The sequence below is a fragment of the Python bivittatus genome, unplaced genomic scaffold, assembly GCF_059951505.1.
Source record: "Python bivittatus isolate LINGU-HERP-01145 unplaced genomic scaffold, Pbiv_v1 ctg000020_np1212, whole genome shotgun sequence".
In the NCBI taxonomy this organism is placed as follows: domain Eukaryota; kingdom Metazoa; phylum Chordata; class Lepidosauria; order Squamata; family Pythonidae; genus Python; species Python bivittatus.
This window is the reverse complement of record NW_028277030.1, coordinates 16,800,949-16,917,324: the sequence shown is the minus strand read 5'-3', so window position 1 is coordinate 16,917,324 and position 116,376 is coordinate 16,800,949. Positions and strand designations below refer to the sequence as shown.

At 37.9% G+C, this 116,376-nt stretch overlaps 1 protein-coding gene across 8 annotated transcripts; it reads left to right on the top strand.

Moving 5' to 3' along the window:
* The first annotated feature begins 14,073 nt into the window (after positions 1-14,073).
* On the top strand, positions 14,074-115,213 carry FBXW11 (F-box and WD repeat domain containing 11). Of its 8 annotated transcripts, none has more exons than XM_088135030.1 (15): positions 14,074-14,302; positions 25,998-26,077; positions 37,709-37,810; positions 67,529-67,591; positions 69,302-69,530; positions 89,245-89,431; positions 92,207-92,297; positions 106,345-106,482; positions 106,991-107,109; positions 107,780-108,029; positions 109,060-109,178; positions 110,362-110,472; positions 110,574-110,652; positions 111,103-111,290; positions 112,839-115,213. In XM_088135030.1, exons 3-14 carry the CDS (start codon positions 37,760-37,762, stop codon positions 111,262-111,264), a joined length of 1,599 nt encoding a protein of 532 aa, XP_087991156.1. In that variant the 5' UTR covers positions 14,074-14,302; positions 25,998-26,077; positions 37,709-37,759; the 3' UTR covers positions 111,265-111,290; positions 112,839-115,213. The 8 variants fall into 8 exon arrangements, with proteins under 8 accessions (XP_087991156.1, XP_087991164.1, XP_087991139.1 ...); XM_088135038.1 differs by having other exon boundaries at positions 25,914-26,077; XM_088135013.1 differs by lacking the exon at positions 25,998-26,077.
* The last annotated feature ends 1,163 nt before the right edge of the window (positions 115,214-116,376 follow it).

The following is a 116,376-nucleotide window of genomic DNA, read 5'->3' as shown; positions in this document are numbered from 1 at the left end:
AAAAATGTTACAGTAGTGTATACTCTAAGCCAAAGGAACATAGTTATGGAACAGCCTGTTTTTTCAGTTGTTTTTTTTTTATTCCTGGCGGCTGCCTGAACTACTCCCTGCAGTTTTCTTGGCAAGGTATTTTGGAAGTGTTTTGCCATTGCCTTCCTCCAAGGGCTGAGAGAGAGGGACTGGCCCAAGGTCACCCAACTGGCTTTGTGCCTAAGTGGGGACTAGAACTTATGGACTCCCAGTTTATAGCCTGGTGCCTTAACCAGTACACCAGATTGGCTCTCAACCTCTTGTATTGGCTTTGGGAAAATAAAGGAACTCACATCTGAGCCTTTTTCCTCGTTGAGAATCTGAAAATAAGGCAAAATGCCATATCATAGTGGTAGGGTTATGATGGATGGCAATTTACATTTACTCAGCAGCCCTGACTGCTTTCTGAAGGAAGGGCCACATTGTTAACTTGGAGCCAGATGTTTGTGGGAGAAGGGCAGAGTGAATGGAAATGGGAGTATTTGGGCCTGTTTTCCAAATGGCATGGTTTACTGATTCAAGCATCCTTTTCCAGAAAAAGCATCCATGTTCTGATGGGAGAGAATGGACAATAACATAAAACGTGCCAGAAGGTACAAGAGAGTGAAACCAACTGCAATGATCCCAACTACCCCGTTTCCTTGCAGAACCCCCTGCACTGGCCTCAACAGCAGGGCAGTTCTTTGTGACTGCCTAAATATTGTTGGATGTTTTTTCCAATTTTGGGAAAAGTTGTTCTTAGTCAGGTCAAAAGACCTATACCATATAAAGATCTTGTAAAGGAACTACTTCCAATGACTTCATCCTGACTCCCATTCAAATGGAGTACCAGAATCAAAAAAAGATATTTTGGAACAATTCTCTTCACCAAATCAACCAATAGGGATCCATTCAGGGGTTGACCATCAAAGGATAATTATTTTTATCTGTAGCAGTTACTACGGTTTGCCAGCACTTTGGGCTTTGAGCTATATGAGACTGCCCTTGAAGAGTATCAGGAAGCTACAACTGGTGCAAAATGTGGCAATGTAGGCAGTTATGTGTGCTCCCAGATCAGCACTACACAAGCTGCACTGGTTGCCAGTTTGCTTCCGTGTTCAATTCAAGGTGCTGGTAATGACCTATACGTGCTTAGGGTTGTTTTTGTTTGAGAACATATATTCTGTTATGGTAGACAAAACATAAAATTTATCCTGATCTTTGTAGTATGACTTAATAGAAGGCAAGCCAAGTGTAAAAATTATGTACCCTTTCTTGCACAGGTTTGGTGTCTCTTTTATTCAGGTGTGGGAGAATAGCGAGCAAATACTTATTATTTCTTGCTGCTCAGACTTATTTCTGATCCCCTGGGTCAGATAGTTGCCACAGACACAGGTGACTTCCTGCAAACTTTTTGTTTAAGCGTGGAAAGAGATGCACATATGGTTTACACACCAGTGCAAAGTTTGAAAAATGGACTGTCCCCCATCCTTAGTATTAACTTTATACTGAGCAGCAGCAACCAAAGAACTCTTACAAAGATACATGTATTTTGGGCAGTAAGAATTCAATTTAAAGTCTAAAAAAGGGCAGAATTGGATTTTAAAGAACCAAAGGAGCAAGTGGATTGGATCTGGTTGAGGTCAGTGAGACTTTTGAGCAAGGCATTAAGAATCCACACTTTAAATGCTGTATTTTTATCATCTCTTTGGAACGATGGGGGGTGGGAGAATAGTTATAAAAAAATCATCCTTAGTGATTTGCTTTATATGTAACCAACGTCACCAAAAACCCTATCTGGTGTGTTAGGGTGAGAACTAATAACAGGTCCATGGTCATGACTGAACAGGAATGCAAATGTGACTCTTCCATTCAACCAATAAAGTCATTAGCTAAGGATAAGTTTTAAAAAATGCTGAGGATGCTTCTAATTTCTTTTTCCTGTTCTGCTCTGATATCCAGAGAAGAGCAAGTGGAATCTGTCTCCAGGTGACTCAACTGATAAAAACAAAAACATGATTAGCAGTCTGGGAGCAAGAATCACAACTATGGATATTAATGGATGTTTGAAAATGTTATCAGATAATTAATTTACTGATGCTCAGACCAAATAGGGTCTCCTATTACTATCTTCCTGTCAATTTGCATGTCAGAACTTGCTGGGAAGTGCAATTATTCCAGGAACCCATTGTTTATTTATTACATTTTTAAGCAGCATTTTTTTCTTCCTCCAGAGGCACATACAGTAGATAAGTTACATGTAGGCCAGCCCTATCATTACGTGAGGCAATTGCCTCACACACTGAAAACTGTTCTGTGGTCAACATTTCTTGTCCAGTCTGTGCTCTGGTTTACTCACAGAGCAGGCTGAAGTATCTAGCCTCCAACATGATAGAGTGGACTATTCCATTTAAATGACAACAATTATAAAACTACCTCTTGCAATGAGCAAAGTAGCACAGCAAGAAGTGACCTATCTTTGTCAACATAGTATGGTAAGGTGTTTTTGAGAAATATTCTATATTAAAGCACAAATAATTGCTAATGGAGATCTAACCTATTCGATACAGAAAGGAATAAGACAGGGATGTCCACTGTCTCCTCTCTTTTATTTTAGTTCTTGAAATACTGAACAGAGATATAAGACAAGATGAGAGGATTGTGGGAGTAAAGATTAAAAAAGAAACTTACAAGTTAACGGCTTTTGCAGATGACTCGGTGTTGGTTCTGGAAGATCCTTTAAAGGGAATTGAAATATTGGTGGGCAAATTAAAAGAATTTGGTGTGTTAGCAGGCTTCAAAATTAATAAACAGAACAGGAAGAAGTTAAAAAATATGAAAATAGAAGAGCAAGCAGAACTGATGAATAAAACAGGTTTTAAGTTTGAGAAGAAGATAAAATATCTGGGTATTACTATGACAAATATGAACTGTATGTTATTCCAAATAAGAAATGGAATGACGTTTAAAAAACACATGTTAAGATGGAAGAAACTACAATTGTCATTGCTGGGGAGAATTTCTGTGACAAAAATGAATGACTTGCCTAAAATGATGTTTTTGTTTCAGACAATACTTGTTTTGACAACTGATGCACCATTTAAACAGTGGCAGAAGGATATATCTAAATTTGTGTGGCAGAGGAAAAAAACCACAAGGTATTACAAGATGCAAAGAAAAGAAGATTGGGTTTACCTGATTTGAAATTGTATTTTGCAGCTTGCTGTTTGCTTTGGATGAAAGAGTGGGTGCTGCTGAAAAATAGAAGGGTCTTGGAGTTAGAAAGACAAGACCTAAGATTTTGGTGGCATGGATATTTGTGGGATGATAAAGTCAAGGTTAATGTAGATTTTAAAAATCATTATGTTAGATGTGCCTTACTGAGAGTATGGAATAGAGACAAACCCAGGTTGTACCCGAAAGCACCTTTGTGGCTCTCAGCACAAAAAGCATTTTATAGATAAGAAATAATAGGCAAACATAAATGGCTAACTTATTGTGAGATACTAGAATTTTGTCAAGGGGAATGTAAAATAAAATCAAGAGAAAAACTGGTGGCAGAGGGATATAATTGTCAATGGTTCTCTTATTTAAATTATTAAAAAGATTCAGACAAAAACATTTATGGTTTTGAACATTGTAAGACTGAGTTTGAAATAGAATTGTGTACAAATAAATAACTAAAATGAATAAACTTATTGAAATTTGAAATAGAAGAACGAGTGAAAGAATGTATGATAATGTGGGCTAAAATTTTGGTTATAATATACAGATGGAACAATAGGAAAATGTTGGCTTAACCACTGAAATTTAGACTATATTATAATAAAGAGAATTTTTATAAAATGATGTACTGTTGGTATATGTCACCAAAGAAATTGTCTAGAATGTATAAAGGCACTTTATGTTGGAAATGTGAACAAGAAGTTTGGTGGATGTGTAAAAAAGCTATACAATCCTGGATTCAAATGCATATACTGATTCAGAGGATTTTAAAGATTAATATACAATTGAGATTAGAGTTTTTTCTTTTGGATTGATGGACAAACAGTTGGAAAAAAGTCATGGAAGTTTGTTTTTGTACATAACTGCAGTAAGATTATTATATGCACAAAGATGGAATGATTTGGCACTACCCACAATGGAGGAATGGTTGGTGAAGATGATGGAATTTGTTGAGGTGGCTAAATTGATTTCTTTGATCAGAGAAATGACAATAACCACGTTTATTGATGCCTGGAAACCCTTTATTTATTTATTTATTTATTTATTTATTTATTTATTTATTTCAGAAACAGAAAAACAAAAAAAATAACTTATGATTTATGATTTTGATGATTAGACAGGATAGATTATAGAAAGAAGAGAGTCATGTTGAAACCACAGAGTAAAGGGTAAATTTATCATTGTACTTATAACTGCTATAAAGAAGATCAGAAGCTACTTTTTTGAATCTTTTTTTTCTATTTTTTCCTTTTTTTATTTCTTGCACTTTTAGCTTTCTTTGATTTTTTTTCTTTATATTAATTTGTATTAATTTTTATCTTCCTTTTTAAAAAACTTTAATAAAAATTATATTAAAAAAAGAAATATCCTATATTAAGAAACAGGAATTAACAGGAAACAAAGGGGAGGGGGGCTTATCATCTAAGCTTGCCCAAAATAGAGCCATTTAGAGCTTTGATCTGAATTCCTGATTGTCCAGTTGGGTTTCAGCTTTAGGGGTAGATAGGGGTCATACAGGCTGCCTTTAGTGAGACTCCAGCAGGGATATCCCTCAACTTCTTTTATTACTTGGATCTTCCTCTTAGTGTATACTCATAGATTTGACCATTGTCAGCCACCTATTCCAGTGCACTGATAAATTTACAATGAGGATCTTGTAACACTTGAGAGCCACTGCTAAGCTTGCTCAAAATTTTGTGAGCACTATGACTACAAATGCCAGGGATGAGGTTAGGTAGAAGGTAAGAACCAGAGAAGCTTGTCAAAAGCCTCTTGATTCCGTACCCTTCCTTTCATGGGGGTATGGCTGGAGACTCTCAAAAGAATCATTAGCACTTTTATTGGGAAATGGTCAAACAAACTTGATCTTGCTGTAGTTGATACTAGAGCAAAGGCTCTTAGCGTAGGAGTTTGTTGGCTGCCTGCAAACTCATATATCAAGATTAAATATTGCTCTCATTAAAATGTGGCCAAGTACAAAGGATAAATAAGGAGGGGTAAATGCATTGTATAATTTCACTTATACTATCATGTCTGGCAAAGTTTTTAATAAGTTGATTGATGGACAACAACACAATCATAAAGGCTGAGGGAGCCAATGTTATAACCATCTCTGGGATCTCATAAATAGGATCATAGTTGGAGCAGGTTAATCTATCATCTTTCCATCAGAGAACATTTGTAAACATTGGGTTTTGGATAAAAATATATTATGGTTGGTCACCGTTAGCCAGATGTTTAGACTGAATTTGGCATTTTTATCTACCTATCCAGTCCTTCCCAAGGACCTGGGATAGACAGATGTTTTTTTATTGTGTTAAAGCTATTGTCACAGGATATAAACTGTTCCAAGTAAAGCTGCCTTTTGTGATTGACTGAGGATGATTTTGTCTATGCCAATAGTGTTCAAGTGGTGCTCCAGATATTTGGGGATTGCACCTAAGGCGCCTACAACTATTGGTGGTGGTGGTGGTGGCGGCGGTATTATTATTATTATTATTATTACTATTATTATTATTCATAGTTGTAACTCACTATAGGGAACATATGTTCTCAGTGTAACAGTTATAGTTATTATAGTTGACTATGTTACAGTTAAATGTATATGCATAATTAAAATTCAAGCAATTACTTTATAATAACTTACAGATTGTTTGCTTTTGTTTGTTGATTTATCTCATGTTAAATGACATTCTTTGCTACAGATTTTACTCAGTAAGGCACTACATTGCTTTATGGCCAGATTCATAGCTCCAAAAATAACCTACTGTTTCAGTTTACTGGGTAGTCCATTTCAACTTGTTTCTGACTCTGGATCTCTTTGGAGTCATTTCCTATACACACAGGACTATGTATACATCTAGCAATACATCCAGAATGGGATGATACAAGTATTGCTAACATGGCTAACTGGATGGTTGAGGCCTCAGGGGATCTCCAAGCCCTTTTTGTGGCCCTGGAGCCATTTCTGACCCAGATACCCAAAAGCTATGGCACTGTTTCCTACCTTTTTGAAGTGGGAGACACACAAAAACTACAGCATCAGTCATTAAATATATTCTTAACAATTGTTTAAAAGTTAAAGAAAATTCCCAAACATCCACCTAAACAAAACAAAACAAATCTTGGCAATGTCTACTTTGTGTCATCATCTTGTCTCCTGTGGTTCTATATAATGCAAGGTTGTCTACCCCTTGGTTACAAGTGTTGAAATTAGGTTTTATCTGGACAAAATTAGCACAATTTTTCCAAGTTTATCTTACAGATAATTTATGACTGCATTACCCAGAAGGATAAACTTAATGGTGCTTTTACTGAGGTCTGATCATATATTGACATAGTCACATCTCTGATCTGTACTTGTCCTGTAGTGTAGTATCACGGGGGTGGGATGAGAGAATAAACAAGTTGATCATGAACAATCAAAAGTTCATGAATAGATAGCATACGATATTCTCAGTTGTTTCTATTTAAGGAAGTACATCAAGAAAATTACTCTTTGTGGAGAATTAAAAAATAAATGTTTCTGGCTTCTTACAAGGGGTACCTGAATCTCTTTTCTTTTGATTAACATGCTAGTTAGTTATTTCCTTTTCCCTTCCGTTTCTGTTTTATTCTATACAACTTTCAACTGCCTCCCTTTTTTGTTATCCTTAGCTTTATTGCTGTCTTCTATGCTGTCACATGGAAGCGCTCAGTGGGGGGAAAAACCTACATTCATCTCAAGATGTAATACATACAATATTTACCATTTTGCACATTTCAAAAACAAAACAAAATAAATGAGTTTCAAGAGAACAATGAATAAGATATGATGGTTAAGTTTAAAAAATATAGTACAAATGAACGAATATTGCCTTAAAACCCTAGAAAATATTATCTGAAATAAAGGGATGTAATAGGAGAAATATGAGTAGACAAATGGAAAATAAATCAACTGCCTGTTTGTAAGAGAGAACACAAGCACATACAGAAAGCATGCAAGGGAGACCCTGGTGACATCTGAATATGTAACAGCAGCAACAGCTATATACATTTCTTTCCATTCTCTCCATCTCACTTACCAACTATCCAAAATACTGGGGTGACCATTTACAAATGTCACTCTGATTTGAAGATGAAAATGTTGATTTGTGAATCTAATACTTCCCCTCTCCTTTCTATCAAGGTATAATGTGAGCAATTGCCATAAAGAATTATTTTAATTCCAACCTCATTGGGCTTAAGCAACGATCTCTCAAAAATGCTTAGAGAGGCAGATCCTTAGAGATTTTGAACTGGAGACAAAATCTAGTTTTTATGTACAGGGTTTGTTGTTTAGATTTGATTTTTAATGGATTATTTATTTTAACTATTTATGGGGGATTTTTAATTGTTGATGGGGTTTCTCATTTTAACTCTGAGCCGCCCAAAGTCACCCGTTGGGGGGAGATGGGCGGCATACAAATTTAATAATAAATAAAAATAAATAAATAAATAAAATGAGTTACAGGTATTCATCCTGCCTCAAGGGAGTTAAAAAACATCCTGAACTGTCCCATTCCACACTGGCATTGGGCTTTATTTGGAGATACCGCACAGCTTTATTAAGTACAGAATTATCCTTAACCTAGATTTGCATGGAAAGCATTATTTATTTATTTATTTATTTATTTATTTATTTATTTATTTGGCTTGTATGCCGCCCATCTCCCCCACGGGTGACTCTGGGCGGCTCACAATAAAAAAGAAGAAATACAATTCTCTCCAAGATGGCTAAAAACTATAAATAATTTAAAAACATATTAAAAATACCCTAAAAAACCTCCTCTAATTTTGGCCCTATAAAAATCTGTAAGATGCTGGGAGGGGGGCAACCCATCATCCCACCAGCCATCTCCACAGGTGCGGGCCCCCCTCTGGCCCCCAGGCCTTCTGGCAGAGCCAGGATTTGATCCCTTTCCTGAAGGCCATGAGGGAGGGGGCACACTGCACCTCAGGAGGCAGGATGTTCCATAGGGCGGGCGCTGCAGCAGAAAAGGCTCTCTGCCTAGACCCCACCAATCAAAATTCCTTGACTGGTGGGGTCTGCAATCTGCCCCTTCTGCTGGACTGAGTGGGGCGGGCTGAAATGACTGCGGCGAGGCGGTTCCTCAGATAACCTGGTCCCATGCCATGAAGGGCTTTAAAGGTGATGACCAACACCTTGAATTGGACCCGGAAACAAACTGGCAACCAATGCAGCTCACGCAACAGCGGTGTTATACGTGCCCTCCTAGGGGCATTAAGAACTGTCCGCGCCGCCGCATTCTGCACCAGCTGTAGCTTCTGGATACTCTTCAAGGATAGCCCCATGTAGATTGCATTACAGTAGTCCACCCGGAGGTGACCAGGGCATGAGTGACCGTGCGGAGGTCCTCTTGATCCAGGAAGGGGCGTAACTGCCGCACGACACAAAGTCGTGCAAAGGCCCTCCTGGCCACGACTGCCACCTGCTCTTCGAGCAGGAGTCGTGAGCCCAGGAGAACCCCCAAATTACGCACCGGGTCTGTCTGGGGCAGTGCAACCCCGTCAAGAACCAAAGATGACAAAGTCCTAGATCTTGAGGTTCCCCGTATCCACAGCCACTCCGTCTTACCAGGGTTCAGCTGAAGCCTGTTGTCCCCCATCCAGGCCCCCACAGCCTCCAGGCACCGTGAAAGGGTAGTCACAGCATCACTTAAGGCACCTGGGATGGAGATGAATAGTTGGGTATCATCAGCATACTGATGATACCTCACTCCCTGGCGCCGGATGATCTCACCCAGCGGCTTCATGTAGATATTAAATAGGAGCGGTGAAAGCACTGACCCCTGTGGCAGTGCTTAGTATAGTATGTCATCTTAGTATGCTTAGTAATATAGTAGACAAAGACTTCCTTGGGCTGAGCTCAACTTCTGGTGTCTTTGTGGGTAAGTCCATGTAATCTTCTTGGCAATTATATGGAAGTATTTGTTGTAAGAGATGTGCAAAATATCCTGGGGAATTGCAGAATGTACTGTTTTTCTGCCATATTGTGCCAATCGTTCCAGGGGTGGCCCAACAATTTTCCAGAAGTAAATCCTCTTTCTGTTCAGTTCACTTCTGAAAAATTGTTACATCACTTCCCAGAATTAGCAATCTTCTTTTGGAGTAAGAATAGAATATTCCATCTCAATCTAGCCTATAGCTTTGAGATCTGCAGGTGGCCTCCCATCATATGTTTCGTACACACATACAAAATGAAAGGGGAAAAAAAGCTGTAATGTTGCAGACCTTTTGCTTCATTCATTGCCTTTAACAGGTAGTTTATTACCACTGCTAGTACAAAAAGTTGCCATATGAAAGAACTGATGAATCTCATTAAAATGAATGGGGTTGTACATGAAGGAATATTGTTTAAGCAAGCATACACAAGAAAAGTGGCAGCCTATACCTCTGCTTATAAGGTTTCTGGGCATGAGAAGGAAATGATCTATAGGTGTAGATCATTTCAACCTATACTGAAAAAACAGAAATTATTCATAAAGTGACTGTACTATTCTCTAACCCCTAGATATAGGATAGACAAAAGGAAGTACAGTACTACTTCTCATAGTCCATAGTTTACTTCTGGAATTCAGTTCATTTGTTGAAGCTACCACCACAAAATAGGGTGACAGCCTACTTTGAGTGACTTTAAACTGGGATTATAAGAAGTTATTTAAGATATATTTATCATTTTAGGATGCTTACCCAGTGATCACTGAGGAAATTTTCAGAAGTACAGTAATAGGAATTGTTGGACAAAAAACATAGCAACATGATGAATGTAATGCTTTTTTAGGGAATGTCAACATTTCCCAGATTAATTTAAAGCAGTATTTTAAGGCAGCCCTTCAGCTACAAAAGACTAATTCAGATCTAATACTGAAGTAACATAAAACTGGGTGAAAACATGAATGAGATTGGAGCCATAGGAACAAAATATTAGAATCCACATTTTAAGATTTATATTAAAAATGCCATTTTTCAACTTCATATGCTTTTTCCTCCAAACTAGAAATATGAACCTCAGGGAACACAACTTTTAGATGCTAATTTCCCAAGATATGAATATTAATGCACAGAAAAATATGGGAAATCAGATCTTCCCATATTTCTCATGCATTACACTGAAAAAAAGTCAAAGTTCCACATTACAGAATTCCTTGGAATCTTACTATAATAAGAGACTAGACAAAGCACTTTTAACAAAGCAAGTATATTTTTAAGAAAACAGGAATACTGACCCAAAATTAAGATACAGAAAATAAATGCTTTAAATGCAAGCAATTTAAATTATATTTTGCCCAAGCATTGTTGATATGCTAAGCCCAACTTGCTTTGATCAAACAATGAAAAAAACATGTTAAATAAGATCCAGATTTTCTCAGACAGAAGCATAGTTGGGACTCTTTGCCTTAAATTCTTAAGTCCAGCACAGCACTGATGCCTAGGATAATATTTCAGCCAAATCAAAAACAAATTAAAAAATTAAGAAGCCAAGGTTGTACATCCTTTATAAAGAAATATAAGTACTGTAAAAGGTCAAGATGAACAATTGGGGACATGTCTTTAAATTGATTCCAGATAGGAGAAATCCCAAAATAACGCAAACTAATTTCTTAAACCATTCAGAGAGCTGTGATAGTTTAAATATGAAACATTGGTTGCAGCCTAAGCTTTGTCTGATGCCTTTGAAAGGTTGGTCATGTGAAGCCACAAAAAATGTTGTTAATAAGGTATCCAAAAGATTATTCTATTTCTGCTGTAATAGGACTAACATGGCTATCTGTCTGGAAGTAATTTCCTGGAGAAACCTCATAGGTAACAGCAAACTGGCTAACAGTCTGGGTGGCAGGCTTAGCTATCAAGGTTTATACAAAGAAGGCTGAATTTTCTGGGTCAATGATTTGGGCACTGGAGTCATTACAATAACCAGGAAGAACTTTCTTCACGTGGCAAAAATTATAAAGAGGATATTAATTAAATTCTAATCTGCACTTTTTTTTCTACAGCAAGTCCTTCCCCGCACCATCCCCCCCTCCCCAGCTTTCTGGGCAAGTTCCATTGATCTAGTTATATTTAGTCATGACTGCTTTCATATATAGGCTGTACCTGATAATCATTTTTCTATAAGTGATTAATTCTACACAGAAGTACTTCTAGAATTCCTTCAGGGCAGGATACGCTTTTAAAACATGGAGATTAATTTCACATTTTAAATTGGCAAATGGTAGACAGATCACCAGTTCACACTATGTCATTAGACATTTCAGGAAAGGATTTTCAGGATTAATTCAGCAAAGAATGGTTGTGGATCTTAAATCATGACATTATTAACAGTAATTGCTTTATTTGAGTTTAAAAACATGTTGCCAATTTTTAATAATTGCAAAAAATCTCTTAAAGACCATACCTAGCATTTTAAATTTCAAAGTGATTATATTTCAAGCACTAGACTTTTATAAACAAACATCCTTATTTTTCCTTTTAAAATATTTCTGGATGCTTTTTTCTCAAACTACATGCTTTTAAAACTGAAGACAGAACTGATTTGTTTATACTGTGATACAATTCTGCCTTCAAAGAAAATGAATTTTGCCCTTCCAATTGTCATCAGTCCACAGAAACAATAAGTAGCAGCCATTTTAAAACAGAGTTTGGAAAAAGATCAAGTGAATCAAGTTGAGAGTTAATGGGTACTCATAAAACAGAAAAACAAAACAAAACCCTAAAGATGATTAAATCCAAACACAGCCATACTGGATCGTAAAATGGATGTTATCAATGGTTGATGCACAAAAGCTCAACAATGCTGCTCTATTATAAGAAAACATTTTTGAAAGCTGATTACTATAGTTCAAATTCCAGCTCACTAACGGACTGATACTTTCAGGAATCATTATGGGATGCATTCAACTATACCTTTCCCTCCCACTTTTCTGCAGCTTCCCCCATGACATGAAATCTGTTCAGAAGAAATGTTGGCTTTGCCAGAGAAGATACAAGTATGAAAAATTGTATTCCTTTAATAGGTGACGCATATTGATGACTATGCTCTTACATGAGTTCTTATAGAGCTTCTCTTAGACTAGGCACACAAGAAATGGGAAACTACTTGACTGATACTGAATGTCTATAAACATTTCTTTATAGACACTCTGATTTACACTCTGAGAAACCTCTTTTAGTGTGGCTTTCCAGCAATTCCTTCTATCAAATAATTCCACCCAGGTCAAACCTTCAGATCTAGCATACTGTACATCTTTAGCTCAAACATATACTTAGGGATCAGTCCTTTTTTAATCTGTATTTGTATGATAGTTGTTTTGCTAACCCACTGTGGATCATGCTGTAACTAAGAGGATCCTAACTCTTAAATAAAACTACCTAGAATTTTTTTCCCCATGACTAACATCACCAAAACCAACAAGGAATACTGTAATATGCTTTCTTTGTTATATGGAAATAATCACATTTCCTTTAGCCAGTTGGAACCAAGACAACTCTGTTGTTTACAGTGTCTTTAAATATGCTGGATTAATCTTGTGGTGGGATCAGCTGATTTGATTCAACCTATTCTGAGAAATCACTGGGTCAAAGGCATGTTTAGCTGGAATTTGAGGACATTTAGAATATTTTTCCAATACCTCTCAAAAAGTTTTTCTAAGGAACAGGTCTCTAAATCACAGATTACAAGTCAAAAGGGAAAGGAACTGGATACAGCAAGAGAAAAACAGTTCTCAGAAGCAGTTATAATTAATATGGGTTATCATTTCATTCAGTAATAAGAATGTTAAGGTGTTTACCTTTGTGTATTACCAAATGCCCGGAGGAAGAAAACTTGTTTTCTGAAATGTATTATGGTATACAGTATTAAATTTAAAGCACGCTTAAATAAATGTAGGCAATTATTTACTTTCTGTAAGTTGTGCACCATCTGACCACGCCTTTTAGCAGGTATATCTGCCTTTCTTTCGTTTAAAAAAAAGAAATGGGAATATTTCACATTTAGGCAGCATTTGATAAAAAACACCCATCTCAGCAATCCTTACAGCAACTATATGCAGCAGCTCAATCTCAGACTCGTAAACCGAGGGCCGAAGCCTATCTTATAGCACGACAGCTGCAATTTCTGAAGCAGGGGCTGCCTTCTCACAATCCAATGCAGGACCTCTCCAAAGCAAGCCGGGAAGTCTCTGGGACGTGTGCCAGCGAGGTGTGAAGTCGCTGACTGCTTCGATGCGAAGGAGATTCCCTCACACCAGGTATTTCCACTCCTCCCCCAACCCTGCGGTCGGGAGTCCCCCCATTTGTGGCCTGAGCTAGGCCCGTTAGGCTGACATTTGGCCAGGACCGTAAGGGCAGGCCGGACCCAGGGAGTGACTCAGCATGTGGCAGCGCCCTGCGTGTTATTCCCGCAGCCTAGTCATCTCTCGCGGCCAATCCCAGAAAGGCCTCGAGGGAGGAAAGGGTGGACCCGCGCAGCCCTCGAATGAAGCGCGCAGATGCTTCGTTCTTCCAGCAAGTTCCGAACCCCCAACTCCCGCGGGGGGAGGGGGAGCCAGACCTATGCATGCTGGGAAACGGAGTTCTCTTAATGCCGCTCCACCAAGAACGCGTGCTTTGCCTTCCCTCATCCTGCCGCGGCCGCCCAGCATGTCGGCCTGTGTAGTCTTTTCGCGCCGGTGACCGCAAAGCATCTCGGGTGCGGTGGTTCTTCGTTCCACTGTGGAGGCGGTTGTCGTACCTCCGCAGCCGAGAGGGCCACGGCGTTGCTGCTGCTGTTGCAGCCGCGTCGGCTTGCTACCTCACTTCCTCTTCCGGGCGCGCGGCCGAGGCGGCGGCGGCGGCGGCGGGTCAGTCGGTCGATCTGTCGGAGCCGGCGACGGCTCTCCTCCTTTTCTGCCTCCTCTCCGGGCCAAGGGGGTCACTACGGGATTTTCTCCCCCCACCTGCCGAGGAGGAGCCGTTCTCGCTACAGCCGCCGCTGCTGCCCGCGATGGAGCCGGAGTCGGTGATCGAGGATAAGACCATCGAGTTGATGGTGAGTGTGCGGAGCTCAGAGGAGCCGGTCCGAAGCCGCTGCCGGTCTTCTCCCCTTCTCTCAGGGCGGCCTTCGCTGAGGGGAGACGCCACAACGGCGGAGGGTGCGGGCGGGGGAGGGGAGAGAAAGGAAGGGGAGGTGCCGGCGCGGTGGGAGCTGGTCTTTGTAGGCCTCGATTTCGACAGGGGCCTTTCCATCTGCCTCTTCCTTCGCAGGAGCGAGCTGGAGGGGGCGGGTCTCGCTTTGAAGCGAGCTTCTCCCCCCCCATTCCCACTCCCACTCCCACTCCCACTTGAAGGACAAGAGCCTCCTTCCCTCATAAAGGAGCCGCGCTGGATCCGGCTCCCCTTCTCTCTCTCTCTCTCTCCCCCGGCCGTTTCCTGCTCCTTAGGCACCGGGGAAGGAGAGGAGGGTCCGGCCTTGCTGGCTTCCCTCTCGCATTCATCTCTGGCCAGCCTGCTTGCATCCCAAGCGACCGAGACAAAGCAGCGCAGGTGTCGGGCCCATGCAGGTGCCGGGGGCTGGGCGTCGCTCTCCCCTCTCCCTCCTCCTCCTCCTTCCCGCTCTGCGGACTGAAGGTGACATTCGCTGTAGGGATGCCTTGAGCGGGAGGAGTTACCGCGTGATAAGAAGCCCACTTCCTCAAAAGAGTTTGGGGGGCGGGGAAGGGCTGGATTTCTTCGCTGCAAGTGCTGGGAGCCAATCAGGGTGACTAAACAATTACTGCATTTGGAGCTATTAGGTGCATGCCTGCCTTCCTCCCCTTTTCTACAGTGGGATGAGCAGAAGCAAAGATTTTGGGCCTAATACTGCTGAGTGGCCTACTTGCCATGCAGGCTTGCAAAAATGCTCTGGTTCAAGATGAAATTTACTCCTTGCTTTGTGTTAATTTCAGATTTCATAATTGCAAGTGACTTCTTTCACAAAATGTGTCCCCTTCTTTTAGAAGTCTCCTTTTGGGTAGTAGAATGTGTACCTGGAAACACTTGCCTTCTGACTTAATTGATTTAAAAATTTATAGCATTGGTTGAGAGCTAAAATTTTCTTACCACAGATTCAGCAATGGATTTTAAAATTATTGTTTAGCTCTTTTTGAATGCTTTAGACTAACCTGCAAATTGGCTGAAATTTGGAACTGTTCATAATGTGTACAGTATTGCATCTGTCATGGATGCATCTTTGGATGCATCGTGATCTGAATAAGGAACACCTGTACTATAATGAGACGTATCTTGCCTTCCAGAGTTCAGAATATTACTGATTAATTCTATTTGCATATCCAAACATTACTTGTAGTTTGCAGTTATTTTTATTAATCTGTTGAATAGATAAAATGCTGCAATACTTTGCTTTCAGACAGGCTTTAAATGGCTCTTAGAACAGAAAAAAATAAAAATTTAAATTAAATTAAAAAATTTAAAAAAATAACAAAGTATATTACTTTATCACACAGCATTTTGTTCCTGACATTTTCTTTGCAGTCATCTCGGCTTTTTTGAAAACTATATTTCCCCCTAAATTATTAATTATAGTAATGGAAGCCAAAATGCACTGATTCATGGGTGGTAGTACTGTGTGATGGCATTTTCAATTTGTTTCCGTAGAGGGTGATAACTCTTATGTGCACTGGGGTAATCAGTGGGGCAAGGTCTGAATATTATGCATTCCATATTTTTCCAGTTTTAATGTTGCTAGATGCTATTTATAATTTTAAAACAGACGTTATACTTTGTAACTTTATTTTTTTTTTCCTATGGAAGTTTTTGATAGTTCAAAAAGTCAATAGTTCAAAAACACTTAATTTTGTTGAAGGGCACATACAGAATAACTATATAATTAATCACAACATAATTAACTTGTTTTAATCTACGTAAATATAATGAATTTGTTCAGCGCAACTGTTTGCTATCATTGGCATAATCTTAGTGAAGTGCAGTACTGCTGAACTCTATATTGTTGGGGAGGGCACAGTAGATAAAATGGCCACAGAGTAAATAAAAGAGGTGATATGGCTATAGCAAATGTTGAAGATGTTTTTCTACTGTTAAAATTTCAATGTATTGATTTTCAGGTGGAAATTAAAAGTACACTTTTAGCATAGGTTTTTATGTAAAGAACGCTGTCTTGGATGATTATGTGAAGCCACTGCTTGTTGCTAGATAATGACATCACTTGTGAATTATTTGAGCTATCAAAAAAACTGCCAGACTTCAGAAGCATGTGAACTCTCCAAAAATTCTTTTCATCGTGCTGAAACAATATAGTAATTTTCTAATGTTATTTTTTGTGTTTTTTCCTCCATTATTGTTGGCCAGTATGAGTTCCACAGATCAAATGATAACCATATTTTAGGATTTATAGCAGAAGCTGATGGTATATTCATGCAGCACCTACAAGTCTATAGTAAAGAATATGCTTTTACTGTACATAAATACATTGGACTGGTTCACACCATCATGTGGCTTGATCTAGTTTTGTTGAGCATGTTGTGTGAACCTAGTGTATTCAGTAAACTACATTTAATCAAACTGACTTACCACTACATGTGAATCCAGTTAATGCTTGTCACTAATAGGGGTCCTGAGTTTGCTCAGTGGGAGAGCTTTGGGTAATCACTGCTTATCGCCCAGTGGCTGGAAAGCATCTTGAAGAAAGTTGCTGCATCTTCCAAAAGGCTGTGATCTAGTCATTGGGAGCGATATGTCAGGCACTGAACTACTGCACCAATCATTGATATAAACAGATTTCTTCCATTCTCCTTTTTAGTCGCTTATATTGCAGAGACTAGTTTTACTCAATTTCCTCCCCCCCTTCCCCTAGGGAGCCAAGTGATAATAAATAATTCTGAAAGATGAGAAATAGCTCTCATAAAATCCAGTGATCCTCCTTTCTGCTCTGTGGATTGCAGTTGCAGAACAATTGGGTTTCATAGCTGGAGAAAGGCCTGTGCTCATTTTCATATGATTCTATACTTTCTGTATAATGTACACAAACCAGATAGATATATTGCTAAACGTTATGAATGTTATTCCCACTTTTGGGAAACCCAAGAAATGAATTATGACATGAAAGGAAAAGATTTGTAGCCCATTGAGAACTCAAAAAAGATTGTGTAAATAAACCTGACAACATAAAACTGAAAGTTTAAAATAAGTGTGTGGGTAGTATAGAGACAGACTATATTAAACTGTATTGGTGCTTTTTCTGGTTTTTGGTTAACATTATTTTATGCTATCTATATATTTGGTAAACAAATATGAATGCTAATTTTTAGAAAGACCTCTTGTGACTTCTATCTTCATTTTGGTAAGATTTATTTCAACTTTTCTTGGAAATTTTATAAGAGCCCAGATTTGCAACAGTGAAAGAAAATACTTATAGATAATGCATTGATACTGAGTTTGTGTTTCTCTTGGACTGCCGGGTCAAAATAGTTTATATGACTAAACTGCTAGATTTACAGCCTTGTCTTTATCCCTTGGTGGATTTGTTGTTTAGGTGGGGACATTTGTTTTTAGCAGTTGAAACCTCTATCTGTATGAAAAAATACCTTGTGGAAGAATTTATATTATGATAGTATGATGTCAGTATGAATCTATAAAAATATGAAACGCTATGCTTTATAATTGAATATACTAGTACCCTTTAAAGCAGCAGGGTTTATTTTTGTGGAAAAACGTACTGTCAGATAAGAAGGATGAATTTAGCAGATGTTAAGTAACATAATTTACCTTTGCTGATTGTCAGACTGTTAAAGTGGAGATAACTATAGCCCTTGTTTCACTGAATTTGCATCTTAGAACTTAGCTTGCTATGGAAAAAGCTAGTACAACATATACCTTCTTAGCCCCAAATCAGACATAGCTTATTGCTCTACCAAGAATGTTTGTTTGTTGTTCTTCAACTGAATTAATGTTTTTTTAAAGGTTATTTACATATACATACTATCGAATTGTGTTTTCTTTGCTTTGTCGCTTTGGTTAAACATGCTTTATAAGGAGAATAAAGGAGAAACCTTAAAAAGGCTTTTCTAGCATAGAAAACATGAACCACTGCTGAAAAAAGGGAGAGACACAACAAAATACAACTTTTAAATATAGCTGCCATTTTTACCCACATATTTGTTAACTGAGAATGATGGCCAAGCTGTTTGTAAACTAAATACAAAAAATCTGGAGATACAGTGCATTCATCCATGAAGATTTAATTGCCTCTTAAAAACTATTACAGGAATTACCCAGTGGACAGTGAAATCACATTAAATTTGTGATTCCAATGTGATTAGTCAGATGTCTCCTTAATAAAAAATTGCCCGGGCATTTTTTTTTTAATCATGTCCTATTCCAATGTTGCCCAGTCCTCCAGAATTTTGCAAACTGTCTTGCATAGTTCTTATCTAAGCAAATCTCATTTATTTTTTGGGTTCAGTTTGAAAAGGTGAGAGACACCAAGAGGAGAGGAGTCAATCTTATCAAGTGTGTTTTAGGCCAAATGAGTTGTATCCTACTGCCATCTGGGATTCCTCCATACAAGGCATGTGAGTTTGTTCAGAAGGCCCTTGGTTCGTTACAAGGAATTTCTGGGATCATTGAATAATTTCTGATAGAAGCGGTATTGTAGAGGGAAGACTGCAGTTGGTTAGCATTCCTTTCAGTACCTGCAGCATACCAATCTGTACTGCTATTCTCTCCATCAGATAAGAACACTTGCTTACTGGCATCGAATGTCTGTTACAGATGCCAAGCCAAAGATAGTGAGACATAAATTCTGAAATGTACAGAGTTGACCCAGCAATTGCCTGTACATTTACAGAGACACTGTAATTAATTCTCAATTAATTAAGAAGCACCTTTTCATTGAATCAGGATCCTGAATGGATTAAAGTTATTGTTCTTATTTTTGTGTATCAGAATCCAAACCCACACTCCCTGTGAATCTATGTATGTGTGCGTATCTCTCCAATTGAATGGTTAGCTTAACCCCTTTTATCAAACTACTATCAAAATATAAAGTGTACAGTACTTTATACTTGATTACTTACAAAACCTTTTGAAGGAAAAAGATCTAGGTTCTAGTTCCCACTCATCCAAAGTCTAACTGGCTGACTTTGACCCAATCAATCTTGGCATGTTTCTAGTGGAGATAGAATTGGGGAAGACATTTGTATGTATGTCTTGAGCTCTGAGGGAATAGATATGTTGTAAATATAATACATGAATATATATCTGTATAAATGTTTGTGTACACACAATTTTTTTAGCTTTGATACTGATATGAAGTGACTTAGAGCTTCTTAGAGAGCAGGTAGCTGAATCTGACTTTCTCCATAGGTTTGATGCGTGTTTAACTGTTATAGTGTTTTCTACTTTCTATACACATTATTCTCATTTTGATAAATTTCTTGGTTCTGGATTTTGAATTATATTAAGATGCTGTATTATGTTCAGTTTTTGTGAATCAATGAAGTGCCAGTTTTCATTTTACTATTCTTGCCATTGTTTATGATAACTTTCTTTCTTTCTTTCTTTCTTTCTTTCTTTCTTTCTTTCTTTCTTTCTTTCTTTCTTTCTTTCTTTCTTTCTCTCTCCCTCCCTCCCTCCCTCCCTCCCTCCCTCCCTCCTCTTACTTGAAGGCCCTCTAACTGTATAGAAATATATACTGAAAGTTTCATAATTATAGTTAAGTAAATATAAAATGGAAATTGAATGTACTTAAACATCTATCAATTTTAATTTCAAGGGCTTGAAACCATGACGCCTCCATTTTTCCAGGAATGTTTAGTAGAATGAATTGATATTTACAGTGTAACTTTTCATTTTCTGTATGGTGTATAAAATCTTACTGATTGCCCTAAACATCTGGCTATCTATAAAAATACAACAACAAGGAATAATCGTTTTGGAAACATCCAGAAAACAACATTCTCTTAAATTCATGTTTATTTGGCATTATTCACTTCTCTTAAACTTATTGCATGGCAGAAATTAAGTAAGCAGTAATGTATAATGTTCCCCTATCAAGCCAACCATCCAAGAATTATAATTGGAATGTTTTAATCCCTGTATCAGTCTGTCATCCTGCTCCTGTGTATAAATCTGACACTTATGAGAAAATTGTTTTGTCAAATACAATAACACAACCCAAAATCTAAAAGGCGCTGGATTTCAGACCAATGTTTTATCAATTGCCTTTATCTCTATGCAATATTTTAGGAAATAGACCTGTCTGTTTGATAAGATACTTGATGATGGAACAGGTGGTTTATTTTGCCAATGGACTGATATTTTGTAGAATTCTTTATTTTGTGGAATTAAAAGATACAGCTGTTGTTGACACTCATGCTAAAAAGCTTATGTCATTCTATGTTTTATAATGTGCTTCTAATCAGATGTGGGGCAGTACAGACAATCAAGCATAAATACAGATATTTTAATCATGATATACACATCTGAGAGAGAAGAATAAGATGTTAATATATATTCATATGAGATAGCAAATGAGTTCTTATCTTTTTGAGACCTTTTCAGAAACTATATACAATATTTAAAATTATAACTATACACACACTTTTTTCTTAATAGTTTTGAAAGTAGAATCATATGTAATGTGGAATGGAAAAAAGTAAAATGCATTATAAAGAAATATATACTTTCTACTAGGTGTGCTCTATAGTCTTATTCCTTTGAGTTTTATAATAATTCTAGTTATCGTGGACAGGGACAAAATATTCTCAGTATAAGAAGCATGCTGGAATGCTGTTAATGTTCTGCATTTAGATGCTTTAGAAAGCAAGCAAGATAAGTATGAAGGAAATCTCTTTGTCTCCTGTTTCTGCAACATACCTTAGAATTATACTTCTTTTCACTTAAAGGTTCCCATTCGTCAGTAGCTATTTAAAAACCTCCAATTTACTTATTTTGTATAAATAAATTACAGAAGTTAGTTTTGAAAAAATATGCCAAAGAACTTTGTGGTGTTCATAATTTCTCTTGTTACATGACCCTAAAAATGAACAGGTTTCGCTATGTGTCCCTTAGCAAATTATAAATGCGGAACTACTTTATTACATTAATACAGCCCATGGGATTTTGGTAGTGATTTGGAGTGTAGGAGAAAGAAAAACCAAGCATTATCTTAGCCTACAAATTTTCTTTGAAACGTATTTCAGTGAAATCAGTGAGATTTACTTAAAAGTGGAATATATTTCAGAATTACATACTCAAGTACTATCTAATGATATAAGATAGAAAAACATCTGCAGTATTTTTCCACTAAAAGTATTTCATTTGTAGATATGTCTAGATTCATATAATAAATATATCATTGGTGATGATACCATTCAAATTGGACAATTGGACAACTTTGATGGATATATTATCTAGAAAATTGTTTTAATTGGACAATTTTGATATACTATCTAAAATAAAAATTGTAATTCATACACATACACACTTAGGTAGGTAGGTACAGTATATAAAATCTACACAACATTCTAAGTATGGTAAGGTTGATAGTAGATTACAGCTCTTTCATTCAAAGTCCAGTGATTATTGGGAATGCCTTTGCTATTACCATGTCTTAAAATATTTTCAAACATTTCCCTAAAAGTATTTTGCAATGTTGAACATACAGTGGAATGCTCTGTGAATATTTCTTACTGAATTTTTCTTTCATACTAAATATTTTATATGTTCAAATATTTATAGCCTGCACCAAACTGACATGGCATATTTTAAAAATCCCTCTTTACTTTACTGAATATAAAGCAGGTGTGCTAGGTCTGTCAGCTTAGAGCAGCAATTTCTAATTCCTTTTTTTTCCAGAAGGATTGCCTTACTAATCATATTCTTGGTCAGTAAGAATATTTTGCCCCTTTAATACAAGCTTGAATGTTCACTGTTAAATTTGATTAAGCTGCAGCCTACAAAGTATAGCAAGGCTTGGTAACTTCTATAAGCCTCACCATTAAAGGAAAGCAATATTTCACCCCTTATTTCTTAACCTGGAATTCATTCTACAGTATTTCTCATCAGGTATTTCTGAAACTCTTCAGATATTTCTGAAACACTTTCAGGTATTTAAGGTTATTCTACTTTTACAACAGGAACACACACATATTGTAAGTTCAGATTTGAAGTACCAGTTTCTGGTACAAGTACAGACCTGATAATTTTGATGTAAGCTATTAAAATTTGGATTTTATTTTCCTAAGGTTTTTTACTTCAAAAAACCTTAGGAAAAAGTCATCTGTCCAATGACGTAACTGCGTCTATCAGTGGAAAGAACAATCCTACACCTTTACATGCTCTCCAATCTGTTTTATTTGTTTTATTTATTTATAATTTGTACCACATTCTTCCAGTTAAATGCACCTAGCAATAACTAACAATAAAGCCATTATATAAGAATTATAAGAACAGTTGTTGAGTGTTGGATGCTCCAGGTAATATTTGCAGGACACACAGTGGGAGTGAAGAGAGCAAAAAAGTTCCTTTGCATTAGTAGATATTTGCACACATAAAAAGAATTGTAGCTCTAATTTGTCTGTGTGTGGCATTGTAAACTCCTTTACAGTGTTATAAATTTATGAGTATTTTTTTAGGATAAGCTCTGTCAGATTCAGTAGTCTTTTCTTCTGAATGCATATATTTAAATTAATGGTAAAACATGCTGGAAACAGCTAATGCTGTGCAAGTGCAAATTCCCTTTTCCTTCTTGCTTCCTCTCAGAAATCATTGGCTTTTCCCTTCTTACCAAAGCATTTTCTCAGCAACATTTAGTTCTTAATTAAAATGCAACCTAAGCATTGTTATTCAGCTACTGATCTGAAATAGGAAAGGGAGAGAAATATATTGCTGCTTCTTTCTTTAATTTTTTCCAATGGTCATTTAACTCTGCACAGTTAAAATAGTACTCTCATTAGCTATACTTGGAATCATGCACCCAGGGAAAATATTGAATAGAGCCCTCCAAAACATTCTGCAAAAGGTTATTTAATGTGACCATAGGGGAAATTATTAAATACATAGGAAATTATTGTATTAATAGTATTTAATTAATTTAATTTTATTTCCATCTATGTGTAAATTAAGTCAAATGAAGTTTTATGCTGGGTTCTGTTTCTTTCTTTTCCTGCTAAGTTATTAAACAATCTCTAGTTCAGTTTCTTCAGTTTCTGTGAATCTGTTATCTATCAGATTTAGAGGCCACCTGACTCTAGATGACTCTGGGTGGCTTACAATTTAAAAGTAAGAAAGGTCCATAACCCCCCCCCCAAAAAATGAGGTGGAATTTTTTTTTGTTTTTAACTTTGGCCTACTTTTATTTATGGAAGGCCCAGTAAGCAGAAAAGAAAAAAGATATACAGTAACACATTGTCTAATTTTGACTACCCCAGGTAATACATGCATGGTGAAACCTTTATTTAATGGATCATTTGGTGGGGAGTGGGGGTGTCTGTTATTTCCAAACATCCATTAAATCTGAAAGTACGTCATTTGCGGCAATTTACATCACTTATATAATGATATAAATACAATGTAATTTAACATTGATTTGCACAAATCATCTGGACTGCTTTGAATACATAGGACTTGTACATTATTTCAGGCAGATGTCTGGTTGAAGATTGTTTTTGCTGAATGAGGGTCTGTTAAATTGATATTTTACTGTACTGTACCTATGAGAACCAGCAAGGTTTAGTAGTTAAGGTGCTGGAGTAGGAGCAGAGAGCTTGAGGTTCTTGATCCTCCCTTAGGTATGGAGGCCAGCTGGGTGATCTTGGACTAGTCACTTCCTCTCAGCCCAAATCAGTGTCAGGCTCTGCAGCAAGATTGCTGAAAAACTAATGATGTGAGAACAAGGCAAGTGCAGTGTAGAACAAGCAGGACCTGTAGCTAAGCGGGACACTTGTAGCATTCACAAAGCCTTGTATACTAGTTTTATCTGTTGTATCTTAATTTTACTTGCATGTTACTTGTAATCTAAAATGTAGATTTTGGCTGGTTTGAGTAGCTAAAAGATCTGTACAAATATTAACAGAACTAATGAGAAGAAAGCATCTGGCAGTCTGAGTTTTTCTTTCCTGCTATATATAAATCGTACTGGAGAAGGATTTTCAAAACGTCCATATAGTTCTATAATTTAAATAATAGTAAAATCCATCTATCAGTGTGTGCAGTGTGTTTTTGTGTGTAAATTCTTTTTTTTCTCTCTCTCCCTTTCTTCTGTCTCCGAAAGCCAAATGTTGAGATTGTGAGAGATTTTGATATGATATTCATTTCTCTTAATTGCTTTAGTCACAATATCAGGTACAGTTAAGAAGGACTATCCCTGTGCTAACTTTAAAAAGTATATCAAATATTGATTATGTAAAACAGGTATGAGCAATTTATGGGGCCCTCTAGCATTCTGAAATCAGAATTAGATGAATTTTGGTTAGTGCTTTTTTGATGGTGTTTTAAGTACAGAAAGGTGATTTGTCATTTCAGCCTTTAAAAATACCAAAACAGGGTAAAAAAAATATATTGCACAGCTGCACTATTTTCAGTGATATCTCTGCATCCGTATATGGCCATTTGTAACCCTCCAGGTGATCAGGAGGACAGCTAGGGGCCTAGTCCTGGCTTAACAATGATGTACAGAAGAGAAACTCCTGCTATGTTATTTACTGTAAATTACATATGCATTTATCAGTAGCTCCCAGTTCTATCTACTGTCCAATCCTGGTTTAAATAAAAGTTTTCCTTTTTAAGGTTTTCTGTTACATCATGTGGGGGTTATATGTCTTCTGTACCATTTGGGAATGATATACTGGATGTTTATGACACACACACACCCATTGAACACAGATTATAATCCAGAGAATTGAGAAATTAGTTCCATGAATCTAAGGAGCAGCATCTTCCCTCCTTGGCTTTTTCTATTATCATCATCATCATCATCTGTTCAATGGTGTCCAATTCTTGGAGACTGCCTGGAAAAGCCCCTGCAGTTTTCTTGGCAAAGTTTCTTTTTATCTTTCCCAGAAGTGGTTTGCCATGGTTGTCTTCTTCCTAGGGCTGAGAGAAAGTGACTGGCCCAAGGTCACCCAGCTGACTTTGTGCCTAGGCGTGACTAGAATTCATGGTCTCCTGGTTTCTAGCCTGATGCCTTAACCACTACACCAAACTGGCTCTCTTTTCAGTTATAGTAGATCTCTTTTGAACCTGAGGGAGTTTCTTCACAGGAAACCAATAAAAAATATTTCTGATCACATGCAAGTTAACTCTTTGAATCCTGGGCATGTTCTACAGGTTTGCTATAGCTCCACTATTGTATTGCCATCTGGTAGTTTGAAGAGTTATATGTATATTTTTTAAATCTCAGAAATAGTACTAAATGTACTAGGCTGAAACAGAAATTGGGAATATGTTAGTTGTTTGTTTCAGTTCATGTGGATGGTGAGAAAACAAAACCATTTGCTCTGGATTGGTTGACTCAGCTATGGGAAAATGCAATTTCTTGTCTTTAATTTAGTTTCTTGTCTTAGATCCACCAATCCGGTGTTTCATCTGATTTAATGACTACTGGAACCCTGCTAGCTGTACAGGTTTCCTTGTCTTTCTAACAGCATTAGGTGTGCATATTGGGATTTCGTTCAAGAAAAGAAGTAGATACACCAAGCTGAAGATGATTGGCTGCTCTTTTTTGACAGACAAGTGTGAAAAGGAAAACCCATTCGATTTCCCATTCATTCTGGATTGGTGGATCTGAAGCACAGAAACAGAGTTTCAGGTAAGAAGTTCCCTGTACTAAATAGTGTTGCAAATGTCTTGTTTGGTATAAAAAATTTTCTGCTGCATAAAGTTCTCAGAACATTAAAATGTAAATGATGACAGGTGTTCCCAGCATACACTTTTCCACACAGGTAGAATTTATCAGTTAACGTATCTCCTGATGAATGAAAAATCATTTGTGGGTTTTGAATAAAATATATGGCTTTCTTCTTAAATGGTCAAAGGAAAATTTTGCGGAAAGATCTAGTTTATGGCGTTGTAATGTGAAGGCTAAGCTGAGTTTTATAGTAACTTGAAAGTTATGGTTTTTGAATGGTTTAACCAGCCAATAGTGGTAGTTCTTGATTTTCATAAGTTAACTGATGTAGATCATCTTTATTTTGAAATTTGACTGTATCAAGTAAATTACTATATGAAAGTCTGGTTCACATATAATTCACCCTTTGGTTTTTCTCCCCCTTGTGTTATATAAATCCATTATGCCTTAGAGAATAACAGACTAGTTTATTTGAGAACCAGACTATTTTAAAAATGAGTCCTATGCATATTTACTCAAAAGAAAATCCGATTGTTTTCTGTGAATATTATGTTTTAGTAAATATGTTTAGAACTGGAGCCAAAAGAATATTTAAAAACTTAATGTTCATAATAAGTGCTCTTTATATATCTTTATTTTCTGGTGGAAACAGCTGAATAAGTAATTTTATATGCATTTAAATTAATTGCAAGTAAGTGTTGCATGATTCTGTGGGAGCTGAACAAAGTGAGGAAAAAAACTTTGTTTTAAGTAATTGCATTTGATCTTTTTGTGAACGTTAACAAGTCTGATTTAATACAGGCTTGCAAAAACTCCCCAAAATTCATAGCCCGCAATATTTTAACGTTATCCTGCTCTCTTGAAACATTTTCCCAATGTAATTCAATTGTTTTTACATTCACCAGTAGTTCCCTATTTGAAATCTGGACCTGTTTATGAAAAATGAAAATGCTCAAGTTCATAATTCTGAATACAGATTCATTTTATAATACATCTGGTGTATGGATATGCAGGGCATTGCAGATAGTCCATGGTCTGGGCAGTTGTTCAATGGCTGAATCTTTAAAAAATTGCTTTTCTTGTTTGAATGCTCATGAAATTTTGGCATTCTTCCACAAAATCTCACAAGATTTCAGTCAGGAATACTATAATCTTATAGAGATTGATGATCTCATTAGATTTCAATTACTAAAAATATATTCTTTTTTAAAAAAAATAAGTTTAGGGTACTAGAGATGTTTATCTCTGGTGGGTGGAGGAGGATCAAGTACACTTCAGTGTCCACAGAGTTAGTGTACTTATGTGATAATCATGTAGGCAGTATAAAGGAAAAGTTGGGAGCTCTGATATATAAGAAAGATGGCACATTTCTTTGTTAAAAAATGAACGTTGCTTTTGCCTCAATGAGCTAACTCAATTACATCTTTTAGAAGTTTTACTTATGTCATTCTACTGCTTCCAGGCGAAATTGTGCTGCTTGTATTGAAAGTATTTTACAAGGATCAGTTTTGGATTAGTTACATAGTATAAGCAATGACAAAATTCCTTTTGGTTTATAAAACACTCCTTGTTATCGATCTTAGTACAGCAACATGGCTTTTCTGTTGATCTTTAGTTGAAATTTAAGAACATTGATAAATCTAAAGACCAGGCATTTCTTTTTGAAAAAGAGAAAACTGAACAAGGCAGAGTTAGGAAGATTTCTCAATCCCCCATCCCATTTTAGCACTGAAGATGTTACCTAGCCAGATAATGAAACGTTTGCAAGAAAAGAACCAAGCTCAGAGAACCCCAAGGACTCCACAGATTTCTCAATACTGATGTGGCACTTTAAGGGCATAATGATGGTACCTAAGAATATTTGAAGCATTCATGCCATCACTCTCAAATTATTACCCTCCTTAGCACCAAGTAGAAACACTTATTTGTGCTGAGGCCCCTTAGGGCTGCTCTGTAAAAAAAAAAAAAGGGAAAGCACAACATGGGATTATATAGGTCTTTTCCTTTTTTTAATATTTTATAGAACTGCTTTGGGATTTGACTATTCTCATTTTAGAAGCTAAGTGTCCTTTTCCTTTATGATGTGTTAATGTTTATAATGTGTTAGGCACTAGAGTCTTTCTAGATACATATTCCCAGAAAAAAGTTTGTTTTCTAACTTTTGGTGCTAAGAACAAAGTATTTAATGTCCAAATATATTTCCAGAAATTGTTGCTTCAGTGATTTCCTTTCCTTTGCCATGTGAATAAACCAGAAGGCTACCTTAAAGTTGTTATCAGTTACCTTTCCTTTGTAGATAGATAGGCTTTAACATTTTATGAATGGTGAATTTACTGTTACATATGAATATATATGAATATATTCATTCACTCATTCTCATCTTGGTTTATGGTTAAAAAAACATAACTAGATCTGTTAAAACCAACCAAAATAGCCCAAACTGTTTTCATACTTTCAGTAGAACAGTGTTTCTCTCTGGGGTCTGTGAAATCAAAATTATTTGCCAGACTATGTTGAAAAACAATACAATATTAAAATTCCATCAAGCAACCATGAGAAGCGATAGCAGCAACCAAGGCGGCAATTTTCATATTTAATATGGTAATTATCAATAAATATAATCCATACAAACAAAAGTTCTTTTGGGGTCCTCCATAATTTGTAAAAGTGGGACGGGGTCCTGAGAGAAGAAAGTTCAAGAAACACTGCAGTAGAGGATAAGAAAAAAAAATCCCCAAATTAGGTCAAATGTTTTAGGCATAGCATTTGAAATTAATGGTCTGAATACCATAATAATTATATTAATTATCAGATTGCAACTAGCATTCAAGAACAGAAATAATGATTGACAGCCCAATTTTAAAGTTACAAAGATGTGAATCTGTGGTCAGTCTCTGCTATGAACATTGGCTATACCACCATTTGTATGAATGCCTTTTTCAAGCCATTGGACTACTAAGAGTAGTATTCCACTAATTGACTTTTATTGCAAGAAAAATCCTATATGAATAATTGGTGTTGACAGCAGGACTCCTTGCATTCTAATCCTTGAATAATACTAAATTTACTGTTCGCTTGCACTTGTTCACGTACCTTTTTCAAAACTGAATTTCTAAGATTATTACTGTTGCCTTCCTGGCCCTATTGGAAATCAAATCATGGAGGCTGACTTTCCTGAAATGCTAATTTATCCAGTCTATGTCTAGATAGCGCACAACAAAATAAGCCAAAATCTTCAAATCTTACTGTAGCTTAGTGTTGTAGGAGCTGACCATCAGAGTCAAAGGTGCTCATGAGTGCTTATGTGTATGTACACAGGTACAGCTAGATATTTCCATAACTTTGCATCAGTGCAATTTATCTGTTCTAGATATTTTGTTCAGACAAGGTGTTATATTGAAAATGAGTTTAGCTTGGAGAAAAGCACTGAGTAGGTGAAATATCAGGTGGGAAGTACAGTGAATGGAATTTCAGAGAAGGTGATAGAGGAGGGTTATTGGTGAAACCTTAAACAAATGGATCAACTATAATTGTGCCATTGGATCCCTGAAGAGTTGAGAAAACCTAGTTTAGACAAATGGATGATGCTCATACAGGTAGTCCTCGACTTACGACCATTCGTTTAGTGACTGTTCAAAGTTACAACAGTGCTGAACAAATGGTGGTTACAATTGGTCCTTGGAGTTACGGCCATCCCAACATACCCATGGACACTTGATTGTGATACGGGCACTTGGCAACCTGTTCGCACTTATGACAGGTTGCCAAGCACCCCTCAATCACATGATCATCATTTGCAGCCTTCCCTGCTGGCATCCCCAGAAGTCAATGGGGAAGCCAGCAGGGAAGGCCACAAGTCACTAGGGTAAGTCTCCCCCACCTGTGCACCCTCCCCAGCCCCTCTGTGCTCATGCCACACCAGCCACATGCACACCCTCCCCGACACACACCCCTGTGCACCCTCCCCAGTCCACATGTTGCCTATCGTGCACCCCCGCAAACCCTCTCCAACCCATGCAGCACCTCTTGCGCACCCCCACGCACCCTTCCTGACCTACACAGTGCCCCTCATGCACCCCCACACATCTTCCCCAACCTGTGCAGTGCCTCTCATGGTCCCCCATGCACCCTCCCCAACCCATGTGGTGCTTCCCATGCACCCTCCTCAGCCTGCACAGTGCCTCTCACACATGCCTACACACCCTCCCTGATCCATATGGCACCTCTCGCACACCCTCCCCAACCCTCTCTCACCTAGCCGCAGCCACTTATCTGCCTACTGGCCTGGGACTTGCAACTTCCTGGCAGCTTCCCCACTGACTTTGGTTGTGGGAAGCCAGCAGGAAGTTGCCTCACCTAATGACCATGGGATTCAGTTAACAACAGCAACTAGGGCTGCAGGGATTGCCGTCACTAAGCGATGCGGTCACACTTTACAACCGCATTGCTTAGGGACAGAAATTCTGGTCCCAATTGTTGTAAGTCAAAGACTACCTGTACTCTTTCGGTTGGAATATAGCTGGTTGATTAAAAACTGCAAACTAAGGGGCTAGAGTCCCAATGGCTAGGTTCACATATGTGCAACTGTGGTTTGTGTTAAGTATGATTTGTTGAACAAATAACTTGGGTTCTCACAAGCTTAAGTAATAAGTTGCATTATTATGGCTGTTCATAATTTGTATTTATTTATTCAATTTTAGATACTGACAATTGCTGGTTTCATGAATTACACTAAACCAAGTTGAAACCAAACATATTGTAGCTTAATCTGATATATGAACCCAACCAGAGATTTCTTTGTCAGTGAGACCTGATGTTTTTATACTAAAGGGAGCTAGACTACATTATAGTTGCTTAATGGGAAGAGATACTGAGTAGAAATTATAGGAATTGTAAAAATTAGTCGACATAAATTTGACATCAAGAGATAAAACAAAGACAAAATCTCAGCATTTTAATCTCCCAATTATGGATTCAAAGTTGCCATTTTAAAATAAGGAAACTGCAGCAGCATCATAAAGTGACAGACTGGTGAACTCACATACAGCAAGAGGTTTTAAGCTATTTACAATTGCTAATTGATGTTATATTTGTAATCTATCTCATATGTCACCTGCATCTGCAAAACTACCCTTTCTTCCCTCCCCTTGCCTCAGCCTCTTCTCAAATCACTCTATGCATCTGATGAAGTGAGCTTCAGTTCACAAAAGCTAATGCCTTTTTATAGAATTTGTCAGTCAAAAAAGGTGCCACCAGACACCTGATTTTTGGCTACCATAGACTAACACAGCTCTCTGTCTACAACATCCATGTTGCAAAAGTTTGGATTAAACGAAAACTGAAAATAGAATAAAGTACCTTGTTGGCTTTATGTTATTTTTCTCATTGTCTAAGTACACTTTAAAATTGATATATATATGCTTGGTTTTTTTCACACTGGAAGCTAAGCAGAAGACAGATATTGAAATATACTGCTTAAAATGCTTTTTGAAGGAAATAGCCTAAAACATTTCATACTGAAATATGTGTGATAGCAGGTATAAGTGCCTTTTAAAATTTAATGATATAAGTATGTAAAAGGAAAGGAAAAGTAGCTGCATTTGGACATAACACTAAACCACAGTTTACCTTGGTTCACATGTGAGTCAGAATCTTCCATTTAAATTAACTGCAGTTTATCAGGTTTACTGAGCCCAAACCTGTGGTATGTGGCTGTCTTGTTCCTACTAAGTGTAGTAATATTTAACCATTGTGTTCAGCTGACTAAAGTGAAAAATGGTATACACGTTATTGTATACCAGAGGACATAGTCCACAAACCTTCTTTTGTAGTATAGATATTATAGTTTCACTGCTGTAGCCTAATACTATAGAGGCATGTTGATGTTTTGGCTTGGAAAAATAGACATAGTCTATTGCATTCAGCAAAGAATGTGGATAAATGATCAGTTATATCAATGGTGATAATTTTTGGTAGCCAGGGTGATACTTTTTTGTGTGGGCATGGAGATGATGACGAAATGTTCACATAGGTAGATGAAGCTAAGAATTTGCAGGAGCTGTGTTTTTGGAAATTAGAGAAGCTTATTTTTACTTTGACATTTTAAGCCTATATAATATACATATAGTATATATATTATATATAGATATATTATTTTTCTTTTGTTTCTAATCAAAATGAAATATGACAAAAGTATTTCAGGGATATACTTTGCCCACCTTACTGGAAATTTTATTTGCTTGGAAGGTTCCTGGACAGACTTGACAGTCATGGAATAATAGGATAAGGACGTGGTTAAGCAACAAAAACATAACATAGCCAGTTTTGGATGTAAACAGTGGGACCTCAAAAGATCTGTATTCATATTTGTTGTGGCCAAATGTGGCTTACCTAAAGCAACCAAATCACTTTGATGATAGAACATAATTTTATTAGCATGTCAATAATATATATACAGTATGTATACTGGGCTCCCAGCAAAGCTTTGGCAGAACCAGAGCTTATATACCTTTGGCCTACTGCATTGCAAAGACAAGACAAAGGAAAAAGGCAGACACAGTGGAAATTACAGTGTGATGTCGGAATGTTATTTTTTATATACAGCTTATTCATAGATTAATTAACTAGTTGGATGGCCAAAGAATTTGATTCCAGCTACATATAGTTAAAATAAAAAAGGACTCTGAGTAATTCCAGAAGGAACTCTCCAGGCTGGGGGAATGAGATTAAAACAGCAAATGCATTTCATTATCAGCACATTTGGGCAAAAACTGCACATACACCCACACCCACGCAGATGAAACACAAATACTTATGCAGTCTTAAGTTATCAACTGCTAACTAGATAAAGGATCTTGGAAGGTGGGATGGGTAGCTAAATAAAAACATTTGCTCATTGTGCAGCTCCTGTGAAAAACACAACTTTCATACTATATGGGATCATCTAGGAAAGAAATGAAGATTAAGGTACCATATTTGAAACACTCGATTTTGTTATAGAGCTAGAGGAGGGACAGAAAATTGCTACCCAAACAATCAGAAATCTGAAGTAGTCATCAGGTATGGAAATAATATAATGATTGGGAAATTTTAAACATAAAATATAAATAAGTGAGGAATTTAGGCAGGTGGATTTAGAAATGCAATAAAGCTCAACTTTGAAAGTTTCTGGATAGAGAGAAGGAGTACTTCACATACTATCCTCTCAATACTAGTTGTTAAGACAATGCTGATGTAACAGAATAAAATGTCATTATCTGTAGGAATGGATGTCTTGTGTGCTGACAATTTGGGTATTTTGCAAATTGTTGGAAAGGTAAAATGCTGTTGGGTTAATAAATAACTCCTAGCATATTACTAAATTTTAGAAGCATTGCTTCTAAATCATGTCTTTCCAGTAATGTGAATGTGCATATTCCTTTTGATTCTTTCCTACCCAATAGAATATTGGAAAGAAATTATATAAAGTGAGTCAAGGCTTTTTCCATCGTCTATCCATCAGCAGGATTACTCTGTAAAAACTGAACAAAATGGAATCAAATTTGCTTGAGTAGAGGAATAGCCAAAAGAAGAAAAAAAGTGGATTCTAGAACTTCTCTGTCCAGAGGTATATTGCCATCTCCTCCCTATGAAGCTTACTGTAAATTGTAGTAATACTAACTACACATTGATTGGGGGGGGGGGGGCTTTCCTCTCCTTCTATAAAAGGTTAGGGAATACCATAACCAGGATTACAAAAAGTTCACATGTTCCTTAATTGTGGCACTTACCAACACTGCTTAATTTTTTAGAGGTCAGCTTGCTGCTTTTGTTCTTAACATATCCATGTCTCCTTTAGTATTTTTTGGTTCCTGCTATCCAACACAAATTTACTAAAAAGCAAACTTTCTTATTTCTCTTCCACATTACTTTAGCATTGGGTTCTTTTTAAAGATTTTTTTTTTTTTACCAACAATGCTTACAGTGCTTACAAGAACATTGTTACAGAGTGGTGATATATTCACCATTTAACAATACATACATATATACATACATACATACTTAAATACATACATGCTAGCTGGCTGCCATATTTGGATCTGGAATTTTCTCCTTAGTCAGATTGGCAGTTAGCACTAGCAAAGGTGGTATGGCTTCCTTCTTCCTTTCCATTGCATGTGTTTGATCTGACTGTGTTGTCTTGACATCTGTGCAATGTTACTTTTGGGGCCCATTGTGATCTGGATGAATTGGAGGAAGGATTGGTGCAGCCTCCACCAAATTAGTATCCTCCAGATGCGTTGGACAGAATTACAGTCTTGATATTCCAGCTGTAGATGGAAGAAATTTTAGTTTAATACTACAAGGATAGCAATTTGGGGAAGACTGGATGGGTGGGTGGGTGAGTGGCCCTGCCTTATTTAAGAAGGTTTGAATTTTTTTAAAGTTAATTATCTGGAATATTTTAAAAAGTAATTAAAATAGATATTTACGTATCAAAAGGTATATGGATAAACTAGAGGGGTTTTTTTTTCTGTAATTAGATTATTCTGCGTTGGTTGCAGCTCTTTAAAGGAGGATGTTTGATTTCTTTAGATCCTTGTTTCTGTATTGAGGACAGAACTGAAGTTGGGCTGAGAATTAAAAAAAGAGTTTGTACTTTCCTCTTGAATAATTAGATATTGTATAATAAGCACATGGTAGCAACTGAAAGTCTATGTGACAGCACAACTGTTATTTGGCCTTAAATTAAGATACACTCCATTTAACCTGTCATATTCGAAAACAAGCATTCCTATAGATTGTGATAGTATTATGTCATTATATGTGTATATAAAAATATTGGATTGGATCCAGATTGCCAGGTCTACTGGAAAAAGGGAATGCTATTTCAGTCAGTTCTTTTGCCACCTGCATTATCCCCATGTCCCCTCCAAACCTACTGTGACGATTTGGGAGGCCTTCTGAAATAGCTGGGTTAAGTGGCACTGCAGAGAAAAGGCAAAATCAGCAAATACTTCCCCTACCCCCAGTCCTAAATGGACACCTTTTGCTTCATTTTGATCCCTTTTATGTACTAAAGAAGCAATGCTAGTTGTAAAAGAACAAGTTTTAATTCAATCCTCTACAGTTTCTTTGTGCTGAATTAAATTATTGGCTTGTCTCACCACTATTTTGTACACTGACTAACAAGGCTTTCGTAGATGAAATAGTTCAGTGAAACTTCTCAACACAACCTTGGATCTTCTGCACATAGAGTATATTCTTTATCAGTGAGCTGTAAACTATTGAATCAAACCTTTTAAATGAATTTAATCATGGTAATTTCCATGTTAAAAATTTTGGAAATATAGCTTTAAGAGCCAGTGTGACCAGATTTCTTGATATTTTCTAGCCTTGTCTATAAATATAATGGGAAAACCCTTGGACAACATTGATATTAATGCTATCTTATTTTTATCCTGAAACTTGGAGCCTGCTGATTGTCTTGTCATGTGTACTGCATCCTTCATTGTTTTAATACATAAATAATTTTATGGAACTTTTAAAGTTATATCCATATGCTGCTATCTATTTCCTCCAGTTTAAGAATGAGTTCCATTCCCAAGGTCTGTCCTTAAGTTGAATTTGTATGTAAGCCAGAACAGTATTATTGTATAATACTGTTTAAGTAGTATTGGGTATTTAACTCGAATCGTTGTGTATTTAACTTGAATCTTGCTACAGTAGGCTCCGTTCTTAACTATGGGTCATCATTAAACTGGGTATTATTAACCCGGGGACTGTACAGCCAAAATGTTCTTTTTTTCTAACAGTTTTCCTATCAGTAACAAGTCATCAATTCATGTTCTAAGGCCTGTATGGGGGCTGAGCTGGGGATAATATTGAAAAGGAAATAGATGTATTTTAGTTAAGTCCTTCCACTAAAAAAAACTGCTCCCATAATCAGAACCAGAAGTGATTTCCTTTGTTTCATGCAGTTTGATATGTACCTCAGGGGAACCCTAGAAATTAATCCTATTTTGGGACCATATGTCTGCATGCATTGTAGAGGATTCTGTTCAGTAAGTTTTGACTTGGGCTGTGTGTCTGAGCATTACAGTTGTACCATCTTTGGCCATGGCCCCAGAGGATTGCTTGTCTCATCATCTGCAAAGCAGCTTTTGGTTTATGCTACTCAAGCTGCAACTTGCATTAGCACAAAAACTTGCTTTTTGAAACCTAAGTGGTTTAAAAAGCAGGTATAACAGGCAACTTGTTTTGGGAAGGGGGTCAAATTTAAAATATTCTTCTCTAGTATTACCTTAATAAATAAAACCCTTGATTGAAGTTAGACTGGAAACGTAATTAAGGAGACCTGCTGCTTATTGCTGCACACATGTTGTCTTAGGAAACCCATAAACTATCTTGTTATGGTCTGGAAAACTTAATTAGACTGTGCTCTTGATAAATTATTTGTAGAACTTGAGCATGATATAGGATAATACAAGTCTCATCAAATACCTTTTGTATCTTTTTAATGGCAATAGAGACTTAAAACTAACAGATACATATAAGCCCTGATATAAAAATGTTTTGTCCATACACAGTTGATAGGAAGTCAGTACACCATAAGTTGCTAATATTTCTGAGTATCTCAGATCCAATTGTCAGTTGTGACAACTCTTTTTTCTTTAAAATAATAAAAGCTTTTCCTCAGCATGACAATACCAAACACCCAGTAGTTATTTCAAAGGTGCTTTTTAAAGATCACCTTTCCACCTTTAATAGCACCTACACAATATAGTTATCATAAATATGTGCAGTAGTCAAACATTTATGATTAAGTATATTAGACTTGAAATGTATTGTTAAAAATGGTTACAGAATAATGCTCAACTGAACATTTTATTCATCAGCAAGTAATTTTTAGTATAAATTTTAAAAAAACTTATCAACAAAACACTGAATCAAATCCTTAACTAGACATATTAGAAGGGGAGAGGGGAGGCAATGACTTTGTACAAAAAGTTAGAATTCAGAAGAATGCCCTGAATTCCATTTTCCAAAGTTTGACTTCCACTTAAGTGCATTTTTGAGCTGATGAACTGAAGGGATTAAGCCAGTGAAAAAACAACTAGGTAACTTGGAGCCTCAATTACTAAGGAACTGCTGTTTGGCATTTTCTGTTTTGTCAGGGAACATCAGTGGGCTCATTGCATGATGTTAAGCCTCAGTGAAATCCATCTGAAAAGCTAGTCAAGACTAGGAGGATGCAGAACGTTCTGTCGTGGAAATTCTAAGCCCTGAATGAGCCATTCTGGCTTCAGAAGCGATCACCATTCCATGATGAAATATTTTGCACATCCTTAATTATGACCAACTGAAGATACATTGATCTCGGACTTAGTTAGAATCCAACTCCAAATATGATTTGGAATGTGTAGGTTATGTATGTAATATAGTGGCAGTGTTCTGTGGCTTGGGCCTTTTGACAGTCTGGGATTTAATGTTGCCAGTTGCATACTATTGGTTGATTACGTATGCATTTTAACGTACTAATAAATTACCTGCGTTCAGTAACTTGTGGCCTCTAACTGCTTCTTCTCTTCCTTCCTTTTTGTCATCCTGCAGTGTTCTGTGCCAAGGTCTTTGTGGCTAGGCTGCTCCAACCTGGTAGAGAGCATGTGCGCACTGAGATGCCTGCAGAGCATGCCCAGTGTCAGATGTCTCCAGGTGCCTTTCTTCTTTCTTGTTGTAAATGTGTTATGCGTATGCTGTGGTCATTGTTAAAATCTCTCTGGATTCAATTTAAATTGTATAAGTCTCCTGAATGTTTTCTGTATGATCCTCGTTAGTTTATGTGGGAGTCTTCCTTAAGAGGGCTCTGTATGATACACAGCTTATTCTTAACTGAAAACGGTAAGCATTTTGCTCTACCTGTTTCTTCAATGCAAATGAGGAATGCATGTTGCCTGTGTTTATTTTGTGTGTTACATGCTGCAATTATCGGAACAATGGATGAAAGGTAGTATCAAAATCTTTACATGTAAATAAGTAGGTAATTATTTCTGTAAATCAATTTAATATATACCGCTTTTGACAATATGCTCTCAAATGTTCACACTAAGTATTCCTGGAATATAGTCACAGAAGAAAATTAGTATTAACTGAGTGGGTTTGCTTTGTTTAAGAATACAAATACATTCCTTTCCTAGGGCTATGAAAAGCATTTGGGATTGATGCTTTGCTAAGCATGTCAGTGCACATGAAGCATCTCTCCCTGAAATGTTAAAGCAGCAATGTCCTCTGGAAGATTCATAGAGCTGCTTTAAAGGCTGTCCTCAGTTATCTTTGTGGGCATATATGACGACATTTCCACTGGGGTCAGGCTGTGTATATAAACACGCACAGAGATGTGCACATATGTGTGCAGAGAGCCAGGTAGCTCCTTTGAAGGAGCTATATGAACTTTCCAAAAGATGCAGGTACTTTGACACTTCAAAGAAGAGTGCTTTGCTTAGTCAGTGTACTTTGTAAAGTGCCCTTTTACAATGTTTTGCATAGCCCTGATATTTCTTTCTATATTGTTCTTGATTCTAAATTAAAACTAAGTTCTGTTTTTCAACAATCTTGAAAGGCATGTTAAAACAGTTTTTTAAAAAGTTTGCATTGTGTTGCTTTCGTTGCTATAGTGTGTCAAGTGTAGTCAGTTACATCATAAGCCTTATGAAAATGTCCATTATCCATCTCTGGTATATTACTAATTTATGCTGTATATTAGAGGTACAAGGTAGAATTGTAATATCATCGAATTTTGAAAGTTTCCAAGACAGTGAGCTTGTGTGCAGACTTAGGCATGTGCAACATAAATAGTTGAAGTGGACCTGAAAATATTATGCAGATAGTTGGAGGATTCTCTTGAATGGATAATCTGTGGTCTTGGGATGGGGCTAAGAGAAAAGGAAGAATGATTGAAAATCAGGCTAAGAGCTCTGCTCTTGGAAAGTATCTCCATCTAATTTTCAAAAATCCCTTTTTTCCTTTGAAAGCTCTGTACTACAGAGTATTCTAGTCTTCCCTGGTGTGGTATCTTCCAAATGGAAATATAACTTCTAGAATTCCAACCCCACATGATTATTTGTCAGTTTGTAAATGCTAGTCAACCTTATCAGTGCTAGAAATAATTTTAAATAAATATACCAGCAGCCGTGTCCCCATACCCACATATGTAAATTTTGGGCAAAAGAGTGGATGAAGAGGCAGCTTAAGTACACAACCCAACCTATCAAACACCGCAATTGTTACATTATTCATCAGGAAAAGTTTATTTGGGTGATGGAGGGAATTACATTGTAGTGTACATTATAAAGAGTTCCCATGTGCATGCTTTCCTTGACTATCAAAATTCCTAATGCTCAGAAACTACCGTATTTTTCCGACTATAAGACGATACTTTTTTCTAAAATCCTTACCCTAAAAACTGAAGGGCGTCTTATTCAAGGAAGTCAGCCGAGAATCGCGTGGTTCCAAACTGCCCATACTTTGTTTCTGCAGAGAGGCGTCCTCCTATTGCTAGCCTCCAGTCACGAGTGAAATAGCTTGTCTCCCAAACAGACTTCCTCCAATCACGAGCCTGATGTAACTGACGTCAGCTGATGCTGAACAAACCAATTAGAGGAAGGCTGATTGCAGAGACAAGCTATCTGCAGTTTCACTCGTGCTTGAATGTAATCAGTTACGCAAAAGAGCCTGGAAATAGAGCTGCAGAGAGACGGTTTGGACCTCCTCCCACTGAGTGTATCAGGTCAATGTTAACTAATTACTAAATAAAAATGTGTTCTGCACCATCTTTAAACTATTGATTTTTTAATTTGGGGCTGGAAAAGTGGGGGTCGTCTTGTACATGGGGGTGTCTTATTGTCGGAAAAATACGGTATATAAAACTACTGTGTATGTTGGAATATACATTATAGATTCTTACAGTGGGGAAAGTCCATCCTTGATCACTACTAAATACTGCATGAGGCTGTTCTTGAAATGGGTGTAGTTAATTAGTGGAAGTGTGATATCATGCTTGGAATGCTATGGATGGCAAACACAGAATTGGCTTGGGAGAGTGAAAATATATGCATGAAAGCTATTTTCTGTACTCAGTTTTGCTCATAAATTATTTATCCTTTTCATTTTGTGGCTAAACTTTAGTTTTCATCACTGTACTATATGACATATTGGCAGAAGCAAACATGATAACCTCACAACAAATATGTCTCTGTGATAAATCAGTTTGAGAATAATATAATCAGTTTTTTTTAAAAAAAGATACATTGACAGCTTCTTTCTTTGTTATAATATAGAAGACTTCCTGACCTTCTTTGTGTGTACGTGTTTAAACACAAATGAACTGTAGAATGACAAACTGTAAAATGGCCAGCACTTTCAAGTAACGTCAAACCATAAATAAAATTCAAACCAAGAATCCTTTCAATACACCAGAATCCTTTCAAAATGAATGATTGGACAAATAATATCAGACACGGTTCATTATTTCAGAAATAAATGACATTTTAAATGGGTGTGCTACATTTCTGGGGTACCGAAAGCGATGTCTTTGAAAAACAAGTCAGGGGCAGTACTCCCCAAAATACAAAATTTGTGAATGGACTTTGGTGGTTCTGCTGTTAGTTGCCCTGGTGGGATGGTTCATTATAGGGAAAGGCTAGTAACAGCCATCATAAAATCCTGCTCTTTGTTCTACTGCCACGTGGGTATTATCAGCCTCTGAGAAGAATCCTAGAAACTAGTTAGCTTTGTTTTTTAAAATTATGTATTGTTTACATGTTTGTAAGTTGCTTTGAGGGAGGGTTGTTAACTAAAAGATGGAATGTAGACCATTGAAATTAAATAAATACATATTTTGGTCCTTCACAAAAAGTATATCCTAGAGTGGGTTAAATGGCAGGTAAAATGAATGAATCTGTTGTATAATCCAGAAAAGTATAAATGGTAAGGGAGCCAGTTTGGTGTAGTGGTTAAGGCATTGGGCTAGAAACCAGGAGAGCATGAGTTCTAGTCCCGCCTTAGGGACAAAGCCAAATGGGTGACTTTGGCCTAGTCCCTCTCTCTCAGCCCTAGGAAGGAGGCAATGGTAAGGTAAAGTAAGGTAAACCTTTATTATGGTCTTTGACCAACATGTGTACATATACATATACATAGACACACACACACACACACACACACACATACAGACACATAAAATGTACATTAAAGATGGCAATTAAAATAAGTTATATGAGTTAAAGAGGAGGAAAGGAAGAGAAGGGGAAAGAGTTGTAAAGGTACCAAAGAAAAGCAGTTTTGTTTGGAGAGTATTTGTTGCCTCACTCTTTTAGCAGGAAGGCAGAATTTGGCAACATTATGGGTGATAGTGCTTTTATGGTCTGCTAAAAGATAATGTACCATTGGTCGTCTCTCCCTGGGAATTCCTTTATGAGTGGTTACGTCATAAATTACGCAGGTTCAGGTAGAAATAACAGTACAACAGGACATGCTGAACATCTTCTATAGATTGGACGTCACAGTGACAAAGTCATTTGTGGAAGGGAATTTTTTGATATTTACCATTAATAACTGCTGCAGGGAGTGTCCTTTGCAGTGTCTGTTGTTTATTAGAGATTGACATTAATCAGCTGGCTTGGTAGTAAGAGACAGTCTCCAAGACTTATGTAGCCTTAGTGCTAAGCTAATGTCATGTTGCCATCCTGCATCAAGGATCATCTCCTTCAGTGATCTTCTGTCATATCCCATGTTTTAGAGAAGCCATAGGCTGCCAGTTTTTCTCTAACGAATATCTTCCAGGTAGATTGGAAGTTATCTCTGTTAATGAGGGATGTCAGGCCTGTTGGGCAATGGCAAACCACTTCTGAAATCTTGCCAAGAAAACTGCAGGGACTAGGTCCAGGCAATTACCAGGAGTCAAGCCTGATTCGAAGGTACCCCCCCCCCCCCAAAAAAGCAAGCTAAATACTTTTAAAATTGTATGATGTGAGGAAGGCAATCAGAGAGGAGTCTGTTAACAAAACGCAAGCACCTGGCATCATTCTCAAGAATGAATGATAAATGGCATATTAAACAAAACAAAGTACTTTCAGATGTTACAATAGGATAGTGGCATGAGCAGCTATTAAAATTGCATAACACGTGGAAAATAATGATTTTGTTAATAAGCAGAAAGAACATTATCCCTTCTTTTCTGCCCCTTCCCACTCTTTTATTGCTACCCTCTATCAAGGCAGATAGTTCCGATAGATGCATTCACACACCTCCTTCTGGGTTTCCGGTTTTATAGTTGGAAAAAAGTAAAGAACCAGTTGGATCTAATGCTCTGTGCAAATAAATCATATATAGAATTCTAGAGTGTTTTGCCTTATGTTTAGAAAAGGAGATAATAGATGCAGCGTTAAGCAAACTGCCAGTCCAATTTTTACTGACTGGGAAAACCAATGGACACGTTTGACATAGTGTTGTCTCGGGATTCAGCCTCACCTTTCCTTACCTTGGAAACCAACTGGTTGCACTTGCTAGTTTAAAAGCTATTGGGGCTGGGGAAGACTGTTCTCTGAGAACAGCTTCTAATTGGAGTATGCAGCCAATGGGCTTTTGACACTGACCCTGATATGACAGCTTCATATTCTGTGCACATTATTATGCAGTGGTGAAGGACATAACATAGGTTGCTTATAAAAGTGACAGCTTACTACTGTACCGTATACTATTTAATAATATACCCAAAGAATCATTTTACTTAAGAATTTTGATATATGGTAGTTGAATGTATTAGCAGATTGGAACTTTAGGAGAAGCTGTCTGTTTAAAATGGTTACCCCAAGCCATAGCATTAAAAGGAAAAGAACAACTCAGATCAAAAACAGATGTACATAAAGTTATCAACTAGAGATATGCCATATTTGGATCCAAAGCAGACAAATGTGCACCAGATCCTGCGTGGACACCCTTCCTGTACCTGCCAGCAGCTCAGGGAGCTAATGACAAGTACAGCAAGGATGCACATGTTGGTTCTGAAGCACTTTTGCCCCCTTTGGATCCAAATACTGCATACCCCTGTTGTTAACACATTAATAACATTAATTTGGTGTCATGAGAAACAGTTTGATGCTAGACAAATTGATTCTGCATTTTAGAATTAAGATACCACTACACAGAGCTTTCTGTTTTATGATCTCTTTATATACTTTTATTGAAGGCATTTGGAGAAGGAACTAACCCAATTATTTCAATCCATATGAAGATTGGTATGGGAAGAAGTGCTATTCAAAGTATGTGAATCCCAGGTCACGTAGAGCTTTAAATTATAATATCCTAAAACACTGTGTTTTTCTATCACTGATCTTGTTTTCAACCTATTAAACTGTGCAGAAGACTTGCTAACTTAACTGCATTGCCTCAAAGCTCCAGACGTTAAGTTAAAGGTACCCTAGCAAAGAAGTGCCTTCCCCCTCTCCAATTTCCTGGTCTTGTTTGCCCTTGTCATAGAGGTTATAGAATGGTTTAAGGTTGGATGCTATATTGGAAAAGAAGATAATTGCAGTTCTGTTTTATTATCCTCTGTCCTCATATATCTCCAAAATCATGGTTTGCTTCTGTCTTCTAATTTCCATGAAAACATATAAACTATTGGCACCCTGTGAGTTTTCATGTGATTTAAATTCTTTTTGGCCAGTTTCAGTTGTGCCAATTAAAGTGCCTTTGAATCTCTCTCCCCTGCTGTTACATGGATATATTGAAGACTAACAAGCAGTTTTCAATGTGCTCCATGTTTTGTGTGCGTGCCACCTTTGTGGTGAATAGATGAGCTCCATAGGAAGTAAACTTTCTAGTTCAAACATCCACAATTCTTCTCTAGAGGTGTTTGAACAGGGTTTTTCGTATGTTTAATGTATTTATGCAGCAATTGTCAGTTTCACCAGTGAAACTACTTTTGGTGGTTATTTATTTATTGTGCTTTCTAGTCAGTTTTTGACTCCTGGTGACTGCCTAGACAAGTCCCTGCAGTTTTCTTGGCAAGATTTTACAGAAGCGGTTTGCCATTTCCTGCTTCCCAGGGCTGAGAGAAAGTGACTGGCCCAAAGTCACCCAGCTGGCTTCATGCTTCAGGTGGGACTAGAACTCTCAGTCTCCCGGTTTCGAGCCTGATGCCTTAATCACTACACCAAACTGGCTCAGTTTTGGTAGTAAAACTAAATAAATTTTCTGTCATCAGTCAGTTTCATTGATGCCAACAAAATGTCTCCCAATCGCTTTTCTTGCTTTGGTAGCAACTATTTGGCAGTGGATATAGATTCTGTTTTAACTCTTCACTGCTGAATGGTATCCTTTAAAAAGAAAACATTTGAGAAGATGTTAATTAAACTGAGTGTTTTCCTCCTTAATTTCCATACTTCCATCAAAAAGTAGAAACATCAGTGATGAAAATGACAGCGAAGTAGATTAGTGAGATAACTGAAAATGACAGTGGAATAAGCTAGAGCAATAGCTGAGGTATTGCATCAGTTCAATTTGAAAATACTTGCAGCTGTGATTGGGAATAGGGGAAGAAGTGTCTTCTTCAGTGTGGGAATTATCTTCAGAACAGGAAATATGCTCTGAACTCTGATAATACACATTGGAAGAAGTACAGAAAGATGTCTGAATACTGATGAAACATTAAATTAGACAAGTGATTTCAGCATTAGAAAACCTATTTCTCTTACAAAAACTTTGCAGGACCATGATAATTTCACTTTTTGTTTTTCTTATGCCTTTTCTCCTCTCCTGATCTTCTTTTCTTTTCTTTTTTCTTTTTTTTTTCTTTTCTGCCCTCTTTCAAATTTAGACTTCTGATGTTGCTAAATAAACATTATAGTATTGTAAAGTGTTAAATAGCTAAACATTGGGCAAATCAAATCCAAAGACAATACTTGGTTTGAAATGTATGACTGACAGAATATTAGGAGATAATGACTGATAGTTGCTCCGCTGACCTACATTTGCCCATAGTCATTGCATGACAAAACTAGGTCAACTTCTGTTTCAGTACTACAGCTTGTCCCCTTTAGATTATATGAAAGTGAGCAGACTTGCATGAATCTTCCATGCTGTTTTTCTTACATAATCTTGAATTTAGATACATTACAAATGCATAGTTCAATATACAGTAGTAGAAAAGCTACAGTTATAAAAACTGGATTTCCCCCCTTTCAGAACCCAGCACCAAGTTTTGACTGGCCAAACTTCCAACTTCTGCTTGCATTTTTAATAGGTAGTTTTACATGAAATTATGGCAAAGGCTTGTGGTCCAAACCCCTGCCCTTTTATTAAGGAAACTGCTGGTGCTAAACCTGACCTAGTTGCTTGCTTGGGCAGAAAATACATTTTAATGGTCCTCCTTCCTAGTCCTTGCTAATACAAAATTTAATGTGCTACAACAGCCTTGTCCCATCTCACAGGCTTTTCCATGAATTTGAGAGGCCTTTCCAGTGCAGTTCAAGAGTAGCAAGGCTATGATAGTTCTCTATAGCTGAATGTTGTTTTATATGTGTTTCTAAGTTGATTTGGCTCCTGCTCTCCTAATTCAGACAAATTAGAAAGTATAAGAAAAGTGTAAGCAAAGAAAATCTGCTATAGTTAGGCTATAATTTTAAAAATATGGAAAAGATCAGTTTTCAAGCTTAGCACTTTTTATTGTAATTATTCAGTTAGTATAGAATTGAAATCATATGGGGAAACATAAGGTAAAATTCCCACTAAAAAGCGTTGCCCACTACCTGTCATCTTGAAGATAGTATGAAAGTGAACTCCTTTAGAAGTATGATACAGATAGCTGGATTGTAGCTGAAAAGATACATTTTGTGGTATTAACATCCTTCCCCCATTTGCAAACTAGAGATACAGGTAGTCCTTGGGTTACAATGGCAGTTGGGACTGGGATTGCCATCACTAAGTGCTGCAGTTGTAAAGCGTGACATCATGAGACCACATTGCTTAGCCATGAGAATCCCTGGAGCCCCAGTTGCCGTCGTAACCCCAAGACATGTGGGTTGTTTAGCAGGAAGCAGCAGGAGTCCCAGGTAAGGAGCGGGGGGGGGGAGTGCTGTGGAGGGGTGGGGGAGGCCTGGAACAGGCCATGCGCAATGGCAGGGAGGCCAAGGGAGGAAGAGCGTGGAGCCATGCGAGCGCAGGGAAGCCAGGGGAAGCTGCACAAGCTCAGAGAGGTGGGGGAGCGTACTGGAGCAACTTACAACCTTCCCTCTGGCTTCCCCATTGACTTTGCTTTTGGGAAGCCATCAGAGAAGGTCACAAATAGTGATACCGTAAATGTGAGCCGGTTGCCAAGCCCCCAAATTGCGACTGTGGGGGTGGTGCAATGGCCAGAACTTCGAGGACTGGTTGTAAGTACCACTTGTTCAGTGCCATTGCAACTTCAGATAGTTGCTGAACAAGTGGCCAGTAAGTGAGGAATACCTGTAATGTCTTTTTTAAAAAAATACTATAAATCATTTGCAAGAAAGCATGAAGTATGCTGTATACTGAAAGCTTGATTTGTAATCTCTCTTCTGTTGCTTTAATCTATTTTATTTATACCATAGGTTTTGGATTGTTGCTTTCTCTGCTCTGTAGTTTAGGGTTGGATATTCATGTGCTTTGGGATTTTGGATGTTAATATTTCTAAGTTGCATTTTAACTGAATGTGTTTAATACATATAGATGGTCAAAATTATTACTTTTTTTTTTTTTTTACTTTATGAGTTATAATTCTCAGGAACTGGGAAAAAATTAGAAACTGGAATTCAGTACCTGGAATTAGAGTAAAACTTCAGGAGTAAGAACTTTTTGCATCACCCCATCTTTTTCACAACAAGGAATGTTGATTTGAAAAATGTGATGATATTCTAGTTTTGCTATTATCTTGGAGAACAGCATAATTCTCCTTTTTTGATTGCACTGAATATAATAGTGTAAAGTATTTATATATTTATTTATATATGGTGGGGTGTGTGTATATGTATGTATGTATATACAGATAGTCCTTGTTTACTGACCACCTCATTCAGTGACTGTTTGAACTTATGAGGGCACTTAAAAAGTAGATTTATGACTGGTCCTCTAACTTGCAGCTGTCACAGGGTCCCACAGTCACATGATCACAATTCAGGTGCTTGGAATTGGTGCACATTTACAACAGTTACAGCATCCCACAGTCAAGTGATCACCATTCGTGACCTTCACAGCCAGCTTCTGACAAGCAAAGTCATTGGGGAAGCTGGTAGTAAGTTGCAAGTCATGGCCGCATGCCATTGTGCCTGACTATCACAGATGATTCGCTTAATGACTGCAACGGAACTGACGTAAGTTGGACACAGTCATACGATCTTTCACTTAATGACCATGCCGCTTAGTGACAGAGTTTTTTTTTTTTTTAGTCTGCGCTCAGTCATTGCTGACCCTGCAGTGACTGCTTGGACGAGTCCTTGCAGTTTTCAAGGCAATTGTTTTTCGGAAGTGGTTTGCCAGAGCCTCCTTCCTAGAGCAGAGCCCAGCTGGCGAGCGCAGGAGGCAGGGTTTCCGTTGCTTCGCACCCTTTTTGGGCGTGCGCGGTTTTTTCGCGCTTACCAGCAACTGCTCCCAACTCCTTTTTGCAAGGCGCCGCCAGCATTTTTCCTCCCACCGGAGTGAGAGTACCCATTTATCTACTCACGTGAATTTTCGACCTGTTGAGTTGACAGGAACTGGGGAGGAAACAGGAGCTCACCCTGTTTAACGCGAAGGCTGGACTCAAACCGCTGAAGCGTTGACCATTTCTGGCCGGCAACTTTCAGTGTCATTAAGCCGCTGCGCCACTGCATCCCCCTAGTGACAGAGTTGCCAGTCCCAATTGCATTTGTTAAGTGAGGAGTGCCTGTGTATGTATGCAGTATATATCCATATCTGCTCAACTCTGGGTGGTATTAATCATGCTTTTGGTACTTTAATAGAATTGACTTCCACTTACAGTCTGCGCTTTGTATCATGTATATGTAAGAAAGTGAAATGTGTCAGGAGGTGCTAATGGCCACAAGGTTTTGCAAGGTAAAAAATGGACTAGTATGAGAAAAGCTAAAAGGAGTAGGTGGTACTTCATGCACAGTTTTGAAGGTCTAGTCATTTTCCAGAATTGTGTTAAAATTGTTCTTTCTCACTATAAAACTATTGATAGGAATTTGCTGAATAAAATGCAGTTTTTAGTTCAGTTTCCTACCCCTTCTGCATGAATGAAAACTGTTTTCACACATACACATTCTTGGGAGAGCAGCCCTCATGCCACATAGGGCACTGTGCAGAGTTTCCTTGCAGGGAGCCTTTTCATGTATGTCAGGGCACTGCTGGAAGACCAAAGCTTTAAAACCCACCATGTATGGATGGAAGATTGTACACAGAGTTTGAATTTTATTCATTATTTCTTAGAAGCCTTAGAGAATAATGACAGGAGTACTGTAATAAAAACAGGTAATGGCTGGTGTGACTTCAAGACCACGGCCACACAGCCCGGAAGACCCACACCAGCCATCGTATGCCGGCCGTGAAAGCCTTCGACAATACACAAAAACAGGTAAACTGGGATAACACTAGGTTGCATGCATATGAAATGTCAGTGGTGTTTCCAGAATGAGCCAGTGGATAATGTGAGACATTGACCTTTGAGCAGGAGATGTTTGCTATCAGATGCTGGAATGCTGTTGTGTGCAGCAAATGCAAGGAAGAATTAAAACAATGCCTAGCAAAGTAAGTTCAGTTCCAGGTGTTTGTATGCCAGAAGAGTAACAAGTGGTTAGTGATAAAATGCACTTGTCTTGTTTTAGAGCCAATACTGTTGATGAGGATTGTCAAAAATTAGGACTTGAAGAGTAGAATATCTGTTATTGTGCACAGTGGGAGATATATTAAAAATACTTATTAAAATTACTGAATGTAGATTAGCTAAACCCTAGTATCATTTTTACTGTTTGCATTTAAGTGAAAGTGATCTTCAGGGATGCTTTTTTCCCCCTTCATTCTTTCTATTCAAGGAGAGCCAGTTGGTGTAGTGGTTCAGATGCTGGCCTAGAAACCAGGAGACTGTGATTTCTGGGTGTCCCTTATGCATGAAAGCTGGCTGGGTGACTTTAGGCCAGTCATTCTCTTTCAGCCCAACGCATCTCACAGGGTTGTTGTGGGGAAAATAGGAGGCAGGAGTATTAAGTATATTCACCATCTTGAGTTGACCAAAACATATTTAAAGAGGCAGGATAAAAACCCAATAATAACAATGTAACTGTTAGTGCCACTCAACAAACGGCTGTAAGATAGAAGTCTGCAACACCATGCAAGGTTATATTCACATGTCAGAATTCCCCTGGACATTCTGTGATCTCTATATCTGCTCTAGGTAGTTGAGATAGGGAAATCTTGTGGAGTTGGCAGAACCCCTGCTGAATGACATTGCATTTGTCTGCTATTTAGGACTGAGAATCTTAATTATTCATGCCTAGAAAAATATGCCTAGCCCCTAGCTGGCCTTGGCTATCTTGGAATAGATATACAGGGTTGAACTTATTTATTCATGTCTAGAGAAATATGTCTAGCCCCTAGCTGACCTTGGTTATCTTGGAATAGCTATGCAGGGTTGAAGGAGACTGGACCTTCCCACTGAGCAGAAAGTTGGGGGGGGGGACTCCTGAAGAAGGCAGTGCAGACCCCTTTTGCATTATTGCTAAGTAAACTGTATTGATATGTCCTTGCTGTCATCAGAAATCAAGCTCAATTTGAGGAACTCTTTAGTTATTTAGGTGATATTGAATGGGATTCAGCTTTTGGTGAATGCATGGACGGACACTTGCCATATCAACCTGAGAGATTCTTTACTTTTATTCTAAAAAGTTCTATTCATTGTCTTATTTTTTTTAAGTGTGTGTGTATGTGTATCTTAGTTGCCCTGCGAATAATCATGGTGTATTATTACATCTTGGTAAGAACTTCCATGAATGTTCATTCATCACACATGAACATTGACTTACTTGCTCTGTAGAATTTTTTAAAAAGTATGATATAAAGAAATGCTTCATCAGCTGTAATGGAGAAAGGATCATTCTTTTTGGTAAAAATGACTTAAGTTGATGAAATGAAATGGTACTTTCAGTTTCTAAAGTTGAAGTATCCTCAGCTTCAAAGTATCACAGCAACAATTGCATTTTATTTTGATCCATATCATTGAGCTATCTCATCATCAAAGGAGCTCACTCAGAGCAAGGGCATGTACAGGTAGTACTTGACTTACAACCATTTGTTTAGCGACCATTCAGAGTTATGACAGCACTGAAAAAAGTTACTTATGACCAGTCCCTGCACTTACGACCATCACGCCGTGGTCACATGATCAAAAATTGGGCACTTGGCAACCGGCATGTATTTATGATGCTTGCAGTGTCCCGGGGTCACATGATCGCCATTTACAACCTTCCCAGCTGGCTTCTGACAAGCATAATCAATAGGGAACTGTGTGAATCATTTAACAACCGTGTGATTTGCTTAACAACCAAAAATGTCGTAACATCGGGTGTGGTCACGATGCCTCGTTTAACTACCACACTGCTTAATGACAAATTTTCCGGACCCTATTGTGGTCATAAGTTGAGGACTACCTGTACAAATTCATTGTTAAAATTAGTAAATCCCTGTTATCCAGGTGACTTAGCTCCAATTATTGGGATATACAAAGCCAAGGTTACCCATATGCTCTTATATGGAGCTGTGTTTCGGGCTTAAAACACATACCGTTACTAGAACAAACACAGTCACAGCATCCGAGAAGTAGTTTGGGTGTGGATAAAAGGACCTCAGCTGCTACAGTTAGAACTGAATTGGGAATTCATACAATTTGTTCTTTGTCTGAAATCAGGACATACAATTATTGGTGCAAAATCAATGCTATGGAAACCGACAGACTCCCAAAATTGCATCTGATGGAACAGTCTAAATCTCAGTTAGAGATCTCTTGGATTGCAAACTGACGAATTATATCAGGAGCTGTGGTCTCCTTGCTTCTTTTCCAACTGTCTCTGGAAAACAAAAACGTTGCTGCACAAAGAATTTCGGATATAGAAACTCAGAGAGTTATAGCTATCCTTAGTAAGTCCAGCACATTGAATTGGATGAGTCGCTATAAACACACTTTCCAAATTGCCAAGTATTTAAACACAGAAATTTCCAAGTATTGTAGGGTGATATTTACTTGAGTGAGATGGAGGGTTTAACCAAGTTCCTTATGATGAATGTACTTGTATTTGCGGAGCCCCAGAGATTGAGGACATCGCGCATATATTATTTGAATGTTAACTATACAAGAAAGAGAACAGTATCTTGGACTGCATGTTAGACAAACAGCCTATTGGGATTCTTATATTAAAACAACATATTTCATGTGCAGTCAGAACCCAAAAATTGCATAAAATATAGCCCTTTATCTGAACAAAATAGTACAATTGAGATCTGATTGGGGTAAATTGTAGGGGTGACACAGATATATGATGTGCATTTTCTTTTAGTTATGCCTTTTACTCTATTTTGTAACACGTGGTCTTTTATTGTTCTGTATTTTATATTTTGTATTCTGATACAGCCTAATGGCTAATCAATAAATTATTATTATTATTATTACTACTACTACTACTACTATTATTATTTGAATGAGCAGATCAGTTTTGTAAACAATAAAATATTAGCAAAAGGACTTGCATTGCATTTTCATCTTTTTGTTGTAGTTAAAAACTGAACTACTTGAGGCAAACCTCTGTTAATTGCAAATAGAACATTCATGAAAATATCAGTAAAATACAGCTTCAGGCTGCTTCATAGTGCTAATTATCTATGCAATACTCAATCAGTTGGCAAACATCATATTGGATGGACAAGTAAGCTTTACCATCTGAGCAATAGCAACTCTTGTTTTTCTGGGAGCAGGATCTCAACCTGGAAGTGTGAAGTGGGGCTGCTCTGTTTTTGGACAGACAGCCTATTTTCTTATAATAGGGCTGTGTCACAAATACAAGAGATTAGGAGATGCTGAGAAGATATAAGGATGGCATTATTGTGGATGTTTAAAAACAGAGCTGTTAGACAAAAAATTGGAGTTGTAGGGGCTACCCTTGCCTTCAGTTTAGCTAACTTTTCCTTATGTAAGGGAAAAAAAGTTTTTTTACCTTACATAATATTTTAGAATCACATGAAAACTCACATTCTTATGGAACTGATTAGAAAAAATACTTATATGAATTGTCTTATTTATATCAGAATATATATAAAGTTAAACAGTCATTGTGCATGAATTGGGAACCCTTTTCGAACCAGAATGGCCACACCTTTAGCTTTAATTGAAGTATCTGTGAGGTAAACCTGTCCCACCCATTCTTTTATTAATAGAGATTTATCCTGTTCTATTAGATGAGCCTCTTGTAGATAAGCAATATCTGCCGTTAATAATTTTAAATATGCTAAGCTTACATTTTGTTTCTTGGATTCTCGTAACTCTTTTGCATTTAAACTAACTTCATCCATGAATTTTATTTTGGCCCACTTATCAATATTCCCCCAATACCAATTTATTTTATGACTTGTACCATTTAACAAATATCTAATAATAAATTTTTCTATATTTAAATATTTAACATTTTCTAGTATTGCTCATAGACAGAGAACCTCCATAAAGACTTGATTTGACATTCAAATATTCTTTTACATTTATATAGAATCTATACTTAAAGGGAAAAAAAGATGTGATTATGTGCATAAAAATAAAAAAAACAAGCAAGTGACATTATAGAAAGATTAAAAGGAATCTTTAAAAAAAAATGTAAAGAAGGAAGGAAAAGAAAAGAAAAATCATAGAAGTTGATGACTTCCCAAAGGGGATGGCACAGTGATTTCATCTCTCTTCTTACACTGAAAATTACAAAACAGTTTCAAACATTACTAACTGAAGGGGGAGGTACTGTGTGTAAAAATAAGTGCTAGAGTTGGCGGTATGCCCAAACCAGCTATCTTGAAATAAGCAACCAAACACAAATAGGAGTCCAGAAAAAAAAAAATACTGGCATGTAGACTTTTAAACTAAGGCTTTTACTGTAGGCAGACTCCGACTTCTCCTGTGGCAGATTCTGTAGAATGAAACACAGTCAAGCTTGTTCATCTGCGGATTTTAAAGATAGGATAAAGGCTTCTGCATTCAAGGGATTATCAAATTTATGAATCTGATCTTGATGATTAATGCAGAATGTAGCTGGAAAATGCATGAAAGATTGAAGTTGTATTGATCTGGCAAGACTCTGAGCTTTTGTAAACATTTTTCTTTTTTCTGAAATCTCTCTAGTAAAATCAGGATAAATTGTACCTTGCTTTGACTAGAGCCCCATTTCAGAGGCGATTTTACTGATTCCTGACAAAATATACGTAAAATCTCATCTCTTGTGGTAACATGGAGGAATTGCACAATATTAATATTGGAACTAGTATCAGTCTTCCTTCTCATTAAAAGAATTTTAATCATATGTTAAAGCTCAGCTGGAAAGTCTGTTCCCAAAGAAATGAACCTTCTGGAAAAAATCTTCCATAAATTCAGCCAGGTTTGATTGACTTGGAGGGTTTTCAGTGCCAATCACATGTAGGTTTTCCTACACAATTGTGATTCCAGATAAGTAATTAGTTTATCCAAAAAAATTATGACTGGATTGAGTTATAGTCTCGTGAGCATTTAAACAATCCTCATAGCGAGCCATTTTTTCTTGCATTGATTTTAAATCACATTTAAGCTCTGCCAGATCTTGTTGGATTGGCTTCAGGGTTGTACCTGAGCCAGGATCTCTTTTAGTAAAGTAGCAGAAGAATCCTCCTCCACCATCTTGCCTAGCTCAGCAAGATAGTGGCATAGTTGAAATTGAGCCAGCTGTTGAACTCTTAGGTCTAGTTGCCATTCCAATAGCTTGTTAAAAACAAAATAATATGTAATGAAAAGTTTTATTTGCTGAATGATAAAAGTCTTTATCCATACAGTCTGGTAATACAGAAGTTTGAACCTTTTAATCAGGAGACAGACAAGAGATGTGCTCTCACCATAGCATCCCAAACAGGAAGTAGGTATGGTTAATTTTTATGGACCAAATTTAGATTCTCTTACTATGTTTATGAATGCTTTCAACACTTGAATGAGTGTATTCATGATAAACTGATAATAGGAGGAGATTTTAATGAAATATTGTATCCTGAGCTTGATAGAAATACACTGGCATGGAAAAAAAATCATTAGTGAGGGAAACATGACATATGGAAAACTTGAATTTAGTAGACCCCTGACATCAGATGTATCCAACTAAGAGAGAATATACATTTTATTCAAACATGCATCAGATTTTTTTTAGGCTTAATTATTTCTTAATACCGTCAACTTTATGTCATCAAATTCAAGAATGTAACATTGATGTTTGTTATGTATCTGATCATAGTGCAACCACCTTGAAATGTGTGTTTTAGAAACTGGTCAAGGTATCAAGAAATTGGTATCTTAATATTTCCCTATGATAAAGAATTTAAATTTCCCTATGATAAAGAATGATAAAGAATTTGAACAACAAACAAACTTTACAATATTTTGATTTGAATTCAGAAACATCAAGTGCCCGAATTCTTGAATGGGAAGCAAATAGAGCATACATTCAGGGTAGAATTATTGCTTATGCATCACACAAAAATAAGATTAAAAATAACAGGGAAAATAATTTGAAAGATGAATTGAAACATTTATGGGCACAGATGGTTAGATGCCCATCTACAGTTTTGTACAGAGAAATACAGAAAAAGAAATATGAATTAACTACTATAATATCACAGCAGATAGAATTTATGTTAACATATTTATGACAGAGATACTGGGAGAATGGTGAAAGACCCGGTAAGATCTTGGCTAATCGTTTAAAGCAAAAAAAAAAAGATAGAGCAGTGATTCCAATCATTAGAGGTAAAAGAGTTCAATGGATATTAATTGTCAATTTTTTAAATTTTATTCACAATTATATAGTAAACCAGAAGATGTATTGAATGAGGATACAGAGGCTTTTTAAAAATAAAATTAACCTACCACATTTAGATGATACACAAAAACAACTCTTATTTGCTCCACTATCTGAGCTAGAGATTAAACAAATAATTTTTAAAATGGCAAGTGGTAAAGCATCAGGATTAGATGGATTCTATATCAAGTGGTACAAAACATTTATAGATCTTTCGATGCCAAAATTTTGTCAACTGTATGAAGAGAGATTTGATAAGGGAATTCTATCACTGGCATTTAATCAGGCTTATATTACAGTTATATCAAAAGCAGGTAAAGAGCATACTCAGTGTGCTAATTATCATCCAATCTCATTGATTAATGTTGATGCAAAGATTTTAACAGCAGTGTTAGGAAATAGATTACAGCAAGTAATATCGTTCATTGTTAAGAATGATCAAGCAGGGTTTAGAAAACCAAGCAGCAGCAACATTAGGTTAATTGTAGATTTAATAGACATGAATAAAAACAAAGATCAATTTGTAATTTTATCATTAGATGCTGAAAAAGCCTTTGACAAAATACATGAACAGTATATGTTTGCTGTATTAAATAGATTTGATTTCCTTTGGAATTTATAAAATGGATTAAGGTATTATATGAGTCATCTACATCTAAAGTAAAGGTTAATGGTATGTTTTCTTCTACATTTCCACTGTTTAGAGGAACTAAGCAAGAATGTCCACTTTCACCCTTGTTTTTTAACATTGTGTGGAACCCTTGGCTTGGGCTAGTAGACAACACAGGAAGATCTACAGAGTAGTACACAACTCAGCTGAACACAAATTGGTTTTATTTGCAGACAACATTTTTTTTGTTTATTTCTAAACCTCACACTACTATTCCAGTGTTGATGCAAAGGACAGATGCCTTTAGTAAAATAGCAGGATACTCGATTAACTGGTCCAAATCGGAATTGATGCCAATAGGTGAAAATTTGGTTACTCATTCATTTAAGGAATAACAATTCCGTATTTGTACTGAATCTATTAAATATTGCATACCAAAGGATATAACTCAGTTAGCAACATGTAATATAAATAAAATATATAGAGGTTTCTTCATATATCAATAGATGGGAATCATTAAACCTCATCCTTTGGGGAAGAGTGAACACTCTCAAAATGAACATTATTCACAGATTAATTTATACTCTGAGAGGAATTCCAGTTTTTAATATCTGGAAAATATTTTCAGAAAATAAATTCTTTGTTTACAAAATTTCTATGGGGTTCTTCAATTCCAAGAATATCTTTACAGAAAATGTAACTATCACTTAATGACGGAGGATTCGATCTTCTGAATCTGGAGTTTTATCATCATGCTTACCTATTGTCAGGTATTAAATACTGGAAGCCAACAAGTGGTGTTAATTTTCTGATTTGGGCAACTCTGGAATATACATATATATAACACCTTTGGTTGGATGGACAGTATTAGGATCTAAATGTACTAAAACTGTAATATCTCTGGAAACAATTTCATTAGTTAGAAACTATGGAATGGAATGTCTAATAAAAAAAGATTCAACCCTTTTTCCCATGCCGAATTGACTTTATGGGGAAACCCAATTTTAAAAATTGGGGAAAAGATGGTGATATGGAAAAATTGGATGGAAGTGGGGATATTGACTTTGGACCAACTGATAGATGATGAAGATGAATGTTTAATGTACTCTGTCTTAAGAGATAAACATCATGTATCAGATGTAACCCAATGGCAATATTTACAACTACAACATTTGTTAACAACATTGTTTGGATCAGCAGCATTTTCAGCTTCTGAGACACCTGAGATATTAGAACAACTTGTTAAATCTTTTAAAACTAAAAAACCTATCAATAAATCAGTTTGATACCCAGTTAAGGGATGAGTGGAAAAAAGAATTAAGAGGTTTCTATATTGCCTAGACAATGGGAGAAAGTCTTAACTTCTATAGCAAGAGTGTCAATCAACCTTAAACTACTATTTATACAACAAAAAATAATATTTAGAATTTCTTGGACTCCACTATGTCTGTATAGAAAAGTATTGTCAAAAAACAGCATTTTATTGGGGATGTGATAAGGTCAATGCCTCTTTAAAGCATATGTTTCTACAATGTCCTTATACTTACCACGTTTTGGGAGAAAGTAGTGGACTATATAAATATGATTGTGCGACAAAAGCTAAAATTTTCAGAGGATAATATTCTTTTGAACTATATACCTAGTTTGACATCTGGACAACATAAATGGATTCTCCATGCCCTTACTATGGCCAAAAGACTGATATTGAAGCATTGGAAAGATAAATGTTGAATGTTGATTTGTTCAATGGATTGAAGACCTGATTGCACTTGCCACTTATGAGCGGACTGCCTATAGATGTAGACTTTGTATGGACAAGTATAATGAAATACGGGACTCATTTATACAAAATACAGTAGGTTAAAAAAAGAAACATGATAGTCATATAAATCTATTAGAAATATATATGTACTTGAATAGTATTTGTATTAGATAAGTATATATCAAATTGAAATCATTTATTGTAATAACGATATATTAACACTTTTTTCTCTTTGTTGTATTTTTTAACTTTTTCATTAAACCACTTTTATGTTTTTTTTTCTTTTTGTAATCAAAAATTAAAAAATAAAATAAAACAGGCATCTCTGGCCAAATTGTATGTTTAAATGAGTTTCTAAGAGAACAGAATATTTGGTACAAAGTTAAATCCAACATCTTTCTGCAAATTTGACTGCATAGTTACTGTTTGAGTGCAGTTGTTTACAAATTCAGAATATCAAAACAGTGAATATGGGAAATGCAGACATTTGGGCACCCATTCAGGCAGTCCTTTTTAGCATCTCCTTTGGCAAAAAATAACACCTTCCGAAGATATCCTAGCTAAGAGCCATTTCTATTCTTGCTTTTGGATCCCCCCCACCCCCACTTTTGGGAAAAAAGGTAGTGGATTCCATCAAGTCAGCTGCTTATATTTCAGAAAGCTGTGGCAAATTGCTTGATCTTACTATAATATCACACACTTATTTGATCTGCTTAAAGAATAGAATTTGGAAGTGGTGAGTATGAGAGAGTTGCAGCAGGGCAGATCTCATTGTTCAGTATGTCAGTGTGTTGCATAAATATTTTTTTCTAGGAATGCCCAAATCTTGTCGGTATTCAGCATTATTGTCTGAAATTAATACATTAATGAAAAAATGAATTAATTTCATGTAAGAGCAGCCAAATTGAGTAGGGTAGTTTTGTTTTGTTTTGCTTCATGGTTCCAAAAAGACCACTTAGGAATATAGCAGATGTCCAAATGCTGGGTTGCCATCTACTGTCTAAAGAATATGCATTTGAAAACTGCACTTCAGCACAGTACTCAAATCCTGACCATGGGAATCCTTTTTGTTGCTCTTTCAGTTAAGTTGTTTTTAAACAGATTACTTCGTAATTTACTCTTGCACAGTGCTCTCACAAGGGGAGCTTCTGTGTACCTGATGAGGTTATTTCAGTGTGCTGTGACTCTTCACTGCTATAATAAATTGACTCATGACTGAAATGGCATCTATACTAAATATTGTTCTCTGCACGATCTCAAATATATGTCTTCCTATATATGACAAAATAATGGTTTTTATATTTTAATAGTGTGTCTGATATAAACAACATGTTAATATCAGAACTTGCATTACATGTGCTTTGACTGACGGGAATCTTAGATACTGGCTAAGGTGCATAGATGACATGGTTAGTCCAGAGCTTTTCTTGAAGCCCGTTTAGTTGATATACCTTTTTAAGGGCTCTGAATGCTTTCTGTCAGCACCAATTCAACCTTAATTCAAAAATAAAATAGCATCCTGTGTATTATTACCCTCTAGAACAAGGCACTGAGCAGTTGAATTCTTCCCCCCCCCCCGACAGCCACATGGTAGTCATTGTGGAGGGAGCAGGGCAAATGGCCCCCAGCCCCTCATGAATTGCATATAGGAAATGGGGGGAGTCTTGGTTATTCCCATACCACAATTTATCAGGAGCAAATATCTACTCCAAATTTCTGTGCCATTAAAGTTTGTCAGTGTCCCTTTTTCCTTTTGCAGGTGACTTGGTTTGGATGCTTGTGTGTCACAACAGTAGATATAGCCATTCCCAGTTTATCTCAGCACAGGATAAAGGCCTCTGGAATGGTGATTTCTAAATCAGCAAGACATATATACACACACAGAGTGAAAGCAGTCACTTAATTTGGATGTTGCTTTTAAAAATTGTGAACTAACAGGCCTTCACTAAATATTCCAGTGACTTCTTTTAGGACTTCTGTTCCATTTTCCTCTCCTTTTTTTCTCTTTGATCCACCCGTTCTTTCAAGATCAAATGTGGTTTCTCAAGTGTCTAATATATTGTTTCTTAGTGGTTTCATTTTGCCTATGTATTTGTCATGAAACCTTATTTAGGCATTAGTCTGTACATGTAATGGCTTGAAATTAAGTAAAAAGTGGTATGTGCACTTTGAGCAAGTGCTATGTTTCAAATACTGGAAGCCACAGGGAAGCATAATACCCATATATCTTACACTTTAAAGTATTCAAAGGAGCATTTTAGCTGCTGGTGTTTTTTGTTTTGTTTTTGTTGCAGGTCAGTAGGTTGATTGGTGAATTACTGTTGGGATTGGATGTGGAAACTCAGACTTTAATAGAACAAGCATTGAAATTGGATTAGGGAGCCAGTTTAATAATCTTATGACTGTTAGATACAGTAAGTACTTAAGAATAGTCTTAAGCTTACAGTACCTAAATACCATAGCATCTTTATGCTGCTGTGCTTTGACGTCTTACCTCAGTAGTCCTGAAGGGCATTCACCAAGTTTCCTTATGCTAACATTTAATGTAGCCATATTTTTGCAATCACTTGTAGAACATGCCTGCAATAATACCCATGTAATTTCTTCTTGATGGTCTTACCTGGCAGTCGTAATATTTGACTATAATAACACACTATGAATATTATTTAGCTGGACGTCCATTTGTTAATGTTTTTTATGTTGTTCTCTCTCTTCCTCTTTGCAAACTGCTATAATTTATTTATTATATTTTATCTTTTGTGTTTGTTGGCGATGCTAATAAAGAACTTATATAATAATTTATTGGCAGTCAGGTTCATTAGAAAGAGGCTGCTCAACTGTAGCTGGAGTCAAGTATCCAGAGCAAAACAGTCATTTAAGATAGATTGTGAACGGACTTCTGGGGAAGAAATGACAAACTGAAGACAGCTCCACTAAAAGCAGAGCCAATGACCGTGGAGGAATGAAGAGCTGGCAAGTAGACTGGCTCTTTGTAATTTCTCTCCGGCCAAGGAGAGGACTTGAGATCACCCACAAGTGCTCTATACAGTTGCTCCTCACAAGGAGCCACAAGCTGGGAGCAGCAGTGCAGAAGAGATGGCGCTGTGTGAGCCTAACCCAAGGGCTAGGCTTAAAGGTGTCACTTGGAGTTGTGCTTTTCCTCAATTAGCTCTGTGCTGCTCAAGGTATTTAAATAGTTTCCCACTAAATGTTAACCACTTGTCAAGCACAGGAAGTGAGTGCAAATGAAAATCAGTTTGGAAGTATGGATGATGTTTGGTGGAATCTTTAAGTTGTCAGCGTTGATGTGATTTCTGGTGACTTGGAGAATAGAGCTTTCATACCTCTCATAGTTCTTCTTAATGCTATTATCAAAATATTACTTGTTAAATAGGTACAGGTAAATATTTTTGTTGGCATAGTTAGAATTTGCAATTTGGACTATTTGGGGTGCAATTTTTTAAAAACATGCCCATAGGTTTTGGGGAACAGACTGGTATGTCTTTTGGGGGGGAGGTAGCTAGCAAACCAATCTTAATAAGCCATTCATATTTCCTGCAGTTTTGTGTACTTCTGGGACTGTTGTTATGCTGTTGGAAATAGGAAGGAATACAGTTGAGACTCAGTCATAATATCCTTAAAACGTATCTTCTTCATTTGGCACTTGATTCCACACTGGCTTTCATATCCTTTGGGGCCAGACTGCTTGAGATGTTCAACATAAGTTCAAGCAACTGTGTATAACCTACTGCTCCTCTTCAGGGGCTGGAGGAGGAGGAAGCAGCTGTGGAACATTGAACCTGATCTTTGTTCCCATTCAGATTGGGGTCACATGCTAGGGAAGGGTAGTAAGTGAAGCATAATTAAGCGATTGTGCTATAAAAACCTGTTTAAACATATGAGATACAGTCATGTGAAAAGATTAGTACACCCCATTGAAATTTTTGACTTTTTCAACATATTTCAACATATTTCAACATACAGATATTTGATCTTCATTTCAGCAATATTGATAAATAAGGGGGGGTATAATATAAATATCATGCACCATTTACATTTTGTAGTCCATTGTGTAACTTAAATAAACCTAAATGCAATTTTTGCATGTAGAAAGAGTAAGTACACCCCTACATTTATCACTACCTCAAATACCTAAAATTAGAATCAAATGCTCCAGATCAGGTCTAAATGATTAGAACATTGTTAGAGGGGATCTGGGAGGAACCTGTCTTACTGAAACCTCAGACATGTAGTTTGATTTGCTCTTTGTTGTTGAATTGTGTGGTATCACCATGCCTAGACTGAAAATCCTCTCTGAGACCTGCAGAAAGATTATAGATGCCTACGAGCCTGGGAAAGGATTTTAAAAGATGGCCAAAGAATTGGGCATCAATCATTCCACTGTCCGGAAGATCTTCTACAAGTGGAGGAGATTTCAAACAACTACTGACTTGCCCAGGCCAGGCTGCCTCAGCAAGTTTAGCCCAAGAGCAGAACACAAGATGCTGAAAGAGGTCTCTAATAAGGACCCCAGAATTTCATCATGGGACCTACAGGTAGCTCTCACTACCGTTGATGTCAAGGTGCAGGAGTCTACCAATAGAAAGAAACTGCACAAATTACATCTACAGTCAGGACCAGAAATATTGGAACAAGGATAACTGTTTTGGCATTTGGCCTCTGTACACCACCACATTGAAGTTGAAAGGAAACACATGGGAGTGAAGTCAGGACTTTCAGCTATAATTCAAGGGGTTTGACAAAAGTGGGGCACTAACCATTCAGGAAGTACAGCCAGTGGCATACACACACGCCCATCATTGGTGGCTCATAAGTAATGGAACAAATGGCTGACAAGCAGCTGCATGGCCAGGTGTGGCCTGTTTCCTGAGTACCTGTCAGGTTTAGCCCAAGGAACTCCAAGAGACAATGCAAAATCAGTTCAGCTATGTTTATTAGCTACAAGCTCTAGCAAGAATCTTCCCAGACTGAAACCCCAGCTCCCAAACCAGCCAGCCACAACACTGTGAATTCCTCAGGGAGGTGCCAGCCTCATCCTCTTGTAGTTCTCATGCTCTTTCGGTGAACTAAGAAAACGCTTATTTCCCTGAGCCTGGCCTTCATAATTCCATTCCATCACATCACCCCTCCCTCCATCTCCATCCTCCCCCTCGGAGTTCTCATCAGAACTTGGCAAAGGCGGGAGGGACGACATGTCAAGTGATAATGGTCTCTCGGTACCTCTTGTCTCCTCCGTACAGTCATCCGATTGGTCCTGAAAAACAACTACAACATTAGCAGAATCAGCCCCCCTCCCTCCTACCACCTGCAAACCTGAAGTGGAAGGCTGTGGACTGCTAGCTTGAGTCCGCTCCTCCCCTAAATCCCCCACCAAACCTTCCTCCAGCGTGCTGCCCCCCCCCTTCTTGCTGATTAACTGCTGGTGCTCCAGGCAGCACTCGAGGCTTTGGTTTGCTAGGGAAACGCCTATGGAAGTCAGTGACCAACTCCGGGGCGTGAACGTTCCTTGCATTCTCCCAAGAACGCTCCGCTTCAGGATAGCCCCTCCAATGAATCAAATACTGAATTCCCTTTCCTCTCCTGTGAGAATCCAATATTGCCTCCACCTTGTATTCCTCCTCTCCTTCGACCACAACCGGAGGGGGTGGGGAAGAGTGCATTCTCAAGGGACTTGGTGGGGCCTCCCTAACTAGTAAGGAGCGGTGAAAGACCGGATGGACCTTCATCGACGGTGGCAGCTGCAATAGAAAAGCTAACTTATTCACCTACTGCAAAACTTTAAAGGGTCCGACGAACCGGTCATCCAATTTTTTGGACGGCCTGCTGGAAGCTAGAAACCTGGCACACAACCACACTTTGTCCCCCACAGAAATCTGTGGACCTGTCTGCCTGCAGGTATCAGCAGTCCTCTTGTACACCTCCTTCGCCCTTGCTAATTGACCCCGCAACAGTTGCTGAGCTGTTTGCTGTTCTTTCAGAAAATGTGCTGCCCCTGGGACCCCTCCCTGTGACACAGTCTGTGGCAAAACCTGGGGGTCCATCCGTAGAGTGCTTGAAATGGGGACATTCCAATTGAGTGCACTGAATTGTTGTAGAAGAACTCTGCCAAGGGAATTAAATCAGCCCAGTTGTCCTGGCTGTAGGTAGCATAGCACCTTAAATACTGTCGCAACATCTAATGGGTCCTCTCTGCTTCTCCTCTCCCGAAACTGTTCTCCAAGCAGCTCCCAATTGCATCGGTTCTCCCTCCGCAAACTCCCTTGTTACAGCACGAGGGGAGGGAAGGGGGGCCAAGGAAGACTGAGGAGTAACAAGAGGAGTAGATGGAGCATACTGCTTCAATTCCATGAGCCTGGCCTCAACTACTACACAAAGCTGATACAGGTCATCCAGAGTATTTGGAATGCCTTGTTTTACCATCTCTGATCGGAGCTCAGGGTCCAAGCCCTCTCTAAACTGGTCCATAAGAGCCACTTCGTTCCACTCAACATCCCCCGCCAGCAACTTGAACTCTGCAATGAACAACCTTACCGGTCTGTCGCCTTGCCTGAGCTTACGAATGTCCCGACAGGCAGTTAATCTTCTCACTGGATCTCCAAAATGCCCCCTGAATGCCGTGACGAAATTCTGGTAGTTGTTGAGCATTGGATCCCCTGTCTCTCTGAGGGGGGTAGCCCATTTGGCTGCAGTGCCCTTCAATAAACTCATCACAGAAGCCATTCTTGTTTGATCCATAGGAAACTCTCCCGGTCGGCCGTCCACGAACAACTCACATTGTGCCAGGAAGGTTCTCATCTGCTCCACCTCACCTCCATACTTCTCTGGCATGCTACCAGGTGAATGTAGCAACACTGGCGGTGGGGGAGGTGGTGGCTAGGCTCCTGGTCCGAGCTGCTGTATTAATTGTGCCATAGCTGCTTGTAGGTTATTATTCTGTGCATCCACTTGCTGTTGATGCTGTAGCAGGGCTGCTGCCAATAACTGTGGTGTCAAATTAGCTCCCTGGGGATCCGTTGCCATGATTCAGACCCCTTCGTCTTGAAGGTAGTAAGAGTCTGGGAAGATTAATGTCAGGTTTAGCCCAAGGAACTCCAAGAGACAATGCAAAATCAGTTCAGCTATGTTTATTAGCTACAAGCTCTAGCAAGAATCTTCCCAGACTGAAACCCCAGCTCCCAAACCAGCCAGCCACAACACCGTGAATTCCTCAGGGAGGTGCCAGCCTCATTCTCTTGTAGTTCCCACGCTCTTTCGGTGAACTAAGAAAACGCTTATTTCCCTGAGCCTGGCCTTCATAATTCCATTCCATCACAGTACCCCATGACCAATCAAGCAGATAAAAGGCCTCGAGGTAGTTCTGAGTGTTACATTTGCATTTGGTAGCTGTTCACTGGAACTCTCAACATGAGGTCCAAAGAGGTGTCCATAAGAGTGAAGGAGGCCATCATTAGGCTGAGAAAACAAACCCATCAGAGAGATAGCAAAAACATTGGGAGTGGCCAATACAACAGTTTGGAACATCCTGAAAAAGAAGGAATTAACTGGCAAGCTCAGCAATAGCAAAAGGCCTGGAAGACCATGGAAGACAACTAAAGTGGATGACCGCAGAATTCTGCTCATGGTGAAGAGGAACCCTTTCACAATATCCAGCTAGGTGAAGAATCCTCTTGAGGAAGAAGGGATGTCATTGTCAACATCTACAGTCAAGAGATGGCTTTATGAATGTAAATACAGAGGCTTCATAACAATGTGCAAACGACTGGTAATGCTCAAGAACAGAAAGGCCAGATTAGACTTTGCCAGCAAAAACCTAAAAAAGCCTGCCCAGTTCTGGAATAAGATTCTTTGGACTGATGAAACCAAGATTAACCTGCACCAGAATGATGGGAAGAGAAAAGTATGGAGAAAGAAAGGAACAGCTCATGATCCAAAGCATACCACACCATCTGTCAAACATGGTGGAGGCAGTGTTATGGCATTGGTATGTATGGCTGCCAATGGAACCAGGTCACTGATGTTTATTGATGACCTGACTGCTGATAAAAGCAGCAGGATGAATTCGGAAGTGTATAGAGCTATACTTTTGGCTCAGATTCAGCTAAATGCTGCCAAACTGATAGGACACTGCTTCATATTGCAGATGGATAATGACCCAAAACATACAGCAAAAGCTACCCAAGAGTTTCTCAAGGCAAAGAAGTGGGATGTTCTTCATTGGCCAAGTCAGTCACCTGATCTCAACCCAGTAGAGCATGCTTTTCACTTACTGAAGACAAGACTGAAGGCAGAAAGACCCACAAACAAGCAGCAGCTGAAGGCAGCTGCAGTAAAGGCCTGGCAAACCATCTCGAGGGAGGAAACTCAGCATTTGGTCATGTCCATGGGTTCCAGACTTCAGGCAGTCATTGACTACAAAGGATTTTCATCCAGGTATTAAAGGCGATCTTTACGTTTGTAATGATGTTGGTTTGTTCCATTACTTATGAGCCACCAATGATGGGGGGGGGGTGTATGCTGCTGGCTGTACTTCCTGAATGGTTAGTGCCCCACTGTTGTCAAATCCCTTGAATTACAGCCGAAAGTCCTGACTTTGCTCCCATCTGGGTGTGTTTCCTTTCAACTTCAATGTGGTGGTGTACAGAGGCCAAATGCCAAAACAGTTATCTTTGTTCCAATATTTCTGGTCCTGACTCTACATGGGAGGTGTGCCAGGAAAGAAACCTTTGCTGTCCAGAAAGAACATCAGGGCGAGACCAAAGTTTGCTCATGAATCCCAAGGCGAAGACCGGGGCTTTTGGAACACTGTGCTCTGAACAGACAAGGCAGAGATAAGAGTTATTTGGCCACAATACCAGAACACATGTTTGGTGAAAACCAAAGACAGCATTTCACCAGAAGAACCTGATACCAACTAAAAAGTGTGGTGGTGGAAATGTTACCATTTGGGGCTGTTTTGCTGCATCAGAGCCTGGGCAGCTGTCCATCATAGAATCCACTATGAATTCTTCATTGTACCAGAGGGTGTTTGAGAATAATGTGAGACCATCTGTCAGAATACTGAAGCTTAGTCAAAAGTGGAGCTTGCAACATGAATATGACACTAAGCATTCCAGTAAATTCACCAAGGAATGACTGAAAAAAAGAAAAGAAATGGAGGGTTCTGGATTGTGCAACTGAAAAAAATTCTGCATGGTAGAGTGGGAAAAAAATTCCTCCCAGTCAGTGTCAGAGACTGATAGACAGTTACAGTATAAGAGATGCCTACTTGAAGTTGTTTCTGTCAAAGGGAGCAATACCAGGTATTAGAACCAAAGGTGTACTTACTTTTTCCATAGGAGGAAATGGTATATCTGTTAATCTTTTATTGAATAAATGATTGCAAAGTTATACATGGGTATAGTTTTTCACATGACTGTATATCTGGGTGACTTTCTGCTATTGCTTTTTCAGTGTCTCACTGTTCTCTTGTTCCCCCAAATAAGATATTTCTTCCTTGCTTTGGTGTATAGCTTCATGTACTAATTATTGCTTCAGATATATTTTAAACAGTTTGACTTGAAATACAAGTTTTTAGCCTGGTAAGAAGATTGAATAATTGGGATAGTGCTATAGGCAAAGAGTATGGTTTAGTAGTTTTTATTATACGTTAAGGACTTTGTTTTAGGCTCTAATTTTCTCATGTGAATAAGAAATTCAGTCTAAGATGGATTCAACTGAAATGTTGGATTTCAGCTATTAAAAAGAATTCCTTTCGTTTTTTCCTCTTGATAAATACATGTATTTGTGATGAAGTTAAGCAGTGGCTGGCAATTCAGCTGTTACATGTATCTGTTAAGTAGGATTGCATAGTGTGGGGGTGTGTTTCGAAACTGATATGAAATATTGAAATGTTCACAGAAGAAAACGTACTTGTATTTCTTCTTTTTTCCTAGAACACATCAGTAATGGAGGATCAGAATGAAGATGAGTCTCCAAAGAAAAACACATTGTGGCAGGTGGGCGTGATTCAAATACATATATTTTCTTTATCAATATTTAAGATTATCTTTAGTAAATTACACAGTTGCTGTTTAAGTGTTTCTTTAATACTGATTTTATTTAGTATACTGCTGAGTATACTAAATAAAGAAAAAAGCTGTAAGGTGTTTTTTTTCTAAAAATGCTAAAACAAGATAGAATTACAGATAGTCCTCAGGTTAAGAATGCCTGGGTTACAGACAACCCATAGTTAAGAATGGAGCCTATTGTAGCAAAATTTGAGTTAAATTCACAGAGATTCGAGTTAAATACACAATGGTTCAAGTTAATTACACGTACTATTTATATAGTATTATACAATAATACTGTTCCAGCTTACATACAAATTCAACTTAAGGACAGACCTTGGGAACAAACTGGTGACTACCTGTACTAAAAATATTTGCTCAGTCTTTGAGGCTCCAAGAAGCTCATCCAAAGTTCTTTATAGTTCATCAGTCTGGTGTACTATCTGATATGTTTATCCATGATACTATGGATTCCTTTTTTTTATGCCCACCTTCCTTACATTCCAGATTCTCTGCTTACATATTCTGAATTCCCATTACTTTCTTTGATTTCTTGCTTTTGCATCTGATCTCATAGCTCTCTATAGTCACTAGATGGTGCTGTGAGTGCAAAAATAATGATGCATATAAAAGATTATGAACATTGCTGCCATATTACTTTTCCAAAACTGAGATTAATAACTGGAGCTAAACACAAACATTCTCCTGTCACTTGAATATTTCTTTTTCATTTTGTAGTCACACTGTAGAGATTGGAATTGGAATTGTCTACACAGACTATACAATGCCAAGCAAGGATGCTTAATTAGTGCCTGACTTTATATACTTTATACAAAGCAACATTTGTTGATTTGGTACTTGACCTAATCCATTCAGGTCTGTTTTTTTCAAAGCCATTTTGTAATATCTTCCAGTTCTTAACAACAGTTTGCTTGTATAAAATTGTGGCAAATTTTTGTACTTTGATTTTGATTGATTGATTGATTGATTGATTGATTGACTATGTGCCATCAAATCATTTTCAACTCCTAGCAACCACATAGATAGATTTTCTCCATGACAATCTGTCCCCAACCTGCTTTTTCAAGTCTCCCAATGGTGCACTCTTCACCACCATAACTGAGTCCATCCACCTTGGTCGTCCTCTTCTCTTTCTTTTTACCTTTCCCAGCATTAGAGCCTTTTCCAGAGATCTGGGTCTTTGCATAATGTGTCCAAATTTTATACTTTAGTACGTGGTGAATGTTAGTAACAAACTTACCTAGCCACAGTGACAGTGATGAATAGATAAGGCTTTTAATTATCATCAAGAATTTTATTAAATTGTATGAAGAACAGTAGCTTATTCTATATTTGGGGAAGGGGGGTGTACAATAAATCTAGTGACAGTATTGCAAATTCTAATTTTCATAATGACAACCAGATGGAAACAAAGTATAGAAAGAACATATCAGGTGATAAGAAATTTCTCATCCAGGATTGGAAAACAGTACACCAGTGGATGCTTCTTGGAAGTGAATCAAACTCTTTAAACTAAATGTATCACATGTAAAGTGTGGATATCCGGGCTATTGCCATTAGAATCTGTAATAGAATATCTGTAATATTCTAAAAGTTAAAGGTGAAACCTAATTTTTTGTATTTGTGTTTTTAAAAAAGCAGATAAGCAATGGAACTTCATCTGTAATAGTCTCAAGAAAACGACCATCTGAAGGAAACTACGAAAAGGAAAAAGACTTGTGTATTAAGTATTTTGACCAGTGGTCTGAATCAGATCAGGTTGAATTTGTGGAACACCTCATTTCACGAATGTGTCACTATCAGCATGGACATATTAATTCTTACTTAAAGCCCATGCTGCAAAGGGATTTTATCACTGCTTTACCAGGTAAGTTCCGTTGCATGTAGTAAAAAATGTAAAATAAAAATGGTTATATTAGATTAGAAATTTAACAATTTTTATTAGTCACTAAAGGAGTTGTTATATTATGTACTTTGTTACTCTGCAGTCTGAATAATTATGATGGCCACTGGATGCCAGTATTGTTCCATTTAAACATAAATTTTGAACTGTGTGTTTTAAATGGGGTTGGTGCAAATTACTACATTAAGGCTTTTCCTAATCTTGAACCTTCATGAAGGGTTTGGCTTATAGAGGCTTGTACTGTGTTGTACTCACCTGTGCTTTTCGTTGCTGCTATTAGAATCTTGTTTGGAAGTAAGGCAATCTTTCTGCTCTTTCAGCTGATCTACTCAGGTTTTCTCTATCTCTCTGTCTCCATAATTGTATATCTGCTGTCATTAGTATTCTTTTCTGCACTTTTGGAAGAGAAACATTTCCTAAGTGTGGGATTAACCGTTCAGAACAGCCCAACACCCAGATTCTAAATAGGTTACTTGGAAATAAGTTAATTAGAGATTCTCCAATGTGGTCAGAATTTAATTAGTTTTAAACTCATTTATGTTTACATGCTTCCTATTTTACAAGAAGATGCAAGAAGGCTTTCCATTGGAGGGGATGGAATGTGGTTAGATTACTCCTGCAAAGCAAGAGCTGGGAGGAGTCTCTTTATAGCCACCACTGTGACACTGGAGACAAAAAGAGTGAGCTGCCACAACCTTGGCTTGGGATCCTGTCAAAGGGCTGTGGGAGTTGGGAGATGTTTTGTGCTTGTTTCACTTTTGCCACCAATACTTTTGGAAATGTGAGTAGTGGTAGTGGGGAGGAATAAATATATATTCCTTGAAAACTGAAGCTTCTGTTTGAAAATTGATCTGTCTGCAGGGGTTAGCCTGAAGCCCTTCTGGTGGCCCTGAGCTACAATCCCCAGTATCCCTCATTGTTAGCCAGACTGGCTGCTGGGATTTGCAATTTAGCAAGCTTTAGAGGAGCTCACTTTATAAATGTTATTTTTAAAAATAAGCAGGTTATTTATTTTTGCCCAGGTATAACCCTTATGAAATCATTATCATTATTGTGAAAGGGGTGGGGTTTACACAAATTCATTTATCAGCACAACCATGATTGAAAATCCCTGGTTTAAAAGATACTTTATATTGAATCTCTGGAATATTCCACTCAGCTATCTGAACATATGTATGCTGCTCTTGGGGTGTTGTAGATAGCCTTATACAGTGGGGCAAAAAAGTATTTAGTCAGCCACCAATTGTGCAAGTTCTCCCACTTAAAAAGATGAGAGAGGCCTGTAATTTTCATCATAGGTATACCTCAACTATGAGAGACAAAATGGGGGAAAAAATCCAGAAACTCACATTGTCTGATTTTTAAAGAATTTATTTGCAAATCATGGTGGAAAATAAGTATTCGGTCACCTACAAACAAGCAAGATGTCTGGCTCTCACAGACCTGTAACTACTTCTTTAAGAGGCTCCTCTGTCCTCCACTCGTTACCCGTAGTAATGGCACCTGTTTGACCTTGTTATCAGTATAAAGGACACCTGTCCACAACCTCAAACAGTCACACTCCAAACTCCACTATGGCCAAGACCAAAGAGCTGTTGAAGGACACCAGAAACAAAATTGTAGACCTGCACCAGGCTGGGAAGACTGAATCTGCAATAGGCAAGCAGCTTGGTGTGAAGAAATCAACTGTGGGAGCAATAATTAGAAAATGGAAGACATACAAGACCATGGATAATCTCCCTTGATCGGGGGCTCCATGCAAGATCTCACCCCGTGGGGTCAAAATGATCACAAGAACAGTGAGCAAAAATCCCAGAACCACACGTGGGGACCTAGTGAATGACCTGCAGAGAGCTGGGACCAAAGTAACAAAGGCTACCATCAGTAACACACTACGCCGCCAGGGACTCAAATCCTGCAGTGCCAGACGTGTTCCCCCTGCTTAAGCCAGTACATGTCCGGGCCTGTCTGAAGTTGGCTAGAGAGCATTTGGATGATCCAGAAGAGGACTGGGAGAATGTCATATGGTCAGATGAAACCAAAGTAGAACGTTTTGGTCTAAACTCGACTCGTCGTGTTTGGAGGAGAGAGAATGCTGAGTTGCATCCAAAGAACACCATACCTACTGTGAAGCATGGGGGTGGAAACATCATGCTTTGGGGCTGTTTTTCTGCAAAGGGACCAGGACGACTGATCCGTGTAAAGGAAAGAATGAATGGGGCCATGTATCGTGAGATTTTGAGTGAACAGCTCCTTCCATCAGCAAGGGCATTGAAGATGAAACATAGCTGGGTCTTTCAGCATGACAATGATCCCAAACACACCACCCGGGCAATGAAGGAGTGGCTTCATAAGAAGCATTTCAAGGTCCTGGAGTGGCCTAGCCAGTCTCCAGATCTCAACCCCATGGAAAGGAACCCCTTTGGAGGGAGTTGAAAGTCCGTGTTGCCCAGCGACAGCCCCAAAACATCACTGCTCTAGAGGAGATCTGCATGGAGGAATGGGCCAAAATACCAGCAACAGTGTGTGAAAACCTTGTGAAGACTTACAGAAAACCTTTGACCTCTGTCATTGCCAACAAAGGATATATAACGAAGTATTGAGATGAACTTTTGATATTGACCAAATACTTATTTTCCACCATGATTTGCAAATAAATTCTTTAAAAATCAGACAATGTGATTTTCTGGGTTTTTTTCCCCATTTTGTCTCTCATAGTTGAGGTATACCTATGATGAAAATTACAGGCCTCTCTCATCTTTTTAAGTGGGAGAACTTGCACAATTGGTGGCTGACTAAATACTTTTTTGCCCCACTGTAGGTGGTGGGAACAAGAGGAATTGGGGTAGTAGGCCTATAACATCAAAATTGTTTAAGCAGTCATTAAACTATTTAGGACAAAGAAATATGGCAAGGAATAAGATACAAAATGTATGTCCTTGGTTCAACCTCCAAGCTGGTTATGACTCTAAAAATGAGGAGGTTAAATTATATATTTAAGAAGCCAAACCATAAGTTTTATAGAAAAGTAAAAAGGGAGCCTTATAATTGATAATGGGTAGGCTGTTTGATAATTGATTATAGAAAGGCCTTAGATTGTGTTGATCACCTCAAGCTGTGGAATGTGCTTAGAAGAATGGGAATCCCAGAATATGTCATTGTCCTCATGTGAAACCTATATACAAGTCAGGAAGCCACATTACAAACAAAATATGGTGAAACAGACTGGTTCCAGATTGCAGAGGAGTGAGACATACACTCACTGCATACTCTCCCCTTATTTATTCTACCTATATGCTGAATATATATTAAGAGAAGCTAGATTGAAAGAAGATGAGCATAGTTTTAAACTGGAGGAAGAAACATTGATAACCTGTGCTACGCTGATGACACTATTTTGATAGCTGAAATTGCAAAGTATCTATAAGGTCTAGCAATAGAATCAAGAAGTACAGTAAAAAATGGGATTAAAATATAAAGAAGACCAAACTAATGACAACAGGTACAACAGTCAGCCTTAGAATGTCAGTAAAGATGTTGAAGTGGTAGATAGCTTCTGCTTTTTAGGATCAACCATCAACTGTAAAGCACATTTGAAAGATCTGTAGAACAGGGTAGGTACAGATTATCATGGAGAACATCTTTGTGGTTCAACACCAACTGGATGGCATATAAACAATCAGGCAGTTTGACATCCTTTGATTACATTTGTAGAAATGATTTTAAGTAGATGGCTTTCCTATGTCCACTGAAATATCAGTTTATCATTCTTAATATTGTCATCACTCTTAAGTGCTTTCAGTGATGCTTCAAAAAGAGAGATAAATTAGAGAACCTTGTTTTTATTGTCTTTCTAAAATAATAAGTCAGATGTATAAGAATGATAAGTGGATAACTTCACTGCTAGTGGCTCATTCTCTGTGATGGTGTGCTAGCTTTTCATTATGATTGTCATCAGCCTTTGATTCTGACTTCTAAGTCTCTTTATTCTATGCAACCTTCTGTCTTGTTTTTCTTTTTTCTCTCTATTGTATATAAGCTAGCTAATTCACTGTTGCAATATTTGACTTTTTTAAAATTTTCGTTCCCCCACCCTAGTGCTCTTTCCATCACTTGGAACAAAAGCCATTTCTTTTATTTTCAGTACTTTCTTAATGATCCATTTCCTTTGCAGTCTATAATTTTTTACTAAACATTTTTCCTGACCTGCTGCTGCTTGATGTTCCCCAGATTCATCCCTGCTATCCGTCTTTTAACTTCTTACTTTTCTTTTCTTTGGCCTTCTCTATTTTTTCCTCTCAGTATTATTAGACCTCTGGTAAGGATGTGCAAAATATTTCAGATTCAATATTGAGAATCCCCATTTGATGTTTGTCTTACACTCAAAATCCATGTACTGCATTCAAAATGCTTTCTAAGAGATTGGTCACTTTGGAAGTATTTCAAGTTCAGAATGGCTGTTTCGAATTTGGCAAACATTTAAAATTATTGAAACAGCTTTTTTCGAATGCAGAGGAACTGTTCCGAATTTGAAAAATGAATTTCAAACTTGAAACATGATAAGTACTTTTTTATTTAAAATGGTTCTACTTTGGAATGTGTATATCCATAACCTCTTGCATGGAATCCATTTAGTTTTCTTTATAGCCATGTTGTCTCTGCATTTTTCAAAAATACATTTGATTTTCTTTTCTAAATGCATTTTTTAAATATTCATAACAGTGAGGGTTGGGAAGGAAAGGCAGCACTGTTTCCTTTTTTTTCTTTTCCCTCCCCCAGCCCCTCTGTACCACTGGAAGCAAGCAGAGTTGCACTTACTGCTCAAGAGAAATTTCAGCCTTGCATGTGAGGCCACTGTTTATACTAAGGAGAGCCTGGCCATTATGCACAAGGGCACCCTGCTACCTTGTGATAGGAATTGAGCATAGATGACAATCATCAATAGTCTCAACTGTAATAGGAGGGTTGACAGATTAATTTGGAAGTATGCTCATGTGTCCTTCCCTTTATCTGAAGCATCAATAAAATGCTGTAATTGCAGGGAATGTGCATTTCACCAGCAGATTCCCTAAATGCTTTAGATCTGGATTTTTGGGAGTTGATGCAGCCTCAGCCTGGGGCAACTGTAGCCCAAACTTGGAAATAATACATTGACATCTAGTCATTCTGGTTGCGCTGCAAACTCAGACTAGCACCAGAGTACAACTACAGGCCTAAATGTCAATCTTTGGAAAGCCTTGACTGGAAACAATTATCCTCAAGAACACATTTCTCTGAGTTCTGAACAGCAAGATTTATTAAGAATGAAGTTAAAGGAACAGTAGAAGAATTCCAGCAAGTACTCTACTTTCAAAAGAGAAACATATACATTCAGATTAAGGAAGGATGGTTCTGCTTTTTTTCCCCTTGCATAGTTTCTGTATAAAGGGGATAAGGCTTGTCTTTTTTAATGTAGGAGAGTGAGACTGCACCTGCTGGTTGTGTGAAATGGCTACTAGACTTTTACCAGTGTGATAATCAGCTCTCATACGTAATTGATTCTGGAAGGACACATGAGCATACTTCCAAATTAATCTGTCAACCCTCCTATTATAGTTGAGACTATTGATGATTGTCATCTATGCTCAGTTCCTATCACAAGGTACACAGAATTTCTGCATTTCAGTGTTAGCTAACATCAGGAGCTCCTACAACTTACCTTATATTTTCTAATGGTCCTGAGAATGGGTTGTCTACCACTCACCACATATTTATTGGGACCATGGTGGCTGTCAACCTTATTCCTGGAGCCCAGGTTGCCATGAAGTACCCATATTCGTTGTCAAATACAGAGTTATCTTTCCTAGAGGAATGTATTGAGAGGACTTTACAGAAAGGGTTTATCCGCCTTTCTGCTTTCTCTGCTAGTGCACTCACCCTTTTTTGACAAGAAGTAGGGTGGCTCCTTCAGGTAATCCATGGGGATTACTACCCCATTTCCCACATTTCTGAACTCTTAGAACAAAGAGAAAGTATGAGTCTTTACTATGCTGGACATCAGAGAAGCTTACGGTCTGGTTTATACAAAAATGTCTTTGTTGCTGTGGAAGTTTGAATATATGCAGTAATGCTTTTAGGATTGGTGAACATTCTGTCAGTCTTTGAAAGATGTATGAATCATGCTTGCCATCATTTTCTGGGCAAGTTTTTGATAGCATATTTAGATGATTTGCTAATTTACTCAGAGGATCATACTCTCCATAATCAAGTTTGAGTGGTTCTTTAATACCTTCATGACAACAGTCTCTATACTAAGCTAAAGAAATGTGCCTTTCACTTACCTATATTACCTGTATTAGATTTATTAGAGCTGTCATTTCCTCTGAAGGATTTTGGATATATCTGGTTAAAATACAGTCAGTGTTGTCTTGGGAGCAACTCCCTTTGCACTATCAAAGATGTATAACATTTCTTGATATTTGCCAACATTTACCATAAACTAATTCCTAACTTTATGATTTTTGTCATACAGTTGGCTCAGTTTATCAAGAGGGATATCCACTTTAGGTGAGCTTTCAGTCCAAACTGACATTCCATTTCAGTCCATCTTCCATCCAGTTCCTGCCTACCACTTTATTGTATAGGTTGGTGCCACTAATTGTGCATTGGGAACTATGCTTTTACAATCCTCTTCATGACTTTTGCTGGCCTTGGGAAGATGTCAAAAATTACATCTCTTTGTGCCATGCCAAGCCTCTGATTGGCAAGCCTACACATCTGCTGCAGCTCCTCCTCACTCCACAGAGGCTGTAGGATATGGTTTCCTGGGGCTGTTTAACTGGCCTGCCATTGTCAAGATTCCAATGCTATTTTAGTAGTAGTTCTTTTCTCTGAAATGGCCTTCTTCATTCCTTCACAATAAGGAATTTCCTCACCGCACCAAAAGAACTCATTTGTTAGTCAAGAATTTTTTCCCAAACCACTCAGGAGCTTCAGGTAACTCAGCATCTCTTAGGGAATAGCTCAAGCAAGTGCTCAGCTGGCCATTATCATCAGGATGCCCCACTGCCATTGCTGTTAGAGATCATTTCTGGCTTTCTACGAGGTATCTCTCCCTTATACAGCCATCTAAGATGCTGCATACCAAGTTTATTGGACCATTCCCCATGACAGAACAAATCAGTTTTATTACTTTTGACCCCACTAAAAATACATCTGGTTTCCCACCATTCTTGCCTCCTTCAAGAACACTTTCCTGCCTCTTATCACCCTCTCCACTATCAGTAAGCATGATGTGAAGGAATTTGAAGTAGGGCACATTCTGGTCACTTAAGAAAGAAATATCTGACTTTATAAAAAACAAAAAGCAAGGGCTCCTCAGACATTGAATGGCTTTAAGAGGCAGCACACACCTCAACTCCTTCACCATTCCATTTGTAGTATTCTTGCAAACTCAAGCCATTTGACAGGTCACACAATAGAGCTTTGGCAATTGCCAGAGTTTCTGACACTGAGGAAGAGGGGTATAGTATATGGCAGAAGAGAGAGAAAGAGACAGAGGAGTGTGCAGGGACCTATTTCTCCATTACTTCTTAACCTAAAAGAGGCTATGCTGCCTAAAAGGGAGAAACATAGCTTTCAGAAATTTTGAGTGTCTCACCAGCTCCAGTTTAAAAAAAAAAAAAAAAAAAGCAACCGCATTCAGCCAGTGAAACTGAAAGGGGGAATGGGAACTGCCAATCATTCCTTGCTGCTACCACACCCACACACTCACATCCCCCTTTACCATTCTGAATCAGGAAGAAAGAGGAAGGGCTCCTGTTTCTTCCAGGAGGGGAAGGGTAGAGAATGGAGAGGAGGGAGCACAGATGAGAGCCATAGTTTCTCAAGGCAGAGAGGTTAGTTGTATCAAGAGCCAGTGGTCTCCTAACTTAACCTTAAAGAAACACAAGGCAGAAAGTCAGTTAAATGATGGGAAGGGTGGGAGAAAGAAATATTGAAATTAAGCTACAATATAAAGTAAGAATTGGGCCTTCATGTTAACAAAGGAAAATTAACTGTTTTAGCGTCTTCTCTTTAGAATGCAACACAGAAACTTTTATTAGCTGTGCTGTGTCTCTGAGCCTTAAGTCAAGTACAAGCCTGGAGCCTAGTCAAGCTGTGCCAGGTCAAGTATCTGGGAAATTCTGCCAAGGGTGGCATAAATGTATTTGTTCTCCTATATCTCTTCACTGGAGATGTAATGGAAAATTTAAGTCAACAATAAAAGGGAAAAAAACAAACAAGTCAACCCTTGATAGTTCTTGAACCACTTTGCCTGGGTTGCTCTTAGTATCATTTAATTTTTACTTATTTAAGTGTTTAATTTCCTATTCAAGTATTTGGAATTCATAATTGTATTTTTATACATTGAACACAAACATTTTCTATCAATAATTCCCATATGTTTTTCTGCCTTTTTCCCTTTGGTGCAAATATAAAATTCCTTACTGGACATATGGGAAATGATCTCCTCGGTGTTACTCCCAAACTGTGTTTTTAGAAAAGGTGTCAGGAAGTAGCTTGTTTTGTTTTGAATACTGCTTTTGACAAAGACAGGTGGCAATGCAGGGCTATCCTTGCTGGGCTCAGAAGCTAAACAGGGTCAGGCCTCCTTAGGACTTGGTTAGGATGGAAATCCTCCGGAGAAGACCAGGCTGTCAAAGAAGGACAGGGCAAACTACTTGTGTATTGCTGCCAAGAAAGCTACCCAGATGAGTTGCTGAAGTCATTTTTTACATGAAGGAGACGTTTCTCTGGCAGTGCTGTTATTCATAGAAGTTCAGGCCTTGATGTTTTTTCTTGTTACCACTTCATTTTTGGATTCTTGTGTACCACCTTGGTGGTATTTCAGAAAGGAGATAGAAAAAATTCTGAACAACAACCAGTAACCTTTCTACAGAAGCTTTGCTTTCTGTATCCTAGAGCAATTAAAGGTCTGCCCTTGTTTGGGAAACCATTTGCAATGTAATACAAAGGTGCATTATGCTTGAAGAGCTACTTCTATCTTCTGTACTTACTCGGTTAATTTTGTAATCTTAAGAGTAGCATTATGTTACTAGCCCAAGTAGCAAGTACTAATTGTTATAGAAAAGTTTATGTTCCGTTGTAGTTTTAAAATCTTACAAGAAAAGAAAGGTGGAGGGGGGGACTGTGTTTGCATAATCCTGAAGGACATATAAATGGCCTTGACAGTTTATTCTGCCAGCTGTTCTGAATTAATCTTATAATTGGCTAATGTAACATAAAAACAAAACGTTCTGAAAAAAGATAGTTTTGTATAAACTTAGAATGTTCAGCTAGCTCCCTCTTGCTACCATCCTTTCTGAAATGTGCACCTGTCTACATACACACAAAATGGAAACTATTTGTGGTCTCTGGCTTCTTTTTAATGGAAAAAGTGATAATTACGATATGAACTTTTTAAAAAATGGTAGTAGAATGTTTAGTCTGCATAGACTGTTCTTGTCAAGTTAGTTTGTGGTTAGCATGTAGTGGTGAAGGTATTTGTTTCAAACTTCAGGCATGCTATAGTGTCACATGATTTAGAAGATGCTGCTAGAGGAGAGGCTCTTCCTGGACTTATAAGTGTCAAGTTTGGGTTTGGTCTCCTGGTTACAGAGAAAGGGGGGGTTACCAAGCATATTTTTTTTCATGTGTGTCAGAGTAAAATCACAGATTTGCTCCACCCAGTATTTTCCTATTTAATCAGAAAGATATAAATTGACTTGAATAATAATATGCTTTATTTTTTACTTCTTTTGTATCAAGTCAGATGTTTTAACTGATTGCTAGCCTTTCCTTGTGGATTTGGTAAGACAGTTTGAACATCTACAGTGCATTCGGTAAGTATTCAGACCCCCTTCACTTTTTTCAATTTTGTTATGTTGCAGCCTGATACTATCATTCAAATTCATTTTTTTTCTCATTAATTTCTCAGTACCCCATAATGACAGAGTGAAAACAGAATTTTAGAAATGTTTGCAAATGTATGAAAAAGGACAGACTGAAATATCCTATTGGCATAAGTATTCAGACCCTTTGCAACAACACTTGAAATTGAGCTCAGGTGCCTCTTGATCGTTGCTGAGCTGTTTCTACACCTTGATTGGAGTCCACCTGTGGTAAATTAAATTGATTGGACATGATTTGGAAAGGCACACACCTCTCTACAGAAGGCCTCACAGCTGACAATACATACTGTACCAGAACAAAAGCCATGAGGTCAAAGGAACTGCCTGCAGAGCTCAGAGACAGGATGATTGCAAGGCACAGATCTGGGGAAGGCTACAAAAAAAATTCTGCTGCACTGAAGGTTCCCAAGAGCACAATGGCCTCCATAATTCTCAAATGGAAGAAGTCTGGCACAACCAGAACTCTTCCAAGAGCTGGCCACCCCACCAAACTGAGCAATCAGGGGAGAAGAGCCATAGTAAGAGAGGTGACCAAGAACCCGATGGACACTCTGACTGAGCTTGAGAGATCCTGTGTGGAGATGGGACAAAGTTGCAGAAGGACAACCATCATTGCAGCCCTCCACCGATCTGGGCTTTATGGCAGAGTGGCTAGACGGAAGCCTCTCCTGAGTGCAAAACACATGAAAGCCCACTTGGAGTTTGCAAAAAAGCACCTGAAGGACGCTCAGACTGTGAGGAACAAGATTCTCTGGTCTGATGAAACCAAGATTGAACTGTTTGGCCTCAATTCTAAATGTTCTGTCTGGAGGAAACCAGGCACCGCTCATCACCTGCCCAATACCATCCCAACAGTGAAGCGTAGTGGTGGCAGCATCATGCTGTGGGGGTGTTTTTCAGCAGCAGGAACTGGGAGACTGGTCAGGGTTGAGGGAAAGCTGAATGGAGCAAAGTACAGAGATCTCCTCAATGAAAACCTGTTCCACAGTGCTCAGGACCTCAGATTGGGCTGAAAGTTCACCTTCCAACATGACAACGATCCTAAGCACACAGCTAAGACAACACAGGGATGGCTTAGGGACAACTCTGTGAATGTCCTAGAGTGGCCCAGCCAGAGCCCTGACTTGAACCCTGTTGGACATCTCTGGAGAGACCTGAAAATGGCAGTCCACCGACGGTCCCCATCCAACCTGATTGAGCTTGAGAGGATTTGCAAAGAAGAATGGCAGAAAACCCCCCAATCCGGGTGTGCAAAGCTTGTCACGTCATACCTAAAAAGACTCGAGGCTGTAATTGCTGCCAAAGGTGCTTCAACAAAGTACTGAGTAAACTGTCTGAATACTAAATACATGTGATATTTCAGTTTTTTCTTTTTAATAAATTTACAGACATTTTTAAAATTCTGTTTTCACTTTGTCATTATGGGGTATTGAGTGTACATTAATGAGAAAAAAAGTGAATTTGAATGATTGTAGTATCAGGCTGCAACATAACAAAATTGAAAAAAGTGAAGGGGGTCTGAATACTTTCTGAATGCACTGTAGTATAACATAATGAATTTAATGTATGAAGATAAGTGATGGGGCTATTTGGAACCCTAAGAGTGAATGAATGGTGAATGATGACTAAGAGTGGTGACTGGTAAGCATCTGTTTAGAAACAGATATGTTTCATTCAGATAAGTGGTTTAAACATAGGATGTCTCATACAAACACATGGAAAAGAAAATTAATCAAATGTTTGCTTTTTAGGAAACATTGAAAAATCTACAAATGTGAGAAAGCATATTGTTGCTTTAGAAAAAAAGAGTACAATAAAGTGAATAGGCTTGAATTATAGAATTTTCCAGGAATGTGGAATTGAAGTTTGGTTGCTGAATGTGATAAGAGTGATACATTCTGGAGTGGGACTCTTGCCCTGTTTTGTGGTGGGAGTTTGAACCTATACATTTTGCAGGGATTGGGAAGCTGTCAGTACAGCTGCCTGTATACAGGTAGACCTCACTTAATGACAATTCATTCAGTGGCTGTTCGAAGTTATGACAGCACTGAATGAATAGTATTTACGACCGGTCCTCAAAGTTACAGCTGTTGCAGCGCCCCCAGAGTCATGTGTTCAAAATTTGGGCTCTTGGCAGCCCACTTGCATTTACAACTGCAGGATATGCTTCAACTCCCCCCACCCACCTATCTCCCCTTCCATCTCTGCCCTTTTGGCCACCCTGCACTCCACTGCCCCCAGCTGACCTTCAGCATCTTCTTCCTCCCGCTGCTGATGAGGTATGCCTGGCCTTGCCCTTCGCGAGGCAGCTGCTGGCCACACAAGGCCTTCCCAAGAGGCATTCCTTGTCAGCAGCAGCAGAAGACAGCAAACATCATCTGGGGGTGGCAGGGGTGAAGGGTATAGATATACAGGACTATCTGTATATCCATACTCTTCATAGCTGCTTAAAGCTGCCCAGGAGCTGGCATGTGTCTGGGCCCAAGCAGCGATTAATTCATCCTTAAATGAGAGGATGGTCCTACTGCTTTGACAGAGGCAGTGTTGTACTGTCCCCCCCTCCCCCTGCCAAGAAGCTGTCACTAAACCCAGCCAATAATTTTTTACTGGTCTCCAACCCTCCCTTTTGTGGAAGGTTATAGAAAAGATGGTGGGACTGCAGCTTCAGGGGGCTCTGGAGAAAGATTATCTGAATCTTTCAGTTGGGTTGCAGATCTGCAAACAAGGTGAAGATGGCATAGATCATACTTGTGGACAACCTCTGGTAGGACTAGGATAAGGGTGATATAACTTTCGTGGACCTGTTACATGTCTCAGTAGCCTTCAATACCATTGATCATAGTTTCCTTCTGGATCATTTTTGTGGGGGGGGGGGCTCTATAATGCAGTGGTTCTTTCTCTGAGATCAGTTCCAATTGATGTTAATAATGGGGAGAGATCAAGCCTTGAGATATTTCTTTGTGGGGTTCCTCAAGGCTCAATCCTTTCCCCACGCATGTTTACAAATCCATCTTGTACACCAATTATGGTCTTTTCTGGATCAGAAGGTCTCAAGGTCACTGATGCCTTAGTCAACTCATGATTGGATTACTGCAATGCACTTTACATGGGGCTGCCTTTGAAAACTACACTGAAGCTACAGTTGGTCCAGAAACTGATGGCAAAAGTGGTTATGGGGTATACCTTGGTTCGCCCAGGTAATAGCTCTGCTCCTGAAGCCGCTCTGGTTGGCATTCAGCTTCTGGACAGAAGTCAAGGTACTGTTCATAATTTAAAAAACACTTTGTGGCTCAGAACCTGGTTATCTGCAGGATTGCCTCTCTCTGGTTATGTCTGCCATTCTGATCGATCTAAAAGAGTAAGCAGGCTTCAGATCCCATCATTAAAATTATGTCATCTAGAGGGTCCTCAGAGATGTGCCATATGGCTGCCTCTGCCCTGTGTGATAGTATCCTCTATGAAGTCTTCACAGCATCAAGGTTGTTATTTAGGAAAGCCCTTAAAACCTGGCTCTGGGGCAGGGCAATTTGCAATTACAGTGATACTAGGATTTTACTTCTTGGGTTTTTTTTAGAGAGAGATGTTTTTGTTGTTTATTACTGTTTTCTACTTGTTTCATTGTTTAAATATGTTGTACATCACCTAGAGTAATTTAGATGGTTGAGGCAGCTTATAAATTGAATACAGGCAGTCCTTGCTTAGCAAGCAAATCACATGACAGAGAGAGAGAGACTGAGACTGCAGAGATCGCTGGTTGCTGCTGTCTCATTCAAAAAAAGTCTCATGCAACAACACCAGCATTACTCTCACTCTGGCGTGCATTCTTGTCAGGCACAGAAATTTGGGCGTAAGTGTGCACATTGGTTGGAAAATGATTTTTTTATTACCATTTATTACCGTCGTATTTGTGAACAGTCACTATCCAAGGCAGTTGCTAAACAAAGACTAACTGTATATAAACAAAATATGTGCTGGAAACATTGATAAAAATAAATGGAATGTTTAGCTGATGAGCCAGTGAAGTATGACAGGGATGTTTGATGTTTCCTTGGTTGTTTAATGTATTTATGGATAGAATATGGATGCTTTAATGTATTTATAGATAGAATACTTAAAGAATGCTTGTGGTAACTATAGGGATGTGCTGGTTGAGGACACGAACATATATGTACTTTTGTATGCAGACAATGTGTTTTTGGCAGAGAATATTAGATTGTATGATGCAGCAAGTAATAGGCATCTGAACTGATATATCAAAGACCAAGGTAAATGTGTTTAACAGGGAATATGAAGCCAATGGTTGCAAGTTATATATAAAAGGCAAAAAACTAGAGCAAGTATATGAACTTGTATTGTTTGATAAGATGTTTGCTAAAAATGAGAAAGTAGATGGAGAAACTTTAATACATGCAAATGCAGGTACAAAGATAATGGTTGTGTATAAGAATATACTTGTGCCCAGTTACTGAAACTATCAGGCTTCATACCACAGGCAGGAATGAATCACTCTTAGGCAAGCTCACAAGAAATTCAAGAACCTAAGTAATATTTATTGAAGAAAGTTAGAAGCCATACCAAAGAATTTCAGCAACTACTTTGAGTCAAGAACTTTGAATCAAGAACTCGCAAGAATCCCTTTCTCTCTCTCTCTCTCTCTCTCTCTCTCTCTCCCCCTCCCTCCCTCTCTCTCTCTCTCATATGTTCAAACCTTCAATTTTTTCTTCCTACACTACCTAATAGATTATTTGGTCTCCTTTTTTGAGCAGGCTGGCTTTTAAAAATTTTTTTTTATCCTGCCTTTATTATTTTTTTATAAATAATTCAAAGCGGCAAACATACCTTAATACTCCTTCCTCCTCCTATTTTCCCCACAACAACAACCCTGTGAGAGAGAGTCACTGGCCCAAAGTCTCCCAGCCGGCTTTCATGCCTAAGGCGGGACTGGAACTCACAGTCTCCTGCTTTCTAGCCTGGTGGCTAGAAAACTGGCTTCTGTCCTTTGTTTTAACAATAGCCCAATTTGTGCTGATCTTGTTTTTCAGTAACTGTGAGAATTAATTGTCACAGTGCGTTAGCCTTGTCCTACTCACCCCACATGACACTTCTGGACTTAAAATCTACAAGCACCAAAAGTGTTTCTGATGCCTTTTTTTCCTCCAAAAAAGCAAAATTGAGGAATGTTTGAGGAAATGGGAGCCAAAAGTCTGCTTCCAGTTTTTGAGGACCACAGAAGGGTATAAGGATGCCTCCAGAAGCATCAAGGCTGTAATTTGGAAAGTGGTTAAGGATGGGAATGGCAGCTAGAGGCTTCCATTCTCAGCCTATACGTGGTGTAGGAGAGAACGGCATTGCTGAAAATTTGGCATTATGCTGCCAAATTTTGACTGCGTGATCAAAGGTTTCTGTGGGGTTCATATGAACCATAGGTTGCCCACCTCTCTTTTAAAGGAATATATAATACTTTAACCAAATGCATGTTTTGGAACTCAAGGTAACTATAATAAGAATTCTAGCTTTCAAGCAGCTAAAGCTATACATCCCTTTTGAACCAGCAGCTCAACTGATCTGTTTAAAAAGATATTTCTAGTCAGGTGAAAAGAAGCAAGAGCTCACAAGAATTCTTTTATGCTGGCCAAGACTAATGCAGGAATAATTTGTTCTGGCAAATTAGCTTAGGAAATAGTACTTAATGCTGTAAGGCAAAAGTTCACCTGTACCTTCATTGAATGGAGTTGGAATCATGCCTTACTATTTCTAGGAACAGATGATACCTGTCAAATCTGAAGCAGTGCTTCAGGAGCTGTTTTTTATCAGATCAATGCCATTCCCCAATTAATGCCTGAGATTGGGGTGTTTAGGATTGGATTGGCCTGCATGGCAATGCTTTTAATCTGGCAGATATCCACTCAAATGTTCACCTTGTTTCTCAATGCCAGAAAGTTGTTGAGGAAGTAAAAGTTGGGGGCAAGTTTCCCTGAGTGGCAGGAGTTGTGGTGGAGGTTGTTGCTTTCCTAGGCAAGCAGTGCCCAGCCAGGTAAGGTCAAAGACAATGTCAGCTTTTAACTGGAAGATCATTTTTCTTAAAGTAGAGTCCAAAATTAGGTACAGTGGTACCTCAGTTCACGAACTTAATTTGTTCCACGACTCTGGTCGCGAACCGAATTGGTTGCAAACCAAATCAAATTTTCCCATAAGGTTCAATGTAAATACGGTTAATCCGTTCTGAAGCATTTTTTTTTTTAAACCACACAAATATGAAACAAAGTACAGTACAATACAGTATTCAGAGAGAGAACACTAACCCTTCTTGAGGTGACTTCTGGTGTGGAGGACAGGAAGGCGGGTGGGGAGGCGGTTATTGTTTGGAGGGAGAGTCCCCCTTGCCTACAGGAAGCCACAACCACGTGTCACAGCAGGGAAAATGGCCGCGGGTCGTGTTCATCACCCGATGCAGAGTTCGCGAACGGAAGCAAAATTTTGCGAACGGTGCTGGTCGCAAACCAAATTGTTCGTGAACAGAAGCATTCGTGAACCGAGGTGCCACTGTAGTACCATTTAAAAAGTTCAAAAAGAAATTAAACTGAGGAATATAAATGACTAAAATTTCTCCTCCCACATAGAAACCCACTGAAGTAAAATTAATATTTATAGAATTAATATTTTGTTTCACTTCCCTTTCTGAATTTTTTTTCTTTTTCTCTTCTATTTAATTAACTAAAGTTCCCCCGCCTCCCCCAGAAATTAACTAATGAAGAATTCATTATCTTCCCTATATAAATCCCTTGCAGTAAAATTCATAAAACTGTGCTTGCATATTGTAAAATATGTCTTAAAACAGTACTGTGTATTCCCCCTCCCTATTTTAAGTAAAAAAAAATCCTTCAATTTCAGATGTACAATTTATTTAATTAATTAGTGTAATAAAATTTGCTGTTTTTTTCCTTCTCTTTCACCCCATTTTTTATTTGTTCTTTTCAAAAATGTTACCTGCATTTAAGATGGAGTTCAGAACAGATGGAGTGTCTAGCATGTACAAAGCCAACCTACCCCTGTGTTTTTCTTAAGCCATTTTGTCCTCCACCACTGGTGGCACAGGACATACCTGACAGAGGGGAAGCCTGTTCAGCAAAGTATTTGATTACTCAATTTATCACACCCTCTGAATTTATAGGGATTACAGAACATGATATATGATTATATTCCGTCCCTTGCCTGTCTTTCTAGAATTAGAATATACCTGAGATAAAAGAACATTCTTAATCTTACTATATTTGGAATCTGGTAGGTCTGTCTCTTTCTGATAGGAGAAGATAATGTTCCATATACTTAGACTATTAGCCAAGATCAATAGGCTTTGCACCACCTTGAGCTCTAGAAATGGAAATACTTAAGGTTTTAATTTGAGCTCTAATTACTCCTAAAGTGCAATTCCCGCCTAATAAGCAAACATGTGTCTGAATTTTTAATACTGCAGTTGGAAAATAAACTGATGCTAGTTTCCATTATAAAGCCTTAATTTCATCCATTACCTTTTGGATTATATAATTGTTTTGACCTACCCAGTGGCAATTTTGCTTTACTACAACTGAGAAGATGTTTGTAAAATCTGAAGGAAATTAAACTTTTTTTTAAATGCATAAGCTGTTAAGATTTTTAACATTTTTTGTCCTTTCCCCCAAAAAATTGCTCTTTCTGTCTTTCTGTCTGTCTAAGTCACCATGGAAACTCATAATGTTTCAATGCCAATTGTACATTGGATAGAAATAGCTTCTGTGGTTGGTTCTTTTGTTTTCTTTCTTCCATTGATATTGCAGGGGAAGATATGCCTTTTGATTTTATCTTCTGCAGAATTGTATCAAACTTGGGAACTATAAGGCATTTCTATTATGATTGAGTAATCTTTTAAAGTTTGAAAATATTAAGATAGGAATAACCTTTTACTGATTCTGAGAGAGGTGAGTCCTAGAAGTAGCTTTCTTCAGAATCAGATCGCACTTAACTGAAACGGTGACATCCTATATTATGGATTTTGGAGCTTTTCTTAAGCAGTCCCTTGGACACTGTCCAGGTTCCTATTTGTTGTTTTAGACACTGCAGAGACCATATTGGTTTATAGAATCAAGTGCTATGCTCACCTGTTTTCAGGTTCATGCAGTTATCTCTTAACTAAGGCTACCATTTTGAAAAACTGTAACCTGATATTTTATGGGCCAGCTCTTTTTGTTCAGGCTTCTCATATATAGTTTGTCTTCACTGACCAAATTCTGTCTCAGACTAGATCCATTTGTTCATCTGCATTCTGTGGTAGTACAGGCAGTCCCCAGGTTAAGAACATCTGAGTTACAAGAAGTCATACAGGCTTCCTGTTACTAAAAATGGTGGATGGCGTTCTCCTTCCTTGAGTGGATGAACCACTGAAGGCACACAGTGTTTTCATGAACCACTGAAGCCGGACATTTTTAATATACAGCCTGTTTTTAGCGGTTCATTGACTCCAAGAAGGAGAACACCATCTGCCATTTTTAGTGACAGGCAGCCAGTTTGTAAGTATGAGTTCCAACTTACATACAAATTCAAGTTAAATACAGGCTTAGGAATGGAATTCATTCTTAATCTGGGGACTGCCTGTAATACTACTGTCTAACCCTAAAAAAAGATCTACTGGATATTTGTGGATACACATATACTAATAAGTTAATTTTGCATTGCAAGCCCTTCTAGCAGGGATTTCTTGAACTTTGTTCTAAATTCTTAATCAAATAAGATTTTTTAAATAGTTATCTTTGTCATTTCTGTAGGAAAAACCAAGATGTACCAAAACCTCTTATAACATAAATTAAGAGTCTACCTCATATATTATTCTAGTTATAGATAAAGGAAATTGTTTTTTTAAATAAATAATGGGTTCATTTTTGATAATAGCTTTTTTTCCAGCCTGGTAACTAATGTGCATAAAAAGAAAGGTCAAGAATCAGAGAACTGTACAGTACTGCTCCATATGTTACTGTTAGCCATTATGTTCTTTATTACAACTTAGTGCAGAGGGTGGAAAAAGTGCAGTCATCAGTAGGTTTTGGAGGGTAATCCTGAAGCTCCCAAGAGTCAGCAGGCCAAAAAAATGGCCTTTGGGGAGCTTAAACTCCCCCCCCCAAAAATCAGGCCTATTTTGGGGCTTGGCCCTGCTCAGTTTTGGGGAGCATCTCTCAGCATGCTGGACAAAGACCAATGTGACTTTCATTTTATACACTGTTATTTTAATGTGATATGCCAATCAGGCTACTATACTCATTCAACAAATCACATTTTAAAAAGTGGCTGAAAATTGTGAATGAATGCTGATAGAAAAAAATAATGAAAATCTTGCCTTTGAGCATGTTTAAAGTAGCTCTGGATTCAGCCTAGACATATATGTCAGATAACATGCAGGGATCCAAAAGATCAAGTTTTGTTTGGACATCTTCAGTTCTTTATATTGAATCATAGCATTCTGCGGAGTGCTTTATGTATGTTACATGGCATTTATCTACAGTCTTAAATTCAATGATTTCACAGTTTGAAAAGTGTTGTGGATTTTAAATGTTTGTTACACAAAGATTGACAACTTTTCTCCCTCCCTCCCTCCCTCCCTCCCTCCCTCTTTCTTTCTTTCTTTCTTTCTTTCTTTCTTTCTTTCTTTCTTTCTTTCTTTCTTTCTTTCTTTCTTTCTTTCTTTCTTTCTTTCTTTCTTTCTTTCTTTCTTTCTATAGAACAAGGTTTAGATCACATAGCAGAAAATATCCTCTCCTACCTTGATGCCAGATCACTCTGTGCAGCTGAGTTGGTTTGTAAGGAATGGCAGCGGGTTATTTCAGAAGGAATGCTTTGGAAGAAGCTTATTGAGAGAATGGTACGAACAGATCCACTCTGGAAGGGGCTCTCAGAAAGGAGGTGCTGGTATGTATCTGTGCAAAAGGAATACACATTCTTCCTCCTTTGAAATGGAAATACAGTGGGGCAAAAAAGTATTTAGTCAGCCACCAATTGTGCAAGTTCTCCCACTTAAAAAGATGAGAGAGGCCTGTAATTTTCATCATAGGTATACCTCAACTATGAGAGACAAAATGAGAAAAAAAATCCAGAAAATCACATTGTCTGATTTTTAAAGAATTTATTTGCAAATCATGGTGGAAAATAAGTATTTGGTCACCTACAAACAAGCAAGATGTCTGGCTCTCACAGACCTGTAACTACTTCTTTAAGAGGCTCCTCTGTCCTCCACTTGTTACCTGTAGTAATGGCACCTGTTTGACCTTGTTATCAGTATAAAAGACACCTGTCCACAACCTCAAACAGTCACACTCCAAACTCCACTATGGCCAAGACCAAAGAGCTGTTGAAGGACACCAGAAACAAAATTGTAGACCTGCACCAGGCTGGGACGACTGAATCTCCAATAGGCAAGCAGCTTGGTGTGAAGAAATCAACTGTGGGAGCAATAATTAGAAAATGGAAGACATACAAGACCACTGATAATCTCCCTCGATCTGGGGCTCCACACAAGATCTCACCCTGTGGGGTCAAAATGATCACAAGAACAGTGAGCAAAAATCCCAGAACCACACGGGGGGACCTAGTGAATGACCTGCAGAGAGCTGGGACCAAAGTAACAAAGGCTACCATCAGTAACACACTACGCCGCCAGGGACTCAAATCCTGCAGTGCCAGACGTGTCCCCCTGCTTAAGCCAGTACATGTCCGGGCCCGTCTGAAGTTTGCTAGAGAGCATTTGGATGATCCAGAAGAGGACTGGGAGAATGTCATATGGTCACATGAAACCAAAGTAGAACGTTTTGGTCTAAACTCAACTCGTCGTGTTTGGAGGAGAGAGAATGCTGAGTTGCATCCAAAGAACACCATACCTACTGTGAAGCATGGGGGTGGAAACATCATGCTTTGGGGCTGTTTTTCTGCAAAGGGACCAGGACGACTGATCCGTATAAAGGAAAGAATGAATGGGGCCATGTATCGTGAGATTTTGAGTGAACACCTCCTTCCATCAGCAAGGGCATTGAAGATGAAACGTGGCTGGGTCTTTCAGCATGACAATGATCCCAAACACACTGCCCGGGCAACAAAGGAGTGGCTTCGTAAGAAGCATTTCAAGGTCCTGGAGTGGCCTAGCCAGTCTCCAGATCTCAACCCCGTGGAAAACCTTTGGAGGGAGTTGAAAGTCCGTGTTGCCCAGCGACAGCCCCAAAACATCACTGCTCTAGAGGAGATCTGCATGGAGGAATGGGCCAAAATACTAGCAACAGTGTGTGAAAACCTTGTGAAGACTTACAGAAAACGTTTGACTTCTGTCATTGCCAAAAAAGGATATATAACAAAGTATTGAGATGAACTTTTGATATTGACCAAATACTTATTTTCCACCATGATTTGCAAATAAATTCTTTAAAAATCAGACAATGTGATTTTCTGGATTTTTTCCCCCATTTTGTCTCTCATAGTTGAGGTATACCTATGATGAAAATTACAGGCCTCTCTCATCTTTTTAAGTGGGAGAACTTGCAAAATTGGTGGCTGACTAAATACTTTTTTGTCCCACTGTATTTCCCGAATGTGCTGAGCACATCTGGTCTGATTGGGCAGTAATGGCGGTCAATGTAGAAGAAAATGCAATGGCAACTCTTAGTGAAGAATTATGTACTCCAGTTCTCTTCTCAGTCTTTTTGCTTTTTGACTTGGCTTTGTTCCTCCTATTTGCTTTGAGGGTGTATTTCATTGAGGTGGGCTAATAGAGTCAATGCAGGGCTTTGTACTTTGTAGGCAATGAAGCTATTAGCATTTAGTTACAGAAAGAACATTGATAGCCTTCCACACTGTTCTGTGTGATAAAGACATGGGAGGTAATATTTAAGCCTCAGAGAGATGAGAACACATCTCTAGTTGCATCCAGCTATACAAGCCAATTTCTCTCCAGACCAACAGTGGTTTCACAGGTTTGGGAGTAGAATTAAAAGTGGAACTTTTAGCTTTTAATCCCAAATCCTAGGTGTAGGTTTAACTAAAAGAAAATTATGGATAATTGAGCACATTCCCATTTTGGCTCTTTGTTGCTTTTTAGAAATGGAGTTTATATAAAATGAATAAAAACATAGAACAGGATAAGAATATTACTGTTGGTGATAGGTTCATCAGCGGGCAGTCAGAGTATGTCTAAATTTACAAGAAGTGTAAAAGAATTTGGTTACGTTCAAGGAAACTAAATCATGCTGATCTGATAACAATAACTACATTAAAAAAGATCATATTTCTCAGGTGTTTTACCAGGCAAGGAGTTACAAAGCAGCTCCTAGCATTCTTACTGAGGATGCAGCTCGATAGTCTTAGCTAATATGGAACTTTTTCTATCAGCCCTCCAAAACTGGGGAGAATGTTGAAGTGTGCTAAAGTTAGTGCTCTTTGAAATTTGGAAATGATTATATGATGTCAATATCTGGCTGGTTTGAAAAGCGAGGCTTAACTACTCATAAGAAATGTTCTTGGGTAAAGCAGACTGATCATGTAGGGCTTCTAGATCTTTAATATGTTGTTCAAATGCACGAGATGCATACTCATAACCCATCCTTAAGAGCATCTTCTTGCTTTTTATCCCTAGTGCCATTTCAAGGATTTTTATTTCTGTATGAAACATTTAAACCTCTCTTTCTTCTTACTGTTTTCTAGGGATCAGTACCTGTTTAAAAACAGGCCCACAGATGGCCCTCCTAATTCATTTTATAGGTCACTGTATCCAAAGATAATACAAGATATAGAGGTATGTATTTGAAAATATTACTTTGTTTTGTAAAAATGTGTTTGATATTGTAAAAAGCAAGAGGGAAAAATACAGAAATCTACTGTTTCTGGAAGGCTGTTATTACAATTACTTTAAAGGAAATTACTTTAAAGGAATTTTGAAAATTAAAATTTAGACTCCCTGAGGAAGAAGAGAAGTATACAAATAATGAGACATAAATCATTGGCAGCAGCCATAGAATCAGTTTAGATTTCTGGTAGTATAATTTAAGTTAATAAAATACAGAGTTGAGAAATAGGAAAATATAATAACAGTAAGGCTCTTTCAAGTCAAATTAGACTCCTGATGATTTCATGGACACATCCTTGTAGTTGTTTTGGCAACAATATGGAAATAGTTTGTTAGTATCTTCTTCGGGGATATTTTTTCAGCTTCCATTTTAGCCTACAGCCCTATGCTACCTTTTCTGTGCCCAGAAGATGTATCCAGATTAGTGCATTACTACAAGCTGATTCTTTTGTTCATTTATAACTAAACAGCATACATAGGCATTTAGTTTAGCCATGAATCCCACCCTGTATGATCGGAATAAAGCCAAACTTCTCTCTCTCTCTCTCTCTCTCTCTCTCTCTCTCTCTCTCTCTCTGTGTGTGTGTGTGTGTGTGTGTAATTTTATTAAAAGTTTTCAAAAAGAAAATAATACAAACTAATATAAAGTAAAAGGGAAAAAAAGAAACAAATCAGAAAGAAAGCTAAAAGTGCAAGAAAGGGAAAAAAAGTAAAAAGAAAAATAGAAAAGAAAGAAAAATATATACTAAGAAGTGGCTTCCAATATTCTTTACAGCAGTTATAAGTACAGTTATAAATTTTCCTCTTACTCTGAGGTTACAACATGATTCCCTTCTTTCTATAATCTATCCTGTCTAATCATCAAAACCATAAATCGTAAGTTCATTTTTTTCTTGTTTTATGCAAAAAGTCAATAAGGGGTTTCCAGTCAGCAATAAATGTAGATATTGTCTTTTCTCTGATCAAAGAAGTCAATTTGACCATCTCTACAAGTTCCATCATCTTCACCAACCACTCCTCCATTGTGGGTAATGCCAAATCTTTCTATCTTTGTGCATAAAATAATCTTGCTGCAGTTACCATATACAAAAACAAAGTTCTGTGACATTGTTCCAGCTGTTTGTCCATCAATCCCAAAAGAAAAGCCTCTGGCCTCAATTGTATATTAATCTTTAAAATCCTCTGAATCAGTATATGTATTTGAATCCAAAATTTTATAGTTTTTTTACACATCCACCAAACATGATAAAATGTCCCTTCTTGTTCACATTTCCAACATAAATTTTGAAGTGCCTTTATACCTGCTAGATAATTTCTCTGGTGACATATACCAATGGTACATCATTTTATAAAAATTCTCTTTAAGATTATAACATAGTATAAATTTCAATCCTTTCAACCACATGTTTCCATTGTTCCATTTGTATACTGTAATGAATTTTAGCCCACTTTATCATAAATTCTTTCACTTGTCCTTCTTCTATTTCAAATTTCAATAAAAGTTTATACATTTTAGTAATTGCATGTTCATCATTTGTACATAATTCTATTTCAAACTCAGTCTTACAAAACCATAAGCTCTTTGTTTACTTTAAATCTTTCTAATAACTAAATAAAAAAATCATTGGCCATTATATCTCTCTGCCACCAGTTCTTCTCTTGATTTTATTTTTTTATTACCTTTGACAAAATTCTAGTATTTCACAATAGGTTAGCCTTTTATGTTTGCCTATTATTTCTCGCCTATACAATTTTTCTTGTGTTGAGAGCCACAATGTTGTTTTTGGGCCCAACCTGGGTTTCTATCTGTTTCATATTCTCAATATGGCATGTCTAACTTAATGTTTTTTAAAATCCACATTAACCTTGACTTTATCATTCCACAAATATCCACGCCACCCAAATCTCAGGTCATGTCCTTCTAACTCCTAGAGCCTTCTGTTTCTTAGCAGCACCCACTCTTTCATCCAAATTAAACAGCAAGCTGCAAAATACAATTCCAAATCAGGTAAACCCAATCCTCCACTTTCCTTTGCATCTTGTAGCACCTTATATTTAACTCATGTTTTTTTTTCCCTGCCACACAAATTTAGATATATTCTTCTACCACTGTTTAAATGGTACATCAGTTGTCAAAACAGGTATTGTCTGAAACAAAAACATCATTCTAGGCAAGAAATTCATTTTTATCACATAAATTCTCCCCAGCAATGACAATTGTAGTTTCTCCCATCTTAACATGTCTTTTTTAATTTCATTCCATGTCTTAGAATAGTTATTTTGAAATAACAAACATATTTGTCATAATGATACCCAAATATTTTGCTTTCTTCTCAATCTTAAAACCCATTTTATTCATCAATTCTGTTTAATCTTTTATTTTCATGTTTTTTGTAAACATCTTTGTCTTCTGTTTGTTGATCTTAAAACCTACTAATCCACCAAATTCTTTTAGTTTTCCCATTAATATTTCAGTTCCCTATAAGGGATCTTCCAAAACCAATACCAAGTCATCTGCAAAAGCCCTTAACTTGTAAGTTTCTTTTTTAATCTTTACTCCCACAATCCTCTCATCTTGTCTTATATCTCTATTCAGTATTTCAAGAACCAGAATAAACAAGAGAGATGACAGTGGGCATCCTTGTCTTTTTCCTTTTTGTATCTCACAAGGCTTTGTTAGATCTCCATTAACAATTATTTGTGCTTTTTGTGAAGTATAAATCAGTCTTGCTGATTTTATAAAGTTATCTCCAAAGTTCATATCTTCCAAAACTTTGAACGAGAAAGCCCAATTCAAATTGTCAAAGGCCTTCTCTGCATCTAAGAAGATCAATGCAGCTTGTTCATTATGTTGCTCCAATTATTCCAAAAAGTCCAACATATTTTTAACATTGTCCTTTAACTGTCTCTTAGGTAAGAACCCACATTGACCCTCATGAATAAATTCTTGCAAAATTGTTTCCAGTCTATTAGCTAGAATCATTGTAAACAACTTGTAGTCATTATTCAATAATGATATCGGCGTATAGTTTCTTGTTAAAGCCAAATCTTGTCCCTCTTTAGGTATTAGTGCTATATTGGCCTCCTTCCAACTCTCTGACATCTTTCCTCCCTGTAAGATAGAATTCGTCATGTTTTGTAAAGGTTGTAAAAGCTTATCTTCAAAACATTTATAATAAGAACCTGATAATCCATCTGGTCCAGGTACCTTTCCTGGTTTAATCTTTTTTATAGCTTCAGAAACGTCCTTTATGGTTATAGGTCTATTCATAATCTGTTTCTGTTCCTCTCTAATCCTCAGTAACTTTTGTTTCAATAGAAGAGAAGAGAATAATAGTTCAATAGAAGAAACTTCTGTTTCTTTAGATATTCATCTAAATATTCTTTAGATATTCTTTAGATATTTTGTTTCTTTAGATATTCATCTATTTTCTCCAGAGAAATGGAGCTTATATATAAAAGAATCCAGCTTCTTTTATACAAGCTGGAATAATATTGATGAAATGCTTTTTGAATAACCTCACTGTCTATTAATACAGTGTCTCCCTCTTGTAATTTCAATATCATTTTCTTTTCTTTTGTTCGTAATTTATATGCCAGCCACTTCCCTGGTTTGTTTGCAAACTCAACTTTTTTTTTCTTTACATAGTTCATTTTTATTTTCATTTCTCTTACTGTTAGCATAGCTGTCATTGTAAAAGCTTAATTTGTTGAGAAATACTTACCTACTCTAGAAATTTCTTTAATTTTTTTCTCTTTATTTCATCCAAAATAGCTTGTTTTTTCTCTTGACTCTTCTTTTTGAGTTCACTATTATGTTATATAAAATAATCTATAATAAAAGCTTTATTTGCATCCCAAACTATTCTTAAATCAGTACCTTTATCTAAATTATTTTCGAAAAATATTTTTCTTTTTGCAGTCCTCCACTATTGCATCTTCCTGTAGCAACATTTCATTTAGTCTCCATTTAAAAGATCTAGGTTTCCTTTTGTAAACCAAACTCACTGGATTATGATCCAAAAAAGTCTTTGGTGGTATCTCTATTTTAGAAAACTTAGTAGCTAAATTCTCTGAAATCCAAATCATGTCTATTCTTGAAAAGGATCTATGTCTTTCAGAAAAGTAGAAAAGAAAAACTGCATTCCAATCCCCCATCAAACATCAGTCTTCATAAGAGAGACCTATTAGTTTCTCCATAAGTCCTTTATAGAATAATACTTTATCCTCATTTGGGGTATAAATTCCCAGTATCGTAGTCTTAGTCCCATGCAAATTAACTTCCATGCCAACAAATCTACCATGCTCATCAGCCAGTTCAAGTTCTGGTTTTAGTTGGGGATTTCTATACAAAACATTTCTTCCTTTTTTTAAATTTCTGCTGAAATTAAAAAAAGAATACTCTTTTCTCTTATGCAAAATTCTAACAGGAATTTCTTTAAAAACAATTACATCTGTATTGTCAGTCTTCAGTCTTGTATTAAAATGCTGCTGCAAAACTTGATCTCATGTCTTCTTCCTGAAAAAGTGTACCAAGACATCCCTTGGAACATTTCTTATTCTCACAAATCTTGTATTTATTCTATATACTTTATCGATTTCTGCCTCTGTATCCTCATCCCAGCCCCAAAAAATTACTAAAGCATTAATAACCTTTTCTCTAATACCTTCACCAGAATCCTCTGGGATTGCTCAAATAAAATACTTCTCTCTTAATTCTAATGCAGCCAAATTATCTAATTTTCTTTCCAACTCTCCATTTATAACTTCTGTCTTACTCTCCAGAATTTCCACTTTGTCATTAATTTGTTTTACCTCTCCAGGCACTTGTTTTACAGATCTTTCCATCTTCTTAACTTCTTTCATCTCCTCTTTCATCTTTACAAGTCTTTGATCCGTTCTTTTTTCAAAAGCTGTTAACTTAATATGAAGGTGATTCAGCTAACTTATTGCCTAAGTCCTCAAACATTTTCTAAAATAAATCTGGTGTAATTCCTCTCTCTGCAGGTTGCTCTGGTGATCCTTTCTTCCCCTCTGCTGTTTTTGCCACTTTTCTGGTGGTTGCCATTTTAATATTGTAATCCAAATGTAAAAGTGTCTCTTTCTGTTTTGTCTTCCTGTGTCCTTAATACTTTCATCTCAAATGACTCTCTATAGTTACAGTCAGCATCACAGTCTGGCTCATACTACCTTTATCTTATGTTTTGTAATTCATCAATTATCTGCACTCTTTAATATTAAACAGAAAACATTCCCATGAAGGTCTGGTTCATTTGTCTATTTTAATTCCAATTTGTTCAAAAGCACTTTCACCAAAAAATAATCTTTCAAAATAACTACCCCCTTTATCCGTTTTAAACTTACTTACATCTGCTCCTTGTTAAGCTTTTTGCCAAAAGTTTTTAAATCTTTGAAACCCTTTTTCTTTTCTTTTCTTTTTCTTTTTAACCCAGAAAGAATGTTGACTCACCAAGTGGAATTCTCTTATCCTGCCACTCAGAAAATCTCTCTTTAGCTGTAAATTAATCACATCTGAAAGTGTTAAAAAAATTAGGCTTGTGCAAACCTTGTGTCCATATAGCCTGCATTACGGCTGTGGGCTTGGTTAAAATCCCTCAACTCCCAACTGCTCAATTCACAAGCCAACCACAAAACCTCAGTTCCTGCAGTCTGCTCACAAGGAGCAGCTGTCCAGAGTTAAAGTGGATGATCTCATGATCCCTCCTTTATCCGAAAAGATTGCACCAACCAGAATTCACCATCTGGCCACGCCACTGATCTCTGCTGCAATGCTGTCCCTGCTCCTTCAGGGACGTCTAATCTGCTATAAGTCCTCACCAGAAGCCCCGAATAAAGCCAGACTTTTTTGTTTAAGCTTAGAACATCAGATTTTTGCCATTAGGTTTTGCTTAGAATAAATAACTTTCTTGTTGCTTATATGATGAACAAGATACATGGCCTCAAAATTTAAAATAATTATTGTTGTATTGCTATCCTTTGGGGGTTTGTGGGTGAAAATACAGTAATATATAGTTTCTCAAAATGGGATGAGAAAGGGACACTATCATTTTTTAAGTCTTACCTTTCTCTCAAGATATATTTGAACTGCAGAGGAAAATTTAAGGGCCATATTTCAATTAACATAAGTTTTGACTGTTTAACCAGTGAACATTTGCATTGCTACAGATGTTGGAAATACCCAAGGCTAGTTAAAGACAAGAGTGTTTGACTAGCTGAGTAGCACAGAGAGGAGCATTTGATTATATATTTAGCTCCAGGACTTCTGTAAAGAAAATGTTTTCCCTCCATATTGAGAGGGGGAAACTTTGTCCTCACAAAATAGCCATGACCTCTTGAGAAAGATGAAAGCATTCTTATGCATGTAAAAGGGATAATCTTCATTGGTGCCACTTATAAAAAAAGAGAAATTATGCATAGTAAACAATAAATGTTGTCCCATGTAATCCGAGAATATAAATTTCTTTATCTGCCATTCCTTTTGCTTGTTTAAAGGTCATTTGAATTGACAAGCTTCACAGAGCAGAGTCTGTTTACTCCCCACTTAACTTAAGGACATTATCTTGAGGCTCACATTTTTAAAGACAATAGGATGAAATAACATTCTGGGGGACAGGGAGTGGAATGCCAATTTATTTGTCAAACTTCCAGTGTGGCAAGCAGTTGAGGGTAACTGTTTCATGAAGCTTTGTTCCATTTTTGGTAGTCTAGCATAGATCCATTGTGCTACCCTATTAGATTTAAATATTTTGGAAATTCCCTTAAAAAGAAGACTAATTTTGGGTTCTTCCCAGGAAATTTTAGTTAGGTACGCTAAACTTGTTTTTGTGGAAATTTCACTTGGTTCAGTTAATCATGTGTTTGGACACCATCCCAAAATAGTGTAGTAAAATTTGACTCATATTAGCAGATTGTGTTAGTAGGCAGATTGCCAGATGTACTATTGATTTCCTCTCCCTCTTCTATCCCCTCAAAATTTCCAAATCCTGGCCTTTTCCATATTATATGTGATGCAAGATCAACTGCTTAGTTATTCCTTTCAAAATTAGTGTAGATATCATGAATTGTTTATTTTAACATCTTGTAACATACAAATACTTCCTGCATCTCTTTGCCTACCCAATCCCATTGAAGACATGACTATCAAATAGACTCCCCCCAGTTAGTCCTTAATAGGGAAAAGGGGGTTAAAAGATTTGTCCTGAAACAAATGAAGATGGATTCTTTCCAGATACCATTGGATGGAGTGACCAGGTAAATTAGATAATGAACATTAAAGATAATAAACATTAGGACAAATCCATCCCATTTTTCAGGAGGTTGTTTTTGCTTTGGGGGTGGGGTTGCTAGAATGGAAAAGATATCAGGAGTAGTACTACCTTGGAATAGTTACCAAAAAATGGCATTGCAGGCTTGTAAACATTTAGTTGAAGGGGCTACCACTCCTTCCTTTATTTCACTCAGTTTTCTCCACCTTGAAGACATGCCTCTTTCACCTGCTCTGGACTCTTTTTTAGGTGCTTATCTAGAATAACAAGCAGATATGACAATAATCCTAACTAAGTACAGACTTAGTACATCATAAATATTGTTACTTTCACTATACCCAGTGTCTAGAAAATAGAATGAAAGCTTCACCATAGCCCTGTCTTGTTTAAGAATGTGGGGTTGTACGACATAAATAATTCTCTCTTTTGGTCTGATGTAGGCAGTTAAGTATAGGTAGAGCCTGCTTTGTTTTTTTGGTATGGCCATGCATCTTCTCATAAAAATTCTGGGCAGCTAACAACAGATAAAAACACACCATAGAACTAAAGAAATCAGAAAACAAGTAACAAATTAGGATCTCACAGACCTGAATGCATTCTCCAGGACCCTTTCTAAAATCCCCTGCAGTAAAGCAGAACAGTTATCCAGCAATCTCCAAACTTATAGCAAAAACAGGTCAAGCCTCCTGGAATAGTTGTTCAAAATAGTTACAAATACCAGACAATAATATATCCAGCCTGCTCAATCCTACATGTACATGGAGCCTTGGAAGGGCCCCCCCAAGAATCCTGGTAAAAATCAGGATATGACCCACTACACTGTCATCTTCTTTGGTGATTTTGGCAGCCAGATTGCCCTTTTTGTCTGGTTCACTTATTAGGAGTACTCCCAATTTCAAGCTCACCCAACTTCTTCATCAGGGACAGATCTTCCATCCAGATCTTAATTCCATCTGCTTTAGAACTTGGAGACTTCAGTTCCCTGACCTCTTCAGGCTAAGCCAGAGCAGGTCTTGTTAGAATATTTCCTTTCTTTCAAAATCAAAGCTTGATTGAATCAAAACATCGTACATCCTACCTTTTTTCCTAACCTGTCAGCACTATTGAAACATCATTTTATTCTTTGAATATCTGTTGTACTCTCAGTTTATACATGAACTGACAGCACCATTTCTCCATGATCACTGATTACTGCTGGCCTTTCAGGATTCATCAAAAAGATGTGGCCTTTCCTCCCAGCATTTCTCCAAATGGATAGCTGCAGTCCTCAAACTTTGCTGAGATGGCCAAACTGCCATGCCCTTTTCTGATTCATGCTCACTCTACAAGAACAGCATCAGAAGCCTTCCTCTGGGGTACTTCCTACCAGAGTTCTGCTTGGTGGCCTTATGGGCTAAGCCATCTACTTTCATCCTGCACTTCATCTCCATTCCCAGAGAGATGCAGCCTTTGGAAGGGTCAACTTCTGTTTGGTCAGCTTAGCTCACTCATTTGTGTAAATCAGAATACAACAAAGAACTGGTTACTTATGTGTAACTTCACTTCTTTGGTTGTCTGTGAATTCATACAGTCTGCAGTCCTATCCTCCTTGTCTCGGGTGACCTCATGACCTCACTGTTCCTTTGGATCCATTGTGCCAGTCAGGAATTACATTGTGTGGTATGCATGGGTATGAAACTCCTGCAAAATAATTGTGGAAGGTTCCAGACAGGGCTTTGCACTGGTGCATGACCAGCCTATATGAATTCACAGACAACCACTTGAAGAAGTACAGTTACAGATGAGTAACCAACATGGCCAATGGGAAGGAAACTTTGCTCAGGATTTGGTTTGCATGCTCCAATTAGCAAAGTGTCAGCACAGATGTAGCGTAGTAATCTAGCTATCTTTTGAATTGGAAAAACAGTGGTGGCTATATAAGAGGTAAGAAGTGCCCAAAATAGCTGGTGCTGTACTTGCCAAACCCGGGATTCCATATTTGGGCGGTGTTACTTGGTCTCTGTTGTATTTGCATGTATTAGATGTAGGGTATAGATGAATCCGGATAGCAAACAGATATGTGACTGCATCCATGTGTCTATCCACTGGGCTATATTTAGTACTATCAGATCTTTTTCTCTTTGTATTTTCATATCTTTATTCCTGCCAATTTCTTTGCAGCTGTAGCATTTCTGTGGGTTGTGGCTACTTTCCCAGTATATTGGCAACTGTCACAGAGAAAAGGATTTTAGAAATTCTCAAAAACATGAAACCTTTTCCCACAGTAGCAGTACCACATTGCAGTGGATCTGAAATCACATCCACCCAGAGAATGAAATGGTGCACCTGCCTGGACCTTATTCCTAGCTCTCTGGCTTAGGGAGGAATAACACATTCCTGTTGCTTTGATTTCCAGTCCACACTTACTTCTGGTAACTCTATAAAAGAGCTTTTTAAATATATACAGTGGGGCAAAAAAGTATTTAGTCAGCCACCAATTGTGCAAGTTCTCCCACTTAAAAAGATGAGAGAGGCCTGTAATTTTCATCATAGGTATACCTCAACTATGAGAGACAAAATGAGAAAAAAAATCCAGAAAATCACATTGTCTGATTTTTAAAGAATTTATTTGCAAATCATGGTGGAAAATAAGTATTTGGTCACCTACAAACAAGCAAGATGTCTGGCTCTCACAGACCTGTAACTACTTCTTTAAGAGGCTCCTCTGTCCTCCACTTGTTACCTGTAGTAATGGCACCTGTTTGACCTTGTTATCAGTATAAAAGACACCTGTCCACAACCTCAAACAGTCACACTCCAAACTCCACTATGGCCAAGACCAAAGAGCTGTTGAAGGACACCAGAAACAAAATTGTAGACCTGCACCAGGCTGGGACGACTGAATCTCCAATAGGCAAGCAGCTTGGTGTGAAGAAATCAACTGTGGGAGCAATAATTAGAAAATGGAAGACATACAAGACCACTGATAATCTCCCTCGATCTGGGGCTCCACGCAAGATCTCACCCTGTGGGGTCAAAATGATCACAAGAACAGTGAGCAAAAATCCCAGAACCACACGGGGGGACCTAGTGAATGACCTGCAGAGAGCTGGGACCAAAGTAACAAAGGCTACCATCAGTAACACACTACGCCGCCAGGGACTCAAATCCTGCAGTGCCAGACGTGTCCCCCTGCTTAAGCCAGTACATGTCCGGGCCCGTCTGAAGTTTGCTAGAGAGCATTTGGATGATCCAGAAGAGGACTGGGAGAATGTCATATGGTCACATGAAACCAAAGTAGAACGTTTTGGTCTAAACTCAACTCGTCGTGTTTGGAGGAGAGAGAATGCTGAGTTGCATCCAAAGAACACCATACCTACTGTGAAGCATGGGGGTGGAAACATCATGCTTTGGGGCTGTTTTTCTGCAAAGGGACCAGGACGACTGATCCGTGTAAAGGAAAGAATGAATGGGGCCATGTATCGTGAGATTTTGAGTGAACACCTCCTTCCATCAGCAAGGGCATTGAAGATGAAACGTGGCTGGGTCTTTCAGCATGACAATGATCCCAAACACACCGCCCGGGCAACGAAGGAGTGGCTTCATAAGAAGCATTTCAAGGTCCTGGAGTGGCCTAGCCAGTCTCCGGATCTCAACCCCATGGAAAACCTTTGGAGGGAGTTGAAAGTCCGTGTTGCCCAGCGACAGCCCCAAAACATCACTGCTCTAGAGGAGATCTGCATGGAGGAATGGGCCAAAATACCAGCAACAGTGTGTGAAAACCTTGTGAAGACTTACAGAAAACGTTTGACCTCTGTCATTGCCAAAAAAGGATATATAACAAAGTATTGAGATGAACTTTTGATATTGACCAAATACTTATTTTCCACCAGGATTTACAAATAAATTCTTTAAGAATCAGACAATGTGATTTTCTGGATTTTTTCCCCCATTTTGTCTCTCATAGTTGAGGTATACCTATGATGAAAATTACAGGCCTCTCTCATCTTTTTAAGTGGGAGAACTTGCACAATTGGTGGCTGACTAAATACTTTTTTGCCCCACTGTATCAAATTATATATATATCAAAGTGTTTAAAGAGAACTTGCTTTCCATGTCTTGCAATTTTATTTATTTATTTATAAATAAATAAATTGCAAGACATGGAAAGCAAGTTCTCTCTAAACACTTTGATAGAATTACGTTCACTAGGATTAATGCTGCACCTCAAGAATTAGTGACCTTCCAAAATATTTGGATCAGTTCAGCTATTGCCCACATGACAGATGTGAGGAACTGTAAACATAGGAATTTTAATTAATTAAAAATTAAATAATTGGGTTCTGACAACTTAATGCTGGAAGGCCCATCTAATGTATGTTACACTAATATAAAGGAAAGAGATTTTAAATTTTGGGATGAGGGGAATCAATTTAAATCAGGTTTCCCAAATTCAGGGTTTTTTAACTTAAGAGTATAATGTATATAATATTTCACACTGGTGAAAGTTCTCTTTAACTCTGTGCTCACATCCTGAACATTAAGAAAGAAAACACCAAGCTAGTATGGCAGACAGTCTGGCATGATGGAAACTGAAATTGAAAAACACCTAGCAAGCTACACATTCCCCAGCTCTGCTTTATAGGTTTATATATGCTTAATCTGCAGCTACAAACAATAATTATAAATGAGATAGATAGTAAATGACCATAGCACTCGAAGTGACAAGTAATGTTAATTTGCCACAGTAGTAAGTAAGGTGTGCACAAAATGGGAAAACCCAAGACAAAGTGTTGTATTCTGTTGAACCATTTCAGATCAGCCATGATCAGGCAGAAACAAAACCCAGATTGCTTGGTTGTGTTTCAGGTGAAATAAAATCTGTGCAGGGAAATAGAGCAAGGCTAGAATGCACCACTTCCTTTCTCTCTGGAGCAGTTTCCAGCTCAGCATCACCCACCAGCCCCTTGCCCCCAATCTTCCCATCGCCTGCCTTTCCTCCCTTCAGTTGCTGCTCATGTCCCAGCACAACATAGTTGCTGATCACCTGCCCCCGCCCTCAGTATCTTGTTTCCCTTGCCACCCTCAGCCACCCCCAGTCTTGGCTTTTTCCCTGTACCCATCCCCAAAATATTCCTGCCTGGATCAAAACAGCTGCATTATGTTCCGTGCATGGAGTAAAACCATTTTTGGCATGAGTCATCCAAAATCATCTATTCTGTGCACAGAACATTTTGTGCACCTTTAGGAATAATTGTGTCTTCCAGTATATCATACAGTTCAAGAATGAGTGCTGAAGGAACAACATAGCCAAGGTTTGCCAAAATGCAATTCTTTGTGAAAATAATTGTGAGGAAAATAAAAAATGATGATGATGACTGAGCATGCTTAGTGACTGTAGAATTTTCAATGTGTGGGAAAATAAATTTGGAGGAAGAGTGGAATTTCTTGGTTTTGTTTGTTTGTTTGAAGGAAGCTTGAAAATGCCACTGTAAAATAACTTCAAATCATTTTTAATTTAATTAATTAGCATCTAATTTAACTTATATTTTATTTTATCCATCCTGATTAATTAAATAAGACCAAGGCTCAGAAGAGAACATTTCTTTAAATTTGTGGGAGATTCTGAAGCACAGTCATAACTGGAACATACAGTAGATACATATAGCCATATTCTATCCTGAAATTTTTAATGCTAAAGGTTTAGGAATTATTGACATTTTTATCATGTTCTTTGACATTTTAGTTAATTTTATAAGAAGTGTTTATTCACAGACTTAGCTATACTCATCATAACTTCTCACTGGATTTAGAACACTAACTATATTTGCAAGAGTGTCATAAATCAGGGGGAAAAAACCAAGACAACCCCTGCTTGCAAACATAACAGTCAAAAAGATACGATAAAAATTCTTCAGGAGATAACATAGTAGTTTTTAGAAGGACTGTTTTAAATTGAATTTGTTTATTGTAAGTCACAAGCAACATTGGGGTATATACATGTATGAGAAGTCCCATATATAATTTTCTGTTGCTGTTTTGTTCTCTTTTTCTTTTTTCCCTCTATTCTGCTTAAGTAACAGCAAAATCATTGTAAAACCTCTAAATGAAGTAAATGTTAAAGCAAATGTTTAAAAAAATCATTAAAGCACAGAAACCATATATCAGCATGTGAACCCTGCTGATAACCATCTATGTCCTCCTGAATAGTTCGGTTTTCAAGGCCTGACTATATAGTTTGGGAGCAAAGGCACTGTCCAGCTGTTTTGTGGGGTTCCTAAGGGTGGGTGCTGTCACTGTGAAGCATGCCTCTCTCACAAAGCAGCAACCTGCAGCATGTCCACTTGGGACAAGTGCACTAGATGAGTAGGACCCTTTTGAAGGTTCCAGACAGTGAAAGGCTTTGTAGGATGATACCAGTACTTTGAATTGTAATGGGAGGTGTATTGGCAACCAGCCCACAAATGTGAAGGTTATCTGTGGGTAGTGGGTTCCACTCACTACAGGTGGGCTCTTGCCTTTTGCACCAAAAGCATCTTCAGAGGGAGCCACTTCAGAGGAATCTAACAAGAAGGAGGCAAGAGTGAGTTACAGTAGCTGTGGCCTCTTTCTCCAGCAACAGGCACAACTGGGGCACAAGCTGGCTGGCCAAGGCGTCCCTAAAACACCTTTGTAGTGAATTGTACCTGGCAGGATTGTGTCTCACCCAAACATTTTCTGCTCTCTCGCAGACAATAGAGTCTAACTGGCGATGCGGAAGGCACAACTTACAAAGAATTCAGTGCCGCTCTGAAAATAGTAAAGGTGTTTACTGTTTACAGTATGATGATGAGAAGATTATAAGCGGCCTAAGGGATAACTCCATTAAGGTAAAGGGATTTCTTGACGTTAGCAGGGACAAGAGAGGTAGATCATTTTTCATCATTTTATCTAGTTTGCTATCCTGTTGCAGAATCTACATGTATACGTGCACAATTACATGCAGCAGACAACTAAAAAATTAGTCTTAGAAGCCTACACGTTTAATTGAAATAGTACGGGTTCCCCCCCCCTTAAAATGGGAGGGTCTTAAATTTGCAGAGGCATGGTAATGGAGGGAGATGTGTTATTTCTATCTAAACTTCCTTTTGTAAGGCTGTTACCTTAAATTCAGGGTAATTATTCACTTAAATGCCAGACTGTGACACACAGGCATCTAATTATATGTTCTTCCCATTTTTTAATCTTTGCTCAGGTATTCTGTTTTTTATGTTCTCCCCAAAATTGCACAAGTACAGAAAAAAACAGAAAAGTCTGCGTCCTGCCCTAGAAGAATATCTGCAGTCTCTCTCACACTAACTCAGCATTTAAATCATTCCTCTTTTTGTTGTATGGTAGATATGGGATAAAACCGGATTGGAATGTTTGAAAGTATTAACAGGACATACTGGCTCCGTTCTTTGTCTACAGTATGATGAAAGAGTAATTGTAACTGGATCGTCTGACTCCACTGTCAGGTGAGCATTTTATAGTCAAAAATATGGCAGAAAGAGGTGTGAGGTAAAGAAAATGCAAGATTGCCTATCCATATTTCAGAAATACTTCAGTATTTTATTTCAATTAATTTGGCTTCTTTCATTACTGTTGTAGGCACAAATGGATCTGTCCTACCCTACACAAAAACTGACTTGTGCCAGAGACAATCTCTTCTCCCAGCTCTGTTTCCCCACAACGTGGTAGCCATACCTAGAATTTAGTAAAATAGTGGGGGAAGACTACTGCCCCCCTCCCCCCAAAAAAGGCTAAGCACACCTGGTTTCTTTTCCTTGCATTTTATTCTTGGCTACTAGGCAGTTGGAGAGCATCATTGGTTTCCAAATGGGTAGTTCTGCTCTCCAGTAGATTCATAAAAGTAAAATTATGCAAAGAATGGTTTTTCTATGAAATTAAAAAGGTTTCATCGAAAGCCTGGGCATGAAGTGGAAGTAATGTTGATCTACAAGAACTTTGTTTCCAATGCCAGTAACATCTGATTTCATAGATACATTTTGTGTAATTATGTACATTGTTCAGTGTTTAATCAGTTGTGTAGTCATAGCACTCTAAAAATTGGTATAGCCTAAAAGAGAAAAAACTCTCAGCTAACTTTCAGCTTCATAACACTTGACCCAATTTTTCTTTCCCCAGAGTTTGGGATGTGAACACAGGCGAAGTCTTGAACACTTTAATTCATCATAATGAAGCAGTGCTTCACTTGCGGTTTAGTAATGGTTTAATGGTGACCTGTTCAAAGGACCGCTCTATTGCTGTTTGGGACATGGCCTCAGCAACTGACATCACTTTGCGCCGAGTATTAGTTGGCCATCGGGCTGCTGTTAATGTTGTTGACTTTGATGACAAATACATCGTATCTGCTTCTGGAGATAGGACCATTAAAGTAAGTTGGCAATAAATTTCTAAAGTAGTGAAGGATCTGTTTAGCACATGTCTAACATCTGAAATCTCTCTGAATTAATTTCTATTGCTATTTATTCAATTATTTCTGCTTTTAAATCATTATTATCCAGATTCTTAAACTCATTTATACAGCTTGTGGCTTCTATCATACTGTTCTCATAGTGTCCCTAAAAGATACTTTGAAAGTCTGATTGGTACATAATATTTGCACTGCTTAAATAAGACACATTTGTATTAGATAATTTGTGATTATAATTGTAAAAAAAATAATGTACTCTTTACAGAGTCACATTGGTTAAAAGCCACTTGCAAATGAATCTTTATAAACAATGGGTGGTGCAGTGGTGTTCAGCAAGATGAATCACTTCTATTCTCCAAATGGTAGTCACTGAAAAGCTTGAAGGTGATGGTGGCAGCGGGGTAAACTTCAGAAAGACACTGAATGCTTCACAGTGTTAAGCAAACATACTTCTGCTTGCACAGACTCCCACAGTTATCTCCATCACCAAATCTGCTTTGAAAGTCTTCCAAACCACAAAATAGGTTGGGGGGTGTGGTGCTGGGGAGAATGAGTGTCATGGGGTTGGTGGTGCAGAACATTAAGGTTGTGTTTCACTAGTAAGACAGCATCCATGGGTGCAGTAAAAACATTAAGTCCAACCCAGAGTTGTCATATGAATGGATTTTAATGCTTGTTGATATTTGGGAGGGTATCTTCAGGGAATTGGGGTCAAATGCTGTGAGGAAGAATAGGAAAAAACTGCTATTCAGGAATACTCCTCCTCACATAATGAAGGATATTGTCCAATGCTGTTGTGCAGTTGACACTGTTTTCTGTTAACATAACAAAAAATGCACTTGAGCTACACTAAGTAAAGTTTCTCAGCATTGAGAAGTAGATTCCTGGAATGATTAGGATTCATATTAAGCTCTCAAATACTTTTGGGCCATGGCTTTTCAACCTTAAATGTCAAAATATCCAAATTGCCTCACCCTTACTTTCCACATAGGTCTGGAGTACAAGCACATGTGAATTTGTTCGCACCCTTAATGGGCACAAAAGGGGTATTGCCTGCCTCCAGTATAGGGATCGACTTGTTGTGAGTGGATCATCGGACAATACCATTAGGTAGGTAGTAAAATTGCTTTTATTTGAACAACATAATTGGGACATGTTCTGATGCATAAGAGCAGCCTTAATTTTGTATATACTAAATATCTGAGAGATGGGAAAAGAGGGAGAGCCGTGTGGAAAGTAGGAAAAAAATAAAAAGAGAAAATAGCAACTACATATTTTTAGAGAAGTGTAGATGGTGCCCAGTTCACTCTGTCGATAGGACTTTCTGTCAACAAAACAGAGAAATTCCCCCTGCCCCTTGACTCTCCAACATCTCCCTCACAGATATCTACTTCAGAGAGCTGGAGAAAATCCAGGATCAGATTCGGGGGTCTGCACAGTGGGGGTGGGAGAAAATTGGAGGAGATTTTAAAGAGCAGATTTATCTTTGTGTGATACTGGATTTCAGACATTTGATAGAGTTATGCAAATACTACATTCAGATTTATACACACACACACAATAAATGTAACTTCATAAAAAAAAATTCTGTGTTTTTCCAAAATTTCCAATTCTTCTAATAGAAAAAAATGAAAAAGAAAAATCTTGAGAGGAATGGAAAAAGCCATCCCCCAATTTTTCTGTTTTTTTTTTAACCCTCATTCTTTCATATTTCTAAGCACAGTTCTTCCAGTTGTTCTTCACTCACTGCCAAAGATCATTCCTGCATCATTCCCTAGATGTCTTCCCTTATGCAATCCCAAGTCCTTGACCATCTTATCCAGGAATCTTACTGGTTTGTCTACAGAGAAGGGAAGCTTGGTTGAAAGAATCTGCAGAAATAATGCACTCGAAACAAGCCAATATGTTGCTACCCAAGCAACTTAGTTCATTAAACGTTAAAAACATAGGAGTAAAAATGTAGCTTTTCAGAATAAAAATGTTGATGCCTACCAAATACATCTTATTGCTTCAGATGTTAGACTGTGTTTGAATGGGTGAAGGAGAAAGATGGGATTATTTTGAATTTGAATTGAATTGAATTTTCCCACTCCAGTTTCCTTTGCAGACTTTGTGAATTACGTTGGCTGTTTGCTGGCAGCTTGTTCATCTTGACCAAGTGGCAGTTAGCCTTGACTGGGATTGCTGTAGCAAGTGAGCTCTCCTCTAGAAGAGAAAAGTAGACACTGCATATGTGTCCACTCTCTCGCTCGCTCTCTCTCTTTTCAAACAAACTATATTCTGTTTCTTTCAGGCTTTGGGACATTGAATGTGGGGCATGTTTAAGAGTGCTAGAAGGACATGAAGAGCTGGTTAGATGCATACGATTTGATAACAAAAGGATTGTAAGCGGAGCCTATGATGGGTATGTGTTTCAAAGCTTTTTCCAAGGTTGTGCTTTGTTTTGTGTTGTCAACTGTATGGATGTATAAGATAGGCTTCTTACAAATTTTCTTTAATTTGTAGCAAAATCAAAGTTTGGGACCTGCAAGCTGCTCTTGATCCTCGAGCTCCAGCAAGTACACTATGCTTACGCACATTAGTGGTACGTAGATCTTGATAGACACTTAATTTATAGTTACATAACAACTGTAGGTACATATGTACTGTTTTTTCTTGTTGTTATAGAAGTATTGGGTATAAGTAGAAATTCTGAGCCTTTTCTTTTGAATCTGATGTGGCAAGAGCCTGAGAGTTGTAGACTTGGGTGAGGTTGGGGGGTTAGGAAATCCCAGCATCCCTGTACCTGTGAGCTTAATGTCCTAAAATGTTTTTGTTAGAAACATTACTCCAGGCATTCTGTCTTCCAAATAGTACTGTTTGGTTAAGGAAATCTACTTTATGTCATCTGCACTTTACGTACACTTTTTCTGCGAAGTAAACTATTACATGGCAGCAAATATGGTTGCCCCTAAAATAAACTTTGAGCTACTCTTAAAAGTCATGTTTACCTCGAGTATCTGCTATGCTAACTATAAACTACTGCATGTTCCAGGAACACTCTGGACGTGTGTTTAGACTTCAGTTTGATGAATTTCAGATTATTAGTAGTTCCCATGATGACACCATTTTGATTTGGGATTTTTTAAATGTGCCTCCCAATGCACAAAATGAGACTCGCTCTCCATCCAGAACATACACTTACATCTCCAGATAACACTCTGCAATTTACGGTTCTCCAAGGTAAGCATTTATCTTGCTCCTTTTTTTTTCTTTTGGTTGCAATTTCCATTTTTGGTGGTGGCCCTTGCACTCCCAAAGAATGGTCTTTGATACTTGTGAATTCACTCTTCAAGAAAAATGGGTGTGAACTGCTCTATTATTGTAAAAGCATTAATTGGCAAATTTTTATATATACGCATATATTTTGAATTAGGAAGTTCCATGTTTGTGCTATAGTGTCTGTCTCAGTTTAGCAGCATCGAAATATTTCTGAAGGAAGACCTTCAAGGATGCCATTGTACATGCACAAAATGAAGCAACTTGGTGCTCCCCAGATATTTCGGGGTACTATTCCTAGCACTCCCATTCAGCGTAAACAGTAATCAAGGATTATGGAAGTGGTAGTCCAGTACATCATGTTACCTATTCTCACCCCAATTAATTTTGAGGGAGTATAGTGTTTTTGTAGGACTAACATATCTGGAGTGCAAAAATCCAAATGACTACTAGATGGCAGCAAAGGGTTGAAGTTTTCTACCATCTAGTGATGTTTGCAGCCCAGATAGAGCAGACCTAAGACAATCTAATGCTTGAATTCTTTCATCACAGTTAAATTGTTCATAAAATCTCTGTTTATTATTATGATGGAAATGACAAGAGTATTTGTTGGCTAGAGGCAGCCGTCCAAATTCTTTTAATTGAAGGAATGTTCAGAAATGAGAATTAGTCTTGGATTTCTTATTGCTCTTCCTCTCTTCCAGCTAGTCCACCCCTTGCTATTGCCTGTCAGAGGGATGCACTGATATCATCCTGTTACTTTTACTGCCAGGCATCGTTAACTTGTAAAATAATACATAATATTAAATAACAATAAACAATACTAATGATAAAGGGACAGTTTCATACACTGTGCTAGTTCCTTGTGTTTCTGTATGGGCAAAGAAAAAATTCAAGGTGGAATCCCCTTAGCAGGCTAGTGAAGAAAATACTTGCTTTCTACCAAAATGCTCTGGCATGATGTGGGCAGGGCTGAGGGATGGACTTTCCTTCTCCATGGCCAGAGTAGAAACTGAGCACCTTGGTGGACAAAATACCTCTTTATTTGTATGAAACTCTTGGTCACCAATTATTTATTAAGTGTAACACAACTCTGTTGTAGTCAAAAGTTCATCAATATTGATCTTACTTTGCCAACTCTAAACAGTAACTTGCTAGGCACTTGATTTTGTTTGATCAAAGTGTATTTGTGCCAGACCTGGGTATCCTACAGCAGCTAACAATTTCAATCAAAATGTAAGGCAGTCACAGTCTTATTTGTTATAAGTGGACCGAATAGCAGAGTAAGCCAGATTGAATTTAAAAACATTGTCTTTAAAAGGCGATGAATATCTCCAATGGGGGCATCAGAGAGATCTCCAGTGCAGGTGGTCCTGCTGGCTCAATTCAGTTACAGAAGCTGATGAACTCTGTCCTCTACTGTTAATAGATATGTAGCTCATACCCTTCTGTCTCCCAATAAGACATTACTGTTTAACTTAATTTTAAACGTGTCATTTTCATTTTTTGTAGGATTCCACAGTCTTTGAACTACTGGACATTTGGCTACCACACACCTGAAGACAATAGCCACAGCTAAAGTTGGAAGTGGTTCTAGGTGCTGTGTAGATGTAAAGCGGCACAATTCTTTATCTCAACATAACTTTTTCCAGTTCTCCTCCACTCAGTGGTCTCTTAAGGAATTGACTAGGAATTCACTGAGTTCAGCCTCTCCCTCACCACAATGCAAAATCCAAAGCTTCATGAGTAAATTACCCATATACACTGAACTTATGGCTTGTTTTTCCAGGAGTAAATCAGATGTCAAGGATGGACTTGACCTAATTTATATTTGCTTTGCACTTTTGTCTGACTCTGAAGAAGAAAAACATTCTCAGTGAAATGTGGGTGCCAAACGCATAACCCAGAATGTACAGAGCTTTGCTTTCAGTCACCTCATCCTCCTGCAGCTTTTACATTTCACGACTAATGCGGATCCTGCTGCGTTTGCTCAGAGTCTCAGTTGGACTGGTAGAAATATTTCGGAAATGGTTCAGTAACCTTTTGGACAATAATTTACTTATTTCTGCACCTGTAATTTGCTTTAATTTAAAGATTGTAAATTGGGCTAGATTATCTAAAGTAGATGTACAGCATTGTCTTTTCTTTTAATTGTACTCTGTAGTACAACTGTCTTTCTCTTCCTCCTAATGTTTGGTATAGTCAGATCCTTCCTGTGTGCTTGCCTCATTCTTTCCAATACTGTACCTGTATAAGCATGTAGATATAATGTACATAAAACATTGTAACTTCCAAGGGCTGGGAGTTGGGGCCTTCTGATGCTGTATACAGATGCCAAGGGAGATGCTTTTAAGTATCCAGGCATTCTTACTACTGGCGCCATATGGAGTTGAGATGTACTACTTTAGAAACATTTCTCTGTGAAAGGGAGGGCGTTGGCATTCATTAGGACTTTCTTCTTCCTTTCTTTTTAATTGGGATGACATATCTTAATGTTAACTTCTAAACTTTTTTTAAATAAAAAGTTAAAATTTCTCTCACTGTTCCACATTGCAATATTTGCAAATCATCTTGAAACCACTAGCTAAAGTTGCAGATACATTAACATTATTAAAAATCTGTTTGAATTGTCCGTGATGACCATGTCGGTACGCTGATTTGGAAGATGAATTGTTACTCCATTGAGACCTTAGAGGAGATGATTGGTGTACCTTACCATTTATTTTGAGTAACCTAGCAGTAAATGGCACAGTGGATTTTTTTCCTTCTAAGTATGACTGGCCATGGCTATTAGTTCAGTGTCTCCCTAAACAAAAACAAATTCCCTCAGAATGACTGTCTCTACATTCTTAAATTATTGCTCAGCAGCATTGTTCAATAGCTTCTCCTAATGTTCATTTTAGAAGTTATTAATGAATAAAAACACTGGTTGGTCCAGGAACAATCGTTGGCATGGATGTTGGTGATATCCTACGGTATTGTATCTGCTTTCCTTTTGCTGCCACTGCTGCACCCTCTCCCCCTTATTCCCTCTCCCCTTTTTGGTTGAGGGGTCAAGGAATGTTGATAACCAATATAAATGACCAATGAATGAATTTTGCTTATTTAGTGGAACAGCTTATGGTTGGCTATTTCACTTGCACATCAGCCAGCTTGTCTGTCAAAAAATGAAAGCACATGCCGGATGTGAGAAAGGTGCAACTTGAGCTGCTTCTAATTTCCACCCTTCACCTCCCAGTCAACTCTGTTGAGCTCCTAAGTTCTTCTTCTGAACACGGGAAAAAAGACATTACGTGGATCTGATCCAACCCCACAAAATCCTTAAAAGGACACTTTCCCATACTCAGATTTTGAGATGGGTGATAGTTACAGAAATGGTTTTGCTCCCCCATTCCCATCTCATCTAATAGCTGCAACATGAAAGACTTGATACTGCAGCCCTGAAGATAAAAGGTATTTACGGACAACCATCCATTTTTAATGCATGTGTAAGATGAAATTCATGTTTTTCCATGGGAAATGATGGTATTTGAAGATGCAGCCTAAACTACTTTTGATTGTGCTTGGTGTAACGTAGCCGTGGAATTTGTAACTGACACCTGAGGAGCTTGACTCCTGGGATGAATGATAGTACCGGCTGTACTCTGGACTTTGTTTTGCTAATCATTACTGAGCAGCTGTATGTTACTGCTAGATTAATGTTTCAAAGCACTGGGATAGTCTTATTCTAACTTGTAATTATGTTTGCCGGTTACCTGTTTGGAAAGTTTGTGTATGAACAGCTTATTGGACAACTGTTGAAATGTACAGATATTGTTCATGATATAAGGCTTTGTACTGTGGAATGTGCTTAATAAAAAAAAACCTCTAAATTTACAACTTTCTATATACGTAACTAATGCTGTTCAACATATTTGTAAATGACTTGGATAAGAAGGTACAAAATACAGTTATGGAATTTGCAGATGACAAATTTGGGGAATAGCAAATACCTGGGAGGACAGTTCAGGAGGATCTTGACAAGCTGGACAACGGACAGAAGCCAGAAAGATGAATTTTGACAGGGACAGATGCAAAGTCCTATATTTGGGTTTTTAAAAAACCCCAAAGGCATGCGTATAGAATGGGGGAGAACCATTATGGGCATGTATATATACATGCAAAAAGATTCTGGATGTCTTGGTAAACCCCAGGTTGAACATGAGCCAACGGTGTAATGGAGCTGCAAAAAAAGCTAAGCAATCCTAGGCTGCATCAAGAGAAGTTTCTTTTCTGCCCTGGTCAGAACATATCTAGAATATTGATTCCAGTTTGGGGCACTGCATTTTAGGGAGGAGATCAACAAACTGAAGAATGTCCAGGGGGAAACAACTAAGATGAGGGGGCTTACAAGGAAAAACCTGAGAGGAGTGGTTGGACACATTAGGTACGTTTCGCCTGGAGGAGACTAGGGAGACATGACAGCTGTCTTCAAGTGTCTAAAGGGCTGTTACACTTTGTTCCAGAAGCAATTAAAATTGATTTAAATAAGTAGATTCAGTTGGACAACAGCAAAAAATTTCTAACAGCTGTTCAACAGAGGCTGGATAGCTATTTGTTGTAATGGATAGCAGCACTGGAGAGGGGGATGGATTAAGTGATATCTGGTCCCTTCCAACCTTTATGTTCTATGATTATATGATTCTACTAAGTTTGCTCATGGTCATCAAATTTTGGAGAATTAAGGTGTGGCATGTTTAATGCAACGTATTAGGCAGCAGCATAAGTTCTGTTGAAATAAGTGGGCCAGAAAGTCGTGTTGACTGAATTCACCCACAATACTAAATCAAAAATTTTCTTAACCATGTTGTTTTGAAGCCAAAATAAAAACTGAATTCATATCAGCATCATATGGCAATCACCCATTATACGAAAGGCTGTAATACTACTAAGTAATTCAAGTATTACACCATGTTCAGAGAACATACATTTCCAACTAGACCATGGTGGAGAGCTAGTGGCCCTCTCTGCATATTGCTGAACTGCAATGTTTGGCCCCACTGTTTGGCCA

What these genes read in the sequence shown, in the direction of transcription:
- FBXW11 (XM_088135013.1), top strand. Translation starts at nt 14,258, where the DNA reads ATGGAGCCGGAGTCGGTGATCGAGGATAAGACCATCGAGTTGATG. An exon ending in TCGTCTGACTCCACTGTCAG is followed by an intron (nt 107,110 to 107,779) that starts GTGAGCATTTTA and finishes TTCTTTCCCCAG; the next exon opens with AGTTTGGGATGTGAACACAG. An exon ending in TATGCTTACGCACATTAGTG is followed by an intron (nt 110,653 to 111,102) that starts GTACGTAGATCT and finishes TGCATGTTCCAG; the next exon opens with GAACACTCTGGACGTGTGTT.